Source organism: Spinacia oleracea, chromosome 1 (genome assembly GCF_020520425.1).
Source record: "Spinacia oleracea cultivar Varoflay chromosome 1, BTI_SOV_V1, whole genome shotgun sequence".
NCBI lineage: Eukaryota > Viridiplantae > Streptophyta > Magnoliopsida > Caryophyllales > Amaranthaceae > Spinacia > Spinacia oleracea.
The window spans coordinates 102,600,549-102,712,362 of record NC_079487.1 but is presented as its reverse complement, the minus strand read 5'-3'; the positions used below and the strand labels follow the sequence as shown (position 1 = coordinate 102,712,362).

The 111,814-nt window shown below is 36.2% G+C and overlaps 5 protein-coding genes across 8 annotated transcripts; 3 read left to right on the top strand and 2 right to left on the bottom strand.

Moving 5' to 3' along the window:
* The first annotated feature begins 15,609 nt into the window (after positions 1–15,609).
* Positions 15,610–34,114, top strand: LOC110801940 (uncharacterized). 3 transcript variants are annotated; one of them, XM_022007344.2, is made up of 16 exons: positions 15,612–16,205; positions 16,401–17,065; positions 17,924–19,150; positions 19,367–19,663; positions 19,829–19,897; positions 20,057–20,128; positions 20,258–20,295; positions 20,373–20,460; positions 20,541–20,690; positions 22,528–22,716; positions 22,802–22,881; positions 23,235–23,307; positions 23,407–23,505; positions 27,295–27,400; positions 30,671–30,758; positions 33,717–34,114. In XM_022007344.2, the coding sequence occupies exons 1-16, from the start codon at positions 15,851–15,853 to the stop codon at positions 33,901–33,903; spliced, it is 3,783 nt and encodes a 1,260-aa protein (XP_021863036.1). In that variant the 5' UTR covers positions 15,612–15,850; the 3' UTR covers positions 33,904–34,114. The 3 variants fall into 3 exon arrangements, 1 of the variants encoding a protein (XP_021863036.1); XR_008928544.1 differs by lacking the exons at positions 23,235–23,307; positions 33,717–34,114 and having other exon boundaries at positions 15,610–16,205; positions 30,671–30,702; XR_008928542.1 differs by lacking the exons at positions 30,671–30,758; positions 33,717–34,114 and having other exon boundaries at positions 15,610–16,205; positions 23,210–23,307; positions 27,295–27,335.
* Positions 34,115–48,504: 14,390 nt separating this feature from the next.
* On the top strand, positions 48,505–51,078 carry LOC110794307 (40S ribosomal protein S19-1). The gene is made up of 4 exons (XM_021999256.2): positions 48,505–48,793; positions 49,552–49,642; positions 50,438–50,621; positions 50,800–51,078. The coding sequence occupies exons 1-4, from the start codon at positions 48,515–48,517 to the stop codon at positions 50,870–50,872; spliced, it is 627 nt and encodes a 208-aa protein (XP_021854948.2). The 5' UTR covers positions 48,505–48,514; the 3' UTR covers positions 50,873–51,078.
* Positions 51,079–54,188: 3,110 nt separating this feature from the next.
* On the bottom strand, positions 54,189–71,711 carry LOC110794306 (uncharacterized). 2 transcript variants are annotated; one of them, XM_021999254.2, is made up of 13 exons: positions 71,417–71,711; positions 70,939–71,061; positions 70,059–70,314; positions 69,870–69,944; positions 69,721–69,779; positions 69,477–69,612; positions 65,163–65,259; positions 64,985–65,051; positions 63,632–63,730; positions 60,617–60,706; positions 57,396–57,550; positions 56,375–56,476; positions 54,189–54,614 (listed from the first exon to the last, which is right to left on the bottom strand). In XM_021999254.2, the coding sequence occupies exons 3-13, from the start codon at positions 70,309–70,311 to the stop codon at positions 54,500–54,502; spliced, it is 1,248 nt and encodes a 415-aa protein (XP_021854946.1). In that variant the 5' UTR covers positions 70,312–70,314; positions 70,939–71,061; positions 71,417–71,711; the 3' UTR covers positions 54,189–54,499. The 2 variants fall into 2 exon arrangements, with proteins under 2 accessions (XP_021854946.1, XP_021854947.1); XM_021999255.2 differs by lacking the exon at positions 70,939–71,061 and having other exon boundaries at positions 71,417–71,678.
* A 3,412-nt stretch (positions 71,712–75,123) lies between these two features.
* LOC110794305 (uncharacterized) lies at positions 75,124–79,988 on the top strand. Its single transcript, XM_021999253.2, has 10 exons — positions 75,124–75,338; positions 75,421–75,528; positions 75,611–75,676; positions 75,820–75,990; positions 76,084–76,194; positions 78,022–78,093; positions 78,476–78,559; positions 78,671–78,771; positions 79,078–79,165; positions 79,400–79,988. Exons 1-10 carry the CDS (start codon positions 75,261–75,263, stop codon positions 79,787–79,789), a joined length of 1,269 nt encoding a protein of 422 aa, XP_021854945.1. The 5' UTR covers positions 75,124–75,260; the 3' UTR covers positions 79,790–79,988.
* Positions 79,989–81,609: 1,621 nt separating this feature from the next.
* On the bottom strand, positions 81,610–90,954 carry LOC110794304 (COP9 signalosome complex subunit 8). Its single transcript, XM_021999250.2, has 5 exons — positions 90,771–90,954; positions 90,605–90,684; positions 90,331–90,512; positions 82,961–83,068; positions 81,610–81,861 (listed from the first exon to the last, which is right to left on the bottom strand). Exons 1-5 carry the CDS (start codon positions 90,873–90,875, stop codon positions 81,722–81,724), a joined length of 615 nt encoding a protein of 204 aa, XP_021854942.1. The 5' UTR covers positions 90,876–90,954; the 3' UTR covers positions 81,610–81,721.
* Between the last annotated feature and the right edge of the window lie 20,860 nt (positions 90,955–111,814).

The following is a 111,814-nucleotide window of genomic DNA, read 5'->3' as shown; positions in this document are numbered from 1 at the left end:
AAGTCATTGTCTCCTTTGAATTTGTTGTTTTCTTGCTTAGATCTTTCTGAAAAGTCTTTGCATGTGCGTTTTTGGGTTATATTTTGGGTTTTAATTGAGTTTGGTTGAGTTTCTGGGATTTCTGGGATTTTTTGGTTGAAGATCTGGAAGATCTAGGGTTTCTGGGTAATTTGGGTTACTTAGGTGATCTGGGTGATCTTCGTTTTCTGGGTTATCTAGGTTTGAAGTACATTAACCTTACCAGATGAGAGTGGTGCATACGATGTGTATAGTGATGCCTCTAAGAATGGTTTAGGGTGTGTATTGATGCAGAACGGGAAGGTTATTGCGTATGCGTCAAGGAAATTGAAGCCATATGAATCCAATTACCCTACCCATGATTTAGAGCTAGCTGCTATAGTGTTTGCATTGAAGATATGGAGACAGTATCTGTACGGTGTGAAGTGTAGGATATTTACGGACCACAATTTGAATATGCGCCAACGAAGGTGGTTGGAGTTAATTAAGGACTATGATTTGGATATCCAGTACCACGAGGGAAAAGCCAATGTAGTTGCGGATGCCTGGAGTAGGAAATCAAGTCATAGTGTTAATGCGTTAGTCGTTGCTAACGAGCCGCGTAAGGACATGCAGCGTTTGAACCTTGAAATAGTAAGTGGTGAAAGCCTTGTGGGAATAATGAATGCCTTAACCATCCAGCCGTCGATATTTGATGAGATTAGGGAGAATCAGGCAGGTGATGTAAAGTTGGAGCGAATCAAGGAAAAGATTTCGCATGGTAAGGAGTTAGATTTCCGAATCCATGATGATGGAAGTTTGAGGTACAAAGGCAGGTGGTGCGTGCCTCAACAGTGTGGAGAATTGAAGGAGAAATTTATGAAAGAAGGGCATAACACGCCATATTCTGTGCAACCAGGGGGTGACAAGTTGTATAAGGACTTAAAAAAGGTCTATTGGTGGCCAAGGATGAAGAACGAAGTGGCTGAATTTGTGGCTAGATGTCTGACTTGTCAGAAGGTTAAGATTGAGCATAGGAGACCTCAAGGGAAGGTCCAACCTTTAGAGATTCCAAGCTGGAAATGGGACTGTATTTCTATGGACTTCGTCACTTGTTTACCTAAGTCAAAGACTGGGAATGATACAATTTGGGTTGTGGTAGATAGGTTGACTAAGTCAGCAGTGTTTATACCAATGAAGGAAACCTGGAAAATGGAACAACTTGCTAAAGCCTACATTAAGAATGTTGTGAGGTTACATGGAGTTCCTAAGGATATCGTATCAGATAGGGATTCAAGGTTTCTTTCGAATTTCTGGAAAAGTGTGTAGAAGAGCTTTGGTACGACATTGAAAATGAGTACAGCCTTCCACCCAGCTGATCGTGGTAAAAACTAGGTCGTTTACTAGTCTCACCTAATCAAACAAAAAACCTAAACTAACCACTAAACACAAGTAAAGCGGCAAGTAAGGGTCGAAATCCACAAGGACTAAGGTGCACTAATTTATGTTAATCAATTGATAAGCTAGGTCGGAACGAGTTGGAAAGTCAACTAACCAACTAAAACTAAATCAACTAAACTAACTACCAAAGACAAACGAGGCTAGGGAATGGGGATCAAACGACAACCGATCATGATACAAGCATAAGAGGACCGAAACTAGGGACGATAATGCATAAACACTACATGAATGAAATGTTGGTTCAATTATGGACTCTGATCATCTTCCGAGACGAATCCTTTCTTAGGATGACAAAATGCGGACTCCCATCCTACACCCTATCACTCTTAGGTAAATTAAACATCAACCAACAAATAGTCAACACAAAGTCACAATCCCTTGATTTTCCAAGGCCGGCTACCCCAATTTCAATGCTACACACAAGTGATCAATTCATATGCAACAAAGCTTGAGTACATTCAAACATGGAATAATTTAATCATGCAAAATTTCTAATTTCGAACTCAAATCCCAAATCATTCATGGTTGAGTTTTCACCCAAACCCTAAAACTACTCCATAAACATAAAAACACAAAATTTATAGAAATTAACAACTAAAAACATGATTCTAAACATTAATAACAACTAATCTAAACATGGATCATTAAACTAAACAAAACAATTAAACTAATTAAAACGATAAATAAAACAATAAATAGAGAATTAAATGAGGAGAGAGAGTAAGAAATTTCTCATTGATTAATGGTGGACATCTCCAACAATTTGTCATGCTTGATTATCAAAACCCACAATTTCATTGATAATTTCTCACTTTTCTCTCTTAAAAAGCTAAACTAAACTAAAACCCTAAAAAATGTTCTAAGTATTTACATGGTAATAATGAGTTCCCCTCCTTAATAAAGAAAGAGAGTATTTATACTAAAAACTAATAAAAGAAACTAAAAAAAGAAAACAAAATAAAACAAAGAGAAGAAAAGTAATTCAAAAAGGGAGAAAAGAAAAAGAAAATGAAAAAGAAAAGAGAAAAGAGAAAAAGGAAAAAGAAATTTCAAAGTAAAAGAGAAGGGGAATACGGGTGATACTAGGCCCAAAAGTCTTAAAACCGAATTGCCCTCCTTCTTCATTATTTCGCTGCTCCCTTCCCTGATCCTCTGCTGTTGCCCTCTTCATCTTCCCAGCTTCCATCATCAATCATTACCGTCAATTTTCCATCATCATCAGCGTTCAGTCATTTATCGCATCCTCATCGTTCGATCTTCATCATCACCAATCATCATCGTCTCTCAACATCAATCAATTAATCATCATCGTCCATCACGCAATGAAACGGCAGTTAATCTCCATCATCGTCACCTTCTAATTCGATCCCACGGCTTTAATTCGAAGCTCATGTTCAATCAATCGGAGCCGTTCAATTTCATTAATTCCGTACAACCAAACGCGTTCAAATATTCGAACGAACTCTAATGGAGGTTCGGGCGAACACATTGAGGTTCGACCGAACCTCATACAATCAGGAACTCTAAATTTTCGGTTCGGTCGAACTCCGTTACGGGTTCGGGCGAACCAATTGCTCTGTTTTTGCTCTGTTTTTCGCTTGATTTTGGTTGCTATTTTGGGTTTGTTGTTGCGTTTGGTGTTGATACAATGATGGTGATGATTGAATGCTGGTGGCGATGTGGAGATGCAGGTGCAGTGTTGGTGTTGTTGCTTGATGCGTGGGATGGTGGTTTGGTGCGAAGGGTGTTGGTGGTTGGCAGCAGGGAATGAGATGGAACAATTGATGTGGTGTATGATAGTGGAGATGTGGTGTAGGATAGCTTTTGCATTTTGCCTTGCCTTTAAACCGACCCATTGAACTCGTACTCCCATACTACGAAGTTACCTACACAATTAAAACAAAAACTAGGGTAGAAATCGGAAACATAATAAAACAAAAGAAATATCAATTAATAATAATAATAGTAATAATAATAATAATAATAATAAGGATTAATTGACCAGAATAATCCCAACTTTAGGTGGTTTGCTTTTAATAATAATAATAATAATCAAATAATAATAATAATAATAATAATAATAATAATAAAAAGAAATAGAAATAGAAATAGAAATAAATTTAGAAAATAATAATGAAAACTAAAATAATTAAAATATAAAATTATAAAACAAATAAAATAAATAAATTACGGAATTTGTATCTAAAAACTAACAAAAATAGCTAAAAATGCTAAATTAAGCTATAAATAATCGAAATAAGAAATCAAGTAAAATAAAGACTAAAAATGCTAAAAATAGGATAAAACCGACTCAAATAATGCCTAAATTACTACCCTATGAGTGACATAAATGTCACTCATCACCAGCCACGGATGGACAAACTGAAAGGACTATCCAAACCCCGGAGGACATGCTTCGGGCATGTGTTATTGATTTCCAAGGAAGTTGGGAAGATAACCTAGATTTGATTGAGTTTTCCTATAACAATAGCTATCATGCTAGCATTGGAATGACACCATTTGAGGCTTTGTATGGACGAAAGTGTAGAAGTCCACTTTGCTGGAACGATATTAGTGAAACCGTAGTGTTGGGACCTCAAATGATAGAGGACACCATGAACCAAATCCGAATCATCCAATCAAAGATTCAGGCGGCGCAGGATCGCCAAAAGAGTTATGCAGACTTGAAACGTAGGGATGAAGAGCTCAACATAGGTGATAAAGTGTTGCTCAAAGTGTCGCCAATGAAAGGTGTCATGAGATTTGGAAAGAAAGGGAAGTTAAGCCCATAGTACATAGGCCCATATGAGATCTTAGAAAGAATCGGAAAGGTAGCCTATAGACTAGCCTTGCCTATAGACTTGCATAAAGTGCATAATGTGTTCCACATATCTCAGTTAAGGAAATATATCCCGAATAAATCGCATGTGTTGCAACCGGAGACAATAGAATTAGACCAAAGTCTAACCTTTGAGGAAAGACCTGTCAAAATCCTTGATAGCAAAGTGCGTAGTACGCGTACTAAAGATGTGAAAATTGTCAAAGTGTTGTGGTCTAATCAAGAATCTGAGGAAGCCACTTGGGAAGCGGAGGACGAAATGAGAAAGAAATATCCCGAGCTTTTTCCCGAGGTTAGTTGAGTTACGGGGTCGTAACTCGTGTCTTTTAAGGGGGGTAGAGTGCGGTAGAATTTCGCGCTTTTTACCTTGTTTTCCCCTATTTTATGCTCAATTTAGTGATTTCTATTGAATTTGCACTTATTATTGTCATGTTTAATCATGTAAAGAGTACAACAACTTAATTTTTTTTGTAAATGAACGTATTGAAAGTCTCAGAAAGTCTCAAGTTTTGAGTTGAATTTTGATTTCCGAACCCAAGTTTCGGGACGAAACTTCTTTTAAGGAGGGTAGACTGTAATACCTCGTATTTTTATAATATTTATAAGTATATTTTATTATATTTATAAAGCATTTTACGATTTATTAACATTTAAATAATATTTAAATGCATTTTATTTAATGTATTTTAATTAATTAGAATATTTATTATTTTAATTAATTACGAAACGAATTTAATTCTTGAGTCGGAAAATTAAATGGGTTGCAAATGATTTTTAAAGGCTTCGGGTTTTAAATGAAAAGTCCAATTCGTTTTATTAAATGAGCCCAATCAAAAGAATTTAATTCAAGTCCTAAGCTAGCCCAATCATTTAATCCCCTAAGCCCAATTCTAATTTCCTAAGCCTAGCTCATTAACAATAAGGAGCCTATAAATAGGACTCCTCATTATTAAATGACCCCCTATTTTGTCATAAACCCTTTTCTCCCTTTCTTGCCCAACACTCTTCTTTCTCTCTCCTCTTTGGTCCGGTTCACCCGCACGCACAGCACGAGCACTTGTCGTGCCTCGTGTGCTGCTCGTGCCCTTGTTGCTCGCCCCACGTTCTCGCCCACTCTCTTGCTCGAGCCCAGCCAGCGCGCCCCTTGCGCTGCTGCTGTGCCATTGTTGTTGTTGCTGTGTGCGTTGCTTGCGCCAGCCACACCTGCTCTCCCTCGCTCGCTCTCTCGCGCCAGCGCGCGCTGTGCCCCTGCTCTCTCGCCCCTCCGCGCGCGCGCCCAGCGTGCCGTGTTGCCCTGTCCCGTGCGCCAGCGCTGCTGCGTCCCTTCGTCCCCGCACGCTCACACACGGACGTGTGTGTGTGTGTGTGTTGTTCGTGTTCGTAATTCAATTCCTTTTTCGCCCAATCACCCTAATTCGTGGTTGTTCCGTGCTATAGGCCGGATTGGTATAATTCTCTTCTTCCTTACCTATTCTATTTAAATTCCGTATTTTAAATTACTATATTAATATTGTTTTGAGTAATTAAAATGCTGGGAACCGGTTATGAATACCGTGGTTTGAGGATTTGCGTGTTGTGATTCATTAGGCTTGTTTTAATTATTAAAGGATGAATTTTCAGATTTGTTTATTGAATAAAGAATTGATTTTTATGATGTTAAATTGATTTTATTGGGATTTTCAAGTTATGGTTTTAATCTAGACCTAATGAGTCAATTGATTAGCATAATTAGGTGATGATTTTAATTATGATAATCAATTATATCTTCAGATTTGAATAAAGGTTTAAAGTGTTGATTTTTATTGATTTTTAAAGGCGGAAAAAGTATGTTTTCGTACTAGGGATTGATTTTGCAAATTGAGACGTTTTTATTATTGAAAAACGATTGAATTCTAAAGTCTAAAGGAGGTTTTAAATTTTATAAAGTTTCTGGAAATTTAATGAACATGGAAATAATTTAAGTTTCATTATTTTGATGATAGGAGGTGATTTCTAGTTGAGTGCTCGTTATTGCAAAGTGGCCCCTACGCTTAGGTATTCAAGGTACGTACAAGTCTAGGGCGACCACACTTTTTGTCAACGACATTACATGATTGTTGATGATGTGAATTACATTACATGGAATCATGTTTATTTTGGTGAACGAGCATGTGATTTGTGATGTTGAATTTATTGGATTAATTGTTGAACAAGCATGTTGGAATTATTATGAGTATGGATTTCATTGTCAATCATGTTGTTCAATATTTATGCATGTATGGTTTATTTCACATGCAAGGGATGGATTATTTATTTGTATGCTATTGTACGGGATGTCTAGCATATTTTGAGTCAATTATTCGTACTTCGTTGTACTATTTATTTTACCACATGTGAAGGGTTAGCTCACGTAAGCCACCGCACATGTAGGGTTCAGTTGGGAATATTACGTATGAAATGAATTAGGATTTTTCGTGCAAGGGAACAGCCCTCATGTTAATGTGCATGATGTGGAGTCTCACCTTGGTGAGGAGGAACATGGTAGTAATATCACAAGTGTCTTGCCTTGTTGATCACAAGTCCTAAAGCATTTAAAATAAGATTGTTTTGGTTGTTTTTTATTAATTGTATGTGTGCATGTTGGTGAGTCTTGAGTTTGCCTTTTATAAAATATTAATAAACGTAAAGTGCAACCAGAACAAGCTTCAAAACTCTTGGAACGTATATACCTTGAGTATGAACAATGGGGGGAGTCTTGCCGGAAAGCTCGTACTCCTACTAATGATACAAGACGTTGTTTCATTTATATTATGCGCAGGAATTCCGTCGGTATAGCCCGACACTCGGTATGACCCGATTTTATTATGATTATATTTGGTGTATGGTTGGCTCCCATCACCTTTTCCCTTTGTGGATTATTCTTTTGGCCCATTCGAAGCTTATTCTAATTAAATTGTGAGTCAAGAGTCGAGTCAAGAGTCGAGTCTTGTATTCATGATTGATTGTTAATTATTATATGGCTTTTGCATGTTGATTAGTACTTAGTGAGTGATGCATGTTTTAGTTTCATTCACTCTATGCTTGTAAGTACTCAACTTTTGCTGACTACGTGCTTTGTGTGTTTTGGTCATGGCCTTTGCCTTAATGACCCTATGATGATCTATCATTTGCACTTGCATTGATGGGGAGTAGAATAATATAGCAGGTTGGTTGATCGGAACCATGTGGCTTGGGATGATCGAGAGAGTTACATGTTTTCGTATTTTGAACTATTTAACTTTACTTTAATTATGTTTGAAACGTTTGAATTATTTATACTTTGGGTTTTGGGCCATTATGGTTCCAAATTGTAGGAGGCCTCAATATTTCATTAATTATGTTTTTAAAAGTTAGTTGACATTTAATTCCGCTGCGTAATTCTGGTAATAGCCTTAACCGTTATCACGGTGGCGGTAATACTTTAGTAATTCCTTTATTTTAAGTTGGAAAATGGTTTTATAAAAGCAAGGAATTATTAGGGTGTTACATTATGGGTTGATGGATTAAAAAAAACGGAGAGTTTTCATGGGTTTTCCTCTTCTGATGATAACGTCGGCAAGACAGAGTCGTTTGAGTATCAGTGCACCGACGAGCACTGCGATCTTGGTGAGTATTGTGAAGGCGAGCACAACTATAGTCGTGAATATCTCTGTTATTTACGCCAAAGATATGATTCTTTCTGTGCTTTTTCTTCCATCGGATCTGAAAAAAGGGTGGAGGGTAAACCACCGCCACCGTCCCCTGGCAGATCTAAAACCCTAATTCCTGATGATGAGGTTGATCAACCACCACCTAAGTCCCCTGGTGGTGTCGATGTTGGGGGATCTGAAACCCTAATTGCTGAGAAAGGGAACGACGATCCCGATGACGGTGGATCAAAATCCTATGGTGCATGTTCGAGGTCCTAGCTTTGTTGGTGTTGCATGTCTACAAGGGGCAGTTTTCTCTTCTTCCGTCTCTCTCTCTCTATTTTTAGATTTCCTTTTAGAATGCATGTTTAGCTGTTGATGAAATTGTAGGCCAGCAAGTGTGATCTCTTGCTGGCAAGGGTTGGATTTGTTGTTGTTGAAGGAGAATGTGTTGATGCATGTGGAGTTTGGAGGGTTTTATCATGAAACATTCCCCTATTTTTTGATGCATGTGGTACGCCCCTGTTTATAATTGTGCTGAAATAATCCCTAAATGTGATCATAAAGTTTTACATGATGTGATTGCATGGTTTATGTTCATCTTGACTTGATTCCATGTCTCAGTTTGTGTTGATGTATACTTGATGAATTGATCCTTGTTTGATCTTGATGATAACCATGGAAAAATTTCCTTGTTTGAGATTTACTTGATGAATTGGTCCCTGTTTGATCTTGATGTTAACCACGAAAATAATGCCCCTTTACTTGATCAAATATTTCCAACATATAACCAACATCATGTTTGTCTCTTGATGGTGATCCCATGTCCCTGTTGTGTTGCTCTGTTTGTCCTGTGTTAAGTGTTCCTATTTGTCCCTGATGTGTTTGGTCTGTTGTGTTAACCATGAAGAAATGTCCCCAGTTTGACCCTGTTTGACCATGTTGTGTTGATCTATGATGAGTCTTTCAATTTGCTGAGAAGCCAACATAATGTGCTTCAATGAGGCTTGGGGACACATGAGATCCTTAAACTGATTTGTTTAGGTTTTCGATCTTTTGCCAGTCTTTATGTCTTAGGAAACGAATAGTTTCGTAACACATATAGACTGGCATTAGACCGAAAAACCTATTCATTTCTATGTTGATTCCTAATTGTGTCCCCTTTATTTGTCTTTGTGTGTGATCAATGATGAGTCTTTCATTTGCTGAGAAATAAATCCAATAAACTACAAACACTCGTGCTGCCATTAGTATCAATTATGATGCTTCTCCGGCGCTAAGTGTTTGTAGTTTGGATTTGTGATTGTGATGCTTAGGGACATTCTGAGATCCTTTTGTGCTATAAATTGAGATTGAAACACTACATATGTTTGACCCTGTAAATACCTTATGTCCCTACCCTGTTTGACCCTGTTTGACCCCGTTTAACTGATTTGTTTAGGTTTTCGATCTTTTGCAAGTTTTCATGTCTTAGGAAACGAATAGTTTCATAACACATATAAACTGGCATTAGACTGAGAAACCTATTCATTTCTATGTTGATTCCTAATTGTGTCCCCTTCATTTGTCTTTGTGTGTGATCAATGATGAGTCTTTCATTTTCTGCCATTAGTATCAATTACGATGCTTCTCCGGCGCTAAGTGTTTGTAGTTTGATTTGTGATTGTGATGCTTGGGGACATTCTGAGATCCTTTTGTGCTATAAACTGGGATTGAAACACTACATATGTCTATGACATTTGACTTAATGAAATTTCCATGTTTGGTACGGAAAAAAATTTATGTTTGTTTGAAATTACTACCTTTATTGATTTTGTGTGTGGTCTATGATGAGACTTCTTATGCTGAGGCTCAAACCCTGTTATTTTTCAATAATACTCGTGCACCATTAGCATCAATGATGCTTTTCAGGAGCTAAGTATTATTGGAAAGGGTTCGGTCAATGATGCTTGGGGACATTCTGAGATCTTATGTTGTTTGATCTGTGATGAGTATTTCATTTGTTATCAATCATGTCTTCTGGTTGATCTGTGAATGTGCATGTTAATGTGTATTTGAATGCAATGATATTACTTGGACCCAAACCAATTTAACTCAGATTAACAAATTATTCATTCATTTCAAAAGGTTACTTTGCTTACAAAATATTTTGCATACATGTACTGCTTACATTCAAGCTTCCAAAAGTGACTAATTGTCCCCCAAAAATACATGTCCCTAAAACACAAAAGTGTTGTATCCTTTGATCAACCCATGATCCTTAGGCCCCTTGAATCTCTGTTTGTTTCTGGCATGTCTTCCCAGACTTCCCATTCTTGACTTGATCTGTTTGCTGTGCATTTGAGCTCTCTGGAATGCCTTCCCATGCTTGACTGCCTCTGTTTTGTTGTGCATTTGAGCTCTCTGGAATGTCTGCCATTGCTGCCTCACTTGTATTTCTTTGTGCATTGTTGTCCTCTGGCATATCTTGTGCATTTTCAGTGTGTTGTCCATTTTGTGTTCCATACAAGAAATCCCACCCATCATGTACTGCCCACATTGGTGCAATAACTTGAATGGGTAACCTTCCTTGAGCAAAAAGTCTTGCATTGTTCACATGTGGTAGATCATAATAATTTGAACCCTTGGCTTTTAGTATTTCATTCATCACATATTGGTATGATAACCAAACATTTCCAAGTGTTCTTGCCTCTAACTCATAATAAGCTTGGTTCACTGCATCCATCATGTCATCAACATCCTTTGGCATTTCCTTGTGCATTAAACTTTGAATACTTCTGAAAAAACCTAAGTCTAATATGTTCAAGTCTGGACTGTTTGGTGGTTGTTGAACTAGAATGAAAGTGAAGTCTCCTTGCTGATGTGCTTGTTGCCATAGTGCATTAGATTGAGTGATGTGTGTTCTTGCATTGTCTTGTTGTATGAATATTGTTTTTGGCCCTTCACTTGGAGGCCATTTTTGCACGATTGCTGGAACAATTTGATTGATGAGCATGTCCCTTGTCTCTTCTTTTCTGACTGATTCAACCGCTTTAGTCACCATTGTCCCCTTGTCTCTGTTTTTTGAATTCCTCTTTGCTTCTTCTTGATAAGTGAATGGAAAGATCCCCAATTTGCCATCAAATGTGCATTCATTTTGAGAATTGAATCTAGGCCTTGCAACTGCTGCTGTAAACATTACCTTCGGTATGAATTTGCTTGACTTTCCTGATCTGTATTTGCCCCTTTCATGCTTCCCCAAATACACCCTTTGTGTTTTTTTCTTAAGTAGAACCACTTTTCATCAATATGCACAAAATCAAACATTGGTTGGTATTGCCTCTTTGTTTGTGGATTGTCCACTTCTAGTAAATCTAGGACCCACGACCTGACCCTTTGTAGCATGTTGGAGTCTTGCAAACCCGGATGTAGAGGATTTGTGTGTGCCCTAACATCACCCCTTTTTTATCATTCTCCAAAGTGTTGTTGCTCCAATATCTAGCATCGTTGCCAAATCCCTAATGCATGTTCTGTACCCCATGGTTATGTAATCCCCCGTAAATTTATAAATTTTATTAATACATTTTAACGTATATTATTTATATTTAAATAGAATTTATAAATTTTAAGTAATAAATATATAATTAACGTATATTTATTTTATTTTAAGTACGTTCTAAATATTTAACGATTTTGAACTTTATTATATTTATATATTTAATGTATATTTAATTTTATTTAAATATATTCTAAATATTTTAGCGATTGTGCAATCAAGAATAATTTTAGAATTTTACGTTGAAAAGAAATCGAATTACGAAAATCGATTGAACTTAGAAAACGATCCTAATCGATTTTGGATTCAAATTCAAAACTAAATACTAATCCTTGCCCAATTAGATTCCTAGCCCATAAAATATCTAAGCCCCAACTAACCCCAAAAGTTTACTCACTATTGTTTTCTCTCTCCTCTCAAACCCTCATGAAGTCTCACGTACTTTTGCTCTCTCCTTTCACGTGAAACTCACAAAACACACAAACTCACAAACCCTCTCATCCCTCCTTCTCCAGCCGCCGCACCAGCCGCCGTGACTGCTGCCGCGCCACCGTCGTCCTTCGACGTACGGTACTCTCCTTCTCCTTCTCCTTCTCTTGTTCTTTCTTTCTTTCTTTCTTTCTTTCTTTCTTTTTGTCTCCTTATTTCGTGTCTTCCTTTCTCATAGCCACCGTGCTGTCACTCGCAGCCACCAAAGTCGCCGCACCACCGCCGGCGAGCCTCGCCCTTCCTTCTCCTCTCGTTCGTCTCCCCTCTCTTCGCCTATTGCTTGCTGTTGGGTCTTTCGCAAGCAACCAGCGCCGCTGCGACCCACCTGTGCCACCACCTTCGGTGCCCAGTCTCCGTGGCCGTGCCTCCTTGTCTGCTGCCGCCACCCTTGTCCGCCGGCCAGCACTTACCTCCCTCTTTACTCGGTTATTTCTTAAACCCTAAGTAACTAATTATTTTAATTATAGTTTGTTAATTTAAAAATGTTCTTGAATTAAATTTATAATTTTTGTTGTTGAATATGATTTTCAGATTTGGGTTGAGATTAAAAACGAATTAATTTTCAGTTTTGATTAGTTAGAATTAAGTTAGGGCTTAATCATGATTTATTAATTTGAATTATGTTTTCTTGAATTAAAGTTATGGGTTTTGTGATTTAAATTATAAATTTAAGATTATATGAATTTCATAATAAAGTTATTAATTTTCAGATTATCTAATTACATTGAAATATTGGTTTTTGATTGTTTAAAGTATGAAATTCAAGGTTTTTATGATTATTAATCATGATAGGTTGAGTATGAATTATTGAATTGGTTGTTTTGAGATACTAGGAACGTAGATTGACCTTGGTGAAGCTTTTAAATGAATTTATATTGCTGAAAATTTAAAGTACGATGTTTGCATAAAGTTTTCAACGAATTTCAATCACTAGTTCAATAATTATGATGCTAGGAAAGCAAATGTTTAAGTTTTGATATTGGGGAAAGTTCTAAATATGTTTAGGATGCATTTAGAATGCTTTATTATGGTTTCCAATGATTAGAAATTGATTGAGATTACTTGTTGGTTGTTTAGGCGGAGAATTCCTTTTAGGCAACTTTTGAAAGTGTTAAAGTGGCCTATCAGTTTGTTTACACAAGGTACGTACATACCTGTGTGCTTGGAATGCGTGCTATTTGTTGAAACCATGTTGAAATTGTTGATGAACTTGGTTATGTTGATATTATTGTTGAACTTGGTGATGTTGCTATTATTGACGAACTTGGTTATGTTGAAATTGCATGTTTAATACTGTTGGACGGACATATTGAACTTATATTGCATTATGAGAATTGTAACATGTTAGTATGGATGATTGATACAAACATGTTGGCTGGGAACACTAGATTATTCTATATGTTGGTTTGGATCGATTGATTATTGTTCCCTTTTTAGCTTTTCACTACTTTATGAGGGCGGTGGACCTTGTTTAGTAAGTTGAAACTTTATACCCATATACAGGGTTGATCATGGTTAAAGGAAAGGTTGGGTAAATTGGAATGAGTCTTGATTGATGCCTTTATGATCACTTACTTAATTCCAAGATAAAAACAGTTGTGAACGAATGTGGATTGTATGCCTTATGTGATTGTTGAGTCATAACAGAGTCTCAATTTGTAAATCATGTAAAGTGAAACTGAGTAGCAAAAGCTTTAGACTGTGCACGTCTAAAGTGACGGACAAACAGGAGTTGGGGTTCATGGTGGTAGCCCATGGCCTTTTCTGGAACCGGATTGATCACCGTGTTCTATCTTTATTAAAACGTTCCTCGATATCGCAGGTCACTGAGGTTACGGAGTCGCGCCCGTACCTCGTCTTCCTTAGTGAAGACTTCTGGATGGACAACTCGGTCCATTGTCTATTTCAACTAAAATAATATTATTGCTAAAAGTCTAGCCTAGTCTAGTCTGGTCAAGTATGGTCGTCAAACTATCATGTTTTGTCTGCCCTTGTTTGTGTTCATTAGTATCATGTTAGGGTTGTTCGTTTAATAGAATCATATTAGGATTATTATTGATTTAGTATGTAGTACTCATCTTTGCTGATTACGTGCTTTTGCTTGTGCATGTTGATCATGGCTATGCCTTATTGATCCTGTGATGACCCAATCTTTGGTGAGCAGTCTCTAAGGATCAATAAGCATTGTCCATCTGCAGGTTTGAAGATGTTGCATCATTGGGATCGGGAATAGAGAGCTTGTATTTAGTTTTGATTTGCTAAGTTGACTTGGGTTTGTTTAATTGGACTTTAAACTTGTCATACTATTTATATTTCCTTATTTTCGTTGGTTGATTTTTGGGACTAAACCTGTAATCGATTATTTATAAACCTAAAGTTAGTTTTATGTTTTCCGCTGCAAAATTCTGAATAAGCCGTTACGTTTTCACACGGGCGATAATGCCTTGATAATTCTCTACGTTTATATTAAAAGGTTATTTTAGAAAAGAGAGAATTGTCGGGGTGTTACAGGTTAGACTTGTGATTGTGTCTTGTTCAACTTGAATGCGTTTCCTGCTAGCATTTTTGCCTTTGTTGCCATGTTGTATCTGTGGAATGCCTCTTTTTGTGCCCTTGCTTACTTCCAAATTCTTCTGACTGTTCTTGGATGCACATTGTACATTTGAGCAACATGTTTAAATGCTCCATAATATGGTTTGTCTTTGCCCCTTTTGCGGTGGCTGTTCAACAACCACATCAGAATTTGCAACCTTGTGTCGCAACTGAGCCTTGACTTCTTCTTGCGTTGATGACCCCGGTTTCCTACATGTTGTTGCTGAAAATTGTATTGATGCTGCTCTGGTGTCTCATTGAGATCAAATGAAAACACTATGTGTTCCATGTCCCCTGTTTCTTTGCTGCTTCATTCAAGTCGAAAAAAGTCCCCTCCTCATCAATGTGGTGACCATCCTCATCGTATTCTGGTATCCAAGCATCATTAATGTTCCAAGTAGCATCTTCCCATTCAGTATCATTTATTTCCTCCATTTTGTCTGAGAAGAAGAAGCCAAAAGCAATAAAGCTTTCAACCCCTGTTTTGAAGAAATGCTATGTGTTTGTGTAGTTTTTGGGTTCTTTTTGTACAATTTCTTTTCTCTCCTGATGTATATGAAAATATTGGAGGGAAAAGTCCCCTTTTTGCCAAAATTTTCCCACTAAAGTGAGAAGTCCCCACTTACTTTGCTGATCCGTGTACTTTAGTTTCCTGCTTTCTTATTAGCTGTTGGATATTTTTCCATTAATTCTATTGGTTACTTTTTGAGTAAATGGATTGTTGATTTGGCACTTTTATACTTTTCCGAATTTCCCTCCTCTTTTCTCAGATTCATTTTTGTACTTTTAACATTAAAAAATTATCTACTTTTTCCTTTCCCAAAAAAAAAACATTCCCAATCATTACCTCTTACACACCATTCAATTTTATTAATTACCGTGTAAATGTCCAAAATGGACACTTATTTAGGAACGGAGGGAGTACCAAAAATCAGAAGTACTCACTAATTAAAATTTCAAAAAACATCTGAATAACCACTATACAACGGTCCGTTCCTCAAAAGCTAATTAGACCTAAATAAGGGGAAATAAAGAGAGCAAAACCTGAAATACTTGACTTCCTCACCTGCTTCACTAAGCTATCAAGTTGCAGAGCTAGACAGCTAGTTGGTCCAAACTTCAAAGTTTTAAAACACACAGCCTTCCCGCACAAAACCTTGTGTAGTACAGGATTTCCAGTTCATCACAACATTTTGAACTGGAAACATCAAGAACCCTAAACCCACAATTTCCCCAATTCAATTCTTCTCAGACCCCCTAACATTTCTCAATTTGTCGAACCTAGTAACAATGGCATCCAAGGAGCCTGATGAGAAGCTCAGCAACTCCAAAACGGGAGAAGAAACGATTGCTTTGGAGAAGACGCGTTCCAAATCGAGGAGAGTCAGTTTCGCCGAAACCACTGCAATTCACTTGTTTATCAGGGATGAAGATTGCGAGACGCCTCCAGAGGTCGACAGTCCCGACAATAGCTGCCTTCCCAGGAATGAGAGTGACGATTTCAGGGCGTTGCTTGATGATGATGGTGGTGGTGGTGGTAGTGGTGGAGGTGATAATAACGGTATTGCAGTGGATCCCTCTTTTTTAAGGCCTTTCGAGTCGCCGTCTTCCGGCAGCTACTTTGGCTCCGCTTCCTCCAATGATGGCAAGATTCTGTCTCTCCTCCTCCTCTTCTTTCGTCCATTTTAATCATTGTTGAAGGTTTTATTATTTGAATTTTGTTTAAGTCTTTTGATTACTGCACTGAACGTGTCAGGTTCTCGAATACTATGTGTTAAGTGTGTTGAGAACATCGACATGAATCCTGAATTTCTAGTTTGCTTTCTTGTTTTTATTGCAGAAGATATTTATTTTGGACCTGTATCAGCTGATTTCATTAGACCTGGACGATTATCAGACTCTGCAGCTTCTGATGAAAATCATGATGTTACTATGGACTCGACTGCTTTTTCTATGCACTTCCGTAGTTTAGCAAGATCAGAATCTGGAGGAGAGTTTAAAACACCAACTGAGGTCCGTCTTGCATTTGGCGAGAGAACTTCTGGTCAAATGTCCAACACCACAAGTGATGGGGATTTAATGGTACTGTCTACTTTCAATAAGCGAGTTTCTGGTTCTTTGCTTGATGATGCAGTTAACTATAGTGGCAATTCAGATGACATGAGTATTGTAGAAGAAAACCACCGCATGTATGATTATGCGAAGCTACCCCCTGAATTGGATGCATTATTGGCTGAATCTGGTTTACACCAAAATGGGTTTGAGCTTTCGGATATAAACAATACAGAAAAAGTTTCCCACCACGTTTCTGATGTGAAGAAGACATCCGATGATGCATATTCTGCGGTTCTTGTGAATATAGACAATGGAAATGATGGTGTCATTCACGATACTCATGGAGAAACTACTCCAAATACCTCAATTAACATGGATGATGACTTGGTTCCTGTAATCTTCTCTGATGATCAGAATCATCAGATTAAAACTCCAATTCTCATGTCAGATGTAAGTTTTTATTTTGAAGAATATCTGGATCAAGTTTACTCATTTTCTAGATGACTGTCCTTCTTGACATCGTTTCATTCATGGAAAAACATTGTTCCAGAAGTTCAACTATGCTGTCCATGAGTCCATTTTAAACCTTGTTGCACTTGAAGTTTCTTTTCCTTTTTTAATTTAAAATTAACTTTACTTGCCAATAGTGTGATTGGGAAATTATTTTCTCTGCCTGTCTGTCAACCTTTCATGTCTAGTAAAAGAATGTTGAACAGAATGAGCAGGGACAGTGAAAATTTGAGAAAATGAGGGTAGTTGTGGTAGAATTGTTGAACTAATGTTGAGTTGACGTAGCACAAGTGTACAACCCATCAATTTTTAACTATTGGAGAATGGAATCATTTGTACTAAGTTTTTGTTTTTGCTTCTATGTCTAGTTTTTGCTATGCTGGACTGAATATGATTTCCTTTTACTAATCCTGGATAGTCAAATGTTTTAGTTGGTTTTACTCTTTAATGCTCGGGCATTCATCCAAAAATTCAGATTTTATTTGTTTGTGCTCAGAGAAATATGAGAAAGAGAATAGAATACGAGCATGTATTCTTAGATCTTACTGTGTCGTCCACTCTTCTGAGTATTCTGTTCGCAAGGGACATTTATCACACCCCATTTCACCAGGTTGTGACCAAACCTGATAAGCGGAAGAAATTCATGTGATTAAAGATAAGCTTTTTCCCGATTTTCTCGCCTGTTCCTTTTCTTATTCTTCTTTTCGGATTGAGGAACTAGGGTTCTGGTGTGTAGTTGTCTGCCACACTCTCTTAGTTCATCACCTCACATTGGAAATATTATGCTGGTTATTGCAGGTCATGCCAGTTGACAAGGATGAGGACGCAAGAAAAGGAGCTGTTGAAACTAGTGGCAAATTTCTATCCCCTCTATCAAGTTCACTGTCTGATTTGAATCACAAGCAGCCAACTGCCGGCTCTGTTTCCTCATTGCTTGCTGAACGTAGACATATATTTAGGGTCTCACCAAGTAATAAATCAAATCTGATTGTGTCGGAAAAGAAGTTATGTGATAAAGGAAGTAAACATGTCTTGGGTGCATCATCTTTTGAGAAAGGTGTATCTAGAGTCCTAGGGCTTGAAGCTATTTCCTTTACTTCTGCTTCAAAAGCTGAGGGTAATGCTTTAAGATTAAAGCCTCCGGAGTCTCTAACCAGTTCTTTACCCCGAAATTATGTTCTGAAATACGGTAACAAAGACATTTTGGTAGATCATTTGGCGGCTCCGGTGGCTTGCTTGGATAAACAATTTTCAAATGTTGCTGAGGATGATGGAGAATTAAAGAGTACGGGCAATATGGGTAGATATAATATGAGGACTACCTTGGGTGATGCACATTGTGAAAGTTACGCAGAAGCTAAAGATGCGGAATTATCGTCTTTGTATGCATCTTCGTGTTCTCTTGATAACCCTTCAAAGTTTACTGGTATTAGTGTTTCTTCCTTGGCATTTTTAAACGAAAAACAATCGGAGTCTTTTGTGTCAACAGACAACCACGCCAAAGACACTGTACTGTCTACTGGAAGTGATTGCTCTTTGCTCGAGATCACGTTCAATGATATGAAAAAAAACAAGGAAACTGGGGTGCTTAATAATTCTGCTTTTTCTCCTACCAGTGCAGAAAGGAAGGTGTCAGACTCTCCACTGTATCAAGGAAGTCTATCCAAATATATGAACCAGCAGCCTGAGTTCAGCTTAAGACTAGACGAAGATATAACGCAGGAGGCAGGTGACTTATCTTCAAGATCTGAAAATCCTAGTTCTTTCAAAAGAGAAAAAGAGGCTAAGAGATTTTCCTCTAATATCAAACGTTCCGAGACTGTTTCTCATGAGATGCAAAATGCTGAATCCACGTGCGTCCAAGCTGCTTTGATGGATAAGGCCTCCGAATTATGCAACCTAGTTACTACAATTGCTAATTTTGAAAATGGAAACATGTTCACAAGGGCAATCCCAGTGAAAAACATGGAATATGTTATTGGGTCTGCTTCAACTTCGGATAATCTAATTGAGTTGCCCATCCAGGTCTGATTTCAGTAACTCTTTTATTCTCTGATTGTCAGCAAATGAAGTAGGTCTGTATGTGTTCATTGTTTGTTTTTGACTTTTAGGTTAATATATTCTTGATTTGCTGGCCGTGTATGTCACAAGAATGTGTCTTCCCTTCCCAATATATTTTTATCAGTTCACGATAATAAATTTCCAATTCCTTTGTACCTTTCCATACATTTGGTGGAACAGGTGTCTGAGAATCATCAAGAAGAGCCATCTTGTAGCCTGTTGCAGAAGAATCCGCGTTTGGCAGATAAAGCAATGGTTGGAATCACAGTTACTCCTAGAGACGACGAGCTTACCAGAAAACATGATGAAAATGACCGAGCTGTGCTGAAATCATCTAATATATCTGGCAGTGATAGCTCTTCTAGCTTAAAAAGGAAATTGTTTGATATACCCGAGGATGAAAATGATGAAATCTCATTGTTCCAGCATAAACCAAAATTGTGTAAAGATCAGAAGCACTATGGGGGAGATAGCAAGGTAACGCCTAGCTTAGGAGGTGATCCAACAGCAAGTGATTGGGTTGATTTAATAGCATGCACCTTAGGATTTCATCTTGCTATATGAGGTTTCTGAAAAAGATGGTGAATAGCTTACCTTTTGATCCATTTAATTTAACACTTTTGTTGACAATTTACCTTGTAGGTTTTGAACAGCTTCGATGGAATGACCAAACTGTTGCCTTCATTGGCTGATAAGTTGACTTTATATCAGGTGTGTCTTCTGTGGGAAATAACACTTTCCACGAGAACTTAAATTATCAATACGTCGTTTTTCAATTTTGAGTAGTTATAGTTCCATTGTTTGAGGAATCCTGACCCTTTTTTCTTATTTATCTATCTGAAAAGCTTTATGTCTCTGTTTTCCTTCCAGATCAGGGTGCTGAATGATTATCTGAACAAGATGAGAAGTTTTGTACTGCTAGATTGTGAGATTGGCTCTCAGGTTTGTTTCAACTGATCTTTTTTTAAGCTCTATTATGGTTCCACCAGCAGATAAATATTTGTTTAGCTGAGCTTAATGTCACTTTATGTGCAATTCACTTAATTTGACTTGTCTGCCTCACTGCCTCAGGATGCATATGACTCTGCAAAGTCTCTTCAAATAAGAAGGTGAGTAATTATGGCATTTCTAAGTGTATGATTGTTATTGCTAATCAAACTTTGACATTCGCTTATCTAAAATGTAGATCGGTGGACACTAAGTCGCTTCTTTATAAACTATTGTATCAAAAAGCAATACAACAGCTAATGCGTCTAGAGCGCGATAAGTTACTGGTACCAGTTATCTTTTATCTTCCTTCAAATTCAGCTCCATTTATGTTCATCTTTTGACATATAGTCTCTTTTGTATGCAGGACAAAGTCCGTCAATTGGAATCCAGAGCTGAAGAATCAAAAATGCTGATATCAAGTTATCAAGGTTCTTTTACACGTGGGCAAAAGGATGTTGAAGTAGATTGCCTTTCAGTGGTATCTTGTTCAACTGGTCTTAGGAAAACGAGTTTGGTATGAACCTCTTTTAGATGGTTGGCATAGTTAAAGTCTGCCTTGATTATTCGAGCATTTTGTGTCCCTTTTCAAACTGACCTTGTTTCCTACTTTTTGTGTTCCATTACCCTCACCTTCGCTTTCTCAATTTTGTGTGTTTACTCTCTTTAACATAACCTTTTTACTTTTCTTGCTTCATATTTCACGGATGGTTCCTTGTGAAGGTTCATGTTAGCCAACCCTAAATTATTTGTTGTTGTTGTAGCTCGTACTATGTTAATCAGCAACAGTCTTACTTCACCAGTTGGAATTATCTTTTCCTGTTAAAAATGTTTTTAATGTATGCCTCGTCAAAAGGACGTTAAAATTGATTGCTTTCAACCAGAATCTTCTCCTCTACGAATTTATGACAAAAGTTCAATATGCATCTTTTCGCGTAACTGTTTGACTGGCGTCTTTTATGCTTCTGTGAGGTTTATTTTTCCATTCATCAGCTGCTTAACCTCATACCTGAAATGTATTTAAATCAGCAGTTTTTTATATGACAAATTCAATGTTACAGAGATTCTTTTTTGCTGTGTTTTTCTCTCTCTTGCTAGCATGCTTCAGCACAAGCAACAAAAGAATAATAACAGATGGGGAAAGTAAATAGCTGACCAATATAACATCACTGACTTCACTGTGCATTATTTCTATCTTGGCTCTCATGATTTTCACAGTCCTTCACATGACGTCTATGTACAAATGATACAAACACCAACACCTGATCTGAGATGCAGCATATGGACATAGGTTGAGAAGGCCAGTGTGTTAGTAAACGTAAGAAGGCATATTAAAGTTTCATTCTAAAATTACAAGGATATATGAAAAGTAGAAGAGATTTTTACAAGTACTCCCTCTACCTAACAAAAATCTTCTCATTTCCCTTGGGCACATAGTTTTAGGAGACTATTGATGGTCGCTTTTGTTGAGTATATAAGCAAATAAAATATATGGCAGTGGGTATTGTTTATTGTTTTTCAATTGAGGTGAGAAAATGGGGACTGCAATGTTTAAAGGAATAGCGAGAAAAAAGAATAAAAAAAAGGAAAATGAGGGAAAGGTAAACATTATTATATTAAGTGGACCCAACCCAAGAGACATAAAAGAGGTTTTTGTGGGATAATCATTCAGGGAGAAATGGGACGTTTTTCATGGGACAGAGGGGTTTGTGTTATTGGTTCTCTAAGCACAAGGTATACATTGAGGACTCTAGTTTTGTTCCAAGATTAATTAGTCATGTCTTTGAGTTTCAGGGCCTTAAGTGGGCTTAACTTTCTTGTTCTAGTCATTTGCCTATTTCATCATAGAGAACTATGAGATGCCTTGGAGGGTGTACACATATGTTTGGAGAATCTTTTTAACTCTTACTGTATCTTTAGTTTATAAAATTAATGTTTTTAGGTGGCGTTAGAGTTGGATTGTCCAAAGTGATAACTGATAAGAGGAAAATTGAGAATTGACCACAGTTTTGGAAATTTTCTTATACAAATATGTTTGTTTAAAGAGGTTTAAAGAGTGAGATTATGTGATAATACTCTGATTCTTTGACAGTTTATTTAGGTTACAAGGTTCGATAGGCATGACAAAATTTGTGAAATTAAGCTACACATGCATGTTCCTTGTTAGATAAAATTGATTTGCTTGTTTCTTTCTACACTAACGCAGCTATAGTTTCCTTGGCATGATCAGCTGGCAACTTTCTGTTATTTGATTCTGATATAGGCCTCCTGGTCTTCCATTCTCTTAACTGATTTTTTTTTGCAAATCTAGTTAATTATTTTTTCTTCTTTTGGTCCTATTATGATAACTGTAGGTTGCTGCTGAAATTCCGTCACTGAGGAAGGACCTAGAGGTGTCAGAAAGTAAAATAAAAAACTTAAAAGGATCCTTTGATGCTTATATCAAGGTTATGAAAGAACAAACCTGCAGTGAAGCATCAGTGCATGTCAAAAAAATTCTCAGGAAGAGGATTGCATGTAAATCACTGCAATCAGAATTTCAGGTCTCCGACATTTTTTCTTTCTTTTGACAACCATCGTAATCCACTTTAAACCGTTCCTAAAGTGTTGCATATCTAATGTCACTAGTTATGTCAAGTTGATAGCATGAAGGATATGGATGGAAAACTGAATATTCTTTTCGATTATGGGCGCATAATGTCTCAGAGGTTAGTTTCATGTCAGTGTTACTGTTCTCATGTGATTAGTTTTTACTCTCTATGTCCCATATTAACTTACCCGTTTTGACTTTATTTATGTGCTTATTTTAACTACATTTTTTTAGTATTCCGTAATATATAAACAACAAATGAATGAAAATGTTATTGGGTTAGTATAAATTTGAATTTTCAAAACATCAAACTTTTATAAACTTTGCCAATAAATAATTAAATATATTGATGGTCAAAGTTGTGTGTTGGAAAATGTGCCTAGTCAAAACGGGTAAGTTATTATGGAACAAGAGGAGTAGTAATTTAGCAATTGATCAATATGAAGTTGCCTTTTTCTCTACTGTCCACAGATTCGTTGTGAAGTCGATCTCTACCTACGGTTTATTTATATCAAATGTATTGAACAATGCGAAAATCTCTAAGGTCAGGGTCTCCTGAAGTGTGATTGGCGCATTTGTAATCTCAACATTGCACATTTACTTTTTTTCTTCATTTTCTTTCCTGTTTTTTTGTTTGATTCAGATGTTTATCATGGATGCCCGCCCTGCTTTTTCATTTGTTTTATGTGGTGAAACGAACCTTGCTTACTCCGGAAGTCGGGTAATTGCACAAGAAACTCAGGTAAGCTTCACTTGCTGGTTTTAGTGCCGTGTTGTCCTCAAGTCGTATACTCGTATGCATAGATACTGGTACTTATCACTCCTGATCACTTATCTGATATTTACTCTTATTGGCTTTAGTTGCTAGGAGAGATGAATTTTTTTAATATCCTAATTACGTTTACGGCCAATATGTATGTTGAATTCACATTTTGATTACATGCTAACATGAAATTTGAGTACCAAAGTAACTTGAATGTATAGACTTGAACAGAAATCTACTGGTGATCATACGCCGCTTAAGCCTAATGTATAAAAAGGCTCAAGGCGCAACAAGGCGATTTGGGGTTCCCAGCGCCTTAGGCGCGCCTCGGTGCGCCTCGGTGCGCCTCATTGAAGTGAGGCGCCCTATAAAAAGTAAAAAGTGAAAAAATGGTGTGTTTCTTGATAGGTGCGCCTTTTTTGCGCCTCAAAGTGCGCCTTGGCGCGCCTTTTTGCGCCTTAGGTGCGCCTCATCGAAATCGCCTCGCCTAGACAATAAAAGGCGCTGGCTCCAATCGCCTTGCGCCTCAGAGCCTAGGCGCGCCTTTTTATACACTGCTTAAGCCAAGATCGGTACAGTACAGCGTCTACAGGTTTAATGGTCATCTGATACCTGAAAATGATGCCAGCTAAAATGTCAATTAAGTGATTTTTTGTCTATATTTTTACGTGACAAAAAGTATTGATTTTTATTGAATTATTTGTGTTACACTGGAATGTCAAACTCAAAATTCTTCCAAGTTTCATTACGAACGCTTCGATATTATAAGTTTAACTTTGGTTAAGAAGTAACAAGACTTTTTCTTCTTTACATTTTAACAAATTGGGAATACTGAATTGAACAAATCCCTATAGTAACCAAACATAACATCTATCAGCCCCTAGATTAAAGAAAAATATAAGGCAGAATTCAAGTAAAAGTGATATGATTCTGCTTAGTCCAATGGACCTAAGTTCTGATAATTTTAGATAAGTTCTGATGATATAAGTTGAGACCAAATAATTCAAATTGAACAGAGCCTAAAGCGAACATGTCAATTGATTTATCTTTTTATACATGTTACAAAATTTAAGAATTTGATGCTCTTTCAGCAATTTATTTTAAGCTACTTAAGGTAGTGTTTGAAAACATGGAATTCATTTCCAGAATATGAAATCTTGTAATTCAATTCCAAAATCCGTGTTTGGGAAACATGAGAATTTCAATTCCGGAATTTCAAATTCTACATGATGTTTGGAGGTGAGTAGAAATTTTAATTATGAAATTGGATTTTTCAGAGAGTGGAATTATTTGATTAATGAATACTTAATTAATTAATTGAAGGATACCAAAGAAGACGCTTAGCTAAACAACATCAACATCTCATCGGATTTAGAGGAAATCAAAATCTATCACAAGGAATACCCAAAAATGAAAATATAAACCCTAAAATTTGGGAATTTGACTGAATTGAACCTTTTGCTGAACACTCTTTACCGAAAAATTGGTCAAAAACCAAACCCTAAGTTAGAAAATACCAGACCGATCAGAAATTCTAAAAGGAAAAAAAACATAGAATTAAATTTATGAAGAGTTCTTAGTATTTATAGTCCATCTCCATAGAAATTGAAATCTGGAAGAATTTTTCGCTTTCAAATCTTCAATTCAATTTTTGAAACAACCACCTCGAGATTTGGGGCTTCCTTCAATGGCGGAAGGAATGGCGACTTTATCGGGTGAAGGAAATCGAGCAATTGTTTGTGGTTGCAACAGAACGATGGTGGTAGTGGTGGAGAACCGAAAGAGACTGTTGGTGAATTGGTGGAGAACCGAAAGAGATTGTTGGTGAATTGGTGGGGAGGGAGGGTCAGTTCCGGAGAAGAGAAAGAAACAAGCTAAGGAGAGAGAATTAATGGAGGTTAAGAGAAGAGAGACAATCGAGATCTAAGGTTGGAAGAAGGCCATCAATGGCGTTGATGAGTTGGGGGAGTAGAGGAGAGAGAAAGGAGAAGAGAGGCAGTGAGACTTTTCTGGATATCAAATGGCTACGTTTGAGAATGTATTTGAAATTCCACGTGTTGGATGTATTTGTTAAGATACTTGGATTTGGGCCAAATACAAATCCAAATCCTTTTAATTCCTAAAAGGGTCGTTTGAGCCAATTCCAGCATTTGAAATGAATTCCTTGTTCCCAAACAAGCCATAAACGATTTACCAAACTTGCTTAACTTTCCACCAGACTTACACTTGTCTAGTTCCAGGAGTTGCTTCCTAGAGTTCCTACTGTGTCCAAAGTACATCACTTATCGAGAAACTACAAGACTTTTCCTTATGAATTCTTATCATGAATACACATTTTCTTGATATAAGTCCTAATTTCTCCATTGGAACTTGAAGTTCACAACATTGATCTAGAGTGATTTCACATTGCACAGTTGAAAGTTCCAAAATTCATGATTTAAATTAGAATGTTTTCAATTGTATTTCCTCTGTGTTGATACTTCATAGGTACTTTATTTCTAAAGTGTGAGTATTGGGCTTTAAAGCCAATATTTTATCTAGAATATAATGATTAGATTTCTTTGAGATTTGCTCTATTTTCTTTTTCCACTCGGTCAATTTTTATCTCTATCAAACTTATCTATGGCGCTATTGACATGCTGAAATCGTAATAAACTAAGAATATTGTGCATTTACATTGCATTTCCTCCTCTATCCTCTCATACTTATTTTTTCTTTCTTTAGGCGTTTTTTCCCCTCATATTCTCTCCTGGCGTGAATCTTATTTCTCGATTACCCTTTTTTCGTCATAATATTTTTTGTGAATCTTTAGAAAATATTTCAGAATAATGCGATTTTTTTAAGTTTTATTGCCAGTCCATCAACGGCACACTACAGATCACCAAATATTATTCAGTTAATGATTATATTATAGGTAATTAGGTACATGAGTTGTGATAGAATACATCAGCAAAATGATTTAAGTGCAATCTTGCCTTGTCAACTTTCATAGAGTAAAAGATAAACAAATATTACTTGTTTGCTTACAGATTAGTTCCTTGTCAGTTTTTTAATGTATAATGAGTGTTTCCTACTCTCCTGTAAAAAGACATCATCCTCCTTTCTTGTTTATCAGATAATGTATGTGTTCACAGTGAAGTCCCACGACTCTCACCTGGAAATTGGAAGTTTAAGGATACAAGAATGGGTGTCAAATTGCATAATGCTTGGTTTAATGATTGTTATTCGATACTAAAAATAGAAATAATAAGGAAAATCGTGAGGTTGCAGTCAAGGTGCCTATGAATATATTATTATGGAGTTATTGACCCAATTTTCTTTCATCCTTTTACTTGCTTGGTTGTAAACTACTAAACTTTCCGATGACTTTGGTTTGGAAAAGTGGTGCCACAATTCGAACCCTTGCATACAACAAATAATTCACTTCTTCGCAAATGAATTCCTGCAACCCTGCTGAAGTGAATCTAATCTTATAACAAAAAGATTAAAGTTAGCTTTTGGAAGGATTTTGAAACCGGTAGTACTTTAGTTAGGGTGTTTCTACTTAGAATGTTAGAGATGGCACATTGTTATTCTGTGTTGTGGAAGGGTTATAAATCCTGCATTATTTTCTGTTGTAAACTTGTAACTGATAGGAAGTTATGATGCCTAGAGGCTAGAGGTGACAATCATATCCTGTTTGGAAATTAAATTTTATGCGTGCAAGCATACAATAAAACATTTTCTTATGCTGATTGTTTTTATTTCTACTTTTTTTTTTCTGTGCAGAAAAGCTCTTCACTTTTGCATACTCTGCTTGATGTTGTTGAAGAAGTTGAAATAGCCATGATTGAGCTTAGGAATCTTTGGGACACTAGTTTTTTGCAGCCATCAGGTACTTTTTCTCCTTGTTGCTACTTAGATTCTAAGTTGTTTATGTTGTGGGTTTCCGAGAATTGTATCCTATTGCTATTGATAGAAGTTTTGAAAGTTCTTAGTATACGAGACTGTCTAGATGTCATTAGAGGGTTAGCATTATTGAGTGTAAGCTAATACAACGATAAAACAAAGGCCTAATTCCCAAATGGATGGGATCGGCGAACATGTGGTCATCCACAAAGATCATATCCTCCATTTACTTATCTTGCAAACCCATTTTCAACTTCTTATGTCAAAGACATTTAGACCTCCCTTTGCTTCTTTTAAAATCTCCATTGCGCTGTTGGTCCTAGTCTTCCTTACCGGTGCAACCTCCCGCTGACGTCTTACATGCCGAAACCATCATAGCCGCTTTTTCCTTATCTTATTCTCAATATCCGCAACTCCAACGTGCTTCCAATTATCTACATTCCTAATTCTATTCCTCAAAGGTGTTCCCACACATCCACCCCGATTAATATGCTCCTTCTTAACCATATAACAATACTAGTCTAAATGCATGTCAGAGAAAATTTCCCTTTGACCTCAGAGCCTTGCTAAAATCACACAATAACGCACTCTTTGTTCTTCATATGAGCCTCCTAGAATTAATTCTATGAAGTTTATGAGTTACATCCTGGTCAATATCTCCATCCCTTTGTACACTTGATCTGATATTTAAAACATTTACTAACGGGTAACTCCTTATCATCTAATGTTATACCATCCTCGCTCCTCCCCCTCCAATCACTAAAATGACTCTCTACATACCCAGTTACTCCGATTTAGTCCACCCGTTATAAAACTAATAGGTTGTGAAACAAACACCAATGCCTCTTGGCATAACTGGGTGTGATAAAATGGTCACCTAAGTAATATATAATCAGTAAAGCCGAATGGAAAAAATAATTAGTATCACTACATGTGAATAAAAAGATGAGAAATTGATGAGTAGTCATGAGGATTATGGTTGTTAAGGTCTTCAAAACTCTTCTAGAAACTTGAAAATTAATATCCTTGATAAGCATGATGGATTATGCCCCCTCTGTTTGTTTAGGTGTTATAGTTTGACTGGGCACGTTTGCCAATACACAAGTTTAACCATCAATATCTTTAATTTTATATTAGTAAAAATTATAAATAAATAAAACAATATTATGAAGATATGCATTGTGACTATTCCAGCAATATGTTACTTCCTCCGTTCATTTTTGGTTGACACAATATGACTTTTGACACTATTCATATAATCTACTTTGACTATCAATTGTGATTTATAGTTGAGAAAAAATATAGTCATGTGGGTATTTTTATAATCGTCTCATTGTATAGATTTATAATATCAACTTTTTATAACTTTTACCCATTAATAACTAAAGGTATTAATGATTGAAATATTGCATTGGGAAACGTGATAAAATAAATGTGTCAAATAAAAAGAATGGAGGAAGTATATGGTAACAATTGCTTTTAATATGTTAGTAAAATAATTAAGTCAAAGTAAGCATATAAATAGTGTAAAATATCAAAGTTTAACACTTAAAATAACGGAGTAGATTTCTCTCTCATCTGTCGAAAATACTAGTGGTAACTTACTAACGCATCTTACGTATTGGGAGTAACTCGACTTTTTTCCGGTTCCTGACTTCCTGGTGTATTTGAATAACAAGTCCCAAGCTGCTACCTAGAGTAGACCAAAAAAGATTTAATCTCTACTTTTCTGAACATTTACTGAGAGCACATTCCTTAATTTTCCTTTTTCTTGACCCATTGTCTACCCTTGGATACTTCACAAAAAGGTTGCAATGACGAAGGGCTCTTAGCCTCTTAGACACATTATGGTTAATACCATTTTTATTAACATCATGGAAAAATTATTCCGCTTTGCTGAGTGTTTTTATGCTTACTTTTTATTCTATTGTCAGTTGATCAATCATAAGTACACCATAGCAAATAAATTCATCTTTTGTTTTGGTTGATTTTTCTTTGGTGAATCCCCATGGACATAGCAACAAATTAGCATCAGTCACACACTATTCATACACAAGGATTTCAGGATCTACAACTCAAGATTATTGAGAATTCAAGGATATTCTAGTGGTTATGCGTATCACCCTTCAACTGAGAGGTTGAGGGTTCAATTCCATTTGGCTTTTACGACTCCCTTCAAATCGAAAGAAAGAAAAACCTCCAAGACTCCCCAGTATGGAGAGATTATCACTTCAATTCTTTTTCATTCCAATAGTGAGCAAAGACCTACTGAATTGTGATAGTTGAAGATTTTACCGACCAGTCAATGTATTGGAGCATTTTTCTAAATAACAATTGTGTATTGCTGATGTCAACTGCTGGGTGCTCAGAGCAGAGAGTATTCCAGCTATTGGAAAACACTTACCCACCAGACTGCTGCAATAGAGAATTTGTCTTATGAACATAATCTTATTGTATAGGTTGTGAACCAGTAGGCTGAACAAAATTTGTACCTTTTCTTCTTCCATTGAAATGAAGAAACTTACTAGATACATGGAATTCTACTTAGAATGTTGTTGCAAGAAATCTACATAAAGCAACTAATGAAGTCCAGCAAAAGACCAAATGTCTAAATTGACTTCACTCTAAGTTCCGCTTTTTGACTGCCAGGCTGTACTTAACTGAGAAGGACCTCCATCATGACTTGTTCACTTCCATCACTTAACAGTGTATGGGGATTTATTTCAAGACAATTTTCGATCAAAATGTTTATCAACAGTGCTAATTAAGGATTCGGACAGATCTTCCAGCGAAACTTAAGGTCCAAGGAAACTATAGCGTGCTAGCGCAACTTTGCCCTTGCTTGTTTTAAAAATGATTGGAGCGTGGAGTGCAAGATGGATAACGGATCTTTGACATTCAAATTATTCCTCCCACCTTTTTAGGTAGTACTTTTTTATGGCTTTTCCATAGACGGGCTAGCTTTTTTATGTAGCGGCTCGGGCAACGGATCGGGGCCGAGCCATTCCTTTGGAAAGCCAAGTCATTTTGATTCAATATCTCCCTGGTGCTAGGGAAAATAGGAATACACTACACAAGTCCATGACTCATTTTTTCCATTATCTGTTCTTTAAAGAATTCTGCTTGCACTTTCAGCACTTCAAGCAAGTGGTTTGTTTGTTTCAAATCTTTGCTAAATGTTGTGCTTCGCAGTGTCCTTTCAAGTTTTAATAGTTTCTGTTTTGACTGATGGATCTGCTCCGTGTCAAATTTTCAGCTGGAAAACTTGATTTGCGATTGTGTTTCACTGATTTCAACAGCGGTGGAAGAGTGACTTTGTCTATTGATATCACTTGTTTGAATCGGTAAATATCTCTGAACATTTGTCTACCTCTGCTTCTATCTATTTTTTGTTTTGTTGGAACTTGGAAGTTCTTATGGGATTGACTAACAGGGAGAGGATATAAGGAAAATATCCTCAGTGCGTCCCAAGGTTTAGGTTGGAAGCACCATTGTTCTCTAATCTAAAATTCTTATGCTCTGTTAGGAGCAGCATCCTTATGTAATCAAACACATTTTTTAGGTTCTTAGTACCTATATTCTTTTATATGATGTCATGTTGTGTCAATATTTAGCATGTGTAGAGTCATGCCATTTTGATAAAATAATCTTTCTTAATGTAAAAGAATATTATATTTGAGTTATTTTTGCGGGATTGATAGGTAACTCATCTGTATCTGATTGGCTATGTTGACCACTAACCACTCAGCTTACACATGACCTGGAAAGGATCCGTAGGGCTTGTATTGACGGACTGTAATGCGTTTGCACCAAATGGATCGACTCGAAAAGTATTTAAGGTCGAATAAGCACTCAGGTGAAGCTTGGTAAAAGCATTTTTAGTAACATCCAAATGCTTGCATTGAGGAGAGAGAATCTATTAAGATATTAAAAAGTAACAAGAGAGAGGAGAGAGAGATGGAGGTCAAGAGAGAAAATGACTTCATGAAAACATTTTTTGAAGACCAAATGCTTGGTGTTAGGAAAGAGAAAATATATAATATTGCTTGAGAACCAAATGCATGAATGTTGCTAAAAGTGCTCCAAGTAGGCAGGTGAAGGTTGAGTAGTAGTAGGAAAGGATGAAATTCGACGAATATGATTGTATATTTTTTGGTATGCATGATTTCAGGGAACAAGGTAGGTCCATGCAAGGCACTCAAGTCATTAAGGTCTAAGATGAAGTTCCTAAGTTTAAACTGATAACTTGATAGAACAATTATAAGAATAATCTGATTTTGACTCCAAGGCACGTTACAAGATGATCTTATCCCCTAGATTGAGCATATGTGTGTCAGTCTAAAGAACTCCTAGGTTCTTAGCCATCCTTGGCATTAAGTCATTTCTTAATCAGGCATTACATGATGTTCCAGTCTTCCAGAACTACTTTAAACACTAATTATCAAGCAATATAGTATCACACTCAGTTACCTCCTCTCTTGAAAAACTTTTTTCATTAAGTAAGCTCCAGCTATTGTTTTATCTATCTATCTTCACAATGGCCTTGCAAGATCTTAAACTGGTTGCACTAAAATTTTATTGAGGTGCTTTTCTTTGGAAAATTCCCATCAAATCTGATAGGCTGTACGCTTGTTCTTATGCTTATCCAAAAATAGCACCAATTAAACTAATTAAGTAGCTTAACAAGGAGTTAATTACTTAGTGTACCTCTTCAAGACATCTGGCCCTATTGGGCTTGGTTTAGGCCTAAGCTTAGTGTATCTTCTTCTGGATTAAAAATAAGTATGAACCCTGCTTTGAGCTTTGAGCTTTGGCCTCAAACATGAAACATCCGTAGGACTTTCTGCAGATCATCAATTCTTTTGCTCGTCCATTATTTTCAAACTATGCCCTTGCATCATACCGTTTCAACTCATCAAAGTCCCATGGTCAATAGTTAACTGTGTAAAATATCCTATCATGCACCGAGTCTCAAGACTTGGGATAATTTTGCCAGAATTAGTGCATCATGTGACCCTTCATCACAAGACAAATATAAAACAAATATAGATACTCCCATGATCAATGGGGGTGATATGGTGCTCATAACCTCATTGTGTGGAGGGTTGTAGTTGTGAGGGTTGGGGCTGCCGATGGAAGGGGTGTTGGGATGGGACAAAGGGAAGGAAGCTTTCTGATGTGGGTTGAGGTTTAATAGTTTATTTTGTCAAGATTACTGTTATTTAGGGTCATTAACAACTAATAAAGAGTTGCACAATATTTTTGAATTTGGTCCACTATAAAGCATGCCTTAGGCAATATGGGTCCAATGCTTTTAACAGGGGACGTGCACTGAAGGCCACAACTAATTATTTTATACTAGTTTTTTTATTTCTTAAAGTGCGCCCCAGTCTAGTGAGGCCTGCGCCTTACACTTGTGCTTAGGTTATAGTATCCCTATCGTCCCAATCCACCTTGAGCTTTATACATTGATTAGGTCATTTAATGCACTTTCATATATTTCCTAAGTTTTGAAGTTTATTTTGATTCAACCATCCGTAAGCACCATAGTCCAAAGCTGGGTATATTATATCCAATTTTCCTATATTTTCTATTAACGATTAATTAATGATTTTAAGTTAACAAGTCTTTTTAAATCTCTATATAGCATTGACCACCATTCCTTGTTCAGCTGGTCTGAGAATTTAAGGTGTTCCTTTCATTTATTTATTTTGTAAAACTTAGATCATCATTCATTATGGAACTATTTCAAATACTAACGATGGTGATTGTATACCAAAATTGTTGGAACCTTAAAACGACCAATGGTTGCAAAAAACATGTTTGTGTGCGTAATTCAGAAGAATCAAGTATGAGGAGTAGATAAGATATCCTGTATATTTGGGTAAATGTAATAATTTTGTGTCTACAGACTCTACACAATATTGTATGGTGCTCGTAGCTGATTGTTCCAGTTGATGTCACAAACAAGTTCTATTAATTCTTTTTATTTCTATAAGACAAGTTCTTTTAAATCTTAATGGTCATACTTTGTATCCTTATCTACGCTGAGCGTATAATAGCCAGTTCTAACATAGCTTGAATCAACTTCTGGAAAGATTGCACATTAGTACATTACTTCCCACGAGTCCTGAACTTCGATCTGCTTAAAACTTGAAATGGTGTATTATTTATTTAGCTGGTTAAAAGGAAAAGGTTTCATTAAATCCTGCAGGTTCTGTTTTGTGTGATAGACTCTTCTGTTATTATGGTTTTTGCTGGAAATGTCTTTGGCTTATAAATATTGTGTTTTTCATGAGCAGGGGAATTTATCCAGCACAGGTCTTACCATATGAGGTGCAAGGAAAGACAACTAGAAAACACAAGTCATTCCAATTATTATTAGAGAATATCAAGAGTGCTGTTCACGGTGTTAAATGTGGGCATATGAGGATAATAAATCTTTGTCGTTGTGTTTCAAGGACAATTCTTGCTAATTGTAAGAGCTAGGCAGAGTGCCAATAGAATACTCATGTTGGCTTGAATTGGATGTAGCTCATACAAATTTAACATTCAGTCGCTTGAATGTGCTTTTGATGTTAAATTAATTCTAGTTAAAAACTAAATGTAGCATCAAACTATTCTCCTTATATGAGAAAGTGTAAATATGAAACTGTTGTATGTTTTCAAATGAAAAGCAGTAACAAACCTTTTGTACTGATATGAAGCTTCTAGCACAGTCGTGTCGGCTATTGTAAAGATAAAATGATCTTAGTCTTTGATTTTATTAATTAAATTAGATTTTGGGCTCGTTCAACGACCGAACTTGGTACATGGTGGATTTGTAGTGGTACTTAATTGTTCTAGTAATAAAAGTCCCTTTGTAATAGTTCTTTTATACTGTTTTTTAATCATTAATTTCCAAGAAATTAAGTAATTTGGTCCCATTTGTGTTGAAGTCATCTTTTAAATGTCAAAGGTTTGTTTTGTTTTTGTTTTTAGGGATAGGAAAAACTAATGCCAATATTGATAAAAGAAGGAAAAGTCAGTACTTGTTTTTGGTCATATATAGTAGTGTACGTATTGGGAAAACACTTTTTTTTTTATATATATATATAGGGAAACAAACCAAGTTAGCATCTTTGAAAGTACCAACCTAACTCATTCTTTCGGATGATAAGAGGGAGGGTAGGGTCAAACGAAGAGAATCAAGTTAGAGCAATAGCTCCCTTTCGTCATCGTAAAATCCGTTGCTTAATTAGATTTACAGTGAAAGTGAGTGATTGAAACAAAATTGAAGCTTGGTAAGTCTTTTCTTGCATCTTCAACAAGTCTACTTATCTCACGTGAAAACATGTTTCATGTAATTGAATAATATTGAGATTCGTGTACCCCTCCGCAATCGTACATTATATTCCCTCTCGGAGTGCAAAAACTTCTACAAATAGAATGGATCCCTCCGGATGAAGAGCCTTAGCTCCCGCCATTAGCATTTTTCCATTTTCGTCGCGAAAAACAAATCCTAGGCTTGTGTTGGAGCTTCCTCTTTTAGCCCCATCGAAGATCAACTTGAGAAAATTAGACGGAGGGCGTTTCAAAAACAACATGCTTCTCACTATTACTCACACCCTTATTGCGGCTCGAGCAACAAATATTTTACTAATCTACATCGGACCATGTCTTTATGTGGTTTATGATTAATGTGCTAATCTCAAAAATTGATCGAGGTTCATTTCTAAAGACAATGACATTTCTAGATAAACAAATGTACCGCCAAGTAGTGATAAGTTTGTTATGAAATCTCGTTTCATGGAGTCCTTAAAAGAAATGAAACTGTCAATAAGAGACATATTGAGAACAAGGGAAGTAAGGGGCCAACCATGTGAATGCTTTAGCAATCTAAGAAGATCCTCTCAGAAAGGGGAAGAGAGGAACAAATGGTCAGTAGTTCTTGTATGAAGAGAGCAAAGTTGGCATTGGAGGTGGACGGAAACATTTCTAAACAATTTCTCTTTTGAAGGAAGAACATTTTGGAAAATTTTGATTTTGGGAGCTACATTTAGTATAACTGTATAAGATCCAATTAAAGAGAACTTTGTTCTTCGTAGTGATAGTTAGACCTCGAAATAAACAAACATTTGTTCTGTTTTGAAAAATTACCACTTGGTCGAGACCCCAATAAAATTTCATCTTCTATGTCATTTTTGGAATAGGGATTGTCAGTATTTTAGACATTATAATGGGGCGGATACCAATTGCCTTAATTCATGTTAATTCCATTGTTTTCTAAATTGATGAATTTTGCAACCTTTTGATGCTTGGGGATTGAAATTGTTGGAATGTACGCTGTTGGGGGATAAGACCTAATTGTCTTTCCAGATCTCAATATTCATTATCTTTCTTATTTGCCAACGAATTCCTTTTACAAGTGTGGGTCTTAACTTCATAAGGATGCATCATTACCAAGACAAATTTGTTGTTAATGTAATCAAATAAGGTAGTATTTTTAATATACCTCCTTTTATATAGTGTAACACCCCGGCAATTCTCTCTTTTCTAAAATAATCTTATAATATAAAACGTAGAGAACTATCAAGGCATTATCGCCCGTGTGAAAACGTATCGGCTTATTCATAATTTTGCAGCGGAAAACTTAAAAATAACTTTAGGTTTATAAATAATCAACTACATAGTTAACTCAAAAACCAATCAACGAAAATAAAGTCAATGTAGCTAGTTCAACAGGTTTAAAGTCCAATTCAACAAACCAAATCCAACTTAGCAAATTGAAACAAAATACAAGCTCTCTAGTCCCGAACCCAATGATGTATCATCTTCAAACCTGTAGATGGGCAACGCTTATTGATCCTTAGAGACTGCTCACCAAAATGGGTCATCACATGATCAATAAGGCATAGCCATGATCAACACACACAAACAAATCACGTAATCGTACTACATACTAAATCAATAATTATTCTGACATGATTCTATTAAACAAACAATCATAACATGATACTAATAAAACATAAGTAAGGACAACCAAAACATATTAACTTGAATACCACACCTGACTAGACTGGACTAGACTAGACTGAACTTTTATAACATTAATATTATTTTAATTGAAATAGTCAATGGACCGATTTGTCTACTAAAAGCCTTCACTAAGAAAGACGAGGTACGGGCGTGACTCCGTAACCCCAATGACCTGTGATATCGAGGAACTTTTGAATAAAATAGAACCGGTGATCAATCCGGCCCCAGAAAAAGCCATAGGCGACCCATGACCCCAACTCCTGATTGTCCGTCACTTCAGACGTGCACAGTCTAAAGCTATTGCTACTCGGTTTCACTTTACATGATTTACTAATTAACACTTTGTTATGACTCGTCAATCACATAAATCATAAAATCAACAAGTATTCGCAACTGTTTTTATCTTGGAATTTAATAAGTGGTCACAAAGATGTCAATCAAGAATTCATTCCAATTAATTCAATCTATCCTTTAATAATGGTTAACCACCTTTATATAGGCGTAAAGTATCACTTACTAAACAAGGTCCTCGGCCCTCATAAAGTAGTGAAATGCTAAAAGGGAACATCGATCAATCGATCTAAACCAATATATATGAAATAATATAAAGTTCCCAGCTGACATGCTTGCATCAAACATCCATGCTTACATGTTCTAAATCTTATAATAAAATTATATGCTCAACGAATTCATCCAACGACATTGAACATGAAATTCCAACGTAAACAAGTTCATAAATACATTTCAACTGGTTTCAATAATAACACACGTCCACAAACACACAGGTATGTACGTACCTTGTGTAGACAAATTGATAGGTCACTTTAACGATTTCAAAAGTCGTCTATAGAGAATTCTCCGCCTAAAACAACCAATAAGGAATCCCAATCAACTTATAATAATTCATAACGATAATCAAGCATTCTAAATACATCCTAAACATATTTATAACCTTCCCCAATATCGAAACTTAGATATTTAATCTTCTAGCATAATAATTATTGAATTAGTTATTAAAGTTCATTGAAAACTCTTCAAAGCATCATACTTTAAATTTCCAGCAATATAAACTCCTTTAAAACTTCGCCAAGGCCAATTAAACATGCCTAGAACGTTGAAACAATAATTTTAATAATCCACATTCATCCTACCATGATTTTAAACCATTTAAACCTTAAAATTCATACTTTAAATAATTCAAACTCTTATTTCAATCAAATTATGTAATCTGAATTTTAATAATTAAATTACATAAAACATATAAATCTAAAATTCATAATTGAATAATATAAACTATACATTGAATTCAATAAAACATAAATTACATAAATAAAACATAATTAAAATATTCAATTGGCTTAGGGTTTTTAAGAGATTAACCAAAAAGAGGGAAGAGAGGAAGTGATGGCCGGTGGTAAGGCGGCGCGGCAGCAGGCTGTCGGTGGTGGTGCGTCTGCAGCGACGTGAGAAGGGGGAAAAGCACGAAGGAAACGAAAGAAGGAGCAAGAAGAATGCTGGCCGCGGAGGCAGCAGCGATGGCTGGCGCGCGGGTTAATGTAATCAAATAAGGTAGTATTTTTAATATACTTCCTTTTATATAGCAAGTTGAACCCAAAGATTTTCTTGAGAATAAAGGATCCTCGATAAAAGTTTTAGTTGCTTTTCTTGATTGTTGACTTCCGCCTTCAAAAACCTAAACCTTCTAAGCATTTGTGTTTATAAATTTTTTTCCCCAATTTACCAAATTTGGATATTTAAAGGTTAGGTTCTTATTCCAAAAGAATTGTTTATATACCTATCTAGCTTCAAATTTAGAGAATCAGGGAGATTAAAACTTTGCATTTGGTAATTTTTTTTGGATGCTAAATTAGATTGCATAAGAATAGATCTTCCGAATTGAAAAAGAGATTTAGCTTTCCTGTTGGTTAGTTGGTCTTTTGCGGACGTGAGAATGCGAGAAAAAAATATATGTTTCTCTATTATCGATATTTGGCCACCCACAATAATTACCTAGGGAGCCACATTCTTCTATTTGGAGAATCTCCTTAATAACTCTATGTTGTTTTGGGGAACATATTTAGTAGGTGATCTAGGGAAAAACTAGGTCGTTACTAGTCTCTCCTAATCAAACAAATTACCTAAACTAACCACTAAACACAAGTAAAGCGATAAGCAAGGATCTGTAATCCCCCGTAAATTTATAAGTTTTATTAATATATTTTAACGTATATTATTTATATTTAATTAGAATTTAGGAATTTTGAGTAATAAATATATAATTCACGTATACTTATTTATTACATTTTAATATTTTCAACGATTTACGAAATTGAAAATGATTTTAGAATTTTAAGTTAAAACGAATTCGAATTACGAAAACACGATCGATTGAATTTAGAAAACAATCCTAATCATTTTGGATTCAAACAACCTTAATCCTAAGCCAAGCCCAAATTGATAAAGCCCAAAATAAGTAAGCCCATAATTCCCTACCCTTGCTTCAACTTCACGTGAAACCCATCTCAACCCTCTACTCCACTTCACGTAAAACAGCTTCAAACACCTCCTTCTTCTTGCTTCAACATCCACGGCGCACAACCCTGCCCTCTCTTGTCTCAGCCGCCGCCGTCGATCAACCGCCACCCGACCACCGTCGTTCCTCCTCCTCCTGTGCACGGTAATTCCTTCCTCCTTCCTCTTCTCTTTCGTTTCTCTTTCTTTCGTTTTTATTCCCCCTTAATCGCGGGTTCTGTTTCGCACAGCCACCACAACCGTCGTCACCACCTAATCACTGGTGCTGCGCCGCCCTTGCCGCGCCACCTTGCTGCACCTCCCGTCGACCGTCGCGTCGCTGCAGTCAAGCCGCGCTTGCTTCTCCTCCTCCTTGTTTACTCCTTGCGCAAGCCAGTCCCAACCACCTGCAATTACCCGCGACCACCAACACCAGTCGCGCCGCCCAGTCACGTCGCCACCAGCCGCGCCTCCCTCGTCGTCGTGCCTGCACCAGCCGCCGGCAGTCCCTCTCCTCCTCCTCCTCTCCTTTTGGTTATTTCTTAAACCCTAAGTTATTTAAATATTTTAATTAAGTTTATTAATTTGAATTTATGCTCTTGAATTTAAATTATGTTCTTGAATCTAAATTATATGTTTTTATGATTTAACTAGAATTTTCAGATTTACATATTATGTTTAAATAATGAATTTAATAACGTTTTAATAATTTAAATTGCGTTTCTTGAATTTAAATTATAAGCTTTATGATTTAATTGTGGATTTCAGAATTTTAGGTTTGCATAATTAAATTATTAATTTTCAGATTAGGTAATTGAAATGAAATAATGATTTTAATTATTAAAGTGTGAATTTTTAAGGTTTTTAATGATTTAAATCATAATAGAATGGTTATATATTATTAAAGCTATTATTTTTATGATTTTAAGAACATTGATTATGTTTTAGAGTAGTTTGAAATTAGTTTATATTGCTGGAAATTAAAGTATGATGTTTGTAAAGAGTTTTCAACGAATTTCAATCACTAATTCAATAATTATGATGCTAGGAAATCAGATGTTCAAGTTTAACGTTAGGGAAGGTTCTGAATATGTTTAGGATGTATTTAGAATGCTTTATTATGGTTGCGAAAATTGATTGGGAATATTTGTTGGTTGTGTTAGGCGAAGAATTCTCTTTAGGCGACTTTTGAAAGTGTTAAAGTGGTCTATCAGTTTGTTTACACAAGGTACGTACATACCTGTGTGCTTGGAATGTGTGCTAATTGTTGAAACCATGTTGAATTGTTGATGAACTTGATTATGTTAATGTTGTTGATGAACTTAGTCAGGTTGAAATTGCATGTTTGATACTGTGGGATGAACATATTAAACTTATATTGCATTATGAGAATTGTAACATGTTAGTATGGATGATTGATACAAACATGTTGGTTGGGAACACTAGATTATTCTATATGTTGGTTTGGATCGATTGATTATTGTTCCCTTCTTAGCTTTTCACTACTTTATGAGGGCGGTGGACCTTGTTTAGTAAGTTGAAACTTTATACCCATATACAGGGTTGATCATGGTTAAAGGAAAGGTTGGGTAAATTGGAATGAGTCTTGATTGATGCCTTTATGATCACTTACTTAATTTCAAGATAAAAACAGTTGTGAACGAATGTGGATTGTATGCCTTATGTGGTTGTTGAGTCATAACAGAGTCTCAATTTGTAAATCATGTAAAGTGAAACTGAGTAGCAATAGCTTTAGACTGTGCACGTCTAAAGTGACGGACAAACAGGAGTTGGGGTTCATGGTGGTAGCCCATGGCCTTTTCTGGGACCGGATTGATCACCGTGTTCTATTTTTATTAAAACGTTCCTCGATATCGCAGGTCACTGAGGTTACGGAGTCGCGCCCGTACCTCGTCTTCCTTAGTGAAGACTTCTGGACGGTCAACTCGGTCCATTGTCTATTTCAACTAAAATAATATTATTGCTAAAAGTCTAGCCTAGTCTAGTCTGGTCAAGTATGGTCGTCAAACTATCATGTTTTGTCTGCCCTTGTTTGTGTTCATTAGTATCATGTTAGGGTTGTTCGTTTAATAGAATCATGTTAGGATTATTATTGATTTAGTATGTAGTACTCAGCTTTGCTGATTACGTACTTTTGCTTGTGCATGTTGATCATGGCTATGCCTTATTGATCCTGTGATGACCCAATCTTTGGTGAGCAGTCTCTAAGGATCAATAAGCATTGTCCATCTGCAGGTTTGAAGATGTTGCATCATTGGGATCGGGAATAGAGAGCTTGTATTTAGTTTTGATTTGCTAAGTTGACTTGGGTTTGTTTAAATGGACTTTAAACTTGTCATACTATTTATATTTCCTTATTTTCGTTGGTTGATTTTTGGGACTAAACCTGTAATCGATTATTTATAAACCTAAAGTTAGTTTTATGTTTTCCGCTGCAAAATTCTGAATAAGCCGTTACGTTTTCACACGGGCGATAATGCCTTGATAATTCTCTATGTTTTATATTAAAAGGTTATTTTAGAAAAGAGAGAATTGTCGGGGTGTTACAGGATCGGAATCCACAAGGACTAAGGTGCGCTAATTTGTGCTAATCGAACAACATGCTAGGTCGAAATGAGTTGGAAAGTCAACTAACCAACTAAAACTAAATCAACTAAACTAACTACCAAAGGACAAACATGGTCAAGGAATGAGATCAAATACCAACAATAATGAAACAAGTATATGAGCAACAATTAAGAGCGATGATGCACAAGCAAAGCATAATGAGACATTGGTTGGAAATAGATCCCCAAATGACTCCTGCCTTGGATCAATTGCCACACACATACCTGCTTGCCACACACATACCTGCTTGGCTACAGGGCAAAGATTCTTCTTTGGATCCAGTTCCTGCAGTGATTTTGGATCAACGATCTGTGCAGTCTCAAAATCAAACTAAGGTCCAGTTGTTGGTTCAATGGGAAGATACTGTTCCACATGATGCTACTTGGGTGGATGCTTCCACTTTTCAGTCCAAATTTCCTCACTTTACTATTGTGCAAACTTGAGGACAAGTTGCTTAAGGGGGATGGAATGTTAAGGGAAATTATATATAAAGTCAAGGTTTAGAAGTCAATATGTTGACTTTATGATTTAGCATTGACTTTCTGTTATTGTTTGCAACTGAATTCTAACTGAATTCTGTTATGCTTGAGTTACTTGTTTTTCAAGCTAACTAACAAGAATTGTAGTATATAGACAAATGATGTAAGCTACGATTAAATCATGAAATATATTACAACTTCTCTCTCTAAATTCTCCTTCCTTAATTCTCTTCTTCTCTTCTTCTGTTTCTGAATCTTCTTCTTCTTCCTTCTGGTGCAAACTATCTTCTTCTTCTTCTTAATTCTGTAATCTGTCACAAAGTTGGCAACAGGATCAAGTATCCTGCAACATTGGTATCAGAGCTGCTCTGATTACACTTGATGATTGCTAATCTAGTGTAGTCTATTAAGAAATCAATCGCAGAATCTGGGTTCACATTAGGCAACAGAAACTTCTGGAATTGATTGATCAAAGCAATCTGGCTCTTGCAACTCGACGTGCAATGGATGATCATCTGAAACAATTGGAGGAGAAAATGCTCGAGCAATCAAGAAGAGTGGAAAGTCAATCTGCTCAGATTGAAGATCAGTCCAAGAAACTTGATGGTTTGATGAATCTGCTGCTGGAGATGAAGAACAAATGAGAGATTCCACTTCTGAAAACAGCAAGAATACTGGTGCTACCAAGGATGGTAATTCTCCTAAAACTTTTGGGTATAATCCTAAAATTTCTTTTCCAAAATTCGATGGTACAAACAGTAGAGTTTGGATTAAAAAGTGCAGTACATATTTTAGCCTGTGTAATGTGAGTGATGAACATAAGGTGGATTTGGCATCATTGAACATGATTGACAAGGCAGAAAAATGGGTGACAAGTTATTTGTCAGTTAAAAGGAATGTTGATTGGGGTGAATTTTGTCTGGATTTGTCTGCAAGATTTAAAGATGTAAGGGGAACTAACACAGTAGAACAATTCAATAAGTTGCAGCAAACTGATTCCATAGAGTCATATTTAGACAATTTTGAAGATTTAAAGTCTGATGTCTTGAATACTCACCATGAATTGCCTGAAGAGTTTGTGTTGGAAAGTTTTATTGGAGGCTTAAACCCAACTGTGAAACCTTTTGTTAGGGCTTTTAGACCTACTACCATTGCTGAAGCTGTTGAATTTGCTAGGCTTCAAGAAGAACAGACTATTGCTTTTTCACAGAAACCTTATACAACCAAGCCAAATTCTTATTCACAAAAAGCCATTCAAGCCATACCTTTGAACTTCAGCAAACCCACAAATGCTAGCCTGCCTGCATTACTACCTACACCAAATACAAAACCTACTCAAATGACCAAATTCAACCCAAGATATGCCAAGAACTTTTGGCACATTCCAGCAGATGTAAGGGCTGACAAAATTGCTAAGGGTTTGTGTTATTACTGTGATGCACCATATGACAGAACACACAAATGTCAATTCAAAGAACCACAGTTGTTCACTGTGGAAATATCCAGTAGTAATGAGGAGAAAGGGTCAGATGTTAGTGAGGATGATGGGGATGATGAGTTGGATAGTACTAGAGTAGCTGAGCCAATTTTATCTCTTAATGCATTGTCTGGCAACCAGAATTTCCAAACAATGAGGGTGACAGGCACTAGGAATAATAAATTGTTCCATGTTTTGGTTGATTCTGGTAGCACTCACAACTTCTTGGATTTGGAGTTAGCTAAGAAATTGGGTTGTACTATTGAATCCATACCTTCTCAGCATGTAACAGTAGCTGATGGAAATCACCTAGCATATCAACATGTCTCCAAAGGGTTCACTTGGACCATGCAAGGGAGAACTTTTACAGCTGATATGATGTTGATATCCTTGGGGGGTTGTGATATGGTTCTTGGAGTTCAATGGCTAGCAACATTGGGCCCTATTTGTTGGGATTTCAAAGCTTTGCTTATGGAGTTTCACTTGGATGGATGTCAGTTTGTCTTACAGGGTATACACCCACAGAAAGTGAAAGTAGTGGAGGGTGCACCTTCAGCAAAGTTGTTCAGTAATGCAGTCCAGCTTTGTTTGTTACAAGTAAGGGATATGTCCTTTCAACCTGTACAGCAATCAGCCAATCAACAACATGAGGACAGTGAACTGAAAGCTTTGAAAGAACAGTACAAAGACATTTTTGCTGACCCTGGGGATTTGCCACCTCACATGGGGGTATTTGATCACACAATCCCATTAGAGCCTAATGCAAGGCCAGTAAACATAAGGCCTTACAGATATCCATTAAAACAGAGAGATGTGATTGAACAATTAGTTCAAGATATGCTGGAGAGGGGGGTCATACAGAACAGTTCAAGCCCATTTTCATCTCCTGTAGTTTTGGTGGGAAAGAAAGATGGTACCTGGAGATTATGTGTAGATTATAGAGAATTAAACAACAGAACCATTAAGAATAAGTTCCCTATACCTGTTATAGATGAGTTGATTGATGAATTAGCAGGTGCTTCAGTGTTTACTAAACTTGACTTGAGGGCTGGTTACCATCAGCTTAGGGTTCAAGAGAGTGATGTTTATAAAACTGCTTTTAAAACACATTCAGGTCACTTTGAGTTCTTGGTAATGCCATTTGGTCTAACCAATGCACCTGCCTCATTTCAGAGTTGGATGTATGGTGTTTTTAAGCCTTTACTTAGAAAATGTGTGTTAGTCTTTTTTGATGATATATTGGTTTACAGTAGATCCAAAGAGCAACATTGGTCACATTTGGCTCAAGTGCTTGAGTTAATGAGGTGTAATAAGATGTTTGCCAAAGCTAGTAAGTGTTGTTTTGCTATTGACAAGGTTGAATACCTTGGTCACTACATTTCTGCAATAGGGGTAGAAACTGATCCCAATAAGATAGCTGCTGTGGAGAGTTGGCCTGTTCCAACATCAGTGAAGGAATTGAGAAGTTTTTTAGGGTTGGATGGATATTACAGGAAGTTTATTATGCATTATTCTCTCATCAGTAAACCTCTAACTGATTTACTGAAAAAAGGGGCTTTTGTTTGGTCTGATACAACTCAGGATGCTTTCACTACTCTTAAGCAAGCTTTGGTTTCTGCTCCAGTGCTAGCAGTTCCTGACTTCTCTAAAACATTTGTGGTGGAGACTGATGCCTCAAATACAGGTATTGGTGCAGTTCTGATGCAGGATAATCACCCTTTGGCATTCATCAGCAGAGCTTTAGGACCAAAGTGGCAGAAATTATCTGTGTATGAGAAAGAATTGCTTGCCATTGTGTTTGCTGTTCAGAAATGGGAACAATACTTGATGAGTTCACATTTCACTATTAGAACTGATCAGAAAAGCTTGAAGTGGCTTCTTCAACAGAAGGTATCCACACCATTTCAGCAATTTTGGCTTTCTAAACTCATGGGATTTGACTATGACATTCAGTATAAGTCTGGAAAAGAAAATGTAGCTGCTGATGCCCTTTCTAGAGTGCCTGGAGCCACTATTTTGTGTATGGCTATTTCTGTTGTCAACTCTGATCTTACTGCTTTAATCAAAGCCAGTTATATGTTGGATAACTCCTTGTTGGCCATTGTTACTAAGCTGCGGAATGGTGAATCTGTTGACAATTACTCCTTACAAGATGGTTTGGTTAGGAGGAGAGGAAAACTGGTTTTAGGGTCTGATTTGGTTTTAAAGAATAAGGTGATAAATTGGCTGCATTCCTCTCCTGAAAGTGGTCACTCAGGAAGGGATTTAACTATTAAAAGGGTGCAAAGTCTCTTTTACTGGAAGGGTTTGGCAACAGATGTGAGGCTCTTTGTGAAGCAATGTAAGACATGTCAATCTTCCAAATATGATACTGCAGCTAGTCCTGGTTTATTACAACCATTGCCAATTCCTGAAGCTGTATGGTTTGATATTTCAATGGACTTCATTACTGGTTTGCCTAAATCAGGAGGAAAAGATGCCATTTTTGTTGTAGTGGACAGATTGAGCAAATACAGTCACTTTATGGCTTTGTCCCATCCTTATACTGCTATTCAGGTAGCTCAATCATACCTTGATAATGTCTTTAAACTTCATGGGTGGCCAAGGAGCATTGTCAGTGATAGAGATGCTATATTTTTGAGCCAGTTTTGGAAGGGTTTGTTCAGTCTTCATGGTACTGAATTCATGTTGTCTTCCTCTTATCACCCTGAGACTGATGGACAAACTGAAGTAGTTAACAGATGCTTAGAAACATACTTAAGGTGCATGTGTAGTGACCAACCTAAAGATTGGTCTGCTTGGTTACCAGTAGCTGAGTGGTGGTTCAACACTCACTTTCACTCCAGTATTCAACTTACTCCTTATGAGGTGGTTTATGGCTAACCTCCACCATTGCACCTTCCTTATCTTCCAGGAGAATCTGTTGTGGATAGAAGCCTTCAAAGAAGGGAGCAAATGATTGATTTGGTAAAATTTCATTTCATGAGGGCTCAACACAGAATGAAACACCAAGCTGATAAAAAGAGATCTGATAGGTCTTTTTCTGTGGGAGATTGGGTCTGGTTAAGGCTGCAACCCTATAGACAATTCACAGTGCAGAATAGGGGGAATCAGAAGCTGTCTCCAAAATATTATGGACCTTTCCAAGTGATTGATTGTGTTGGCAAGGTAGCTTACAAGCTACAATTACCAGAATCAGCTAAAATTCACAATGTGTTTCATGTTTCTCAATTGAAGGTGTTTCATGGGTCTTTGCCAATTGCCACACACATACCTGCTTGGCTACAGGGCAAAGATTCTTCTTTGGATCCAGTTCCTGCAGTGATTTTGGATCAACGATCTGTGCAGTCTCAAAATCAAACTAAGGTCCAGTTGTTGGTTCAATGGGAAGATACTGTTCCACATGATGCTACTTGGGTGGATGCTTCCACTTTTCAGTCCAAATTTCCTCACTTTACTATTGTGCAAACTTGAGGACAAGTTGCTTAAGGGGGATGGAATGTTAAGGGAAATTATATATAAAGTCAAGGTTTAGAAGTCAATATGTTGACTTTATGATTTAGCATTGACTTTCTGTTATTGTTTGCAACTGAATTCTAACTGAATTCTGTTATGCTTGAGTTACTTGTTTTTCAAGCTAACTAACAAGAATTGTAGTATATAGACAAATGATGTAAGCTACGATTAAATCATGAAATATATTACAACTTCTCTCTCTAAATTCTCCTTCCTTAATTCTCTTCTTCTCTTCTTCTGTTTCTGAATCTTCTTCTTCTTCCTTCTGGTGCAAACTATCTTCTTCTTCTTCTTAATTTTGTAATCTGTCACAAAGTTGGCAACAGGATCAAGTATCCTGCAACATAATAAATTAACCTAAATTTAATTTTGTAAAAGGCAATTACTTAAATCTAATTTGATTTTGACTATTGATAATGTATTGTAGTAATATATGAAGCTAAACTATGTGGAGAAAGAAAGTGTAGATAATAACAAACTAGTTTTTTGAATTAGGTGGTGCTCCGATTATTACCTTAAAAATCATATTGATGTTATTACATACAGAAAAGGATGATTGCATGTTATTATTATTTTATTATCTTTACTAGTTTGCAATTTATATAAATTTTTATTTGGGAAAGAGAGACATCAACTATTTTTATTTTTAAAACTTGAGATCAGTGTTCGAGTCTTGTATAGACAATATTTGTATTTTTTTAAAATTGTAAACGCGTGGAGTAAGACCGTTTAAAAGAGGGAAGAGGAAGAGCGTCACGTGGTAGATGAACTTGATTATAAATGCTCTTTTATATATAATATTGATAGATGTTCTGGTTTTCGAATTTGCCAAAATGAAGCCAGTTAATAAAATGAAAGATTGACTAGAGGACCACGTGGCCGATGAAATTGATTATAAACACCATTTAATATATATTTTTTTTTTATAGATGTTTTGGTTTTTTCGTATTTGTCAAAATGAAACTAGAAAGGAAGAGAGAGAGAGAGGTTTTGGTTTTTTCGTATTTGTCAAAATGAAACTAGAAAGGAAGAGAGAGAGAGAGAGAGAGAGAGAGAGGTTCAAGTTGAAAGGAAGTGAGAAAGCCGCCAGAAAGGATAATAAATTGAGAATTTAACTCTAAAAATATTCTCCTTCTGTTTCTTCTTGTTTTTCCTATTTAAAACCTTGTTGTTAGACAAAGAAACACAAACCAAGAAGAACAAATAGAGATGAAGGAAGTACTTCTTATTTTTTAACTGACTTATGCTTACTAGTTGACACTAGGACAATCAAATCGTGTCATCCGTCGGTTACAGATCAGGTATAACCGGTTCAGATTAATCAGATAATGCAGTTGTGCGGGATCATTGTGATTATATGGATTGACAACCCTTAGTAATAGTGGCTAGTTGAGAGCCCTCCTCGACCTATAATTTTTTCATTGTTATGTAGTGGACCTATCAAGGCCCAACCCAGAAGAACCGGGCGTGTATGAACAAGGCGGGTGATAGACTTTTTGCCAGGATCCGGCCTGATCCATATGATACCATAAGGTCCATAGCAAAACCCAATGAATGTGTCTTATTTAAAAACCCAAAACAAAACCCTAAAATCGACTCCTTTGCCAACAACATTCGCCCCCTCACTTCTTCTGCAGCAGCTGAGAGAGAGAAAGAGAGAACAACAATGGAGGGTGGGAAAACAGTGAAAGATGTGTCTCCTCACGATTTCGTCAAAGCTTATGCTGCTCATCTTAAGCGCTCCGGCAAGGTTTCCCTCTTTCTCTTTTATCTTTTCGATTTCATGTTTTGTGATTGAATGATGTTAATATTGTACTTTATGATTAGGTTTTTGTTTGGGCATGTATATTTGCACATCACTTATTTTTACGAATTTTCCCCATTTTTTTTGTCATTAAGATTTTAGGGTTTCTATAGATTTATGTTTGACAAATTTGAATTTTTTAATCGAGTTTTCTGCCCTTTTTAGTGTTAGTAGCTGCAGTTTGAACTAGTTTGGATTAAACTGAGTGACAATGGGATGGAAATGGGTATTGTGCTGTAGAGTGAAGTTTAGAAAATCTAATTTCTGTAGTTTAGACCTAACACTTGGATAAAATAAGGGGGCGGCGGTGCTTTAATGAAGGCCAGTTTATTGATTTTCGTTGCTGTTTTCTTTCTTGATCTAATACGATAGAATGGCAAAAAGATAATATTGCTAATTAGATGACTTTATTTGCAATTCAATTAAGGCAGAATTCATGATTTTGGTTAATGCATCTATTTGTTGGTCTTTTATTAAAGAAATAGTATGAGATGCTTGTGTTGTTTGTGTGTTTGGCCCTATTAACAATTGTAGACAAGAGAGAAGGGAGAATTATTGATTTTGGTTAGTGCATCTTTTTGTTGATCTTATATGAAAGAGTGATAAAGATGTTAGTTTTGTTTATGAGATGGCCCTAGTTGCAATCTTTGACCCGAAGCTAGATTTTGATTTACCGTTTATTTGTTCTGCTATGTGCTCTGTAGATGGAGTTGCCTCACTGGACTGACATTGTCAAGACTGGTAAGCTCAAGGAACTCGCTCCATACGACCCTGACTGGTATTACACCAGAGCTGGTAAGTGCAGATTTTTCCTGGAAAGCTTTATTTGCTTGTCCACTTTAGTAATAAACTTTGTTGAATCTATGGTTCCTTTCTGTTTCATCTTTGCATATTTTTGTCAAGCAAACGTAGATTTTTGTCAGTTTCTTGGATAGGCTATTGTAGCACTAAAGGTTGGGGTTTTTTTTTTTTTTTAAACTTTTTTTTGTTTATGTGATAATTTTGTTGATCACTGTTACTTGTTCATTTCTAGTAAAGAGATGGCATTATAATAATGAATGTATATCTTTTTATTGTGTTTCTTTGTGAATGGATATCTTAATAAAGAAAACAAGGGGAGATAGTGACTGGATGGATTTCTTTGTATTCAGATTTTGACACAAAATCCTTATTTAAAGATTTCATGGTGCATTTAGGTCTTCATGTTCGAATTTCTATTCTATGGGGTTGCACATAGTTTCAAAAGCTTGTTTTTCTGCTTGTAAGTGATGAAAATCGTCGAGTTATGAGAGTATGATAGCCTGAGAGGTGTTGTGAAGTAGTAGGTTGTGAGTATCTTGTAGTACTGTGGTAGTAGATTATTTTTGATGTTGGGCTTTGTGGTTTTGTCGACTATTGAAGATATTCCAGGTTAAGTGAAAATTGCTTTCACCCTGCTTTTCGTTTCCTCTTAAACTACCTGAAAAATCTATGGGTTAGTGCAATAGGATTGTGTAATGCTGTGCATGCTATTTCTCACATCTGCTTGAACTTTGGATTGTACTTTTGTCTGTTTTTCGGTAGTTGATTAATGTTCATTCCTTTTGGCAGCTTCTATGGCAAGGAAGATCTACTTGAGGGGTGGACTTGGAGTTGGTGGCTTTAGGAGGATTTATGGAGGAAACCAGAGAAATGGTAGTCGCCCTCGTCACTTCTGCAAGAGCAGTGGTTCTGTTGCCCGTCACATTTTGCAGCAATTAGAGGCAGTGAAAATTGTTGAAATTGATCCTAAAGGGTAAGCACCAAGGCCTTTAATTTGCATTGCCATTTGTTATACAATCACTTGTTATCGCTGCCTTTATTTTGAACTCCGATATTCACAACAAGGAGCTTAATGAGCCAGTGTTTCTAGCTCGCAATGGGTAGTAATGTGTTGAAGAGTCTACTGACATTTGCATGTATGTTGTATTCAGGGGAAGGAAGATCACATCAAGCGGCCAACGAGATCTTGACCAAGTTGCTGGCAGAATTGGTGTTGAGGTGTAAGAATGCTGGTTTGCATCAGTCATTCGTTATAAGTCTAATGAAAACTAGTCGTAGAGGAACGTAAATCAAATTTCATCTTTTTGTGGCCTGTGTTGAATTTTGTTAGTTTTGCGATGATGTGCTAGTTGTCGGAGATTATTTTCGCTACGGACACACATGGTTATGAATCTTAATTTTATGAAATACATCTACTTGATTTCTGTCTTTGTTGTGGCTTTTGTTTGTTGAACTTGTAACCATGCCAGTCTCTATGATAGTAGCCGCAGTGGTGGGAAATTGGTTCATGTGACTGACAGACAACCCTCATCTTCATGATCAACAATTGCATGTTTGCAATGCGGAGAGAATGACAGTGAATGTGAAAATAGTGTCTTTTGCCTGAAACTCAGCTCCAGAATCACTCTAGTTTGGTTGACACTGTGTGGAGTTGATACATGGGAAGTTTAATTTCCTAGGAAGTGAACAGCAAAGAAGGCTGTCAAAAAAAAAAGAACAGCAAAGAAGTTGTTTGGTTGTCATGTGCACAGAAAGTGAACTTCTTAGGAATTTCTACTTCCCAAAAAGGGGAAGTTGCTTTTCATGGGAATTCTAATTGTCTATGTTTAACCAAACAAGAATACTCAATTCATAGGAAGTTAAAATTTACGGGAATTGTATTAATTTACGGGAATTGCAAATACAAGGAAAATTTAACTTTCCAAGTACCACCAAACATTAGAGTAGGAAAAAAAAGAATTGTTGCTACATACTTTAGGTAATAGAGTTCGAAGTTAAAGAAAGATTTTTCACTTGATTATCTATTACTATATATATTAAAAGAGACACCAGGAATGACATGTGTCAATTTCTGGTTCGATTTTTTCCCGCCAAAAATCCTTTCCTAAAAAAATATATCTACTTTATTCTATTTTTATTTTCTCTTCTTTTGTATAAATGTTTATAAATAGAAAATATTGTAGGATTATTAAATATGACATCATTAAACAATTTTAGTAATATTAATTTAGTCAGATCGTCATATCAATAATATAAAACATTCTTACTCAATATTTTGTTCATACTAAGCGTATCAAATATTAATTTGGTCAAACAATCATTAAAACATATAATATATAATAGAACGGAAATTGAATATTATATGATAAAATGAGTATGTTCGAGATTTATTAATTACGCAATAGATTTAAGGAATAAATATTTCAGTTAAAAAGGATGGTCAATTAATAATTTTAAAATAACCGTGCGTGCACGGGACCTAATCTAGTTTCAACAAAGTTTGAGTGTATATGTTATATTTAGCTATTTACTCCATGTGATGCAAGTTTGAATGAACACCGTTTAAAAAGAACTATAAAAGCTATGGTAAGATAGCAAAACAACTCAATTAGACTGGAATGATATTTCTTTCAGCCATGAGTGATTTAAAGATTGTACATAATAATTCTAAAATAAACTCCACAAAGGATATTATTCTATTTAGAGGAGTTAAGCTAAAGGTCGGGGTCTAACCTTTTGGTTTTTTCACCCTTTAGGACCTCAACCCTTTTTTTTCACCTTTTGGGGACTCATATTCATTTTCCGGCTAGTTAACCATAGTTTAACTCACCGTTAACCATACTATCACTCAAATACTAAATTAAGAAAAAGGTTAGGGTCTAACTTTTTGATTTTTTCACCGTTTAGGACCCGAATATTTTTTTTCACCGTTTGGGACCTCATATCCATTTTTTTATACCAACGTTATTTACTATAAAAAAAAAATCAGAAAATGCAAAAAAAAAGTTAGCGCTCAAATTAATTATTATAATAATAGTTATTAATATTTTTATTTATATTAATTATTATGTAATAATTGTTATTAATATATTTAACAACAACAACAACAACAACAATAATAATAATAATAATAATAATAATAATAATAATAATAACAATAACATTCGTTCTTTTTTTTTCATCGTTTGTGTTTTGCTTTGAATAAGGGTGTTGGAGCCCAATTAGTGGCTAGGCTCCCATCCAACTTTGTGTAATCGCTTCATAATAATAATAATAATAATAATAATAATAATAATAATAATAATAATAATAATAATAATAATAATAATAATAATAATAATAATAATAATAATAATAATAATAATAATTCATCTTCCCCAAACCCCATCATACAATTAAAACTACATAGTACTCTTCTCCAAACATCATAGATTATCTTTACTCATTCATAAGACCTTTAATAGTTGAAACTTAATTTACGTAATCCAATAACAACGGATTTGAATATGTTTATAGAAAATTTGAGGTCATAAATTTTAATTCGGAAATTGCTGATTAGTTTTGATCGAGTTAAGCATAAATCATTTAAATAACTCATCAAATATGAGCATAAATAATCCAATTGTCTTTACTCTCATAAAGCAATCAAGAACTAGTATGATATATTAACTTGTGATCAAAATCAGAATTCGTTTAAAATTAACCTATTTTTATTATTTTTACGTTTTTGTGTGGACATTATTAATATTCTTCAAACAAACCACAAACAATTATGAGGATATACCATCAATGGCGGATCTTCCTAACAACTTGGGTTCCGGGCGGAAAATTTCGTAGTGTATTTTTAGTTCCACCATCCCCGTAAACCTTTGAGTATAATTGTATGAATATCGTACTCTACTATATAAATTGCTTAATTCTTCTATTGTCATTGAACACCATACCGAATTTATAAAATATGATCAGCTTGTAAATAATTATTTGCTTCTTTATTCATTAGATTATTTGATACCCAAATCAATTTATATATGGGCTAAGTTTATGAATTAAGTTACATATTATTTCAATTTGAGCTTATTATATGTTAATGATTAGAAACTTTAATTGAATTGGAATTACATGAAAACTTAAATGAGGTCTCAAAAGGTGAAAAAAGAAAGTCCAGGTCCTGAAAGGTGAAAAAACGAAAAGATTAGTCCTCAAACTTTTGATGTACTTTAACCTTTTAACCCAAGGACCTAACCTTTTAATGTACTCTAGTTAAATTTGGCCGGAAAAGGAAAATGAGGTCCCAAACGGTGAAAAAAAAAGATAAGGGTCCTAAACGGTGAAAAGTATAAAAGGTTAGACCCCATTTATTAGCTTAACTCCTATTTAGAGAGATCAAAGTCCATTTGATATGATTCGATTAGTGATAGATTACAATGATTTTTCTATAATTTTGTAAAATGATATGTCAAAATGATAATTAACAGTAACTGAGGGAAAAGAAGTCAAGCTTATGGATGCAAGTGAATGACATTTATTGCAATACCACAACTTTGAAACAGAAAAAATGCACATTATTTTCCAATATTGAATAGGAAAGACGTCCTCCAACTGTTGATTTTATACAATTATACACGATTTTGTTGGCAGGTTGGTGCACAAAATGAGGAACTGCTGTCAACTTAAGGGATTAAACGTAAAGAAATTATGTATTTAGATTACACACAACAAATAATGTTACAATCTAGGAAGGTTTGACTTCTCAACTTGACAGATAAAATTACTGGAGAGGTAGATTCTGAGATGGGAGATAGTTTGCTGATCAAGTATATGCTGTTGACTGTAAAGCTGCTTCGCACCTTGTTACACCGCATTTATACTCTCTCCACTCCAACAAGAATGCACAGCAGGTAGTTGATATTCATCAGGCTTCAGTGCCAAAGCAAAATCAGGCAGTGTTGGTGCAGTCTCAATGATTCTGCACACAAAAAAGTGACCACAACTTTAACTCCCATTTCCATGTAATTTTGTACTCAAGTTTTAGTTACAGAGTATTTTTGGTTTGTGAAGGTCATCATCATTATCATTACCCCATTGCCTCAAAGAGGCTCCCGCAAGAAGCGGGGTAAGGGGGGTCGGGTGTACGCAACATTATCCCTGCAATTAACCCAAAAGCGATAAAGGGACGACAACGGGACGACCATCTTCTACTTCATGGAAAGGAAGCGAATAGGTTTTAAGAGCCATTTTGATTTAGTCCATTACACCCCACAGCCAAAAGAACAAATGAAACTTGGGCTCATTGGGTAACTGGGTGGCTTATTTGTGTGAAGGTGATAACAGTTAAAAAGTAAAAATAACCACATACTACGGAGGTAGCAGTAATTAGAATTGATACTTCTGTTATACTCCTGAGATGTTTAAACCCTAAAAGATAATGCTTTGCCTAGGATTAAAATAGTAGTTTTGAAATTACTTCGTATATAGTATTAAATCAGATGACCATACCACAGTACTTTAACGAGTGCAATTTTAAATGTATTTTCTCGAACACAATTTTTAATCCAAAAGACATAAGTGGGAGATACATCAAGGCCGATAAGGGAATTAGCTACATTTTTATGTCATTAGATATTCCTGCCTCCATTTCATATTATCAAGCCTTTTATCTTTTAACTCTATATCACGTAACTAAAACTAACAATGAATTATTTTACGCCAATTTGGAATAGCAATGCAATATTTTGGTAAATTTTAAAAAGATTTGCAATAATTAAAACTATTTAGTTTGTGTGCATAGCGCTAATAGACACTTAATTTTAGAATGGAGGGAGAAGCTGATACACATTGCAGTAGTGGTTTGCACAATGATGTTTGGTGTGAATAGCTGACTGCTAATTGACAAGAAGAGCCATTGGTACACAGTGCGCTTATTAATTTGACTGTTGACTTATTGAAAAGTGAACTTTCAAGGGCCTACCAACAGTCTTAACAAGGAAGAATTAGATTTACAGTAAAAATAGTAGCTACGTATTACATTTAGTCTTTTAGATGATTTAACATGTACTACGTACATTATCTACTCGTGATAAGGAATGAGTAAACTGTTCTTCCAACTTTTAAACTCAAATATTTCCTAACTGACAGACAATGGCATGAAATGCTGTTAGGACCTTCTTTTATCCTTTATTACTGTTATCTGTCGTGTCTTCAGAAATGTGGTTCCATTGTTTTAGTCCTCCGTTTTTCGGATGGAAATGGTTTTTGCTCATGGTGATATCTTGTTTCTATGGATATACTTTTTCACAAACAATGGGCATGATTTCTCTTTTGCAATAAAAATCTCAATCCTATCATCCAAACCACTGCTTTGCTGAGCATTTTGCAAATTACCAAATTACACTCCTCTGATTGATTAACTACCAAAAGTATAATCATTTGACTCTGTTAAACCTCTAAAAGGAACTCGGTCAACTAAATACCCATTATACTTCTCTTCACAACACAGGGCCTATAAAGAAAAATGTCTACATATATATTTTACCCCATGGCTTATGTCTCTCTCCCCTTCAGAGGAGTATTGCAATTGAAAACACACTTAAACAGAATGAATGGGTTAATAAAATATATTGGTAAGGACAAACAAAAAAAACAAAGACGATGAGTTTGCACTGCACGGCTATAAATGCAAATTTGAGGTCAAGATGTTAGAAACAGCTGTGTGTTTTAAAGACTTACTTTTCATGTGTATACAAGTCCCGGTTGATCCGCACTTTGCTAGCGGTGTCTTTCGGAATTTTTTCAGACAGATACTTCATGGTCCCCCATGATAATGTATTTCTGCATTCAAAATCCAGGTTAAGAGTTGCTTGATAAACTAAACAACTGCTCAATAAAATGCAGAATAAAGAAGGTAGATAACCACATTGAAACTCCCTTTCATAACAAGAAATATTTGACAAACTCCCCCCCCCCCCCCCCCCCCCCCCCCCCCCCCCCCAGAGAGTACAATATTATTGATATACAACAAGAGCTCAAAGACTTCAGATCATGCATCCCTTCCTCCATTCTTATATACAAAGTAATTGATATATTTTCAATTTCTGGAAGTTTCCAATTAGTTGGTACATATCTAGTTTTAGTAAATATGAAGGGCAAAATGTGTACTTACTTTTAGTAAACTAAAATCAGTACCTTTGCATAAGAAATGCTTTCTGGTACCACTTTTGCGCAACTTTATGCCTTTTTCTTAGTTTGTGTGCAATTCGTATATTTAGAAATTATTTGGGATCAGAGAAGTATCATTTACTAGCAGTTATAACGTCCCCCTTCCCATCCTATGTTATAGTTAAATAACAGGGGATGGGAAAGGGGAAAAAAATGGCAATAAATTAGTTTTCCCACTGCTTCCAGAGAATTACACTACTAAAATTAATTCAATAGAAAAACTAGTAGTCAAATTCATACAAGTAACATTTTGTTTAGCAAACGGGAGGCTGCAACATTTTGTTTAGCAAACAGCAATAACTTACGCCTAGAGAACACTCATTCTGGCCTACTAGTTTCAACTTTCAAGGTACTTCAAATTGCTAACTTTCTGGTTCATATGTAATGGTCTCTAAGGTTCTATATATATTGTGTATAATCTTTTATTCATCACTAACACCAAGCCTTTGGATTCATATAAAAATCGCCAAAGAAAAGGACAATGAGTGCTGCTGGAGAGAAGGAAAAAATGCGAAGTTGAAAGATGCATTACCTTGATTGAGGAGGAGCCATGTTAAATGCTTCACATGCTTTTTTACTCTCCTTAAGATATTCATCAGCTGCTTGCAAAGCAGCAATAGCCATCCCATGCGATTTCTCTGTGTTCCCCTCATCCAAAATGAGGCCATGATAATAATAAGCAGCAGCCTACAAGATGTTGAACGAATACCACGAAGAAAATCATATCTTGCTAGCATGACCCGAAGTAGTAGCATATATATTAACTCATAAGATGTCACGCATTCAAGAAGCACTACTACAAAAAAAAAAAATCATTGTTTCTTGCAAGTGCTAATAAACGCCAGGGTTGTTCTGTAAATAATACAACAGACATTTAACAGGGTATTTTACTCTTCAATTCAGAATAACATCTAATATAATGCCTACTTATATATTCAACTTCTCACACATTTATACTCCTACAGCAGTTATTTTCCATGACCCTATAGATTTACATTTTAAACATACAATAAATTGAATTAAATATCATAAAAACTGAATGTTGATTTAAAAAATAGTAGAGAGACACATCATCAATGACCGCAAAATATACTGGTCTAGACAGCAGTAGCGCTTTGGCGATGCTTTAGTGAAGTCTGTGTAGCACTATTTTAACCTAAAGGTAAATTTGAAATCCTTTACTTGCCGACATCTCCACCAATACATCTCCACTCTTCTTTCCCATCCCAAATCCAAAGTGACATTATTTTCCCCTCTGAGTGGGTTTGTTCGAAACAGAATCTCAGGGTCTGCACTTGTTTATTTAGTGGCACTCTTCAGCTCGTTGTTCTAGCATCACCCCCCCCCCCCCCCCCCCCCCCCACCCCACACACACACAAGAAAAAAAACTGCTTCCTTTGTTTAATAAAACACCTACATCCTATTACGACATTCTATACCTGAATAACTCACCTATATTCCTCCCTTCATAATCGTGCAGTCGTGCCTAAGGCCCTAGCCCAACTATGAAAACAATGAGGGGTGGAATAGAAGATAACTAAAAGTAATAATTTAGATGAACTTTAAAACACCAGAAAAATGGATGAAGGAGAAGAATCATAGAAAGTGGAGAGAGAACAGATAATAGAACCTGGGGGAAAAAGAACAGTGGAAAGTGGGTGCAAATTCCCATTATTAGAGACAGCTAATCCTATTCAACTACCATTGCCAATTAAATACTTCCAAGTTCCAACCTTCACAACAGAACCAATCACCTAATCACTAATCATCGGGAGATATATAGCTATCATACTAGAATCGAACTTAGAAAACGCTTCACAATTCTATCCAACAAGAACTACTAATCCGATTCACAAGGTTAATCTCGACATAACTTTCAAAGAACTACGACGCCAGTAAAGTAAGAGCGCAAAGTCTTAAATTAACCAGGAAAGTTTTCAGAAGCTAAGAAAAGGAAATGGAAGATAAGAACTCAAATCATCATATATTTCCTGGTCAAACGGGAAACTACTGCCATGATATATTAAACACTTACTGTTCCAACTTAGTATTTGATGCTTTTGTTTATGTCCCCTCCACTACCTTGCTAGAACTTCTCATGTTTTTTAATTTCTAACAAATATGATTAACACATTAATTTTTTAAGAAAAACATCAAATATAAAGAGGAATACAGCAAGAGGACAAGGTTTCCTTATATATATTTACAAGTTAGCCCACTTCATTTGCATCTCCCCGATTGGATGTAATTCTAAAGCCCCAGCTGCCTTAGCCCACATAGACGCTAATGAAGTTTTTATCCAAAAACTATCTCGTTAAGAAGCAACTCCATTGAAAATACATCTGTTCGGCTCTGATGGTCGATAAGATGACCATTATGAAATTTCTTCAGTGTCCTTCTAGAGCACGTTTACAAATTACAATACTTTAAGGCTGCACTCCATCTACTATTAGAAAATTACAGTGTTCAAAAGATGCTAGTGGCATTCTTAACCCAAAAAAGAAAACGAGAAACAGATATGAAGAATTTTTACACGCACATATACAATGATTACAATTATAAGGATCAAAAGGTTAAGCTTATTGAATATATAGACAAAGGCCTATTGTTAAATCCCATCTAAGAGTCATCCAGGCTTCTATAACATCTATGACACTAATAAATCGTTTACAAGGCAAGGAAAAACCCATGGAGGATTACACTACCGGTGCCGAAGTTAAAAGTGGCAACCTCAAAGTTAGTAGGAAGCAAAATCCTAAATGATCTTAAGTTTGTGCCGACCCAAATGAAAGGAAACCGATTACACTTCCACAAAATATTTTCACAAGGTGGGTTAATGAATATCTTAACACATTATAATACTGATTGCCTGTTTGGCAGGCGGTAATGGTCAGGAATGTATATGTAATTTTAGAAGGAAGTCACAAGCTAATTACCACTATTTATACATAACTACACATGAATAACCATTATTTTTTTACCACAAATGAAACGTGAATTATGTAAAGTTTGTGCCAAGTATCATGATCCGCCTTTTAGATGGTGGACACGTTCTTGCCTCCTTGCAGCAAGATTGCAAGTTGTGGACAAAATGTGCTATTTTAGTTTGCCTAGGGGCATAAGCGAGAGAATGAGTTGGCCAGGAATTTCATGACACACAAAAACCTTAAGTTTGAATACATACAGCCACAACCTAAAGAAACGTATGTGGAACATTGGAAAAAGATCAAATCCTAGCTGATTCAACTGCTACAAAACCTTAAACCATTGTAAAGGCTTTTGATTCCTGAAACACCAACAACGAAACTAAGCAACACTACCTTTGCACAGTTATCATACAACTAAAAAACAAAAATCTCATATAACTAAAAACCTGAACTACACACTTTCCAAAGGTCAATAAGCATAAAAGTACTCAAGCAGCAGCTTCTAAAGGCCTAATAAACTTTTAAAATAAAGTAAATGCAAGATAGATAGAGATGTAGGGGGTACTTTAACACCAGGACTGAGAAGTCTGTTACCGAGCAAGAGTCCAGTTCAAAATATCACCCTAAAGATGAAGGTTTGCCAATCAAATTCGTTTAAGTTAAATCAATCCAGACAATATGCATAGTATTGGTGGGTACACATGGCAATCCTTTCCACAAAAGGGAATTCGCCTTACAGAAATTGCATGAAATCATAAGAAACCACCACAATAGCATGATGAACCACAAGAACAATCTATATAGAAAAAGAACCATGATTCAATACCTTGGCTTCAACATACTTCCACTTAACAAACAACTGATGCTTTTCACCCCATCCATTAGATAATGGTAAATTCATTATGTTATCTTGTGCCTGCAAAATACTTGGCATCAGCACAAGCAAGATTTGAACTTTAAATGAAACTTTGTTGAAGTGAACATTGCAAATCTAATTCATAAAAATGAGTTGAAATTTTATTTAAATTAACAGGTTGGACCGTTGGACATGAAATAGTATGGTGCACCATAAGGCCTCATGGATTTTTGCATCCATGAAAACAGTTAATCATGGTTTATGAGGAATGAGAATCCCCTTTTAGGCAGCAAAATGAAAATCATAACAAATAACAACTGGCAGAGGTAAGTTGTGCATAATCTTATACGCTTCTAATGATTATCATGACTAGAATAGAAGATACAACCCTAAATCATAGAGCCCTCTAGCTTAGTTAGAAGGATGTTAAAAGATTATCATAAACTGGCGGAGGTAAGTTGTGCATAATCTTATACGCTTATAATGATTATCATGACTGGAATAGAAGATACAACCCTATATAAATCATAGAGCCCTCTAGCTTAGTTCGAAGGTTGTTAAAAGATAGCATAAAAAATATTCTAGTGAATGAACCAAGCTCTGACAACTGTCTCACACATCTCATCTACTGACAACTGTCTCACACAGCTCATCTATTGACAACCCTTGTCATACAGCTCATCTAATGAATGCACTTGCACATTAACAAATAAATTATCAATTACTCGTGTTAAGAGAAGTTATCCATTTATTTAATTTTCAGCTCACCCATGCTCATCTAGGGAAAACAATCATTCAATTCAACTGGACTGAATCTAATTTGGTTCCTATTGGCACAAGGAACATAATCTTTTTTATATTGGTTAGTATTTGAGTGCAAAAATCAAGCTCATTAAATCAATAAAGGTATAGATAATGACAAAGCTCATTAATTAACAAGCGAAACTAGAGCCATGTCCCAATAATTCTTATACAAGCCGAGCTTGAACAAGCATTTAATCCTGGTGAAAGGTAAATGCTCGCCTTAGCTAAATGAGCCCACACGTGAACAAGGTAATAATTGGATCTATTCAGCCCATTGGACGCTCATCCTCAAGCAATATTTTACTCTAGTTTTATTAATTACTGCTAAATATTCTAGATAATATGTCTCTTTCATCTAATTCACAATTCATTATTAAAACAACAGACTTTTCTCTTACCACTTGCAGTAAGTATGATAACATGTTAATGAACCTGCAGTCCAATGGTGTATTTCCGTTCCTCTTTTCCTTTAACAAGGTCTTGTTGGTGGAAGCGCTTTAAGTAGCGGGTTGTGTTTTGACTAGATCAAAAAGCTAGTTGGAAAAACTAGGAGCGGTTTGGCAAGGTACAAGTAGGTTAGTGGCTGAGTTAGTGTTCAGGTCAATTTTGTGAAATGTTAGAATAAGCAACGTACAAACACTCAAAACTAATGGTACAAAATTTCTCAAAATTCCAACAATTCTTTACTCCTTTAAACAACACCCAACTTCTTCCCCTATCTATGTGCCTCTGCAAATGATATTACTTGCCCAACCTCCATCTCCCTTATATATCTAGGAGAGTATCGTCCAAAAACAATTCCCTTGATATTTCAAAGGATTTGCAGAACACAATGAAGGCAGAATCTTAAGCCAATTTTTTTCAAGGCAAATGGAATTCATGTTTTGGGAGATTGATAAAATATATTATAAAATGAAAATTTCTAAAGACGGTTTTTTGGAGAAATGGAAGACGAAAAGCTGATCTTTTGGACTAAGCTTAATTAATGGAGTAAGACGGAGCATTGATGTTATGTATGGTCGTTCAAGCTACATATGTTGAAGCACCATTGGAAAATATTGTAGCTCAAAAATGGTGTACTTGGAAATGTCAATATGGCCAGTCAAGCTACAAGTGGTAAATGCCTGACCATTGGAGTTACCCTAATGCAATAGTTTCTTTAGTTGTATTTTAGAAAGGGCATTTTCCTGAGACACCATGTACATTTGCAAAATTTCCACAACCACCCAAGTTTATGGCATTTCATATTCTTAAATATTTCTCTAGAGACATGTGAAAGGTAAATTACGTAAAGGTAAAATGTACCTTGGAAAGTTTTCTGTTTTAGATATAAATAAAAAAAAGTTTCATGTGAATCGTCGTAAATTTGGAATTAAAAATTATTCCTTTTATTATAATAACTATCAAAAGGCAAAGATTCTTGGAAAATTTAACTTTTAACGACTTCACATGAATAATCGTAATCTTTACTAATATACTTAATATTCCAACATCACATTAATTCTAAATAAATTCATGTGGATGGTTTGCCTTCTCAAATTAGTCTCAAGCGATGGGTAAATTATTTATGTTCAGATTTTTTTAAAAACAGCCCTCTCTCTCTCTCTTCCCCAACCTGTGTAATGGTTTTTCTTAACCTAACAATCACGTTTTCAGTCACTTGAGACTAATTTGAGAAAAAAAACAACCAACATAGAATTATTCAGTATTGATCTAAAGTTTGGAATCTTGCGATAAGATCACTAAAAGTTGGGAATTTGAGATTATCCCTATTATTATATTCCTGACACAAGAAGTTCTTTGTTTCAAGTTTAAAATAGATACCTAAACAAATACATTTAGTAGAGAGAAAATGAAAATTGTAGTACTGTGAAAGTGGAAGTGGATCCTTTGTTATTCTTCGGATGGGAGGAAGACTGTGGTTTAGAAAAAAATGTGGATTAGTGGGTCCAACAAGTGGGGCAAGGGAGAGTAGAAAGGTATCCTTTACGAAAAACTCCATGGAACAGATGAAAACATAAAGTAGGAAGAACTTAAAGAAATGGAGGGAATAAGTTAAGTTTTTACTTCTTACTCTAGAATGATAGAAACTAATAGTCAAAGTTAACAACGTTTGACCATAAAAGTCTTAGGGAGGTTCTTTTAAATAGGTATTATTAAATAAATATGTCATTCACATACCTGTTGCCAGTATTTCACCATTTCACATGCAAGCCTTCGCTTAACAGCAAGCGTAGCTTTAGCACTATCAATCGCCATCCCCAGTTGGATATCTACACCCTGTATCCATCAATTTACAGAAATTCAGATCAGAGAAGTACATACACTTGTTCCTCTATGTTTTGCAAGACTCAAATTTCTAGCATAAGTCATTGCAAGACTCAAATTTCTAGCATAAGTCATTGCAAGACTCAAATTTCTAGCATAAGTCATTGCAAGACTCAAATTTTCTAGCATAAGTCAACAAACAAGAAAGGACAAAGAAAGACGGAAAAATATTAAGTGTAGATGTTTGAGTTGGGAAGAGTGTAGAACATTAGTTCCACAACAGCTAACAGCTAGTAGGATACAACTGTAGAGTCCTATTGCTCATCCTACTGTGCCAGGATTTCTTTGTGAAGTGAATATTTTTAACAGAAACACCTTGGTTTAATATTAGGAGGACACTACAACAAGGGATTCAATCCATATAAATCCCCCCCCCCCCCCCCCCCCCCCGTTAATTACCTCTCAATTCGATAGGGATACCATTTGGGTCAGAAAGCACCTCTTACGTGTAAATCAATAGGGCATCCTACAATAAGTATCCAAAATATAATACAGAAAAAGGAACAAAAATAGACCAAAAAGTCCTACACCACAGTAAAACAGCAAAATAAAACCCGTCCGACGCTTTGAAGTCTACAATGATTGGAAAAGGTACATTTAAAACATAAGATCCTATCAAATGGCCATGTCGCAATTGCAAAATCTGAGGAGATTGCAACAGATGGAAAATTGCACAGTACACCACAGCAGCCAGAAAAGTTGATGCCAGTTTAACTCCTATTATCCCTTGAACGGGTTCCAGTCCTCCCACTGACATTTTTTTTAGACTTTTTCGTTACTTGTCTTTTGCATAATTCAAATCAATACAATACGTTTTCTAAATATGTTGGATTTTGCATTAATATTCTAATATGGCACTCTGTATGTTTTTTAATCAACTCTTTGCAATTTTTAAACATATACATTTTTTTAACTTTTTTGGTGCTACTTATTATAATGGTGCATACCGTATTTCTAAATCTTAGATACGCTACTGAAGTGACCGTCTCACTTGTAACTAGCGTGCATTTAAAGAAAAGCCTTCTCGGGGAAGTATAAGCCTTCGCAAGTATTAATGTACCATCATTTCAACGGAAAAGTAGGTGGTTTGTGTGTGAATTGAACAGCAACATTTTGGAGTACAAAAATGGGAAGGCGATGAACTTTTTGGGATGAAGATGTAATTTCTTTAGTGCACGAGGAAAACAAGTTAGAAGCTGCAACTACCTGGCCCAATGCTTGCAGGGAAAGAGCCCGTATAACTCCTTCAGCCAGGTCTACTGGCAAGTTTCTCCTACAATCAGGAATCATAGATAGTCTGAGACTCTGAGTATTGTGACAAAGAATAACCCCTCATAATAATAAGAAAATAAAGACCACAATTCAGAAGTATGTGATTCCAAACCTCATTTCGGCAGAAAACTGTGGAAAAACATGGCGGACTGCACAATCAAGGTATCCTGCTGCCTTCAAGAAGACATCAACAGAAGCACGCCTACTTTCTATATGAATTGAACAATAATATTAATTCAAAATGAAGAAAGGAGCCTTTTGAGGTCTCTAATATATTCAATAATGTCCACTTAATGGAAAACAAATTATGAAGACAGGGAATTTATATTGCTGCTCACAGCAAATTAACTGAATATAGAGGAGCTAGAGTAATAACTCTCCGTCCTAATTTCATAGTCAACTTTTTTTTTTAGATCGTGAAATAGTAACCAAGTTTCCCAAAATAATAAATTAAAGCGTAAACAAAAGCATTTATATGCTACAAAAGAAAACAGATGATTTTTGTTTTAAAAAATTCATTTTCTAGATATGACAGATATGGGAAGGAGGGAGCAGGTCTCACCAATCATCCAATATAAAAAGAAATTGTCAAGTTATGCCTCTATGAAGGCTTATGCAACACAAACTAACCAACAAGTTTGAAACGATATTGTAAGATACAGAAGACGTACTGGTTATTTTTAACGCAAATTAACCACCATCTAAATTTTAAAATTAAAATCTTCAGAGATACGAGATGGACTGTTTAGTCCTAATAACAGCAAGCAGAAAACGTTGAAGTGAATTTTAAAAAACATAAACCTCTTTTACGCAGTTGAAGCTCGGGGAAGCAAACTCACATAATAGTCACTACTGAGAGAGACACTCAAATTTGACAAAATTACTTCTTTGACTTCTATTCTTGCACACTTGCCTAGACATTCATATCCTCATTTTGTCTACAATATAATTGAATGAACAGGGCTTCAAGCACTTCATGAAGTTAAGAGCGGTTTTCTAAAGGCTTCCACGACTACCCCCAATAGAAAAGGTATTTCCTGCTTCGGACACTCCAATCAGAAACTCTTAGACAGAGGCTGCCATTCTTATGGTATACCTTCCAAACTCGCCAAATAAGCAGTTATGTCAATTGTTTACACACTTTCCCCTTCGATTCATTAATTCATTTATCTATGGAAGTCCTTTCCGCACTAGAAAGCAGTGTTTCACATCCAAAACAATGAAAAAGGGCGTGTATACATTCTAAGCTTTACAATTTTTGTTTATCTGACTTGAATGCACTGTAGGCCTGTAAGGGCCAAGAGAAAAAAAGTTGGTTAAGGGTAAAGAAAATCACATTTCAAAATTCTTAAGTAAAAGATATATGTGTCCAAGATGGCAGAGAAAAGCGTGGATGAGTATTTGAGATGCAAGAAATATGATTGTGCATATCGTGAGTTAAGTCGTAAGATTTTGCACTTCAGAATTTTTATGAATTCGTGCACATACCAATGCATATGCAGTGAATCGTCCTCTAAGCTTCCGCTGCTGTTCAATTATGATCATAGGAACAGAAAGGATAACAATGAAAACATCCCTTAGAGTTTGTAGGAAATTCAGTTAGAAGGTGTGGATGGAAAATCACTTAATACTCCATAGTTAAGAATGGTGTGATAAATAACTCGGGAAGTCTGATGTAATACAAGGGGAAAGAAGCTTATTGTTAGATTAATTCAAAAAAAAAAGTAGAGAGAGAAACAATTCTAGGGAGCACTCCCACCTCCTGAAAGTGGGTAGGCTAAAATTGGTAATCACCCTAATATTCAACAATAACAGCCACATATAACTTGCTTTCCCTTATTTGTGTCGTAGTTTCTTATCAATGATGTTTACTTGTGAGGTTTTGGCTGAGAAATAAATTGGATTCGTAGCAAAGAAATTCCAAGACAAGCTAATGTGTCCAATAACTTGTGCAGTAGAAAAATTCAGGGCTTGTTTGACGACTAGCTTTTTGGTGTTCGTATGTGTGTGTATTGGAACCTTCATAAATTGAAAAATTAACCTGCCGACTGCCGTTCAAAAAATGAACTTACAAAATTATTCTTCACTTAAAAAATAAACCTGAATTAAGAAAAGATTAACCTATGGTTGAAAAACAATGAACCTTCTGTAAAAAAATATTTGAACTTAAAATATTACTCTGTAAACTTCAATTAAAAAAACGTTGAGCATGTGGTTCCAAAACGTTGAACTTATGTTTCAAAATAGATGAAACTTTGGTTCATAAATATGAACCTTCCGCTTGAAAAAAATAAAATCAACCTCTGGTACAAAGAATATATTCTAAAAAATTTACTTTAAGTAAAACGAAATGACTAGTTCAAAAATCATAAACACTTCAACAAAAACAAACCTTTGGTTCACGAAAGATAATCTGAAACCTAGCCGGAAGTAAAAAATAAAATCTTTGGTTCATAGTAGGGATGTCAGTGGGGCGGGTTTCGTGGGAGACCCGCCCCGCATCCGCCCCAAGTAGGCGGGGATGGAGGTAGGTTTGGCGGGTGATGGGGCGGGGATGGGTATAGAAATCGCACCCGCCATGGGTGATAGGGCGGGTGTGGATTTTGTGTTGAACCCGCCCCATCCCCGCCCGCCCCGCCCCATCCCCACTCGCCCCGCTTCATACCCGCCATGGGTGATGGGGTGAGTTTGTATTAATGTGCATATTTAGGTGAGAATTTTAAGTTTTTTGTTATTACGGGTATTTTTTCGATTATATATGTCTCTTTAGTCGTAAGGTTTTTTTTTTGTAAAGTTAACTTTCATTACTTCGTACATATGAAAAATGTTTGCTAAATAAGAAAAATTAGGCGGATATTGGCGCGGGTATGGGGCGGGGTCGCGGGGATAAGATGGGGATGGATACCCAGTTGGGTGGTGGGGCGGGGATGAATTTTAGTTTATACCCGTTGGGGTGGGGATGGGGATGAATTTTGTACCCGCCATGGGTGATGGGGGGGGGGATGGGGATGAAAATTTTAGGTGGGGATGGGGATGGAGGGGCATACATCCGCATCCGCCCCGCCCCATTGACATCCCTAGTTCATAGCCGCAGCTATTTGTTCATGAACAGTTGCCAATTATTACGGTGTCAGCACTTTAAAATCACTGGCGGTGTGCGCACTTTAAAATCACTGATAGTGTCAGCACTTAAAATCACTGACGGTGTCAGCACTTAAAATCACCGACGGTGTCAGCAGTTTAAGATCACAGATGCAAGTAAATGTTCCCAGGCGCCAGTAATCCCATTTCAGAAACTTATTGGAAACGGAGAAGTAGCATACAGTAAGTCGGTCAACAACTGATGGTCGAAATTATACTGTAAAGACCACAAACTAGGCATAGTTGGCCAAATAGAACAGATAGAAGGATGTGCACAGTCACACTAGTAAATAGTAAAAGAATTAAGGATGGGAAAAAAATGAGACAAGCAAGGGGTTGAAATCTAAATGTATCACCGAATATCAGGAGTTTCCTATTTAGGGACATGCTCATTACGGGTGGCCCAAAACCCCTGCACAAGATTTATTGGTTTTTCTTTTTCTTCTGTCATAATTTCTCAAAACGATCTTCATATCTCAAGCTGTAGTATCGGGATACCTCTTCTTACAAAGAAACCATCTAGGTCTTGTTTCACACATCTTACCATCAAGGGAGGTCAAGTCCACCTTTTCTCTAGTAACTTCATTCTTGACCCTTTGGAGGATATAAATCCTATGAAACATCCTCACCCCTACCGCTATAAACTTGTGATTTGATTTCCATAGTTTTGTTCTTGCTCGCTGCTTTTATGTGTTATGCAACCTGCTAGGAACTGTTTATTCTAAAGGAGGTGGCACCTCATGAACTTCTTACTTGAGCAGCCTTTATTCATAGAAAAAGTAAGCTTGGGTTACAAACTTCTCCCTTTTTCTCAGTTACTCGTCAAATGGCACTCAGTTTATATCTTTAACGGCAATTGACCTAGAAAGCTATAGACAAATACCCAAGGTAGGACTACTATAAGAATCCAAGGCTTCTGATCTGCCCCTGTAATGTGTCTTATAGTCGATGACTCCGTCGTGTTCTTTTTTTGGTTTGGGATTGCCTAATTGACCAACCATATCCCCATCAAAACGGATTTTTTTACCTTTGGGTAATATATACATATTACACACATATATATCAGCATTACAGTACCTAAACCAAATAATGACCTGAACATTTTCGGCCAGTCTATCAGAATCTTATCACCTCAGTTTCCAAAATCAACACTTAGAATCAAAGCAGCAACAACTTAAATTCTCAAGGGTAGGTCAAAGACATTGATAAATAGAGCATCCCCATCCCGGTATCTTGAAACATAGAAGTACACAAATAATTGAAATAATATGGAATCTAGGCCTACCGTCTGAAACCTTTGGCTGATAACCATCAGCAGATATTCTGGGGAGCAGTAACAGGTTGGCTTGTGATAATGATAGCATTGCCATCAAATGCAGGACAGACAATATCTCATACCAAGCATTGGACATGGCAGTTTCCTGAAAGATGTAAGACAGGAATCAATTGTTAAACTTCCTAATATAAGCATACCATAAGCCAACCAGCAAATCATCAAGCAGCAACATAAATGAATTATGAGACCCAACCTCTGCACCATCCTCCTGATTAACCCAGGAAAATTGTATCTTGTGTTGTAAAGGGCTTCCTGAAAAAAGTACAGTAAATTTACAGAACATGAATCTACTTGAGGTCAGCAATCAGCAGAAATATTCAAACAAAAGGACATGAAGTATACCATCTTTAACTAATCCCAGCAGAACTGGCAAGTAATCTTCAAGGGCTTGCTGAAGATCGGCTAACGTTGAACCTCCTGCATAAAGTAAATATTTTGTTTTGAGATTACCTTAACTTGCAAGCAATTAAGCAACTAACATCTACCATATCGTTACTGAATATTGATTCTTTGTTCTTGAGATCAACTAACCATGTTGGGTAGCAGATTTTCTTCTTGATCTCGTGACCGTAAGGGCTTCATGGCCAACCATTACAACAATTTGTGTTCTGAGAGCAGACAAACGATCTACAACAGTTTTTGATACATGATCGCCAAGGCACTGAGAGAAATCTACAGGTTTAGGAATTCGTAGCCCGGGAACGAAGACTGAGACATCCCCAATATTGCTCGGCCGCCTTCTATTTCCACCAGCCTCCTTTGGAGTTGATGCAAAACACCCCATATCCTAAACAATAAACAACATCTAACTCAAGTTAACAACAGCAATCATTCTACACACAAAATTTTCTAATAGACTAATACAACTTAGCTGTGTGTTTGCACTAACATTAGCTTGGACACACGCACACAGAAAACAAAAAGAAAGAGATGACAAGTAGAAAGTAGAACAATCCAACCACATATACAAGCCAACCAAAACCATGTTTCACATCTTCGAATGCAGTAAAACAATGTGACACGAGGTCATTAAACAAAACATACCACAAATTTCTCATAACTGTGACAGAAAATGTCTTTATTTCTGCCAAGGGAAGTAAACATATGCTTCTTTTCCCACACGTAAGCTTAAACGTCACTTCTTTTCTACAAAATCATCTTCCTCCAATGTTAAAAGATTAATTTCCTTCATGAACCTTTAAAATGGCTTTACAAACCCTATTACATACTTCAAACGGTGGAACACCGAGAACTAAAATCAAACATAAAAAGGTACTTTAAACTATACACCAATCAATCAGAAATTGTGGTCCTATCAATAGGTCGGTTTCGTCGAAATTGGTTGTCCAAGAGAGCAATTAGGAAATTATAACAGCAAAAGGAAGGAAAAAAAGGGCCAAAAAAGACCTACTAATTAATCATAATTAGCTCTGTGGATGCCTGTTCAGTTCTGAGCTCCAGTATTACGGCACGGTCACGTCTTCTCCATATAAGTTTATCTCATCTAGCAAACCACACGTTTCGAAGTTTTTACCTAATAATTTGAGCAAAATCACATAGTAAAATAAGATTAACATGCTAAATTCATACAATTGAACCAAAACTTGCACAATATTACAAGCAAAATAGAAACACAATTCAACAAACTCTATCAATTCTAAAAAAAACATTTAATCGACAAATCTAGTCCAAAACACAAACAAACAAAACACTAATCAACAGAACATCAATTAACAAAGCTAAGAAACACAATTACCAAGAACAATAAAGTCAATACCAAATAATTGACCAAAAATTCAAAATTAGAGCTACAAAATCTCAACAGCAACCTAATCAAAAGAAAAATCGGCAATAAAAAGCGAGATTTGAGTTAGAAATTGAGCTCGTACCAAATTGAGTGAAGATCAAGGTTAGAGATAAACAAAGAATTGCAGTAGTTGGATAAAATCTACAAAGTAGAGTACGCGGCGTTTGCAGTTCTTCACCTCTCAGTTTTGCATTCTCTGTCAAAAAATCAGTTTCTCTCTCTAAAAAATTAAAATGGATGATGTGTATGATGGATGCATTATTTTGTCTGGGAATACAGTTCACCGTCCTCGTGTCCTCTACAACTGGGTAGGTTGAGGTTGGGGTCGGTCTTGACAGTTGAGTAACGAGTTATAAAGGGATGGCTAGTTTTTCTTGCCTTCACTCTTTTGCTTTCGTTTCTTCATTTCATTTTTGTATTTTCTTTCATCTTTTGTCTAGGTAATTAATGCAATGACAATAGGGTCCAAACTCTAACTTTTATTATTAGCCGTAGTGACTTGGCCATGCGTATTTGACAATAAGTTGTGTTACTGAAAATTTTTGACACTACTTTTACGAGCTCGGTGAGGCGACATGTTGTGACGTGTGAGCAAACACATCACATCGTCAAACAGTATCATTTTTTTTGAATAATAGAGTACCATTTCATTAAAAAAGAGTACCATTTCGTTAAAGAGAGTACCATTTTCGATAAAAACATGTACCATTTCGTTAAAAATAATATCATTTCATTAAAAACAGAGTAACACTTCAATTAAAACATATACTCCGTACCATTTCATCAAAACATATACTCCGTACCATTTCATTGAAGTTTTTTCTGTAAAAACATAACAGACTGTTATTTTTACTTCCTGAACTTTTTCGGCTGGCAAGAGTTTTAGAGACTCTTGTGATGACATTATGGACATCGTCGACACCAGTTGTACACTCAAAGTAGCCAAGAATTATATTAATTTCAATATCTTATTCATTTAGCTTAATTTACTAGCTTAGCCAATATTTTTCTCATCACTTTATATCAGTTGCATGAGATGTTTGTAGGTTGAATTAGTTATTTGTTATGGCAGAACTCCATGTTACATATGCAATTGCATATAATATTCGATTTTAAATGAACGCAAATGTCATCGGATATAATTAAGGAAGCAACGGTCTAGTGAATAATAAAGTTAAAGGATACATGTTGAATTTTCTTCTATTTTATATAAATTATTTATCTCATACTTCCTTTGTTTCTCGGTAGGTATTTGAAACAAAAAACAAAAACTAGTCATGATGCCGAAAAGAAAGGAAAGAAATGGAAAAGAAAGGAAAAGAAGAGAAGAAAAATAGATTTTATTTTCCTGCGTTTGGTTTAAGGGAAGGAAATGAAGGAAATAAAATAAATATAAATGATAACTTTTAGTTTTCTATTTCCTTTCAAATTCCTCCAATTTTAGGAGGAAAAGAAACTGAAATTTTTACAAGATCTTACCTCTCAATTCCTATTAGGCTTTGTTTGGTTGAAGGGATTTGGGAGGAAAAGAAAGGAAAGGAAATTATTTTATTATGTTCCGATGTTTGGTTAGATAAATTACTTAGGATTTGATGGGAAAGGAAAGAAAATGAGAGGAAACATGCTTAGGCCCGGTTCTTTTGGACTTTTTTGCAGTTCAGTTCAGTTCAGCTCCATTAAGTTTAGTTCAGTTCAGCTTCATTCAGTACAATTCAGTTCAGTTCAAAAGAATGGATTCATCTTTCTTTGTAATTATTTTTATTCTTAATATTGCAATTAAAATTGAAATTTATTACTTAAATATATATTAATTGTTATTATTACTTAAATATTACTATTATTATATTAATATTATATGTAATTATTGTTATTAATAAATAATTATGATTATTGTAGTTATTATTTATTATTATGAGTATTGTTATAAATATTAACATTATGTTTATGATTTATTTTTAATTATTAATTATTTAATTATTTAATTATTTAATTATTTATTATTTATTATTTGTTATTTATTATTTATTATTTATTATTTATTATTTATTATCCATTATTCATTATTCATTATTCATTATTCATTATTCATTATTCATTATTCATTATTCATTATGTGTTGTTTACTATTCATTCAGTTCCATTCAGTTCAGTTCAATTCAATTTAGTTCAGCTCCATTCAGTTTAGTTCTGTTCATTTCAGTTCAGTTCAGTTCAGCTCCATTAAGTTCAGTTCAGTTCAGTTCAGTTCAGCTCAGCTCCATTAAGTTCAGTTCAGTTCAGTTCAGCTCAGCTCCATTAAGTTCAGTTCAGTTCAGTTCAGTTCAGCCAAATAAAGTTCAGAAGAACAGGGCCTTAGTAAAATTTCAGTTTCCTTTCCTCTCAAAATTGGAGGAATTTGGGAGGAAGAGAAAATAAAAAGCTATCATTTATATTCACTTTCTTTTCACTTCAATTCCTTCCTTTAAACCAAACGCAGAAAAATAAATATCTTTCTCTTTCCTTCTTTTCCTTCCTTTCTTTTCCCTTCCCTTCCTTTCCTTTCTCTTCCTTTCCTTTACTAATAATGAACCAAACAAGACTTTAAGAGGGCGTTTGGTTCGCAGAGGGTAAGGGGAATGGAATCAACAAAGGGAAACAAAGAGAATGGGAATTAATTCATCCCTTTGATTTAGAATATTGTTTGGTGGAACAAAGAGAATGGGAAGAAAGCACAGTAGAAAAAACCAGAGGAAGGAAAAAGGAAGCCGGAGAAGAAGGCGGTACCGGCATCGGAGGAAAACCCCACACACCGCCGCCTATTCTCCCTCGCCGCCGCCTCTTCTTCTCGGTAGACCTGGCCGCCGCCGCCGCATCTCTCCCGTAGACCTAGCCGCCGCCTTCCCCTTCATTTTCTCATATTTTCATGGTCAAATTTGAGGTTTTAATGGCCTAATTCGACCATGAAAATACCAAATTTGGTCGAATTTGACTATTTAAAGCCATGATTAAGAGGTTGCGTGGATGAAGCTCGAAGTCGCCATTAATGGTGAAGCTTGAGCGGCGATGGTGAAGCTCGAGCGGCGACGGAGGTGGTGGAGTTTCCGAATGATGAAGTCGAATCGGCGGCGGAAGGTAGACGGTCTAGAGGCGGCGGCGGCGGAGGCGGTGGACGATTTGGAGGCGGAGGTGGACGGTCTTGGTCTGGTTTGTGGGTTGAAGTGGGTTAGAGGAGGGAGAGATGGGGTGGGGGAAGCGAAGGAGGGAATGGAATGGGAAAGTGTGGGGGGTTGGGACTTGGGAATGATCGTAGAAAGTTTTTGGATAAACTCAATAATAAAAAGGTAAAGGGAATGGAGAAATATGCATAACAAACAACAACAAAGGGAATAATATCTTTCGAGTCCCATTCTCTTTGATTATTACCCCAACCAAACGACCCTAAGAACATAACAAAGTCATTTCCTTTCCTTCATTTTCCTCCCAAATCCCTTCGAGCTCTGCCCGGTCAATCCCCTTGATTGGCAAGGTAATCATATCAAGTGGTATTTTCGTAAATAAATTATCAAAATATACAATCTACATATTTACATATACAATCTCATTTTATATTAGAATTATTTTCTTTTATCTTTATTTTTCTTAAAATATCAAATATATTGTACATCGCAATCTTTAGATTGTATATTTTTTCATTATATTTACAAAAATGCCACTTAATATGCCAATCAAGGGGATTGTTTTGAAATTTGTCAATCCCTTCAACCAAACGAAGTCTAAATAAATTACAATTGATTTAAGGCCCCTTGTTGTCAAGGTTTTATCACTTAGCGTTTCCCAACTCCAAACTACAATTAGCGGAGGGTTTTAGAAAACCCAGAACAGATTAGCTTAAAACGTTGAAGAGTGAATAAAACGGTGAAGCAGCACCAAACCTTAAACTCTCAACAATGGCGGACGTCACCGTGGAGAAAACCGAAGAGGAGCTCCGCAAAGAGCTCGAAGCTCTGCAACGCCAACATCGCGAGGTTTCTCTCTCTTCCTCTCAATTTCATATCTTCTTCTTCTTCAATTTCTTAAAAAATTGGCTATGAATTCCGGCTACTGCAGATTTCAGAGCGTATTAAGGATCCAAGAGGACTTCGTCGGGGAGGATTTACAGGCAACGCTCCCAGGAATTTCGGCCCTAATCCTTCACTTAAACGTGGTTTTGTTCCTGTATTACTCCATCTATCTCTTTTTTTATGTCTCACAGACTTTACAAATCTACAGATTTTCTGAACTAATTGTTTGAAATTAGGTTGATAGGTCGAATTTGAAGGACGAGCCTCCTGCAAAGCGTCGATTGAGTTCCGCAGTTGTCAAGGTTTGATTTTCTTTGTTGAGTCATTTGATTGATTGTGCCCTAATTTTGTAGTCCATGACATAAATTGAGGGTTTAATTGGAATCTGAAATTTATGCTTGATTTGCATTTTTGAGAGATGTTTACTCGGTGAAGTTTGATATAGGTGGATGATGATGGGGAGGCGTCTAAAGGAGAAACCCCAGTCAGTGAAGGGCAAAGTGAGGGTCCTGCTGCTGGTGTTTCTGCTCCGTTGAGCAGGAATGATCAGAGGTCTTCAGTTTTACAGGCGAATCCTGTATTTTCTATGAAAACTGGTGGTATACAAGCAGAAAATGTTAGTGATATGGGAATGTGATTTCATGCTGTCTTAATTTGGTTTTATTTTGTTGAATATGCTGTGATATGGTTTCTTGGAATTGTATGTTAGGGAATTGATCATCAAGTGAAGGAGGTTCCACGAGTTTTGCCTAAGGACGAGGATCCAAGATTGGTTAATAGGAATAGGAGGATGTTGGGTCGACTTTTGGGGACGCTGGAGGTATGGTCTATATTTAACGGTCTTCTCTTTTCTCTTAAATGTTATCAAGTGAAGGAGGTTCCACGAATTTTGAATTATGAGTAGCCTCAATCAGCATATCCAAAATTATACGAAGTATGTCCTTATTCTGTGTAAGCATCAGAAGCTGTTTCGAACAGTTGCACTTACAGAAGACCTTATAAGTTAAAAATGACAATGCCATGTAGACAGCAGGGAAGCTATTGTTGTCTATTAGATGGGAATTGAGCACGGAGTATATTGCTTTTAGCAAAGTCAAAATTTAGTTAAATTCGTGTAAAGATGTGCCCTTCCATCTACAATTATGACCGCACTGATCAATTTGATAAAGCTTATCAACATAAGAAGTTATCCTTTGCACCTTTACACTTTCCCCACTCTTTTGCCTCTTTTTCGGGAGATATTTGAATGGAAAAAAGATTCCATTCTGTGGGTCTTTGCTTCTTGCCCACAAACTTTTTGAAACTCCAAGACTTGATGTGTGTACGTTTACCCAAGCCCAGAAGTTTTCTTCTGTTCACAGAGATGCAACTCAGTTATGTTTTAAGTGTTATTGTTTACAGACTTTGAAACATATAATCCAAAACAAGGGATGGTGGGGTTTCTTGATGCCTTAAGCAGCATCAATTCATTAATGGTTGATTCCTTGTACTATTCTTCCCTTTCTGCATGGGATTCAGGGGTGGGAGGTGAGGCTGCATCCCGCCTGACCGAAAGTTGTGTTTGCTACAGTTGATGATTATGTAATTTCAAACTTACTAAATTACCGATTTCCTTGTAATCTTGTATAGCTAGTATACCATAAATGCTCAAATCTTATACTTCGTATCAGTTACTAATAGAGTTGTCTTTCCTATACAAGGAATGTATGCATCAAGGGTCATTTGTTTAATACTTCACTATCACGTCTTTAGAGAACATATTGGAAGTCTCTCAGGAAATATATGGTTGCATTTACTCTTTTTTGTTATAATGTTAGATTATTTTTACCTTCCCTTACCCTGTCCAGGAAGCATCCATAATTAGAGAAAGGTAATACAGGTAGTATTTTATGCATCAATGTTAACATCAACATTACTACAGCACCTGATATAGTTTCCTACTTTGGTTGGGGTTTTGGGGCAGGGAGGTCATCTCTACTTACTCTCATCTGTACAGTATAGAAAAAAGTTCTGTTTGGCCCTTGATCTAAAATTAACAAGTTTCAGTTATTTCATGATATGTTTGGATCACTGACAATTCAATGACTTATTTTCTTTTACTCCATTTTTTATTTTATCCATTTTATGATGTGGTTTGGCTTTGGTGGTTCTAAACTTCTAATCAAGGACCTTAATATAATGGGTAAACGGAAATCTCGTTGTGAGCTGCACATCTGTACACCTATGGTATCAATTTTCTTTTAGAGAGAACGATCTAAGTGCCATTTTCCATGGATCATTTAGAAGTTGTCTTATCAGTTTCTTTGACATGGTAGGTACTGGTTCTATAATTGAAGCTCTAAATCTTGGTATATTGTGTAATATCTACTTGAATAATTCCTTACTCGTGAATATCATGACATAGCTTCTTTCAAGGTGTGCTAGCTCTAATTTAATTTTTATCTAATTTTGCATAAATTGATTGATTTAGCACCCATTGTTCTTGCTGTATATGTTTCAAATATATTGGTCAAGGTCCCATTCTGTTTAGTATCAGATGCTTATGTTTATTTGGTGGTTTCATTTTATTTTTTTCTTATCATTGTCCTCAATCGTCTTTGCAATTAGAGTTTGAATTTTCCCCCCCTCCATTTTATGTTTATTTCAGAAATTTAAGAAGGAAGACATGCAACTATCAGGGACAGATGCATATATGCGAAGATCAAACTCCCTGCAAAGGGTGAGTACATCCTGCCCAAGTTTTCTTCGCTGTAATGTGGATAAACAGGCTTGCTACTGTTAGTGGACATGGAATTCTAGATAGTTCCATTCTGATCAATTTAATTACTAACTGGCAGCAATTCTATCTGTAATGAATACTTGAAGAGTTGAAGTACTGGTCACCTTTTTTTAAAGTTTTATTTAGGGCAAAGAGATAAGCTGAAAAACTATCTTAACACTGAACCACTCAAGTTTGGTTGTTGATATTTTCATGGTTTGCATATTCCTTGTATATCATTTAACACTTAACAGTCAACTTTGTTGATGAGGTCCCAAACTGCTTAAACACACTAAACTTTCATGACTAGGCTCTCACTAACAGATGAATTTGATTTTACTAGGCTGAGGAAAAAGCACGTGAAGAAAGTGATAAGCTGCGACAACAAGAGCGCGAGCGAATTGCTGAAAACAGGAAGCGCGATTTGGTAGGCTATCAGTGTATCCTTCTTGGCGGAGAATATGATGCTTTCTACTGTGGCTGATTGTGATTTGGCTCCAACAGCCTCTTGTTTATCTAACAATGTTTCTTTTGTCAGGTACTTAGAGCTCGTGTAGCTGCCAAGTCTGAAGAGAAGAAGCTGGAACTGCTGTTTCTTCAATGGAGCGAGCACCATAAGAAGCTTACGAATTTTTTAAGGTACCTTTTATATTAGCTTCAATGATGATTTGAAGCATGGTGTTTATTCATATTTCTAACTGTTGAACAATTTTGTACTCTGCTGCAGGTTAATTTTACTTTAGGTCCAAAAAGTATCCATATTGGCAATTTTATTGAGCCAAAGATAAGTTTCAATTCATGTGCATGCCGTTCAAGCAACAGGATGACTTGTATTTTACCTGGTTTGGCATGTGATATTAGGGATCCGTTTTGGTTAAATTTCCAGTTATAATGGCTGATTACTTTATTATTTCCCCTTTTTTCTCTTTCTTTCTGGTGAATCAGGACAAAAACCGAGCCACAAATTTATTACATGTTTGCTAAGCCACCAACGGAAGAGGATGCCGAACTAAGTGGACAAAAGAAAGAGCAGGTGATTGTCTAAACAATAGTGTTGTATTCACTATTCAGCGAGAAAGCTGAAATTCCTTTATTTTTAAAATTGTGGAAATCAAATTAATAATAGAGAAGTGGTAACTGAAATTTGGTGCCATTTCTGCTGATTGTTTTCCCCAGGAATGGTTTATGTTTGTCAGATAAACAATGGTTGTACATGCCATTTCCAATTCTATCAACGCTATAATATGATTACATAATTGAACTGCAGGCATTTTTGGAATGGAAGACTGCCAGGAGGGTGGAGCTTTCTGCCTATCAGAAAGAAATCAATGAACAGTATATTGCTAATGTGGAAAAAGATCTGGATAGGTGGTTGACTGCAAGAAAATCAAGAAATCCAAACAATGATGCAAACTTGCAGGAAACCATGGACAAAGAGTTGGAAACACATAGGCTAGAACATGGGCCTAAGGCACGAAAAATCCCTGGTGCCAACAATGAAGATGAAGAAGAGGAGGTTGAAGATATAAATGTTGGTGAGGACGATATGCTGGATGATGTACTTGGCCTTGATGATAACGAGAGAGCTGATGAACCGACCAAGCATGAAGAAGATGATGGCAGTATTAGTATAACATCTAATGCTGTTGTGGAGTAAGTGGGAGTTGGAGGTTGAAGCTGATTTTTGTTTGGTTTCTTGAGGGATCAGCTTTCTTTGTTATCAGTTGGTTTATTTTATTTACAGTGTGTTAGAATTGTGTGTTAGGATTGTATTATTGTAGCCTGTTCACTCTTAGGTAATTGTTGCAGCTGCGATGACTTTCGATAATGTTATGCCATATGACGAAGATTTGTTACCAGTTGTGTCACGTATTATTCTTGCTTGGACTTGATCCGTAATAATATTATTGTGCACCCAAAGCCAACCGTTTACCCTAGCACCCTTTTTGCATACATAGTAACATTTATGGTTTACATAATGACCGGAGTATGTTTTTAAAAGAGAATTGATACTTAAATCACATTATTCAAGCACAACAATGTATTAACAACACCAGTTTAATACTTTTTTTTATAATAATTCTAATAAACACATCAAAATAAATTAAAATCAAGTTCAATTTAAGAATTAGTGTCGTGTCACTACTTTTTATTACAAATTGAAGCTATTTAGCAAAAGTTACATGTCCACATATGCATGAATTGATCAAAAGAAATGGAGCTGTTCTTTCAAAGTGTGTACTTTGAAGAAAGATTTATGCATATTTTTTTTTATCAAAACAGTTGAATTTTCAGAAAATCCCCTGTTTCAAAATACTCCTTTTTACTTTTTTAGGGCCCGATCACTTTTGTGTTTTTGGGATAATCAAATTACAATTTTTTATATAAGGCGGCCTTGCACAAAAATCCAACTTGATGTCATATATGTTACGGAATGAAGCTAATTAGTTAAGCAGTAGAACCAACTAGTTAAGCACTATAACCAATTAGTTAAACAATAGAAGTAATTAGCTAACACTAGAACTAATTAGTTAAGCAATGTAACCAATTAGTTAAGCAATATAACCAATTAGTTAAGCAATTAAAGTGGTCTTTCTGGTAAGGCGGTGTTACATAAAAGTTGTCGTAACCAAATAAGTACTACAAATTCTTGTAAAATTGTTAAACCATATGCTATGTTAAAGGGGTGTTTGGTTCGCGGTTTCTAGGTATGAGGTATGAGTTTAGAATAATCTAAACCCATACTATGTGTTTGGTTTAAACCCATACCTCAAACCCCAAAGGTATGGGGCAGGCTTAGAAACCTTGGTGGGGTGGCCGGGTGGGTATAGCTCATAGTCTCATACCTTTACTCTAGGTATCAAACAAAAAGAAAAACTCATCCCTAATTCGAAGCAAACACAGGGTATTAAGAATCAAGTTCGAAACCAATACCGCCTTGATATCATTCATGATTTCAACCCCATACCAGTTTGGGAAATTGGGAACCAAAGGCCCCCCTTACCCATTTCTTACCTAGCTACTCCATAACTTCTTCTAAGATTCTCACTCAAATCGGCTTATAGCCTGTGAAGGACCTTCAAAGCGAAGAAAATATCGTTGTCCAAAGTTGACTCATTCACACGCAACTAAGCACTCGTATATACTCTCAATCAACCCTCGAACATTCTCTTCGCTTAGTGTAAAGTGAGGTGTAATTAAACCCTGGAGTAGGACTGCCACCTTATGCAAGAGAGTAGTATTATGTACTTAAAAATTTCATCTTACACGACCCTATTGTAATTTTACACACCACATTTCTCCGCCAAAGTGTAGTGTAAAGTCGTACATTCTTCATGCATTACCTCAATACAAGACAATTCTTGCTCTACTTATTAGCCATGCCGAGGCTCGTGAAACCCAACACTACCTTCGTATTTCTTGAACTTCCGTCAGTGATTGGCAAGAGTCTTCAAAAAAAAGAAGTAAAAGAGGTAGTTGAGCAACAAGGATTACCATTCAACAACTCAGTCAAGCAAGTTCCATACAAATAATCCATGTTATGTTGATCGTAACTAACTTTTACGTGTTTTTTGTCCAGTTTTTTCAGCTAATGTTCAAGGTGGAAAACATATTCTGTCAGGCGCTGCAGTTTACTGGGATCTAATTTCTGCTCTGTCACGATAGTTTGCTTCTTCACAGTCAGCATTCTGGCAGCAGAGTCCAAGATCCAACCCTCCTGCAAAACATCTGCAAACAATAAAAGAATCAAGTCAGAGACAAAGAAATGCGAATTAGACTCCCGTATTTCTAAAGAAAGAACACATTTCAAACCATCTGTGTTATGCCCCAAAACAAAGACTTTCCCTAAGATACTGTCAACTTCAAATGAGCTTGTCAAAGAATAATTGTCAATTTAGGCCTATGCAATTATACTTTTCAATATGCTCTCACAAGTAGCCTAAAAGAAATCAGATGGAGACTCGGAATTACCAAATAATCCAGGTAACATTCAATGTCCCCAACAATTACGTTTATGAGAATCCATTTAAAGTGCATCTAATAAAGGCTTCTTGGATCTAATTTGCCCCACTTCCCCTCGTATTATCAGTTTATCAAGCGATATAGGTATATTGGATAACCTCAACAGGCTTCCTTCCTTTGATCCCTTTTCAGGCCACGTAAAATTGTATTCGTTAGATTTTGTACAGTATAACTTAAGAAACTAGGATACTCTTCACACCACTCCCCCACAGCTGAAATTGTCATGCATTAAGTATATGACCTTTCCATTGTTCTGTAATTATATGATGCTGTCATAAGGTAACTGCAACATTTGGGTTACAAGACAAAGGAAAGATCAATTTATCAGGGGTCTAAATGAACCAAAGAATATATACCCGGGATCCCACTTTCTTCAAATTACGAGTAGTAGACAACTTTACTTTTTAAACCCCACGTGCATGAGATTATACATATACATATTTTAAACCCCATGTGCACTAGATATTTTCCATATTTTATAAGCTATAAGTAGTTTAGGAAATGCTACCAAGGTATGAAAGTAGCTTTTAGGTTAGAGAATTTGGGAAAACCCCATCCTTTTTATACAGTAAATTGTAACTGGAACTGAAATTGACTCAGTTTGCAAGAGAGATTTTCCTAAACACAATATTTACCACATTTACTGTAGAGGTCTTCTGTAAACTTTGATTGAAGAGGCCTAACCAATAAAATCATTCAACATATTTTTCTAGTTAATTGTGCTATGTCATGCAGGCAAGGAAATATGCTTAGCCTTTTCTTCTTCAAATGGTTCTGCAAGTCATATGAGGCCGAAGATACTTACATGTTGTCGCTTCATCTTCACTCATCCCCAAAAACAATGCTGTATCTTGAACGCTGATCGTTGAGTAAGCAGCAACCAGTAGTTGAAACATCTTCTTGGTATTATTGTCTGCAAAACAAAACAAAATCAGGCAGCTGGAAAGAGAAAACAAGTGATATCAAATGTTTATTTTAGATCACATGTATCTGCATACAAAAATCGCAATGAAAGCAAGTTAAAAGAAGTCAACTTTCATCTGCTCAGAATTTATTTCCTTTTCTTCTCTCTTTCTATCAATTTTAATAATTCAGGATTCAAGTCCAAGAAGGGGCATGGCAATACTTTAGATCCCCTCAAACCACACCTGTCTATAAGAGAGTTCTTTGTGCTATGAAGTCGTATACTCACATGTATGCAGATGCAGTGGTCACCATTGGATTAAAACGAGGCTATTTCGGGTAGACCCTTGGTTAGACATTCTGACAGGTTAGACACGAACTCAGCAACTTCACGCTTCATATTTGGCCACCAATAGATCTGCTTAAGGTCCTTATACAGCTTGTCACCACCCAGGGTGCACACATAATTCGGAGTATTATGCCCTTCATCCCATAAAGCGTCTTTTAAGCTCCTCACATATGTGGTACACACCACCTTCTTGAACCTTAGACTACCATCATCATGGATCTTAAAATCAACTTCCTTCCCTTGCCCCATCTTTTCCTAAATCTTCTCTAGGTGCCCATCCCCAACTTGACTCTCCGTGATCTCGTCGGATATTGACAACCCCAATGATAACGCACTCAGTCTTGCCTTGATCTCCCCATGATTTAATATTTCTAGGCTAAGTCTTTGCATATCTCGACACAACTCCTCAGGAACTACTAATACATTCATGCTATGGCTCGACTTTCTACTCAACGCATCAGCAACCACATTTGCTTTCCTTTCGTGGTATCGGATGTCTAAATCATAATCCTTAAACTCTAACCATCTTCTTTGTCTCATATTGAGGTCTATTTGGGTGAAAATGTACTTCAAACTTTTATAGTCGGTAAAGATTTTACATGTTGCCCCATAAAGGTAGTGTCTCCAAATATTCAAGGCGAACACAATAGCAGCTAGCTCCAGGTCATGGGTAATTAGCCTCATAAGGTTTCAACTGGGTAATATACCCTTTGTCGAACAGCTCTTGCAATTGGGTCTTCAACTCACTCATTTCCGGAGGTGCCATTCTATAAGGTGCCTTGGATATGGGTGCCGTTCCAGGATTCAACTCTATAGTAAACTCAAGGGCTCTAGCAGGTGGCATACCCGAAATCTCACTCGGAAATACATCCATGAATTCATTCACAATTGGGACATCCTCTATCTTCACCCCAACTTCTTTACTTACATCTTGGACACTACAGAAAAATAATTCACACCCCTTCTTGACCAACTTCCTTACTTGCATCGTAGAGATCACCCCAAAGTTTTTGGACTTCTCAAAACGCCTATATGATATTGATTTCCTAGTAGAGTTCCTTAGGCTCACTTTCTGAATCTCACAGTCTATCTTGGCCTTGTTTAAACTTAGCCAATCCATACCCAGAATCACATCTAGGTCCCCCAAACTAAATTCTATCAAATTAGATGGAAAAGTGCAATCTTTTATCTTCAAAGGCAAGTTCTGAAAGAATTTGTTACACCTTAAAAATTGTTTAAAAATCTGCCTCTGGAGATAGGAGACTGCGTTTTTCTTCCGATCTGATAGAGTTTAATCTGGGGGACCTAGATGTAATTCTGGGGATGGACCGGCTAAGTTTATACAAGACCAAGATAGACTGTGAAGTTCAAAAAGCAAGTTTAAGGAACCCTTGGGAAAATGACCTCATATAGACGTTTTGAGAAGTCCAAGAACCTTGGGGTGATTTCAGCAATGCAAGTGAGGAAATTGATTAAGAAGGGGTGTGAGCTATTTTTCTGTAGTTTGCTAGATGTGAGTAAAAAGGTTGGAGTGAATATCGAGGATGTTCCAATCGTGAATGAATTCATGGATGTGTTTCCTAGTGAGATTGCGGGAATGCCACCTGCTAGAGCTGTTGAGTTCACTATAGACTTATTTCCTGGAACGGCATCTATATCTAAAGCACCTATAGAACGACACGACACCTCCTGAGATGAGCGAATTGAAGACACAGTTGCAAGAGTTGTTCAATGAGGGGTATATTAGGCCTAGTGCATTACCTTGGGGAGCTCCCATGTTGTTTGTTAAGAAGAAAGATGGGAGTATGAGGTAGTGTATCAATTATAGGGAACTAAACAATGTAACCATCAAGAACAAGTATCATTTGCCTATGATAGATGAACTATTTGATCAATTGGATGGGATAGTATGTTCTCGAAAATCGCTTTGCGTTCGGGGTGTCACCAGTTGATAAAGATATACCTAAGACTGCATTTATGGCTCGTTATGGTCTTTATGAGTTTACAATAATGCCTTTTGGGTTAACCAATGCACCTGCCATATTTATGAGATTAATAGGATTTTCCACGAATTCCTAGATAAGTTTGTTGTTGTAATCATTGATGATATCCTGATTTATTTAATGAATGAAAAAGAGCATGATGAACACTCGAGGATTATATTGGAGACACTTAGGAAGAATCAATTGTATGCCAAGTTCTCTAAGTGTGAGTTTCGCTTGGAGAAAGTAGCATTTTTGGGTCACTATGTGTCGAAGGAAGGAGTCTCTGTAGATCCAAGTTGTGAGTGAGTGGCCTACTCCAAATAATGTGTCTGATATCCGAAATTTCCTAGGCCTAGCGGGCTATTATAGGAGGTTTGTGAGAGATTTCTCGAAGATAGCGAGACCAATGACCAATCTAATGAAAAAGAGTAACATTCGAGTGGAGTGAGAAATGTGAGGAAGTTTTCCAAAATTTAAAAGAGCGTTTGACCTCCGCACCTGTTTTGACTTTGCCTGATGAGAATGAGGGATTGAGGTGTATAGTGATGCTTCAAAGAATGGTTTGGGATGTGTGTTGCAGCGGAATGGAAAGGTGATTGCATATGCATCGCGTCAGTTGAAACCTTATGAGGCTAATTACCCATGACCTAGAGCTAGCTGCTATTGTGTTCGCCTTGAATATTTGGAGACACTACCTTTATGGGGCAACATGTAAAATCTTTACCGACTATAAAAGTTTGAAGTACATTTTCACCCAAATAGACCTCAATATGAGACAAAGAAGATGGTTAGAGTTTAAGGATTATGATTTAGACATCCGATACCACGAAAGGAAAGCAAATGTGGTTGCTGATGCGTTGAGTAGAAAGTCGAGCCATAGCATGAATGTATTAGTAGTTCCTGAGGAGTTGTGTCGAGATATGCAAAGACTTAGCCTAGAAATATTAAATCATGGGGAGATCAAGGCAAGACTGAGTGCGTTATCATTGGGGTTGTCAATATCCGACGAGATCACGGAGAGTCAAGTTGGGGATGGGCACCTAGAGAAGATTTAGGAAAAGATGGGGCAAGGGAAGGAAGTTGATTTTAAGATCCATGATAATGGTAGTCTAAGGTTCAAGAAGGTGGTGTGTACCACATATGTGAGGAGCTTAAAAGACGCTTTATGGGATGAAGGGCATAATACTCCGAATTATGTGTGCACCCTGGGTGGTGACAAGCTGTATAAGGACCTTAAGCAGATCTATTGGTGGCCAAATATGAAGCGTGAAGTTGCTGAGTTCGTGTCTAAATATCTAACCTGTCAGATGTCAAGATTGATCATAAGAGACCCATGGGAAAAGTTCAACCCTTAGAAGTTCTGCCTAGAACAAGGAACGGAAATGATACTATTTGAGTTATTGTGGACCGTCTAACGAAGTTGATCGTGTTTATCCCAATTAAATAGACATGGAAGAAGAAGCATCTTGCGAAGACGTATATTAAGCATGTAGTGAGGTTGCACGGGTCCCAAACGATATTATTTCAGGCCGTGATTCAAGATTCCTCTCGAAATTTTGGCAAAAGGTCTAGCTAAATCTTGGGACAACACTGAAAATGAATACTGCCTTCCCACTTGCTACCGATGGTCATACTGAGAGGACTAACCAAATAATGGTAGACATGTTGAGAGCATGTGCTATTGACTTTGTGGGTTGTTGGGAAGACCATCTAGATTTGAATGAATTTTCTTACAACAATAGTTATCATGCGAGCATTAAGATGACACCTTTTAAGGCATTATATGGAAAGAATTATAGAAGTCCCATTTGCTGGAATGATTTTAGCGAAAGTATAGTATTGGGGACAAAATTCATTGAGGAGACTGTCAAGAATGTGAAGATGATTCAGGCTAGAATTCAGGCTACTCAAGATAGACAAAAGAGTTATGCCGATTTGAAAAGAAGAGAAGATGAGTTCGAAGTAGGTGATAAAGTGTTCTTGAAAGCATCACCAACTAAGGGCGTGATGAGATTTGGAAAAAAGGGCAAACTAATTGCCAAATATGTAGGTCCATATGAGATCTTCAAAGAATAGGGAAAGTAGCCTATAGGTTGGCTTTGCCGGTGGAGTTCGAGAAGATGCATGATGTGTTTCATATTTCCCAACTCAAGCGTTATATCCCTGATGAGCGTCATGTCTTGGAGCCCGAGAGGATCCAAATCGAAGGTGGCCTCACATATTAGGAAAGGCCTGTGAAAATCCTTGATAAGAAAGTGCGTAGTACACGCAATAAAGACGTCAATATTGTGAAAGTGTTTTGGTCGAACCATGAGTCCGAAGAGGCAACGTGAAAAGTCGAGGCTGAAATGAAGGAGTACCTAGAGTTATTACCTGAGGTGAGTTACGAGGGCGTAACTCGTTTTCTTTAAGGGGGTATAATGCGATAGAATTTCGCGCTTTTTTACCTATTTTTATGGTATTTTTATGAATTTTTATGCTTATTTTGGCAAATTACATATGTTGGTGCAAAGTAAATACGTTAATTTTTCGCATAAGAAAATGTGTTCACGAGTAACACAAGCAACTTAAAGTAGGCAAAAAAGTGTATATGAGTTGCACAAGTACTTCTCGAGCAAAAATGAGTTAAAAGCTTTTGAAAATTTGTGAGTTCTCGTGTCAAGTTTCGGAATAAAATTTCTTTTAAGAGAGGTAGATTGTAATCCCCCGTAAATTTATGAATTTTATTAATATATTTTAACGTATAGTTAATTATATTTAAATAAAATTTATGAATTCTATTAATATATATTTTTTAATGTATAGTTAATTTTATTTAAATATATTCTAATTATTTAAATAAACTATGTAAGTCAAACATTTATGAAAATCATACTTTAAAAAGTAGTTGAAAAATTGAAACACTTTTGGATTTGGAAACACTCTCAAATTGGGAAAAGGACTTCTATTCCTGGCCCAATTATTTTTCCTAAGCCTATAAAATATATAAACCCCGTAAACCCCAAATTTACTCACACAATTATTTTCTCTCTCTTCCCTCCTCCCAAACTGAAATTAGTCAAATGATGCGCCTAGGAACACTCTATATTATTATAGGGTACAACTAACTTTTAACAACTAAGATGAAGCAAAGCACAAAGAAGTCCGTGTCTTAGAGTTATCATAAAGAATCTTTGAAACTATCGAGTCTCGACTCATGGACATCATAGTGCTAGAAATGTTATAGATTATCCATTCACATTGTTTGCTTCTCTCTCCATTACGGGAAATGAAAAAGTGAACAGAAAAACCAAATCAGAACAAGGAGAGAGTTTATAGTCCATAATCTCCATATAAAATTTGGCTGTAAGAAAAGAAAGGGAAAGGAATCATAAGAAGGAAACAGGTACCATTCTGGTTGCAATTCTCAACACAACAAAAAGTAAAAAGATCTCAATTCTCAAGTCTTCATTTAGCTGACATCTTCTTCAATGTGAAAATCTAGAGTTTACTCAAATCTTAGGTCTAGAAGAAACCACACAAATATAGAGCCTTTGATGGAAAATTGAGACACTCGAGTACTCAACTACTCAAGGACGTTTTCTAATTCAAACAGGTTGAATAATTCAAGACGCCCAACCAGTTTCCATATAACCGGGCAATCAAAATCATGGAGATCCATACTCACAGAGTATTTCAGAAGTTCTAAACTTCGTATAGCTTACAGTATGAATTTCTTACATGTGTCTTTCCATAAAAAGTAATCAATATAACTACAAAAGAGCTTCCACTTTCTACTATATACCGTTGCCTTTCTAAAATCCTTCATTCTCAATAGTCAATATCCTCCCTTCCACATGTACTCAGAGGACATCTCCAACTTCAACTACCAATCGATCCAGCCAAAACCATATAGTGCCGGACAAGAGGTTTCTAAAGATTCAGTAAACTAGTTTCGACCTACTAAATGTCATAAGGGATATATTTTAGTACACACATCATCAAATACCTGGGAATAAATTGTGAAGGACTCAAGCAAATGGACAATGATATACTATCAGTTTATCAACCTCCGTCAATTTCGAATTCTGCAAGCTGAAATGACCAGGATCCCAAATCAGACTGACACATCTTATCTCCATGGAAATTCCTACTTTCAAGCTCAACTGCAACTATCTCTTTCTCATGCCTTAATTAACCAAAAAGAAAACATGTAACCTTCCAAAATAAAGTTGGAAGACCATTGTAATCCGAATTAGCCAACAAGCAAATAATTTGCTCCAAGCTAAACGAATATCTCAGGGTATACACAGACTATGCTCAAGATTAAGGATAGTGTCAACCAATGAAAAAAAGGGGAAGACTCAACAGTTGACAATAGCTACGGAGATTAAGAGGAGGGAAAACACTAACTTCCGTCTTAAAAGAAGAATGTTATCGTTCAGAAATGGGCATCAACAAAAAAAATAACTGATTCACACTTGAAGCAAAATACAAACAAATTACTGCAAAGAAGCTGAACTCAGTGCCTGTGTCTACAAGGAAACACCCTCCCATCTCATTCATCAAAACCCACCTAGACCATATAATATTTGTGCATTCTAATTCCAACACTACCTCTGGTGAAAAAGTCAGTCCGTGTTCAATATATCACCAGCAACAACTCCACCAGCAACAAGGCCAACAACAACAACATACATCCTCTTACCCCTGTCCGCTGTATCAGATTGAGACTTGTCCGAGGTGGTTCTCAATAACCCAAAAATCAAAACCAATTTAAGCCTAACCCCGATAAATACAAGAGAAAAATAGATTCACAACAACCAAAAGAAAATCTAGTCCATCTGCATAACACTAATAAATCATTATATAGAGAACATTACTCAATTATCAGCCACAAAAAAATCAATAGTAGTAAATTACATTACAAACTTGATTAAAGCCAAGTAAAAGACTAACCAGAAAAGGCAGCAATAAAGGGATGTATTTGAGGGCTCCAATTGAAAGAACGAACAGCTTCATAAACCCCAGCATAATCCCTAGTCCAAAGCTTCTGACCAATCCCCCAAACTGCAATTATTTCAGGCTGACTCTCTTTAATCGCTATTGGGATAGATTTCCATAGAAACCTCGCGCTGTTACTGTAAAAAATCAACATTGCAAATTAAACTAAAGTAGGGTTTATCAACAAAAGAATCGAACTTTAAAACCCAAATTTGAAGATTAAACTAACATGTCGCCGGCATATATGTGCCCTAGCAGATGAATTGCGTATGGCCAATCGTTCTGGAAAACAATGCCCTCGGCAGAAACCTGCGGGTGAAAATTGAGATGAAGAGATTTCAGGGATTATCGTCCTAAATTTGTTGACTTAGAGAGTGGGAGAAGAAAGAGCATACCTGAAGCATCAAATTGTCACAGATGTCAGCGATTTTATCGTAAGATTCGGAAGCAATGGCGTCAGTGAGAGGGGAGAAATCCATGGTTGTTGCTACTTCCTCCATTGTCGAACTCAAAAGGTTTGCTGCTAAGATCGATAGCCGAGATGAAACTCTTTCTCGCCCTTTATGCAATGTGTATTGGGGTGAATTATAATTTAATCCCGTTTGATTCACGGGTTAATTTTCATTTAGATAATAGGTATTACATACGTAATTAATAGAGTAGTAACTCGATCATATACTAATACTTGAGTTACAAAAGAATTCCATAAATTTCTATCAAATCTTATCACAATTTTTGATAAATTTTGTAAACCGGTTATTTTTTATTGATTAATGTACCTTATTTTGAATTGTTTATTGATTAAATTCTATATGTTCATTTATCCTACAATCTAAATACAATAATTATCTCATTATTTATCATTTAAAAATAAAATTAACATTTGATTATGTGACTGGACAATCCTACATGGACGCTCTTAATGCTCTAACTAAAGACACCAATTATTTGTTGGTTCAGTGGTGATTGGGGCTGCACTTGGTAGAGAAAACCGCGTGTTCGGTCCCCCGTAACAATAATTGAGAGGGGACTGGAACCTATTCGGGTGATAACACCAAAAAAAAAGACGCTTAGGTATGACCCGAATTTATAATGGCCTTCATGCCGAGTCGTGTTGGTCTTACGTATCATGTTGTGCAACGCTCACGAGTCACGACCTGACATGTGCATTAACGTGCTTGTATATGTTCGCATCATACTCTTTCCTCGTGTTGAGTCGTATCGTATTTCGAGGCGGCTCAACCTAATATCATTTTTACTTAGATCTACTATCATCTTAGATTTTGTTTGTTTCAACATATTTTTAAGCACAATATATCTCAGGGTCTATACATAGATCTCAAATAATTGTCTATGTTATTATGTGGTCAACAAATTTAAAAATGTTGAACTCATCAAAGAACTTTTCCAAATTGGTCGAAACATGATGGCACGGGAGCTGGGGGAGGGGGGGGGGGAGAAGTTTTGGGGAGAAATTAAGAGGTTGAGCAGCCACAGAGGAGTTGTTGTAAAGGAGAGGGATGATATTAAATATTGAGATTGAGATTGTCATTAAACTTGTAATCTTTCATTTATTGTTGTGGTATAGGACTATACAATATTTTAAAGTATTGGTTTTGAATAATTATGAGAAATACTTTAGTGTGGTTACTAATGCATCTCCAACAATACATCTCCAAAGAGTCTCTAGGTTATGATGTCAAACTTTTACCACTAGGACAAATCTTGCTTGGTAAATATATATCACCTCGTCTGATACATCAATTCAGTGGATATGCACCAAAGTCCTACCTTCTCTGTTTGATTAGAAACAAAAATCATATAGAGTATGATTTAATATAAATGATTTCCCTAAACAAACAAGTATGTCAAATGCTAGGAATGATGATGACGATTTTGAGGCTCTCAAAATGCTGCTTCATCCAACTATGTAATGAAGCTAGACCAACGTCACTTTCCATGAACCAGGCACGTGATGTAACACCCCGACAATTCTCTCTTTTCTAAAATAATCTTTTAATATAAAACGTAGAGAATTATCAAGGCATTATCGCCCGTGTGAAAACGTAACGGCTTATTCAGAATTTTGCAGCGGAAAACATAAAACTAACTTTAGGTTTATAAATAATCGATTACAGATTTAGTCCCCAAAAATCAACCAACGAAAATAAGGAAATATAAATAGTACGACAAGTTTAAAGTCCCAATTAACAAACCCAAGTCAACTTAGCAAATCAAAACTAAATACAAGCTCTCTATTCCCGATCCCAATGATGCAACATCTTCAAACCTGCAGATGGACAATGCTTATTGATCCTTAGAGACTGCTCACCAAAGATTGGGTCATCACAGGATCAATAAGGCATAGCCATGATCAACATGCACAAGCAAAAGCACGTAATCAGCAAAGCTGAGTACTACATACTAAAACAATAATAATCCTAACATGATACTATTGAACGAACACACCTAACATGGTACTAATAAAACACGAGTAAGGGTAGACAAAACATGTTAATTTGACGACAACACTTTACTAGGCTAGGCTACACTGGACTAGACTTTTACAACAATAACATTATTTTATTTGAAATAGTCAATGGACCGAGTTGCTACTAGAAACTTCTTCTTCTTCACTAAGGAAGACGAGGTACGGGCGCGACTCCGTAAACCCCAATGACCTGCGATATCGAGGGACTTTTAAATAAAAATAGAACCGGTGATCAATCCGGCCCCAGAAAAAGTCATAGGCTACCCATGACCCCAACTCCTGATTGTCCGTCACTTTAGACGTGCACAGTCTAAAGCTATTGCTACTCATTTTCACTTTACATGACTTAACTTTTAATACTTGGTTATGACTCATCAAACATAAATACTATATTCAACAAGTAAACACAACTTCTTTTATCTTTGAATTAAACAAGTGATCACAACGTTCAACCAAGAGCCAATTCCAACTATTTTAATCCTTCCTTTATCCATATTTAAAAACCTTTATTAGGTATAAGGTTCAACTACCAAACAAGGTCCTCGTCCCTTATAAAGTAGTGAAAATCTAAAGAGGAACAACGATCAATAAAGATCTAAACCAATATTAAATACTATAAAGTTCCTCAAAACAACATGCTTGCATCAATATTCCATGCTAACATGATTCAATTCTTATAAATAAAGTTCTATGCTCAGCGCATTAATTCAACGACATTGAACATGAAATTCCAACATAAACAAGTTCATAAATATATTCATCATATTCTCAATACAACACACATCCAAGCACACAGGTATGTACGTACCTTGTGTAAACAAACTGATAGGCCACTTTAACACTTTCAAAAGTCGCCTAAAGAGAATTCTCCGCCTAAAACAACCAACAAATAATCCCAATCAATTCCTAATCATTGACAACCATAAGAGAGCATTCTAAATGCATCCTAAACATATTTAGAACTTTCCCCAATATCAAAACTTAAACATTTGATTTCCTAGCATCATAATTATTGAACTAGTGATTGAAATTCGTCGAAAACTTTTTGCAAACATCGTACTTTAAATTCTCAGCAATATAAATTCATTTAAAAACTTCACCAAGGTCAATCTACGTTCCTAGTACGTCAAAACAATAAATTTAATAATCCATACTCAACCTACCATGATTTACAATCATAAAACCTTGAATTTCATACTTTAAACAATCAAAACCAATATTTCAAATTAATTAGATAATCTGAAAATTAATAACTTTATTATATAATTCGTATAATCTTAAATTTATAATTTAAATCACAAAAACCATAACTTCAATTCAAGGAAACATAACTCGGATTAACAAAACATGATTAAGTCCTAACTAAATTTTTTTAATTAACCAAAACTAATAATAATTCGTTTATAATTAGCAACACCAAAACTGAAAATCAAATTCAAGCCATAAAAATTATAAATTTAATACTAAGAACATAATTAAAATTAAAAACTATAATTAATTAAAATAATTAGTTACTTAGGGTTTAAGAAATAACCTAGGAAATAGGAAGAGAGGTGCTGGCCGGCGGTAGGGAGCTACGGCAGCGGACGGTGCTCAGGGGAACTCGGCGACACGGCTGGGCGCAAGTGGTGGTTGCGGTTGGGCTCTTGGTCGCGGCTGGGCAAAGCAGTTTCTGTCGTGGGTAAGCAACAAGCAAGGAGAGAGGAGGAGAAGGAGAGTGCCGTCTATACAGGTACAGCGGCTGTGCGACGCGGTGGAGCACGGTGGCGTCGCAGTGAGGCTGGCGGTTGGCCGTGAGAGGGAGAGCACGAAAAGAACAGAGACAGAAGGAGGAAGAAGAAAAAGAACAAGAGAAGTTAGGGTGAGAAAAGAATAAACAACAAGATAACGAGAGGAGGAGGAGCAGATTACCAATCAAATAAGGAGCGGGGAAGCGACACCGGCGGCGGTTGGCGGCAGGCTGCGCAAGAAGCAGTGAGAAGGTTTTTGTGTTGAGGCTTCACGTGAAAGGAGAGAAGATAACGTGGGTTGTGAGTTGAGATGAGAGAGAAATTGTATGGGTAAACTTTTGGGTTTAGAGGTTTATTTGGGCTTGGGTATTTTAATTGGGCTAGAATTAGGATTCTTTTTCTAGTTTAATAGTGTTCGAGTCCGAACCCGGATGGAAATACTTTTCTAAAACCGAATTGTTTCTATGTTTCAAATCGTTTTCGAATTATGATTCTAAATATTTGATTTCATAAATCATTAAAATATTTGAAATGCATTTAAATAAAATAATATACATTCAATATGTATATATATATACATTCAATAAAATAATACATTCAATAAAATAATATACATTATATATATATATATTTCATTTGAATATAATTAATTAAACGTTAAAATATATTAATAATTTTATAAATTTACGGGAGATTACAATCTACCCCTCTTAAAAGAAGTTTCGTCCCGAAACTTGACACGGAAATTCACATATCTTTCCAAACTTTTCAACTTATTCTTATTGGGGAAGTACTTTGTGCCACTCTTGTGCACTCTTTTGCCAACTCAAAACTGTTTGTGTTACTCATGAACACCTTTTCTTATGCGGAGAATCTATTTGATTTGCATCAACTTGTAAAATTTGCTAAAATAAGCAATAAAATGCATAAAAATTAAATAAAATAGGTAAAAAGCGCGAATTTCTATCGCATTCTACCCCCTTAAAGAAAATGAGTTACGCCCTCGTAACTCACCTCACGGAATAGCTAACCAAAATTCTCTTTCGACGAATTCTATCCTCAAAATTCCTATTTCACTAAAACTACTCACTTTAGACTTTTCACAACAGATGACGAAACAAAAGAACAAGTTACCACGAATTAAATAATGCTTAACTTGCGCGGAGTTAATAGAAAAGTACCAGAATCTATATCGGCAGGTCGTTCATCCTCATTCTGATTCATCATGTACAATTTTCCTGGGGCCTTATTCGGGTTGTTGTTATCATTTGCAGGCTTATTATAGTTCTCTTGATTGTATTGTGCCCCTTCAGGCTTTGAATTTTGACCTCCAGACTGGTTAAATTTCACTTGGTTTCCACCTCCATTACTATTTTGTTCCTTTCTGTGCTTAGTGAAGCACTCATACTCCCTATGTCCCCTTTTCTGACAATAGTTGCAGGTCACTAATTCTCCTTTGCAGTTCTTACCAGGGTGATTGTTACTACACATCTTGCAATGATGCACTCTCTTAGATTGGTTCGAGTTGTTGTAGTGCCCCTGATTGTTTCCTCCTTGGGAATTTCCATTTCCATTTCCATTCCCATTTCTGTTTCTATTCCTTTTAAAGTTTTCCTGGTTACCCCCAGCATCAAAATCTTTTCTCTTTTCCCCAATTACCAAGGTTTTCTTGTCCTTTCTAGACTGCAGACCATAAATATGAGCAGCTCTCCCATATACTATGTCTAAGGATGTAAAAGTTTCTCCACCTAATCCCAATTGAATTTCATCAGTCAGCCCTTGCTCAAACCTTTGAGCCTTTAGCTCCTCAGTGGCTACCACTTCAGGTGCAAACCTCGATAAAGCTATAAACTTGCTATAGTATTCAGCAATAGTCATATTCCCCATCCTAAGGTTGATAAACTCCTGCGCTTTCTGCTTTCTCATAAAAGGAGGATAAAACTTCCCCCTCAAGGCAACAATAAATGAATCCCAATTGAATCCCTCAACAGCACTTAGTCTATTTCCATTTTCTTTCCACCATAAATCGGCTTCATCTTTTAGATATAGGACAGCTTGACTTACTCTCATACTCCCAGGGCAACTCACAGCCTCAAATAGTTTCTCAAATTCCCTAATCCAGTTTTCCAGGAAGGTAGGGTCTGCTTGTCCCTTGAAATACGGTGGCTTAACCTTAGAAAGTCTTTCAAACATTTCCCCTGCAGAATCGGGGCGCTCAGTTCTCTCCTGGGTTAGCTTTTCCGCCAAGAGGCGAATCGCAGCAGCTAGATCATTGTTGTTGGCCATTCTAGAACGCGACCTGCAATTAGTATACTCTACTTTAGGTTTGAAACACCACTTATACATTATCCCATACAATTTAATACTTGAATTGACCATAAAGACCGCCTCAACCAACAATGTTCACATTAATACGCATCATTTACGAAGGCACGACAATCGTTTACAAAGGTGCAACGATCGTCTACAAGATGCAATAATCATTAAAAATAATCATCCTCAATAGTTCACGAAAGACATTCACACACTGCACACAAGGCATAAAATTTTGAATCATATTGGTCATGAGGGTCTAGATTTGTCCTCACTTCCTTTATGTACTCAAAGTATTTAATATTATTGTGGCAATTAAATTGATCCACAATTCACATTGAGTATGCAAACAATTAATCCACGACGTACTACCTAGAGGTTGGAGTATTATGGAATCCTCAAAATAGAATAAAGAACACTTCCTTGAAAACTTTAACTTTTATTGCTAACTCCATAGAGGTTTATTACATCCTTGAAAATAATAAAGAACATTTCAAACTTCAATAAACTTAAACCTTAAACAGTTGTAGCTTTGCTACTTATTCTTTAAAACACAAAAGAGCTAATTAACTATTTATGACTTCAAAATATTTGTGGCCTCTTGCCTATCCATTGCTCCTGAGACTTGCGGAGTGAAATTTAGATCTCAAGATCATCGAACTCTTCTTCAGGGTCTTCATCGGGGTCTTCCTCAGGGTTTGCATCTTCACCCATGTCTTCATTTTGATTAGGCTCACTTGCCATCTCCTGTTCACTTTCGAGCTCTGCATTCGAATCACTAGAGATCTCAATGGTTGGCTCATGAGCCGCTGAGTTAGGATTCTCTGCCTCAACACCTACATTCTCATTCTCCACAGCTACATCATTTTCCTCTAGGTTATTATTTACACTAATTCCCATAGGTTCTTCTGTAACTGAATCCCCAACATGACTCCCTACGATTTTACCGTCTCTAAAACCACTTTCTGCTGCTTCAATAATGGTGGTCAGAATTTCTGAATCATATTTCCATCTACCATCCCAAGTTCCATACTTAACCAAGTTTGGAGTTCCATTATCAGAATGCATGTCTTTAAACCTTTCCTTGAGTTCTAGGTATGGAAATTTGTTAGGTAAGCAATTAATGATAGTGGCTGCTATGATATCCTTTCTCATTAAGATAGGTTGCCCTTGAACTTTAGCATAATATTCACATCCAAACACAATTTTCTTCACGTAAATATCAGGGGTTTCTATATCAAGTTTCTCGAAGGATCCTATGTTGCTCTGATACCACTTTGTAACACCCCGACAATTCTCTCTTTTCTAAAATAATCTTTTAATATAAAACGTAGAGAATTATCAAGGCATTATCGCCCGTGTGAAAACGTAACGGCTTATTCAGAATTTTGCAGCGGAAAACATAAAACTAACTTTAGGTTTATAAATAATCGATTACAGATTTAGTCCCCAAAAATCAACCAACGAAAATAAGGAAATATAAATAGTACGACAAGTTTAAAGTCCCAATTAACAAACCCAAGTCAACTTAGCAAATCAAAACTAAATACAAGCTCTCTATTCCCGATCCCAATGATGCAACATCTTCAAACCTGCAGATGGACAATGCTTATTGATCCTTAGAGACTGCTCACCAAAGATTGGGTCATCACAGGATCAATAAGGCATAGCCATGATCAACATGCACAAGCAAAAGCACGTAATCAGCAAAGCTGAGTACTACATACTAAAACAATAATAATCCTAACATGATACTATTGAACGAACACACCTAACATGGTACTAATAAAACACGAGTAAGGGTAGACAAAACATGTTAATTTGACGACAACACTTTACTAGGCTAGGCTACACTGGACTAGACTTTTACAACAATAACATTATTTTATTTGAAATAGTCAATGGACCGAGTTGCTACTAGAAACTTCTTCTTCTTCACTAAGGAAGACGAGGTACGGGCGCGACTCCGTAAACCCCAATGACCTGCGATATCGAGGGACTTTTAAATAAAAATAGAACCGGTGATCAATCCGGCCCCAGAAAAAGTCATAGGCTACCCATGACCCCAACTCCTGATTGTCCGTCACTTTAGACGTGCACAGTCTAAAGCTATTGCTACTCATTTTCACTTTACATGACTTAACTTTTAATACTTGGTTATGACTCATCAAACATAAATACTATATTCAACAAGTAAACACAACTTCTTTTATCTTTGAATTAAACAAGTGATCACAACGTTCAACCAAGAGCCAATTCCAACTATTTTAATCCTTCCTTTATCCATATTTAAAAACCTTTATTAGGTATAAGGTTCAACTACCAAACAAGGTCCTCGGCCCTTATAAAGTAGTGAAAATCTAAAGAGGAACAACGATCAATAAAGATCTAAACCAATATTAAATACTATAAAGTTCCTCAAAACAACATGCTTGCATCAATATTCCATGCTAACATGATTCAATTCTTATAAATAAAGTTCTATGCTCAGCGCATTAATTCAACGACATTGAACATGAAATTCCAACATAAACAAGTTCATAAATATATTCATCATATTCTCAATACAACACACATCCAAGCACACAGGTATGTACGTACCTTGTGTAAACAAACTGATAGGCCACTTTAACACTTTCAAAAGTCGCCTAAAGAGAATTCTCCGCCTAAAACAACCAACAAATAATCCCAATCAATTCCTAATCATTGACAACCATAAGAGAGCATTCTAAATGCATCCTAAACATATTTAGAACTTTCCCCAATATCAAAACTTAAACATTTGATTTCCTAGCATCATAATTATTGAACTAGTGATTGAAATTCGTCGAAAACTTTTTGCAAACATCGTACTTTAAATTCTCAGCAATATAAATTCATTTAAAAACTTCACCAAGGTCAATCTACGTTCCTAGTACGTCAAAACAATAAATTTAATAATCCATACTCAACCTACCATGATTTACAATCATAAAACCTTGAATTTCATACTTTAAACAATCAAAACCAATATTTCAAATTAATTAGATAATCTGAAAATTAATAACTTTATTATATAATTCGTATAATCTTAAATTTATAATTTAAATCACAAAAACCATAACTTCAATTCAAGGAAACATAACTCGGATTAACAAAACATGATTAAGTCCTAACTAAATTTTTTTAATTAACCAAAACTAATAATAATTCGTTTATAATTAGCAACACCAAAACTGAAAATCAAATTCAAGCCATAAAAATTATAAATTTAATACTAAGAACATAATTAAAATTAAAAACTATAATTAATTAAAATAATTAGTTACTTAGGGTTTAAGAAATAACCTAGGAAATAGGAAGAGAGGTGCTAGCCGGCGGTAGGGAGCTACGGCAGCGGACGGTGCTCAGGGGAACTCGGCGACACGGCTGGGCGCAAGTGGTGGTTGCGGTTGGGCTCTTGGTCGCGGCTGGGCAAAGCAGTTTCTGTCGTGGGTAAGCAACAAGCAAGGAGAGAGGAGGAGAAGGAGAGTGCCGGCTATACAGGTACAGCGGCTGTGCGACGCGGTGGAGCACGGTGGCGTCGCAGTGAGGCTGGCGGTTGGCCGTGAGAGGGAGAGCACGAAAAGAACAGAGACAGAAGGAGGAAGAAGAAAAAGAACAAGAGAAGTTAGGGTGAGAAAAGAATAAACAACAAGATAACGAGAGGAGGAGGAGCAGATTACCAATCAAAGAAGGAGCGGGGAAGCGACACCGGCGGCGGTTGGCGGCAGGCTGCGCAAGAAGTAGTGAGAAGGTTTTTGTGTTGAGGCTTCACGTGAAAGGAGAGAAGATAACGTGGGTTGTGAGTTGAGATGAGAGAGAAATTGTATGGGTAAACTTTTGGGTTTAGAGGTTTATTTGGGCTTGGGTATTTTAATTGGGCTAGAATTAGGATTCTTTTTCTAGTTTAATAGTGTTCGAGTCCGAACCCGGATGGAAATACTTTTCTAAAACCGAATTGTTTCTATGTTTCAAATCGTTTTCGAATTATGATTCTAAATATTTGATTTCATAAATCATTAAAATATTTGAAATGCATTTAAATAAAATAATATAAATTCAATATGTATATATATATACATTCAATAAAATAATACATTCAATAAAATAATATACATTATATATATATATTTCATTTGAATATAATTAATTAAACGTTAAAATATATTAATAATTTTATAAATTTACGGGAGATTACACGTGATGTAGTTGTGCATCAAAACACTTGTTCTTGAATAGGAAGAACATTTTATGGCGGTGCCTCAAGGCGATTTCTTTGATGTCAATGAATGAAACCACTTTGGGTACAAAGTATCTTTAAAATTGTTTTTCTTAGCATTAACTATCCAACCTCCGCATGGAATTTCTTTAGAATCTTGCAGGGCTTTTAATCCTAGAAAATTGGAAAGTTTTCATTTGGAAGTGTTTGTTAGGTGGACTAGAAGTTTGCACTAATCTCCGGGATCGTGGAATATGTACTGAGGTTATGTGCGCACATTGTGGTTTACATGAGGAAGATGTACAACATGAGGAAGATGGTCTGCAGAAGTTGGGAACTGTAATACCCCGAAATTTTAAATTCGATTTGTTAAAATTAAAAATATTTATTAACTTAATTTCGTTTTAAATAATTACGAATAATCGAATTTCGTTATTTTAATCTTTTTTACGATTTATTTTAAACGATAAATTTATAAACTGAAATTATTTATTTTTCGAACATTTCTATTTTTAGCAATTTCTGAAAATTACAAACAATTTCTGAATTTTGCCAAAATTGTGAATTTATTAAATAAAAAAAAAAAGGGGAAAAATTTCTGCTTTATTTCCCTTGCTCTCCACGCATGAACCAGGAAGTTTTGACTTCCTCTCCTTCCCTCAAATCAGTCCATGTTCAATTGCTTGAGCCCCAAGGTCTTCCCCCTTCTAGAATCCTTTCAAATATTACAAAATCCCTTCAATTTCTGATAAATTTCAATACCAAAATCAATCCACAAAACTGAAAACAATTCTTCCTTGTTCTTCCTAAAATCGAACCACCACCACCTCCGGCAGCCACCACCACCACCGTCCACCGTCACCTAGAGCTGGCAAAAATTGACCCAACCCACCAACCCAACCCGAACCCAACCCAATAATAAAGGGTTGGGTCAAGATTTTCAACCCGTTTAATTAAATGGGTCAACCCAACCCAACCCGTTTAATTAAATGGGTTGGGTCAGGTTGAAATTTTCAACCCGAAAATAACCCGTCTAACCCGTTTAAGTGCAAGCAAGTATGTAATATATATATGTATAATGTGATTTGAAAGATTTTATTTCTCATTTTCCCTTCAACATTGAATAATTATTTGACGTTTTGATTCATGTCAAATACATATTGAAAAATTACTTTTTGCAATGAGATATGCCATAACAAAATCACCTCGCAATTCTATAGTCAAATCAATTTACAATTAAAAGTGGGAAAAAAAAATTAAACGGGTCAACTTCAGGTCAACCCGTTTATAGTTGGGTTGGGTTGGGTTGAAAATCTCAACCCGTTTAATTAAACAGGTCGGGTTGGGTTGGGAAAATCTCAACCCGTTTATAAATGGGTCGACCTGATTTCGACCCAACCCAACCCATTGCCAGCTCTACCGTCACCCACCTTCACCACCTATCAGTCGCAAACGCCCCCAGCCACCCAGACCACCATCCACCACCACACACCCACCCGCGCGAACCCCTTGCCCTCCCCTGCCTTTCTTCCCCTCCTTTCCTTCGCGGCACCACCGGCCCCACGCCACCACCACAACCACCACACCACCAGCACCACTCTACTCCTCCGACCACCATCAACAACCACGTCCACCAAACCACCGCCCAGAACCACCCCGTCGTCCTCCCTCTCCCTCGCACCTTCCCCTCCCCTGCTTCCCCTGTTTCGCAAATCACCACCCCCCCCCCTTAACTGCTGTGCCGCCGCTCCACCACCGTCACCATCGCCGTCGCATCAACCGGCGTCACCCACCCCAGCCAGCCTCCCTTCCTCCCTCCTCTTTCTCCTCCTCCTCGTTCGTTCCCTTCCCCTTGCCCCTGTTCGTGCCCCATTCAAAAAAAAAAGGAAATCAGTTTCCTTTGAAACTTGATTTTTATCCTCCCTCAAACCCAATTTAAGGATTTGGGCCATTTCAATTGGGCCTTGGTAAGTTGAAAACTGAATTGTTACTTTCAGATTTCCTAATTACTAATTTTCACGTTTCAACAAAGTTTTATCATATAATTATTTACTAATGAATTGTTTATTATTTTCAGGTTTAATTATCGTTTTTACTAAAATAAATTACTAGCCCGAATTAGCACAAAAAGGAATTTTTAATATTATTTACATGAAAATCGATTAATAAAATATATATGTATTTCGATTGAAAATTCGATTAATAACAACATTTTCGTTAAATTTCAAAATTATAATTTTATTAAAATTCTTTTTTTATAAATTTATTACTTATAAAATTTATGATTTATAAAATATTGATTTAAATTATTTATCAATCTAGTACTAATTCAATTGTTTAATATTTTTAAAGAAATTGGACTCGGAGCTCAAGACGAACGAACCAACGAAAATCCTTAGCAAAGTCGTGGAAGTGAGGTAACGGCTATTGCTAGTACCCGCAATCCCCTTATAAATGTATTATGAAATTATGACGTTATGATTGGATTTATGAATTAAATGTTTTGACATGTTTTATGGATTGTGGGAATGAATTATGATTGGTTTGAATTATTCTTTATAATATGATTTGATTGAGTTTTCTCATAAAATAATGTTTATGCAATGCTATGAAAGACTTGATATTTTATTGATCCCAGGATCAAAATGATGATTTATGATATAAAAGAGTTATGTTATTTGAACTGAAATACAAGCCAAGGCTTAGTAAAAATACATAAAACATGATAAATGAAAGTGAAATACATAGTTTGTCTGGCGGTATATAAACTACCATCTTCCTATCTATCGGTCATGCATGCACACGGACACCTGTCCACCCATGGATCACGAGCTCAGGCTCCCATGGTTATGAGCCCAGGCTCAGGGCCCAGGCCATGTTACGATGATGAGCCCAGGCTCTTATGGGCCCAGGCCCAGTGGAGAATTCCTTCACGGTTCGTACTTGCCGACAACTAGCATGTTAAATTGCAAAGTTTATGAATGAATTAAATATGATGTTTTGATTAAATGTTTTACCCATTCTATTCTCCCTGTGTTATTAAATAAAATGAATTGAAATGAATTTACGCTGCTAGAATAGTTTGTTACTGAGTCTTCGGCTCACCGTTTTTGTTTTCTGTTTTAGGTACTGATGGGGACGATGGACACGAGTAGTGGCGAGGAATTTCACGTTAATAATATTCACCTAGTTTATGCTTAAAGTTTTAATAGTTTTAATTAAAGACTTATAGTAAGTTATGCACTTTTATTTTGCTAATATAAAGGATTATTATATATATTTTGGAGTATTTAATGGCTTATGATTGATGTTTGCCTTGTAATTTCCGAATAGGAAGTTACGGCAGGTAATGTCCCGACCAATTAGGTTAATTCCGCTGCTAACTATGCTCTAATTATTTAGTTAGAGGTCGGGGCGTTACAGTTTGGTATCAAGAGCAAAGATTCTGGACCATAAGTGCTAAACCTTACGGGTTTTCGCACGAATAGAATTCATTAGGCTTTAAGTAAAGAATTTTAAGGAATGAGTTAAAAAGAATTTTCTAAAATCCTGCTAAGTTAAAATGAATATGAGTGTGAGTGTAGGAACGGGGTCAAAGGGTTTATTTTATATTATTACTAGTCTTATATGCACGCTAAGCGTGCGAGATTATAAAAACTAAAAATTACGTTATGACAACTAATCGTAATAAATAATAGGAGTATGCTAGAAAAATTATTCAAAAAGTTCATATGAAGAAAAATTAGATATAATCTCTAGCTAAAAGTATTTAGATAGTGAAACAATGTAATACACCTATTTATATGACGAAAAATCTAAATTGTAGTATTACAGTAAAGAAAATTAATATATAAATAGTGTGTTTCACCTTTTTTTTTTCTCGCAATGTACTTGGCTAATCACATATTCTATACTCAATTGATTTACGGTTTCTTACGCAATCACATATTTTTTTCTCGAAATGTACTTGGTTAATCACATATTAAAGCATAAACTTTCAGTAAGAACTAAAGTATTATTTTTATAGAGTTGATTGTGTAAGATATAACGAAAATGGTTGTTAGTAGATTTATTTATGAGGAGTGCATAGAAGATGAGAGGTTGATGACTTATTTTGAGAAGATTAATTTCTTATGCTTTCTTTTTAATAAGAAATAATGTTTATTGTTACTGAATATTAATCACAATTGAATTGGAGAAGAATATATGAGCTTAAGGATATTTTGGTATTTTACGTGGGGGACACCAAAAGCGTGATTACCAAAAAGACCTCACCTCTTGGCTTATATAATAGAGATTTCGCTTCAATCTGATAAGATATGTTATGCAGAATGTCGACCATTGATGCTATCAACGATGTTACCAGCGGAGCTCGCAACGAGCATCATGTTCACGATGATAACAACATTACTCCCGAGGAGTATGTCCATGTTAATGGCCATGAGTAAAGGATGGAACGATTGGAATATGTGAGTGCAATGTTGGCCGAATTAGTCCATGATTCTCGGAAAAAGAAAGATGTTAGTAGGAACGAGAGCGCAACGATGTTCAAGAACTTTTCGTCACTCAACCCACCATCCTATGATGGCAAGCCTGATCCAGTTGAGTTCGAGGATTGGATAAGTCGCATTGATCAGTTGTTTGAAACCATGCAATGCCCTGAGAAATGGAGAGTTGATTTCGCAGTGTTTTACTTATCGGGTCAAGCAGGATTATGGTGGAAAGTTAACAAGGGACGAAAGAATGGGCCTGGATTTGGTTGGAACGAACTACAGAAGTTAATGAGAGACAAGTTTTATCCACCATCCTTGAGGAAACAAAAAGAAGATGAATTTCTACACTTGCAACAAGGAATAATGAGCGTGTTGGAATACGCAAATAAGTTTATGGAGTTGTCAAGGTTTGCACCAGACTTGGTGTCAACAGAGCAGTCCAGGATGAACCGTTTTGAGCGAGGTCTGCACCTTAAGTACCAGGATAGGTTGTCCACTCAGAGGTTTACTTCATACCAGGATATGGTTGATATTGCAGCTAATATAGAGAGAGTGGTACTACTTCGAGAAGCGAAGAATGTTGGGTATAAAAGGAGAAATGAAAACCAAAGTCAAGGTGGAGCAAAGAAGCCTAACCAAGGCTATCAGGGAAATCAAGGAGGAACGATGTTGGAAACAAAGGTCAAGGTTATCGTGGAAACCAGAATAATAGGGCACAAGAATGTGCCAAGTGTGGGAGAAGAGGCCACATCGAGAGTGAATGTCGTGTAGGATCGAACACTTGTTTTCGATGTGGGAGCCATGATCATTACATCAGAGATTGTCCGAAGCAGGTAACCCCAACCACGAGAGGACCAGTTTCAACTAACAACGATCGTGGTCGGAACAACAACAACGCAGGAGGTTCAAGCCGCAACCCACCCCGACCACCGCCAGCTGGAAGAGTTTTTGTGATGAGACAGGATGAGGCAGATGAGAATGATAATGTTATCACCGGTACCTTCTCTATCCATTCTTTAGCAGCCCATGTTCTTTTTGATTCTGTAGCTTCACATTCCTTTATTTCTCCATTGTTTGCAAAATGTTTAAATTTGAAACCATGTTGTGACTTTCATGCTATGAGTGTTTCCCTTCCTAGTGGAGAAATTGTGAAATGTAGAACCATGTATAAGGAGTTCCCTATTGTAATAGAGAAAGTTGAGTTTCGAGCAGACTTAATAGCTTTTGACCTATCTGAATTTGATGTAATCTTGGGAATGAATTGGTTGACTAAGTATGAAGCTAACCTTAATTGTTCGAGGCAAAGTGTGACCCTTAAAACGCCAGATGGAGATAGAGTTTCATTCCGTAAGTTAGTAAGAAAACCAACGATTCAAATTGTCCATGCTTTGAGAGCACGTAAAATGATTGAGAGTGGTTTATCTGGTTATATGTGTAGTGTTATTGACTTAAATACCTTTGGACCTTCCATTGCCGACATACCTGTTGTTTGTGAGTACCCCCATGTTTTTCCAGAAGAAATACCTAGTATGCCCCCACCAAGAGAATTAAATTTCAGCATTGAATTAATTCCAGGATCCACCCCTATTTCTAAGGCACCATATAGAATGGCACCAGCTGAGTTACAAGAATTAAAGAAACAATTAGATGAGTTACTTGAAAAAGGATATATTCGACCTAGTGTTTCACCTTGGGGAGCCCCTGTCTTGTTTGTGAAGAAAAAGGACGGAACTATGAGGTTATGCATAGATTATCGAGAGTTAAACAAGATTACTATTAAGAATAAGTATCCCTTGCCCCGTATTGATGATTTGTTTGATCAACTTCGAGGTGCAAAAGTGTTTTCTAAGATTGATTTGAGGTTTGGATACCATCAACTTCGAATTAAACCTGAGGATATTCCAAAGACAACCTTTAGAACTAGATATGGTCATTATGAGTTTGTTGTGATGCCTTTTGGGTTAACTAATGCACCAGCCGTATTTATGGATTTAATGAACCGCATTTTCAAACCATACCTTGATAAGTTTGTAGTTGTTTTCATTGATGATATTTTGGTGTATTCTAAGAGTAATGAGGAACACGAGGAGCATTTGAGAAAAGTGTTAGATATGTTGATTGAAAACCAGTTATATGCTAAGTTGTCGAAATGTGAATTCTGGCTTAAGGAAATATCATTTTTAGGTCATATTATCTCTGAGAAAGGTGTATCTGTTGATCCTGAGAAAATAAAAGCAATTGTGGAATGGTCTAGACCAACTAATGTACCCGAAGTACGGAGTTTTATGGGTTTAGCTGGATACTATCGAAGATTCGTTCAAGATTTTTCTAAGGTTGCCTTACCCATAACCCGATTAGTTAGAAAGAACACCAAATTCGTGTGGAATAATGATTGTGAATGTGCATTTCAAGAACTTAAGAAACGTCTCACCACTGCCCCTATTCTTACCCTTTCATCTGGAACTGGCGGATTTGTAATCTATAGTGATGCTTCCAAGAATGGGTTAGGATGTGTCTTGATGCAAAACGGAAAAGTTATAGCTTATGCTTCACGCCAACTCAAAATTCATGAACAAAATTACCCTACCCATGACCTCGAACTTGCAGCTGTTGTTTTTGCCCTCAAAATTTGGAGACATTATTTGTATGGAGTTTCGTGTCAAATTTTCACCGACCATAAGAGTCTTAAGTATATTTTCACCCAAAAAGAACTCAACATGAGGCAACGTAGGTGGTTAGAACTTCTTAAAGATTATGACCTTGATATTCAATACCATCCCGGAAAGGCTAACGTTGTTGCAGATGCATTAAGTCGGAAGTGTCACTTAAATTCTATCCTAACTTTTTCCCGAGTCAACCGAGATGATTTACAAAAGATGGAAATTGAGTTTATCAAAGGAGATGCTTGCTTGAATGTGTTGGTAATGAAGCCAACTTTGATTGATGAGATTAAGGAAGCACAATGTAAGGACTCACAATTAGAAAGAATAAGGAGTGAAGTGGAAAATGGGAAGTCACCTGGTTTTGTCATTCAAGAGGATGGCACATTAAGGTTTCAGGGAAGATTATGTGTGCCTAATGATGAGAAGTTGAAAAAGAGAATTTTAGAAGAAGCTCATAGTTCACCATACGCGATTCACCCTGGAGGAAATAAGATGTATAAGGATTTAACGCAAGTGTATTGGTGGAGCATAATGAAGCAAGAAGTGGCAGAGTATGTGGCTAAATGTTTGACATGTCAGAGAATCAAGATCGAGCATCAAAGACCAGCAGGTTTGTTGCAACCTCTGGATGTGCCAGAATGGAAATGGGATTCAGTTTCAATGGATTTTATCATAGGTTTACCAAGATCAACCAAGGGAATGAATGCTATTTGGGTCATTGTTGATCGATTAACAAAGTCAGAGCATTTCTTAGCAATGAAGAGCAATTCGAGTTTAGATCAACTTGCTGAACTATATGTGAACACTATTATGCGATTGCATGGAGTGCCTAGTTCGATTGTTTCTGATCGTGATACGAGATATCAATCAACCTATTGGAAAGAATTGCAGAAAGCTCTGGGGACGAAACTTAACTTCAGTACTGCATTTCATCCAACGACTGATGGACAAACAGAACGCACTAATCAAATTGTTGAGGATATGTTGAGAGCATGTGTTTTAGATTTCCAAGGAACCTGGGAAAAGTTTCTACCTATGGTTGAATTTTCGTACAACAACAGTTATCAGGCCACCATTGGTATGGCACCTTACGAAGCACTTTATGGAAGGAAATGTCGAACACCATTATGTTGGAGTGATATCGATGAGGCACGTGTTATAGGACCAAAATTGATTCAAGAAACTACTGACAAGATTCGTTTAATCCAATCAAGAATGATGGCAGCGCAAAGTAGGCAAAAGAGTTATGCGGACCAACGAAGAAGACCACTAGAGTTCAAGGTTGGAGATCACGTGTTCTTGAAAATTTCGCCAACGAAAGGAATAATGAGATTTGGTCAAACAGGAAAGTTGAGCCCAAGATACACCAGACCATATGAGATATTAGAAAGAGTAGGTGCAGTAGCATATCGACTAGCTTTACCAACCGACTTGGAAAAGGTGCATAATGTGTTCCACGTGTCGATGTTAAGAAAATATGTTCCTGATCCTAGCCATGTGATTACGCATGAACCCTTGATGTTGCGAAACGATTTGACTTACTGTAACACCCCGACAATTCCCATTTTCTAAAATAACCTCTTTTTAAATATAACTGTAGGGAATTATCAAAGTATTATCGCCCGTGTAAAAACGTACGGCTTATTCAGAATTTTGCAGCGGAAAACATAAAACTAACTTTTGGGTTCATAATTAATCTATTACATATTAGGTCCAAAACAATCAACTGAAATAAGGAAATACGAATAGTACGACAAGTTTCAAATCCAAGTTAACAAATTGAATCACTTAATTAAACAAATAGAACTACAAGCTCTCTAATCCCGATCCCAATGATGCATCATCTTCAAACCTGTAGATGGGCAATGCTTATTGATCCTTAGAGACTGCTCACCAGAAATGGGTCATCACAGGATCAATAAGGCATAGCCATGATCAACACACACAAACAAGCACGTAATCAGCAAAGCTGAGTACTACATACTAAAGCAATAATAATCCTAACATGATACTATTAAACATAATTAAGGGCAAACAAAGCATGATAATCTAACGACCATACTTAACTAGACTAGGCTAGACTGGACTAGACTTTTTATAACAATAACATTATTTTAATTTAAATAGGCAATGGACCGAGTTTTCTAGCTAGGCGAGGTACGGGCGCGACTCCGTAACCTCAGTGACCTGCGATATCGAGGAACGTTTGACTGAAAAATAGGACGCGGTGATCAATCCGGTCCGAATGAAAGGCCATGGGCTACCACCATGAACCCCAACTCCTGTTTGTCCGTCACTTTAGACGTGCACAGTCTAAAGCTATTGCTACTCAGTTTCACTTTACATGATTTACAAATTGACACCCTGTTATGACTCAACAATCACATAAGGCATACAACTCACATTTATTTATAACTGTTTTTATCTTGGAATTGAGTAAGTGATCACAAGGCATCAAACAAGACTCATTCCAATTAACTCCAATCTTTTCTTTAATACTGATCAACCCCTGAATATGGGTATAAGGTTTCAACTTACTAAATAAGGTCCTCCGCCCTCATAAAGTAGTGAAAAGCTAAAAAGGGAACAACAATTAATTGATCTGAATTATATACTGAATAATCTAGTGTTCCCAATCAAACATGTTTGCATCAATCTTCCATACTAACATGTTATAATCCTCAAAATGCAATAAAGGTTTAATATGTTCATCCAACAGTATCAAACATGCGATATCAACCTGACTAAGTTCATCAACAACATTAATATAACCAAGTTCATCAACGATTCAACATAACCAAGTTCATCAACAATTCAACATGGTTTCAACAATTAGCACACATTCCAAGCACACAGGTATGTACGTACCTTGTGTAAACAAACTGATAGGCCACTTTAACACTTTCAAAAGTCGCCTAAAGAGAATTCTCCGCCTAAACAACCAATAAATAATCTCAATCAATTTCTGATCATTGACAACCATAATAAAGCATTCTAATTGCATCCTAAGCATATTTAGAACTTTCCCCAATATCAAAACTTAAACATTTGATTTCCTAGAATCATAATTATTGAATTAGTGATTGAAATTCGTTGAAAACTTTTGCAAACATCGTACTTTAAATTTTCAGCAATATAGATTCATTTAAAAGCTTCACCATGGTCAATCTACGTTCCTAGTATCTCAAAACAACCAGTTCAATAATCCATACTCAACCTATCATGATTAAGACTCATAAAAACCTTGAATTTCGTACTTTAAACAATCCAAATTAATATTTCAAAGTAATTTGATAATCTGAAAATTAATAACCTTATTATATAATTTGCAAAAATCTGAAATTTATAACTTAAATCACAAAACTCCTAACTTTAATTCAAGAAACTTAATTCAAACTAATACATCATGAATAAACCCTAACTCAATATTTAATTAATCAAAACTGAAAATTAATTCGTTTTTTAATCTCAACATCAAATCTGAAAATCATATTTACCACAAAAATTAC

Bases quoted from the DNA above. Each gene is read 5' to 3' on its own strand.
- LOC110801940 (XM_022007344.2), top strand. From the start codon at position 15,851: ATGGCATCCAAGGAGCCTGATGAGAAGCTCAGCAACTCCAAAACGGGA. The intron at 20,296-20,372 runs GTGAGTAATTAT...TCTAAAATGTAG, and splicing joins AAGTCTCTTCAAATAAGAAG to ATCGGTGGACACTAAGTCGC. The intron at 23,308-23,406 runs GTCAGGGTCTCC...TGTTTGATTCAG, and splicing joins ACAATGCGAAAATCTCTAAG to ATGTTTATCATGGATGCCCG.
- LOC110794307 (XM_021999256.2), top strand. From the start codon at position 48,515: ATGAACAAGGCGGGTGATAGACTTTTTGCCAGGATCCGGCCTGATCCA. The intron at 48,794-49,551 runs GTTTCCCTCTTT...TGTGCTCTGTAG, and splicing joins ATCTTAAGCGCTCCGGCAAG to ATGGAGTTGCCTCACTGGAC. The intron at 50,622-50,799 runs GTAAGCACCAAG...TGTTGTATTCAG, and splicing joins GTTGAAATTGATCCTAAAGG to GGGAAGGAAGATCACATCAA.
- LOC110794306 (XM_021999254.2), bottom strand. From the start codon at position 70,311: ATGGGGTGTTTTGCATCAACTCCAAAGGAGGCTGGTGGAAATAGAAGG. The intron at 69,945-70,058 runs GTTAGTTGATCT...TACTTTATGCAG, and splicing joins AAAATCTGCTACCCAACATG to GAGGTTCAACGTTAGCCGAT. The intron at 65,052-65,162 runs GTTTGGAATCAC...TCCTGATTGTAG, and splicing joins CAGTTTTCTGCCGAAATGAG to GAGAAACTTGCCAGTAGACC.
- LOC110794305 (XM_021999253.2), top strand. From the start codon at position 75,261: ATGGCGGACGTCACCGTGGAGAAAACCGAAGAGGAGCTCCGCAAAGAG. The intron at 76,195-78,021 runs GTATGGTCTATA...TGTTTATTTCAG, and splicing joins GACTTTTGGGGACGCTGGAG to AAATTTAAGAAGGAAGACAT. The intron at 78,772-79,077 runs GTACCTTTTATA...CTGGTGAATCAG, and splicing joins AAGCTTACGAATTTTTTAAG to GACAAAAACCGAGCCACAAA.
- LOC110794304 (XM_021999250.2), bottom strand. From the start codon at position 90,875: ATGGAGGAAGTAGCAACAACCATGGATTTCTCCCCTCTCACTGACGCC. The intron at 90,685-90,770 runs GTATGCTCTTTC...TTTCACCCGCAG, and splicing joins GTGACAATTTGATGCTTCAG to GTTTCTGCCGAGGGCATTGT. The intron at 83,069-90,330 runs GTTAGTCTTTTA...TTTGTTTTGCAG, and splicing joins CTTTATTGCTGCCTTTTCTG to ACAATAATACCAAGAAGATG.